We start from the raw sequence: 144,179 nt of genomic DNA on the forward strand, positions 1-144,179 counted from the left end.
TAAACTAGTGACCCAGCAGTGTTTGTCATTACACCCTGACGAAGACAGCTTGTCTGTCCCAAACGTTGGATATTAGATTATTAATATTACTGCATCTGAGCTCCTAGAGTGTGAGTCTCTCCATTCATTTATCAAGTGAAATACATGGTTTGCCTATGTTTTGTTATGTTCTAAATTAACCTCTTGAAACTCCCCATCCCGGATCCGGGATCGTGACTAAAGCCTCAGGCTCATTAGCATAACGCAACGTTAACGATTTCTGAAAATCGCAAATAAAATGAAAATAATGCGCCTGCTCTCAAGCTTAGCCTTTTCTTAACAACACTGTCATCTCAGATTTTCAAAATATGCTTTTGAACCATAGCAATTGACTAATTTGTGTAAGAGTATGCTAAGCTAGCTTAGCATTTTGTGTAGCATTTAGCACGCAACATTTTCACAAAAACCAGATAACCAAATAAATAAAATAATTTACCTTTGAAGAGCTTCGGATGTTTTCAATGAGGAGACTCAGTTACATACCAAATGCGCAGTTTTTCCTGAAAGCGTCTGTGTGTAGGAGAAATCGTTCCGTTTTGTACATCACATTTGGCTACCGAAACGAACCGAAAATTCAGTCACCTACAACGTAAAACTTTTTCCGAATTAACTCCATAATATCGACCGAAACATGGCAAACGTTGTTTGGAATCAATCCTCAAGGTGTTTTTTCACATATCTCTTCATTGATATATCGTTCGTGGAAGCCTGCATTCTTCTCTGAATTCTGTGGAAAAATACTTGCAGCTGACTTTTGCGCACCAATTTCGGCGCAGGACACCGGGCGGACACCTGGTAAATGTGGTCTCTTATGGTCAATCTTCCAATGATATGCCTACAAATACGTCACAATGCTGCAGACACCTTGGGGAAACGACAGAAAGGGCAGACTTACTCCTCTCGCATTCACAGCCATATAAGGAGACAATGGAAAACAGAGCCTCAAAAATCCTGCTCATTTCCTGGATGCCGTCTCATCTTGGTTTTGCCTGGAGCTCACGTTCTAGGGCACGCACAGAAAATATCTTTGCAGTTCTGGAAACGTCAGAGTGTTTTCTTTCCAAATCTACCAATTATATACATAGTCGAGCATCTTTTTGTGACAAAATATCTTGTTTAAAACGGGAACGTTTTTCATCCAAAAATGAAATTGCGCCCCTGGAGTTTCAACATTAAATAATAAAATATAATAATATATCCCATTTAGCAGACGCTTTTGTCCAAAGCGACTTACAAGTCGGCTGGGGCCACTACTTTTACATATGGGTGGCCCCAGCAGGAATCGAACCCACGACGCTTGGCGTTGCAAGCGCCATGCTCTACCGACTGAGCCACAGTCGGAGGGACTATTAAAACTCACGGATGCTTCCAAAAGCTCAAACCAAGTTTATTCCCCCAGTTGGATCGATACAGCTGCATAAGACAAAGAACATATTCACACAAGCACTGATATTTAACCCTTTCCCCAATGCTGAGCCCCTCCTTACACATCTGAACAGCCAATACACCTCTGTCGCTGTCCAGAAGATTAGTGACACATGTTCTTCCTCACTTCGTTTAACCTGACCTCTGCCCCAAATTGCTCTCTCGTTCCCAACTCACGGCTGTCATGTTGACTCGTACCAGACTGTGTCTGTTCTCCTCCCAGAGGATCCCGGATGACTGACATGAACATATTCGGACAGTGTAAACGTTATACATTCCCATTCTCCCTCGCTGACATGAATAAGTATATTTCAAAGGATGTGTAAGTTTTTTTGTCTGAATGGTATGCAGGACGTCATTGGAGCATAATATTGCATTGGAGCAGTATATTGCATTGGAGCAGTATATTGCATTGAAGCAGTATATTGCATTGGAGCAGTATATTGCATAGAACGCCACACAATACCAGTACATGTAGTGGATACATTGTATCATCAAAATATATAAACTAGAACAGTGGTTCCCAACTCCAGTCCTCCAGTACCCCCCAACTCCAGTCCTCCAGTACCCCCCAACCCCAGTCCTCCAGTACCCCCCAACTCCAGTACCCCAGTACCCCCCAACTCCAGTCCTCCAGTACCCCCAACTCCAGTCCTCCAGTACCCCCCAACTCCAGTACCCCAGTACCCCCCAACTCCAGTCCTCCAGTACCCCCCAACTCCAGTCCTCCAGTCCCCCAGTACCCCCAACTCCAGTCCTCCAGTACCCCCAACTCCAGTCCCCCAGTACCCCCAACTCCAGTCCTCCAGTACCCCCCAACTCCAGTCCTCCAGTACCCCCAACTCCAGTCCCCCAGTACCCCAGTACCCCCAACTCCAGTCCCCCAGTACCCCCCAACTCCAGTCCCCCAGTACCCCCCAACTCCAGTCCTCTAGTACCCCCAACTCCAGTCCCCCAGTACCCCCCAACTCCAGTCCTCCAGTACCCCCAACTCCAGTCCTCTAGTACCCCCAACTCCAGTCCCCCAGTACCCCCAACTCCAGTCCCCCAGTCCCCCAGTACCCCCCAACTCCAGTCCCCCAGTACCCCCCAACTCCAGTCCTCCAGTACCCCCAACTCCAGTCCCCCAGTACCCCCAACTCCAGTCCTCCAGTACCCCCAACTCCAGTCCTCTAGTACCCCCAACTCCAGTCCCCCAGTCCCCCAGTACCCCCAACTCCAGTCCCCCAGTACCCCCAATTCCAGTCCCCCAGTACCCCCAACTCCAGTCCTCTAGTACCCCCAACTCCAGTCCCCCAGTACCCCCCAACTCCAGTCCTCCAGTACCCCCAACTCCAGTCCTCTAGTACCCCCAACTCCAGTCCCCCAGTACCCCCAACTCCAGTCCCCCAGTCCCCCAGTACCCCCAACTCCAGTCCCCCAGTACCCCTAACTCCAGTCCTCCAGTACCCCCAACTCCAGTCCTCCAGTACCCCCCAACCCAGTCCCCCAGTACCCCCAACTCCAGTCCCCCAGTACCCCCAACTCCAGTCCCCCAGTACCCCCAACTCCAGTCCCCCAGTACCCCCCAACTCCAGTCCCCCAGTCCCCCAGTACCCCCCAACTCCAGTCCCCCAGTACCCCTAACTCCAGTCCTCCAGTACCCCCAACTCCAGTCCTCCAGTACCCCCCAACTCCAGTCCCCCAGTACCCCCCAACTCCAGTCCCCCAGTACCCCCCAACTCCAGTCCCCCAGTACCCCCAACTCCAGTCCCCCAGTACCCCCAACTCCAGTCTCCCAGTACCCCCCAACTCCAGTCCTCTAGTACCCCCAACTCCAGTCCCCCAGTACCCCCAACTCCAGTCCTCTAGTACCCCCCAACTCCAGTCCCCCAGTACCCCCAACTCCAGTCCCCCAGTACCCCCAACTCCAGTCTCCCAGTACCCCCAACTCCAGTCCCCCAGTACCCCCAACTCCAGTCCCCTAGTACCCCCAACTCCAGTCCCCCAGTACCCCCAACTCCAGTCTCCCAGTACCCCCAACTCCAGTCTCCCAGTACCCCCCAACTCCAGTCCCCCAGTACCCCCAACTCCAGTCCCCCAGTACCCCCAACTCCAGTCCCCCAGTACCCCCAACTCCAGTCCCCCAGTACCCCCAACTCCAGTCCTCCAGTCCCCCAGTACCCCCCAACTCCAGTCCTCCAGTACCCCCAACTCCAGTCCCCCAGTACCCCCAACTCCAGTCCCCCAGTCCCCCAGTACCCCCAACTCCAGTCCCCCAGTACCCCCAACTCCAGTCCCCCAGTACCCCCAACTCCAGTCCTCTAGTACCCCCAACTCCAGTCCCCCAGTACCCCCAACTCCAGTCCTCCAGTACCCCCAACTCCAGTCCTCCAGTACCCCCAACTCCAGTCCCCCAGTACCCCCAACTCCAGTCCCCCAGTACCCCCAACTCCAGTCCTCTAGTACCCCCAACTCCAGTCCCCCAGTACCCCCAACTCCAGTCCTCCAGTACCCCCCAACTCCAGTCCCCTAGTACCCCCAACTCCAGTCCCCCAGTACCCCCAACTCCAGTCCTCCAGTACCCCCAACTCCAGTCCCCCAGTACCCCCAACTCCAGTCCCCCAGTACCCCCCAACTCCAGTCCTCCAGTACCCCCAACTCCAGTCCTCCAGTACCCCCAACTCCAGTCCTCCAGTACCCCCCAACTCCAGTCTTCCAGTACCCCCAACTCCAGTCCTCCAGTACCCCCAACTCCAGTCCTCTAGTACCCCCAAATCCAGTCCCCCAGTACCCCCAACTCCAGTCCTCCAGTACCCCCAACTCCAGTCTCCCAGTACCCCCAACTCCAGTCTTCCAGTACCCCCAACTCCAGTCCCCCAGTACACCCCAACTCCAGTCCCCCAGTACCCCCCAACTCCAGTCCTCCAGTACCCCCAACTCCAGTCCCCCAGTACCCCCAACTCCAGTCCCCTAGTACCCCCAACTCCAGTCCCCCAGTACCCCCCAACTCCAGTCCTCCAGTACCCCCAACTCCAGTCCTCCAGTACCCCCAACTCCAGTCCCCCAGTACCCCCCAACTCCAGTCCCCCAGTACCCCCCAACTCCAGTCCCCCAGTACCCCCCAACTCCAGTCCCCTAGTACCCCCAACTCCAGTCCCCCAGTACCCCCAACTCCAGTCCTCCAGTACCCCCAACTCCAGTCCCCCAGTACCCCCAACTCCAGTCCCCCAGTACCCCCCAACTCCAGTCCTCCAGTACCCCCAACTCCAGTCCCCCAGTACCCCCAACTCCAGTCCCCCAGTACCCCCAACTCCAGTCCTCCAGTACCCCCCAACTCCAGTCCTCCAGTACCCCCAACTCCAGTCCTCCAGTACCCCCAATTCCAGTCCTCTAGTACCCCCAACTCCAGTCCTCCAGTACCCCCCAACTCCAGTCCCCCAGTACCCCCCAACTCCAGTCCCCCAGTACCCCCCAACTCCAGTCCTCTAGTACCCCCCAACTCCAGTCGTCTAGTACCCCCAACTCCAGTCCCCCAGTACCCCCAACTCCAGTCCCCCAGTACCCCCAACTCCAGTCCTCTAGTACCCCCAACTCCAGTCCTCTAGTACCCCCAACTCCAGTCCCCCAGTACCCCCAACTCCAGTCCTCCAGTACCCCCAACTCCAGTCCCCTAGTACCCCCAACTCCAGTCCCCCAGTACCCCCAACTCCAGTCCTCTAGTACCCCCAACTCCAGTCCTCTAGTACCCCCAACTCCAGTCCCCCAGTACCCCCCAACTCCAGTCCCCCAGTACCCCCCAACTCCAGTCCCCTAGTACCCCCAACTCCAGTCCCCCAGTACCCCCAACTCCAGTCCTCCAGTACCCCCCAACTCCAGTCCCCCAGTACCCCCAACTCCAGTCCCCCAGTACCCCCAACTCCAGTCCTCCAGTACCCCCAACTCCAGTCCTCCAGTACCCCCAACTCCAGTCCTCCAGTACCCCCCAACTCCAGTCTTCCAGTACCCCCAACTCCAGTCCTCCAGTACCCCCCAACTCCAGTCCTCTAGTACCCCCAAATCCAGTCCCCCAGTACCCCCAACTCCAGTCCTCCAGTACCCCCAACTCCAGTCTCCCAGTACCCCCAACTCCAGTCTTCCAGTACCCCCAACTCCAGTCCCCCAGTACACCCCAACTCCAGTCCCCCAGTACCCCCCAACTCCAGTCCTCCAGTACCCCCAACTCCAGTCCCCCAGTACCCCCCAACTCCAGTCCCCTAGTACCCCCAACTCCAGTCCCCCAGTACCCCCCAACTCCAGTCCTCCAGTACCCCCCAACTCCAGTCCTCCAGTACCCCCCAACTCCAGTCCCCCAGTACCCCCCAACTCCAGTCCCCCAGTACCCCCAACTCCAGTCCCCCAGTACCCCCCAACTCCAGTCCCCTAGTACCCCCAACTCCAGTCCCCCAGTACCCCCAACTCCAGTCCTCCAGTACCCCCAACTCCAGTCCCCCAGTACCCCCAACTCCAGTCCCCCAGTACCCCCCAACTCCAGTCCTCCAGTACCCCCCAACTCCAGTCCCCCAGTACCCCCAACTCCAGTCCCCCAGTACCCCCAACTCCAGTCCTCCAGTACCCCCAACTCCAGTCCCCCAGTACCCCCAACTCCAGTCCCCCAGTACCCCCCAACTCCAGTCCTCCAGTACCCCCAACTCCAGTCCTCCAGTACCCCCAACTCCAGTCCTCCAGTACCCCCAATTCCAGTCCTCTAGTACCCCCCAACTCCAGTCCTCCAGTACCCCCAACTCCAGTCCCCCAGTACCCCCAACTCCAGTCCCCCAGTACCCCCAACTCCAGTCCTCTAGTACCCCCAACTCCAGTCCTCTAGTACCCCCAACTCCAGTCCCCCAGTACCCCCAACTCCAGTCCCCCAGTACCCCCCAACTCCAGTCCTCTAGTACCCCCAACTCCAGTCCTCTAGTACCCCCAACTCCAGTCCCCCAGTACCCCCCAACTCCAGTCCTCCAGTACCCCCAACTCCAGTCCCCCAGTACCCCCAACTCCAGTCCCCCAGTCCCCCAGTACCCCCAACTCCAGTCCCCCAGTACCCCCCAACTCCAGTCCCCCAGTACCCCCCAACTCCAGTCCTCTAGTACCCCCAACTCCAGTCCCCCAGTACCCCCCAACTCCAGTCCTCCAGTACCCCCAACTCCAGTCCTCCAGTACCCCCAACTCCAGTCCCCCAGTACCCCCAACTCCAGTCCCCCAGTACCCCCCAACTCCAGACCTCTAGTACCCCCAACTCCAGTCCCCCAGTACCCCCAACTCCAGTCCTCCAGTACCCCCCAACTCCAGTCCCCTAGTACCCCCAACTCCAGTCCCCCAGTACCCCCCAACTCCAGTCCTCCAGTACCCCCCAACTCCAGTCCCCCAGTACCCCCAACTCCAGTCCCCCAGTACCCCCCAACTCCAGTCCTCCAGTACCCCCAACTCCAGTCCTCCAGTACCCCCCAACTCCAGTCCTCCAGTACCCCCAACTCCAGTCTTCCAGTACCCCCCAACTCCAGTCCTCCAGTACCCCCCAACTCCAGTCCTCTAGTACCCCCAAATCCAGTCCCCCAGTACCCCCCAACTCCAGTCCTCCAGTACCCCCAACTCCAGTCTCCCAGTACCCCCCAACTCCAGTCTTCCAGTACCCCCCAACTCCAGTCCCCCAGTACACCCCAACTCCAGTCCCCCAGTACCCCCCAACTCCAGTCCTCCAGTACCCCCAACTCCAGTCCCCCAGTACCCCCCAACTCCAGTCCCCTAGTACCCCCAACTCCAGTCCCCCAGTACCCCCCAACTCCAGTCCTCCAGTACCCCCAACTCCAGTCCTCCAGTACCCCCAACTCCAGTCCCCCAGTACCCCCCAACTCCAGTCCCCCAGTACCCCCCAACTCCAGTCCTCCAGTACCCCCCAACTCCAGTCCCCTAGTACCCCCAACTCCAGTCCCCCAGTACCCCCAACTCCAGTCCTCCAGTACCCCCAACTCCAGTCCCCCAGTACCCCCAACTCCAGTCCCCCAGTACCCCCCAACTCCAGTCCTCCAGTACCCCCAACTCCAGTCCCCCAGTACCCCCAACTCCAGTCCCCCAGTACCCCCAACTCCAGTCCTCCAGTACCCCCCAACTCCAGTCCTCCAGTACCCCCCAACTCCAGTCCTCCAGTACCCCCAATTCCAGTCCTCTAGTACCCCCAACTCCAGTCCTCCAGTACCCCCCAACTCCAGTCCCCCAGTACCCCCAACTCCAGTCCCCCAGTACCCCCCAACTCCAGTCCTCTAGTACCCCCAACTCCAGTCCTCTAGTACCCCCAACTCCAGTCCCCCAGTACCCCCCAACTCCAGTCCCCCAGTACCCCCAACTCCAGTCCTCTAGTACCCCCAACTCCAGTCCTCTAGTACCCCCAACTCCAGTCCCCCAGTACCCCCCAACTCCAGTCCTCCAGTACCCCCAACTCCAGTCCCCTAGTACCCCCAACTCCAGTCCCCCAGTACCCCCAACTCCAGTCCTCCAGTACCCCCAACTCCAGTCCCCCAGTACCCCCCAACTCCAGTCCCCCAGTACCCCCAACTCCAGTCCTCCAGTACCCCCAACTCCAGTCCTCCAGTACCCCCAACTCCAGTCCTCCAGTACCCCCCAACTCCAGTCTTCCAGTACCCCCAACTCCAGTCCTCCAGTACCCCCAACTCCAGTCCTCTAGTACCCCCAAATCCAGTCCCCCAGTACCCCCAACTCCAGTCCTCCAGTACCCCCCAACTCCAGTCTCCCAGTACCCCCCAACTCCAGTCTTCCAGTACCCCCCAACTCCAGTCCCCCAGTACACCCCAACTCCAGTCCCCCAGTAGCCCCCAACTCCAGTCCTCCAGTACCCCCCAACTCCAGTCCTCCAGTACCCCCCAACTCCAGTCCTCGTTGTGGCCCTGGACAAACACACCTGATTCAACTCATTGAGGACCTGATGATTATTTTGTAAGTTGAATCAGGTGTGTTTGTGTTGTGAGGACTGGAGGACTGGAGTTGGGAACCACAGCACTAGAATACTAGCTATTTGCATCTGTACATGGTGCTGCAGACAGCCACAGAACACAGGTTATGTAACCAATAAACCACGTCAGCACTACGTCTTTCTGTTTACGAGAAGTGTTCAAAGTTACACGTCAGCACTACGTCTTCCTGTTTATGGGAATTGTTTAAAGTTACACGTCAGCACTACGTCTTCCTGTTTATGGGAAGTGTTCAAAGTTACACATTAGCCCTACTTCTTTTGGTTTAATCAAATCAAATCTAATTTTAATTGTCACACTTCGTAAACAACAATGAAAACAACAACAACAACAACAATGTGTAGACTAAAGGGCCCTTCACAACAATACAGAAGACAAAACAAAAATTACTATAATAAAAAGGAAAAATAAGGAAGTACCAGTACTGAGATAATAACATGGCTATATACAGGAAGTACCAGTACTGAGGTAATAACATGGCTATATACAGGAAGTACCAGTACTGAGATAATAACATGGCTATATACAGGAAGTACCAGTACTGAGGTAATAACATGGCTATATACAGGAAGTACCAGTACTGAGATAATAACATGGCTATATACAGGAAGTACCAGTACTGAGGTAATAACATGGCTATATACAGGAAGTACCAGTACTGAGATAATAACATGGCTATATACAGGAAGTACCAGTACTGAGATAATAACATGGCTATATACAGGAAGTACCAGTACTGAGTCGATGAGCAGGGGTACGAGTTAATAACATGGCTATATACAGGAAGTACCAGTACTGAGGTAATAACATGGCTATATACAGGAAGTACCAGTACTGAGGTAATAACATGGCTATATACAGGAAGTACCAGTACTGAGTCGATGAGCAGGGGTATGAGGTAATAACATGGCTATATACAGGAAGTACCAGTACTGAGGTAATAACATGGCTATATACAGGAAGTACCAGTACTGAGGTAATAACATGGCTATATACAGGAAGTACCAGTACTGAGTCGATGAGCAGGGGTATGAGGTAATAACATGGCTATATACAGGAAGTACCAGTACTGAGTCGATAAGCAGGGGTACGAGGTAATAACATGGCTATATACAGGAAGTACCAGTACTGAGATAATAACATGGCTATATACAGGAAGTACCAGTACTGAGGTAATAACATGGCTATATACAGGAAGTACCAGTACTGAGATAATAACATGGCTATATACAGGAAGTACCAGAACTGAGGTAATAACATGGCTATATACAGGAAGTACCAGTACTGAGATAATAACATGGCTATATACAGGAAGTACCAGTACTGAGGTAATAACATGGCTATATACAGGAAGTACCAGTACTGAGATAATAACATGGCTATATACAGGAAGTACCAGTACTGAGTCGATGAGCAGGGGTACGAGGTAATAACATGGCTATATACAGGAAGTACCAGTACTGAGGTAATAACATGGCTATATACAGGAAGTACCAGTACTGAGTCGATGAGCAGGGGTACGAGGTAATAACATGGCTATATACAGGAAGTACCAGTACTGAGTCGATGAGCAGGGGTACGAGGTAATAACATGGCTATATACAGGAAGTACCAGTACTGAGTCGATGAGCAGGGGTACGAGTTAATAACATGGCTATATACAGGAAGTACCAGTACTGAGGTAATAACATGGCTATATACAGGAAGTACCAGTACTGAGGTAATAACATGGCTATATACAGGAAGTACCAGTACTGAGTCGATGAGCAGGGGTACGAGGTAATAACATGGCTATATACAGGAAGTACCAGTACTGAGGTAATAACATGGCTATATACAGGAATTACCTGTACTGAGTCGATAGGCAGGGGTACGAGGTAATTGAGGTAGATATGTACAGTGCCTTCAGAAAGTATTCATACCCCTTGACTTATTACACAATTTGCTGTTGTACAGCCTGAATTTGAAATGGATTAAAAATATATTTTTCTCACCAACACCAACATTTACATAACTATTCACACACATGAGTCAATACATGTTAGAATCACCTTTGGCAGCGATTACAGCTGTGAGTCTTTCTGGGTAAGTCTCTATTTGCACATTATTCTTTTAAAAATTCTTCAAGCTTTGTCATTGCTATTTTGTTAGCTATTGATTAGTCTTATTGCATGGGGATAGAAGCTGTCCAAGAGCCTGTTGGTGTCAGACTGGATGCAGCGATACCGCCTGCCGTGCGGAAGCGGAGAGAATAGTGTATGGCGGTTGGGTGGTTGGAGTCTTTAATGATTTTCACACTGCATGATATAGAGGTTCCGAATGGCAAGGAGCTCAGTCCCAGTGATGTGCTGGTCTATCCGCACCACCCTCTGTAGCCCCATGGCAAGGAGCTCAGTCCCAGTGATGCGCTGGTCTATCCTCACTACCCTCTGTAGCCCCATGGCAAGGAGCTCAGTCCCAGTGATGTGCTGGTCTATCCTCACTACCCTCTGTAGCCTCATGGCAAGGAGCTCAGTCCCAGTGATGTGCTGGTCTATCCTCACTACCCTCTGTAGCCCCATGGCAAGGAGCTCAGTCCCAGTGATGCGCTGGTCTATCCGCACTACCCTCTGTAGCCCCATGGCAAGGAGCTCAGTCCCAGTGATGTGCTGGTCTATCCGCACTACCCTCTGTAGCCCCATGGCAAGGAGCTCAGTCCCAGTGATGTGCTGGTCTATCCTCACCACCCTCTGTAGCCCCATGTGATGGAGGGTAGTGGTATTGCTGTACCAAGCAGTGATGGAGGGTAGTGGTATTGCTGTACCTAGCAGTGATGGAGGGTAGTGGTATTGCTGTACCTAGCAGTGACGCAGCCAGCCAAGATGCTCTCAATGGTACAGCTGTAGAACTTTGAGGATTTGAGGGCACATGCCAAATGTTTTCAACCTCCTGAGGGGGAAGAGGCGCTGTCACACCTTCTTCACGACTGTGTGTGTGTGTTTGGACTCTCGGGCACCCGAGTGGCGCAGCGGTCTAAGGCACTGCATCTCAGTCCTAGAGACGTCACTACAGACCCTGGTTCAATTCTAGGCTGTATCACAACCGGCTGTGATTGGGAGTCCCATAGTGCAGCGAACAATTGGCACAGAGTCATCCGGTTTTGGCTTTGGCCGGGGTAGGTCGTATTTGTAAATAAGAATTTGTTCGTAACTGACTTGCCTAGTTAAAAAAGGTTAAATAAAATATATAATAATAATATATATATAATAATAATATATATTTTTAAGTCTTTAGTGACTTGATGCTCTTGACCTGCTCCACTACAGCCTCGTAAATGGGGGCGTGCCTGTTTCCTCTAGTCCACGATCAGCTCCGTGATCTTTACGTTGAGGGAGAGATTGCTCTGGCACCACACTGCCCGGTCAATGACCTCTTCCCTATAGGCTGACTCATCGTCGCCGGTGATCAAGCCGTCGTGGTGTTGATGACGTGCATGGTCACACTATCGTGGGTGAATTTGGAGTACAGGAGAGGACGAAGCACACACCCCTGTGGGGCCCCTTTGTTGAGTATCACCGTCGTGGAGGTGATGTTTCCTGCCCTCACCATCTGGGGTCGGCCCGTCAGGAAGTCCAAGATCCAGTTGCAGATGGAGGTGTTCAGACCCAGAGTCCTAATCTTGATGACGTGATTGGAGGGGACAATGGTGTTAAACATTGAGCTGGAGTCAATGAAAAGCGCTCTCACATAGGTATTCCTCATATCTAGGTGGGTGAGGGCACCAACAAACTAGCATGGTCCATGAACACCAAGACAGTCTCGAACTGGGCACGACAACACCTTTTTCCCCTCAGGTGATTTGGCACGGGTCCTCAGATCCTCAAAAAGTTCCACAGCGGCACCATATCCTGACTGGTTGCTTCATTATCTGGTAAGGCAACTGTTCAGCCTCTGACTGCAAGGCGATATAGAGGGTAATGCGTGAGGCCCAGTACATCACTACAGAGGGTAATGCGTGAGGCCCAGTACATCACTACAGAGGGTAATGCGTGAGGCCTAGTACATCACTACAGAGGGTAATGCGTGAGGCCCAGTACATCACTACAGAGGGTAATGCGTGAGGCCTAGTACATCACTACAGAGGGTAATGCGTGAGGCCCAGTACATCACTACAGAGGGTAATGCGTGAGGCCTAGTACATCACTACAGAGGGTAATGCGTGAGGCCTAGTACATCACTACAGAGGGTAATGTGTAAGGCCCAGTACATCACTACAGAGGGGAATGTGTAAGGCCCAGTACATCACTACAGAGGGTAATGTGTAAGGCCCAGTACATCACTACAGAGGGTAATGCGTGAGGCCTAGTACATCACTACAGAGGGTAATGCGTGAGGCCTAGTACATCACTACAGAGGGTAATGTGTAAGGCCCAGTACATCACTACAGAGGGGAATGTGTAAGGCCCAGTACATCACTACAGAGGGTAATGTGTAAGGCCCAGTACATCACTACAGAGGGTAATGTGTAAGGCCCAGTACATCACTACAGAGGGTAATGTGTAAGGCCCAGTACATCACTACAGAGGGTAATGTGTACGGCCCAGTACATCACTACAGAGGGTAATGTGTACGACCCAGTACATCACTACAGAGGGTAATGTGTAAGGCCCAGTACATCACTACAGAGGGTAATGTGTACGGCCCAGTACATCACAACAGAGGGTAATGTGTACGGCCCAGTACATCACTACAGAGGGTAATGTGTACGACCCAGTACATCACTACAGAGGGTAATGTGTACGACCCAGTACATCACTACAGAGGGTAATGTGTAAGGCCCAGTATATCACTATAGAGGGGAATGTGTGCGACCCAGTACATCACTACAGAGGGTAATGTGTACGGCCCAGTACATCACTACAGAGGGTAATGTGTACAACCCAGTACATCACTGCAGAGGGTAATGTGTACGACCCAGTACATCACTACAGAGGGTAATGTGTACGGCCCAGTACATCACTACAGAGGGTAATGTGCCCGGCCCAGTACATCACTACAGAGGGTAATGCGTGTGGCCCAGTACATCACTACAGAGGGTAATGCGTGAGGCCTAGTACATCACTACAGAGGGTAATGTGTAAGGCCCAGTACATCACTACAGAGGGGAATGTGTAAGGCCCAGTACATCACTACAGAGGGTAATGTGTAAGGCCCAGTACATCACTACAGAGGGTAATGTGTAAGGCCCAGTACATCACTACAGAGGGTAATGTGTAAGGCCCAGTACATCACTACAGAGGGTAATGTGTACGGCCCAGTACATCACTACAGAGGGTAATGTGTACGACCCAGTACATCACTACAGAGGGTAATGTGTAAGGCCCAGTACATCACTACAGAGGGTAATGTGTACGGCCCAGTACATCACAACAGAGGGTAATGTGTACGGCCCAGTACATCACTACAGAGGGTAATGTGTACGACCCAGTACATCACTACAGAGGGTAATGTGTACGACCCAGTACATCACTACAGAGGGTAATGTGTAAGGCCCAGTATATCACTATAGAGGGGAATGTGTGCGACCCAGTACATCACTACAGAGGGTAATGTGTACGGCCCAGTACATCACTACAGAGGGTAATGTGTACAACCCAGTACATCACTGCAGAGGGTAATGTGTACGACCCAGTACATCACTACAGAGGGTAATGTGTACGGCCCAGTACATCACTACAGAGGGTAATGTGTCCGGCCCAGTACATCACTACAGAGGGTAATGTGTAAGGCCCAGTACATCACTACAGAGGGTAATGTGTACGGCCCAGTACATCACTACAGAGGGTAATGTGTACGACCCAGTACATCACTACAGAGGGTAATGTGTAAGGCCCAGTACATCACTATAGAGGGGAATGTGTAAGGCCCAGTACATCACTACAGAGGGTAATGTGTACGGCCCAGTACATCACTACAGAGGGTAATGTGTACGACCCAGTACATCACTACAGAGGGTAATGTGTACGACCCAGTACATCACTACAGAGGGTAATATGTAAGGCCCAGTACATCACTACAGAGGGTAATATGTAAGGCCCAGTACATCACTATAGAGGGGAATGTGTGCGACCCAGTACATCACTACAGAGGGTAATGTGTACGGCCCAGTACATCACTACAGAGGGTAATGTGTACAACCCAGTACATCACTACAGAGGGTAATGTGTACAACCCAGTACATCACTACAGAGGGTAATGTGTACGGCCCTGTACATCACTACAGAGGGTAATGTGTACGGCCCAGTACATCACTACAGAGGGTAATGTGTACGGCCCAGTACATCACTACAGAGGGTAATGTGTACAACCCAGTACATCACTACAGAGGGTAATGTGTCCGGCCCAGTACATCACTACAGAGGGTAATGTGTACGGCCCAGTACATCACTACAGAGGGTAATGTGTACGGCCCAGTACATCACTACAGAGGGTAATGTGTCCGGCCCAGTACATCACTACAGAGGGTAATGTGTTCGGCCCAGTACATCACTACAGAGGGTAATGTGTTTGGCCCAGTACATCACTACAGAGGGTAATGTGTAAGGCCCAGTACATCACTACAGAGGGTAATGTGTTTGGCCCAGTACGTCACTACAGAGGGTAATGTGTACGACCCAGTACATCACTACAGAGGGTAATGTGTTCGGCCCAGTACATCACTACAGAGGGTAATGTGTAAGGCCCAGTACATCACTACAGAGGGTAATGTGTAAGGCCCAGTACATCACTACAGAGGGTAATGTGTAAGGCCCAGTACATCACTACAGAGGGTAATGCGTACGGCCCAGTACATCACTACAGAGGGTAATGTGTTCGGCCCAGTACATCACTACAGAGGGTAATGTGTTTGGCCCAGTACATCACTACAGAGGGTAATGTGTAAGGCCCAGTACATCACTACAGAGGGTAATGTGTTTGGCCCAGTACGTCACTACAGAGGGTAATGTGTACGACCCAGTACATCACTACAGAGGGTAATGTGTTCGGCCCAGTACATCACTACAGAGGGTAATGTGTAAGGCCCAGTACATCACTACAGAGGGTAATGCGTACGGCCCAGTACATCACTACAGAGGGTAATGTGTTCGGCCCAGTACATCACTACAGAGGGTAATGTTTACGGCCCAGTACATCAGTACAGAGGGTAATGTGTTCGGCCCAGTACATCACTACAGAGGGTAATGTGTAAGGCCCAGTACATCACTACAGAGGGTAATGCGTACGGCCCAGTACATCACTACAGAGGGTAATGTGTTCGGCCCAGTACATCACTACAGAGGGTAATGTTTACGGCCCAGTACATCAGTACAGAGGGTAATGTGTTCGGCCCAGTACATCACTACAGAGGGTAATGTGTAAGGCCCAGTACATCACTACAGAGGGTAATGCGTACGGCCCAGTACATCACTACAGAGGGTAATGTGTTCGGCCCAGTACATCACTACAGAGGGTAATGTGTTCGGCCTAGTACATCACTATAGAGGGTAATGTGTTCGGCCCAGTACATCACTACAGAGGGTAATGTGTACGGCCCAGTACATCAGTACAGAGGGTAATGTGTACGGACCAGTACATCACTACAGAGGGTAATGTGTTCGGCCCAGTACATCACTACAGAGGGTAATGTGTCGGCCCAGTACATCACTACAGAGGGTAATGTGTACGGCCCAGTACATCACTACAGAGGGTAATGCGTACGGCCCAGTACATCACTAGAGAGGGTAATGCGTACGAACCCAGTACATCACTACAGAGGGTAATGTGTACGGCCCAGTACATCACTACAGAGGGTAATGTGTACGGCCCAGTACATCACTACAGAGGGTAATGTGTATGGCCCAGTACATCACTACAGAGGGTAATGTGTACGGCCCAGGACATCACTACTGAGTACCCCAGGGTCCCACATCCTTCTCAATGTATATCAACAACATATCTCAAGCAGTAGGAAGCTCTCTCATCCATTTATATACAGATGTAGGCACACCTGTTAATTGAATTGCATTCCAGGTGACTACCTCATGAAGCTGGTTGAGAGAATGCCAAGAGTGTGCAAAGCTGTAATCAAGACAAAGGTTATCTCAAATATAACATTTATTTTATTTTGTTAAACACTTTTGGGGTTTCTACATGATTCCGTATGTGTTATGTCATAGTTCTGATGTCTTCACAATTATTCTACAATGTAGATAATAGCAAAAAAAACTTTTGAATGTGTCACACCCTGATCTGTTTCACCTGACTTTGTGCTTGTCTCCAACCCCCTCCAGGTGTCGCCCATCTTCCCCATTATCCCCTGTGTATTTATATCTGTGTTATTTGTTTGTCTGTTGCCAGTTCTTTTTGTTTCATGAAACCTACCAGCGTTTGTTCCCCTGCTCCTGTTTGGTTCATGCTCCTGTTCTCTAGTCCTTCCTGGTTTTGACCGTTCTGCCTGCCCTGACCCTGACCCTCACCCTGACCCTGTTCCTGACCCTGAGCCGTTTTGTACCTTGCCCTACCTCACTGTATTATTGACATCTGCCTGCCTTTGACCTGTCATCTGTACTAGAAATGAACTTGTTTCTTCGACACTTTGCATCTGGGTCATATGTGATAGATTGAGAAGGTGTGTCCAAACGGGTACTGAAGGTGGATGCAGTGGATTGAGACGCATACAAAAAAAACATCTCTTCCTTTATTAACAGACCGATTTTTTATTATTATGTTAATTGGATCGACAAACAGGTCAATAATAGACTCTTAAGCTTTCTGGGAAGGGGGTTCCGCTTGCGGAACACTTGGCCAACAGCCAGTGAAATGGCACCAAATTCAAAACAACAGAAATCTCATAATTAATATTCCTCAAACATACAAGTATTATACACCATTTTAAAGATAAACTTCTTGTTAATCCAACCACAGTGACCACTTTCAAAAAGGCTTTACCACTAAAGCACACCATGCGATTATGTTAGGACAGCGCCTAGGCACAAAAACCATACAGCCATTTTCCAACCAAGGAGAGGTGTCACAAAAGTCAGAAATAGCAATAAAATTAATCACTTACCTTTGATCTTCATCTGATGGCACTCCCAGGACTACATGTTACATAATACATGTTCATTCTGTTCAATAAAGTCCATCTTTATGTCCAAATACCTCCTTTTTGTCCATGTGTTTAGTTCAGTAATCCAAATGCACAAAGCGCACAAAGTCTAGACGAAAAGTCAAAAAAGTTCTATTTAAGTACGTGGAAACATTTCAAACAATGTTTCTAATCATCCTTAGGGTGTTTTTTATCATAAATATTCAATAATGTTTCAACCGGACAATACTGTTTTCATGAGAAAGGAAAGGGAACGGAGCTCGCGCTCATGGCCACGCACGTGACTAAACTAAAGGCTTTCAGCTGAGCCACTACTTTGACTGGTCTTATTCGCTCCCCTTTCTCAATAGAAGCCTGAAACAACTTCTAAAGACTGTTGACATCTAGTGGAAGCCTTAGGAAATGCAATCTGACCCCACAGACACTGGATATTCGATAGGCATTCACTTGAAAGCTACAAACCTCAGAATTCCCACTTCCTGGTTAGATTTTCCTCAGGTTCTCGCCTGCCATAGGAGTTTTGTTATACTCAGACATTATTTTAACAATTTTGGAAACGTTAGAGTGTTTTCTATCCCTATCTACTAATTATATGCATATTCTAGCTTCTGCGCCTGAGTAACAGGTCGTTAACTCTGGGCACGCTTTTCATCCAAACTTCCCAATGCTGCCCCCTATCCCTAAAGGGTTTAAGGATAAAAGCATCAGGGGGCACTTTGTCATTTAACTTGGCAAGTCAGTTAAGAACAAATTCTTATTTTCAATGACGGCCTAGGAACAGTGGGTTGACTGCCTGTTCAGGGGCAGAACGACAGATTTGTACCTTGTCAGCTCGGGGGTTTAAACATGCAACCTTCCGGTTACTAGTCCAACACTCTAACCACTAGGCTACCCTGCCACTATCCTGAAATGTATAATGGCCACACAATTCTCAATTACTGTCCTTCCCTACAAGCTGAAAGTCTGTCAATTTGTAAAATAGCATTGTATCTGGTCAAACACAAATGTTGGGGTTGGTAAGGGTAGGTAACAGGCTGATTGGTCAGCTATTTGAGCTAGTTAAGGGGGCTTTACTATTGTTAGGTAGGGGACTCACTTTTTGCTTCCCTGCAGGCCTGAGACACTTTCTAGTAGGCTTGAAGAAATGGCAAATATGAGTGGCAATATCGTCCGCTAGTATCCTCAGTCATTTACCATCCAAGTTGTCAGACCCCGGTGGCTTGTCATTGCTAATAGACAACATTCATTTCACCTCTTCCACACTTACTTTACAGAATTCAAAATTACAACGCTTGTTTTTCCTAATTTGGTCAGATGTACTTGGATGTGTAGCATCAGTGTTTGTTGTTGGCATATCATGCTTAAGTTTGCTAATCTTGCCAATCATTTTTTTTTATTAAAGTAGCTGACAATATCAGTGGGTTTTGCGATGAATGAGCCAACTGGATCAATAATGGAACAGAGTTTGCCTTTTTGCATCAAAAAAAATCAAAAATAATATCATTCTTTGTAATTTATCTTTGTTTCGTATTTCATATATTTTTTATTCTATTTAGTCATATGACTTCTCTATTTGCTATCTCTTTTGCCTCATCCCTCTCAACCATACAATTTTTTAATTCCTCATCAATCCACTGGGATTTAACAGTTTTACAGTCATTTTCTGAATTGGGTGCTTGCTTATTAGTAACTGGAATAATAAGCAATTTCATAAGTGCCAAGTGCACCGTCTGTTTGCTCCTCATTACACACCACAGATCAGCAAATATTCTTTACATCAACAATATAGGAATTACTACAACCTTTTATACACTATATTAGGCCCAGCCTTTGGAACTTTGCGTAATGAACATGAGGGGATACAGAGAGCTGGTTTCAAGCACAGGGCGCAGCAGGTGTTTATTTGTAAAGGACCACAGTTGGAGGCAGGTATCTGGGTCAGGCATAAGGTCATACACAGGAGGAGGCAGGTAGCTGGGTCCAGGGGCAGGCAGAAGGTCGTACACAGGAGACCAGCTGGCTGGTGTGTTTACGGACATATTCAATCAATCCCTATACCAGTCTGCTGTTCCCACATGCTTCAAGAGGGCCACCATTGTTCCTGTTCCCAAGAAAGCTAAGGTAACTGAGCTAAACGACTACCGCCCCGTAGCACTCACTTCCGTCATCATGAAGTGCTTTAAGAGACTAGTCAAGGACCATATCACCTCCACCCTACCTGACACCCTAGACCCACTCCAATTTGCTTACCGCCCAAATAGGTCCACAGACGATGCAATCTCAACCACACTGCACACTGCCCTAACCCATCTGGACAAGAGGAATACCTATGTGAGAATGCTGTTCATCGACTACAGCTCGGCATTTAACACCATAGTACCCTCCAAGCTCGTCATCAAGCTCGAGACCCTGGGTCTCGACCCCGCCCTGTGCAACTGGGTACTGGACTTCCTGACGGGCAGCCCCCAGGTGGTGAGGGTAGGCAACAACATCTCCACCCCGCTGATCCTCAACACTGGGGCCCCACAAGGGTGCGTTCTGAGCCCTCTCCTGTACTCCCTGTTCACCCACGACTGCGCGGCAACGCACGCCTCCAACTCAATCATCAAGTTTGCGGACGACACAACAGTGGTAGGCTTGATTACCAACAACGACGAGACGGCCTACAGGGAGGAGGTGAGGGCCCTCGGAGTGTGGTGTCAGGACAATAACCTCACACTCAACGTCAACAAAACTAAGGAGATGATTGTGGACTTCAGGAAACAGCAGAGGGAACCCCCCCTATCCACATCGATGGAACAGTAGTGGAGAGGGTAGTAAGTTTTAAGTTCCTCGGCATACACATCACAGACAAACTAAATTGGTCCACTCACACAGACAGCATCATGAAGAAGGCGCAGCAGCGCCTCTTCAACCTCAGGAGGCTGAAGAAATTCGGCTTGTCACCAAAAACCCTCACAAACTTCTACAGATGCACAATCGAGAGCATCCTGGCGGGCTGTATCACCGCCTGGTACGGCAACTGCTCCGCCCACAACCGTAAGGCTCTCCAGAGGGTAGTGAGGTCTGCACAACGTATCACCGGGGGCAAACTACCTGCCCTCCAGGACACCTACACCACCCAATGTTACATGAAGGCCATAAAGATCATTAAGGACAACACCCACCCGAGCCACTGCCTGTTCACCCCGCTATCATCCAGAAGGCGAGGTCAGTACAGGTGCATCAAAGCTGGGACCGAGAGACTGAAAAACAGCTTCTATCTCAAGGCCATCAGACTGTTAAACAGCAACCACTAACATTGAATGGCTGCTGCCAACACACTGACTCAACTTCAGCCACTTCAATAATGGGAATTGATAGGAAAGGATGTAAAATATATCACTAGCCACTTTAAACAATGCTACCTAATATAATGTTTACATACCCTACATTATTCATCTCATATGTATACGTATATACTGTACTCTATCATCTACTGCATCCTCATGTAATACATGTATCACTAGCCACTTTAACTATGCCACTTTGTTTACATACTCATCTCATATGTATATACTGTACTCGATGCCATCTACTGTATCTTGCCTATGCTGCTCTGCACCATCACTCATTCATATCTTTATGTACATATTCTTTATCCCCTTACACTGTGTATAAGATATTAGTTTTGGAATTGTTAGTTAGAGTACTTGTTGGTTATTACTGCATTGTCGGAACTGGAAGCAGAAGCATTTCGCTACACTCGCATTAACATCTGCTAACCATGTGTATGTGACAAATAAAATTTGATTTGATTTGAGGAGGAGGCAGGTAGCTGGGACCAGGGGCAGGCAGAAGGTCATATACAGGAAGCAGGTAGCTGGGTCCAGGGGCAGGCAGAAGGTCATACACAGGAGGAGGCAGGTAGCTGGGTCCAGGGTCCAGGCAGAAGGTCATACACAGGAGGAGGCAGGTAGATGGGTCCAGGGGCAGGCAGAAAGTCATACACAGGAGGAGGCAGGTAGCTGGGTCCAGGGTCCAGGCAGACGGTCATACACAGGAGGAGGCAGGTAGATGGGTCCAGGGGCAGGCAGAAAGTCATACACAGGAGGAGGCAGGTAGCTGGGTCCAGGGGCAGGCAGAAGGTCATACACAGGAGGAGGCAGGTAGCTGGGTCCAGGGGCAGGCAGAAGGTCATACACAGGAGGAGGCAGGTAGCTGGGTCCAGGGGCAGGCAGAAAGTCATACACAGGAGGAGGCAGGTAGCTGGGTCCAGGGGCAGGCAGAAGGTCATACACAGGAGGAGGTAGGTAGCTGGGTCCAGGGGCAGGCAGAAGGTCATATGCAGGAGGAGGCAGGTAGCTGGGTCCAGGGACAAGCAGAAGGTCATACACAGGAGGAGGTAGGTAGCTGGGTCCAGGGGCAGGCAGAAGGTCATACACAGGAGGAGGCAGGTAGCTGGGTCCAGGGGCAGGCAGAAGGTCATACACAGGAGGAGGCAGGTAGCTGGGTCCAGGGGCAGGCAGAAGGTCATACACAGGAGGTCCAACAGGCAACAGTACAGGCAGAGAAATGGCTAGTAACGTTGTCCGGGAGATCAGGCAATAGGTAGATTTACATTTACATTTACATTTAAGTCATTTAGCAGACGCTCTTATCCAGAGCGACTTACAAATTGGTGAATTCACCTTCTGACATCCAGTGGAACAGCCACTTTACAATAGTGCATCTAAATCATTTAAGGGGGGGGGTGAGAAGGATTACTTATCCTATCCTAGGTATTCCTTGAAGAGGTGGGGTTTCAGGTGTCTCCGGAAGGTGGTGATTGACTCTGCTGTCCTGGCGTCGTGAGGGAGTTTGTTCCACCATTGGGGGGCCAGAGCGGCGAACAGTTTTGACTGGGCTGAGCGGGAACTGTACTTCCTCAGTGGTAGGGAGGCGAGCAGGCCAGAGGTGGATGAACGCAGTGCCCTTGTTTGGGTGTAGGGCCTGATCAGAGCCTGGAGGTACTGCGGTGCCGTTCCCCTCACAGCTCCGTAGGCAAGCACCATGGTCTTGTAGCGGATGCGAGCTTCAACTGGAAGCCAGTGGAGAGAGCGGAGGAGCGGGGTGACGTGAGAGAACTTGGGAAGGTTGAACACCAGACGGGCTGCGGCGTTCTGGATGAGTTGTAGGGGTTTAATGGCACAGGCAGGGAGCCCAGCCAACAGCGAGTTGCAGTAATCCAGACGGGAGATGACATGTGCCTGGATTAGGACCTGCGCCGCTTCCTGTGTGAGGCAGGGTCGTACTCTGCGGATGTTGTAGAGCATGAACCTACAGGAACGGGCCACCGCCATGATGTTGGTTGAGAACGACAGGGTGTTGTCCAGGATCACGCCAAGGTTCTTAGCGCTCTGGGAGGAGGACACAATGGAGTTGTCAACCGTGATGGCGAGATCATGGAATGGGCAGTCCTTCCCCGGGAGGAAGAGCAGCTCCGTCTTGCCGAGGTTCAGCTTGAGGTGGTGATCCGTCATCCACACTGATATGTCTGCCAGACACGCAGAGATGCGATTCGCCAGATAACAGGAAATCCAAGTAAATCACTGGAAATTACTGTAAACCTAGAGCTCTGAATAGATGTGTGTCAAAAACAAACACAGTGATGGGGTGCAAAGAACTGAACTAAATAGTGTGTGATAATGACATACAGGTGTGTGAACAGGTGATCAGAATTCAGGTGATTGGGATCTGGAGAGTGAGCTGCGTTCAGGGGATCTATGTGTTTGAGAATGTCAGCCGGAAGCAGACGTAACACTGTGGTTTTCCTAGATATGCCTACTATATTGTGATCACTACATCCAGAGGATTTCAAAACTGCTTTCAAACCAATTTTGGCAGAGTTAGTAAAGATATGATAAATACATGTTGATGATTTCATTCCTGTATTGTTTGTAACTACCCTGGTAGGTCGATTAATAACCTGAACCAGGTTGCAGGCACTGGTTACAGTTTGAAGTTTGTTCTTGAGTGGGCGCAGCTTGAGAGCCAGTCAATATTTAAATCACCCAGAAAATATAGTTCTCTGATATTACAGACATTGTCTCATTCATCCCCCTCCTCTCCTCTGTAACTGTTCCCCAGGTCGTTGCTGTAAATGAGAATGTGCTCTCAGTCAACTTACCTTACCTACTTACCTGGTAAAATAACGGATTAATAAAAAGTAAAAAATAAAGCATTTCACACATATTATCCAGATACTGACTGTTAACACTTGGTGGTCTATAGCAGCTTCCCACCAGAATGGGCTTTAGGTGAGGCAGATGAACCTGTAGCCATATTAACTTCAACAGTATTTAACATGAGATCGTCTCTAAGCTTTACAGGAATGTGGTTCTGAAAATAAACAGCCACACCTCCACCTTTGGCATTTTATGTATTTCTACCACTGTATCATTAAATGTATTATTTAAGTGTGTTTCAGAGATTGTCAGAATACGAATTTCATCTGTTACTAGCAAATGATTGATTTCATGAACTTAATTTCTTAAAGCTACATATGTTAACGAATAAGATGGTAAAATCCTGCAGTACAGCGACAACAACTTAGACAGGACTTACAGCCTGTGACAGCTGGGCTGGGATTCAATCCATAGAGTGTCCAACTGAAGATATAGTTCTCGGGTCATGTTCTTGAAAACAGCTATTTTGGGCCTTGGTTCTCAGGACTGAATGTGGATGACAACATTCACATGTTGTTTTTTCAAGCCTCCTCTGAACTGTTTCTGTCTCCGTGACAACTGGGAGTTCATGAAATAACGTACACCTGTTCCGGAGGATCTGCTGAATGGTCATCAGCTGTCTGATGCTGTTGTTTGTGAAGGAGTTCCCACATATGCTGAGCACTTGTGGGCTGGAGTCCAACTCATCCCAAACCATCTCAATTGGTTTGAGGTCGGGTGATTGTGGAGGCCAGGTCATCTGATTCAGCACTCATTCACTCTCCTTGGTCATTTAGCCCATACACAGCCTGGAGGTGTGTTGGGTCATTGTCCTGATGAAAAACACATGATAGGCCCACTAAGCGCTAACCAGATGGGATGGCGTATCGCTGCATAATGCTGTGGTAGCCATGCTTGTTAAGTGTGCCTTGAATTCTAAATAAATCACAGAAACTGTCACCAGCAAAGCACACCCACACCATCACACCTCCTCCTCCATGCTTCACGGTGGGAACCACACATGCAGAGATCATCCGTTCACCTACTTTGCTTCTCACAAAACATGGTGGAACCAAAAATCGCAAAGTTGGACTCATCAGGACATATTTCCACCGGTCTAATGTCCATTGCTAGTGTTTCTTCGCCCAAGCAAGTCTCTTCTTATTGGTATCCTTTAGTAGTGGTTCCTTTGCAGAAATTCGACCATGAAGGCCTGATTTACACTGTCTCCTCTGAACAGTCGATGTTGAGTTGTGTCTGTTATTTGAAATCTGAGAAGCATTTATTTGGGCTGCAATCTGAGGTGCAGGTAACTCAAATGAACTTATCCTCAAGCCCTTAAATTAGAGCCGAGGAACAGTGAATATTGGGTTGACCAACCTGTTTAAATTAGAGCCGAGGAGCAGTGAATGTTAGGTTGACCAACCTGTTTAAATTAGAGCCGAGGAGCAGTGAATGTTAGGTTGCCCAACCTGTTTAAATTAGAGCCGAGGAGCAGTGAATGTTGGGTTGACCAACCTGTTTAAATTAGAGCCGAGGAGCAGTGAATGTTGGGTTGACCAACCTGTTTAAATTAGAGCCGAGGAGCAGTGAATGTTGGGTTGACCAACCTGTTTAAATTAGAGCCGAGGAGCAGTGAATGTTAGGTTGCCCAACCTGTTTAAATTAGAGCCGAGGAGCAGTGAATGTTAGGTTGCCCAAACCTCTCCGTACAGTAACAGTGGCCTGAGTCATTACTATATTTCCGTATAGTGTGTTATTGTGTGTCTTTTATCACAGAGAAAAGACATGAGAGAATATTGTCAGCTATTACTTCCTTGTTTCTTTCAGGAACAACCACTTCTAAATGATTAACATTAAATTACTAAGGAACTACCACTCTCACTCCTAAATCATTAACATTCTCCAAGAGGTATATATGTTAGGTTAAACCTCATCAACAGGAAAAGCACTTTTACTAACGCGCAAAACATACATAAACAACTTTGTATAAAATACTGGCATACATTCTGTATTTCTTCTAAATAACTATCCAAAGCATTTTGATGTTGTTGTCTGTCAAATGAAATGAAAAGCTCCACTATCAATGTATTATCAATAGAATCTGAGAAAAGTCTAAACTTGAACTATCATTTTGCAAACTGAATGAAGTTCAGCTATTGCTTCCATAAATATTGGGGTCTAAGGGGGCGACGAACCCTAAAAAGTGATACAATCTCGGGCCTCGTATCGCTCTTCACAATCTTCTGTGTTTTTCCACGACCTCTGAACTGGTTCTGTCTCTGTTCACATCTGAAACTGATGCAAGATTCCATAAAAAATAAAAAAACAATAACATGGTTTCTAAATTGCTTACAGCCTGTGTACCCATGATCCCATCTCTGACAGTTCAATTTTTATTGACTGGTAGAGAGGTTAAAGAGGTTGGGACGGTGGTTAGCTACCCGAGGGATCGACCAGCGGGGGTGGAACTATCATCTGGTTATCCATTAGACAGAAGCTTTCTACAATCTGATTCTAAGCAAACAATAAAGAACATTAAATGATGATGCCAAATCACTCTCACACTCTCTTCCTGGTGACTAGCTGGCTTTGCTCCCTCCCCCAAATATATACAAATGTGACATCCCTGATACTGGCTCTTACATCTGAGGGAAGCATCAGACAGACAGATAAGTCAATCCACCGGGGTTAATCAAGGAGAAGATCATAGCACTGGATAGTGCAGGATAGGATACAATTGAAGGACCTTCACAGCAACCTGCAAAGAGACAGAGAAGCAATTCAGATGACCACATTAAAGAGCCACACTGAAGCAGCATCAAACCTGAGAGTGGATTACAGATCAAACGCTGGAGTAAAGATACCAACACTCAACCAGTGAATTCAGGTGGACAACAGAATATCTGTGTTCCCTCTACAGAATAAGCGTTGGTGCTAGAACCTCGGGCTAAAACACACTGGACTAAACTGAAAACCATAAGGTTGATCTACCACTGAGCTAAAAACTACTGTTGAGATCTGAGCATGCCAGAGGAAGGTATGGAGGACAACAAGAGCGGAGAGGAGAGACCCAAGTGGAACAACAAGGCAGAGTACCTGCTGACCTGCATTGGCTTTGCAGTGGGGCTGGGCAACGTGTGGCGCTTCCCCTACCTCTGCCAGATTTACGGAGGGGGTAGAGATGCTTCTACACATCTTTTGTTTTTCCCCTACAGCTTTGTTCATGTTAAAGAAGTCCTCTGGAGACCTGAGTGGTTGTTATGTTTCGGTGAAATTCTATAATTTTAACATTTTAACTCAATTTAATTAACTAAATTCCGTTGTTTAAACACATTTTAGATTTTTTTTAAAGTGTAACACCATTATTCAAGCTCAAATTGAAACTCCATTTAACAATATCCTTATTTAACATGAACATTCTAACTCCAAATTAACATTTTTTTTTTTTTTAACTCCATTAATAAACATGTTACCTTTACTTAATATTTAACCATTTTCTGTTTGTGTTTACTTGATTTTAACGTCATTTATATAACATTTTAACACCATACACTTTTAGGGTATGTCCATTTTTCTTTTCTTTTTTCATTGTTCAGTTTCTATTTTAAAGTATATCTGGTGTGGTTCTGTGAAGTATACGCTGCAGTGGGCACTAATAGCAACTATGACACTTTGTAGACACTTTGTACAGCACTGTGTCCGACTGCAGCGATGACATCAGAATCCACGTCGGTGCGCTCCGGCTGTTACATTTGTATGTTTAATCTCGCCTGTGAGAACCACAACCATTAGCGCCACTGAGTCTGGTTAGACTGAACTGTACCACAGCTTCTGTCATAGAAACAAACGGAACATGGTTTGGTGTGTCCGTGTTTGCTTGTTTACTATGCAGAAAAACACTTGTCTCTAGCCCAAAACCGTGAAAAAAAATGAAAACATATTTTATTGGAGCAAAATACAATTATTTCTAGAATGAATTCGCGGGACACTCTTAAAGTGGTACACACAAATTATCATCATCAAATTACCACCATCATTTTTTTATCCCAAAAAAAGGATGGGAACCACTGCCCAACAGTACTTCTACCTGTGACCAATTGAACTGCATATCTTAAATTGTATTGGATATGGGTCCGGTCTGTAAATCAGGGCTCCAGAATCAAACATTTCCATGGTGACACTGGTGCTCTTAATTAGGTCTCAAATAGTCAAAGTCCAATCCCAGGAATGCTACTAAAGCTCTATTTAAACTTGGGGCGGCCGGTGACCTTGTTACGGGCCAGAGTTGTCGTAGCAGGCACATGGAAACTCTCCCTGAATTCCCATGAATTCCAAAGATAGGGTTAAGTTTAGGGTTAGGATTAGGGTTAAGGATTAGGCATGGCTAGTTAGTTGAAATGTTGATGACAGTTAGGTGAACATTTACAAACCAAGCATATATTTAGGAAAGTGTTACCATGCTCACAGATCAAAGGCTCCTTTCCAAACTGCACCCTATTCCCTATGGGAAATGGTGAAAAGTACTGTAGTTTACTATATGGGAAAAAAGCCTCGGGACATGGTTCAACTCTGAACTGATTCCACATTAACCTTCGTTTGTCCCATTTCCCCTCTCTTAAGGTGCGTTCCTGATCCCCTACCTGATAGCCCTGGTGTTTCAGGGTCTGCCTCTGCTCTACTTGGAGCTGGCTATAGGACAGAGGCTCCGCATGGGCAGCATCGGAGTCTGGAACTCCATATCACCCTACCTGGGAGGAGTAGGTAGGTGATGAAACCCTGATGAAGACAGCTTAGCTGTTGAAACATTGGTTTAATCAATTATTTCATTGGAGTCAATCAATTAAAAGTGCAGTTTTTTCTTCTTCTAATCGGGAGTAGGTGGGTGGCCAAAACTAACATCCAGACAGGAAACATCCTCAACTAGCTGCTGTTTGGTGTTTCTGATCTACTATCCCATGTCCATCAGGTGTAGCCTCAATGGTGGTGTCCTTCTGTGTGAGTCTGTTCTACAACACTATCGTGGCCTGGGTCCTCTGGTACCTCTTCAACTCCTTCCAGGAACCCCTACCCTGGAGCCAATGTCCCCACAACCACAACAACACAGGTATGAAGCGCTCTGAGAACATCAACTGGTAGAAAAGCGCTACATTTGAAGTCGGAAGTTTATGTACACTAAGGTTGGAGTCATGAAAACTCATTTTTCAACCACTCCACATATTTCTTGTTAACAAACTTTAGTTTTAGCAAGTCGGTTAGGACATCTACTTTGTGCATTACACACGCAATTTTTTTAACACTCGTTTACAGATCACAATTCCAGTGGGTCAGAAGTTTACATACATTAAATGGACTGTGCCTTTAAACAGCTTGGAAAATTCCAGAAAATTATGTCATGGCTTTAGAAGCTTCTGATAGGCTGATTGACATAATTTGAGTCCTTTGGAGGTGTAGCTGTGGATGTATTTCAAGGCCTACCTTCAAACTCAGTGCCTCTTTGCTTGACATCATGGGAAAATCAAAAGAAATCAGCCAAGACCCCAGAAAAACAATTGTAGACCTCCACAAGTCTGGTTCATACTTGGGAGCAATTTCCAAACGCCTGAAGGTACCACGTTCATCTGTACAAACAATAGTACACAAGTATAAACACCATGGGACCACGCAGCCGTCATACCGCTCAGGAAGAAGACGTGTTCTGTCTCTTAGAGATGAGTCTACTTTGGTGCGAAAAGTGCAAATCAATCCCAGAACAACAGCAAAGGACCTTGTGAAGATGCCTGAGGAAACAGGTACAAAAGTATCTATATCCACAGTAAAACGAGTCCTATATTGACATAACCTGAAAGGCTGCTCAGCAAGGAAGAATCTACCGCTACAAAACCACCATAGAAAAGCCAGACTACAGTTTGCAACTACACATGGGGACGCAAAGATCGTACTTTTTGGAGAAATGTCCTCTGGTCTGAAGAAACAAAAGTACAACTGTTTGACCATAATAAGCATTGTTATGTTTGGAGGAAAAAGGGGGAGGCTTGCACGCCAAAGAACACCATCCCAACCGTGAAGCATGGGGGTGGCAGCATCATGTTGTGGGGGTGCTTTGCTGCAGAAGGGACTGGTGCGTTTAAAAAATAGATGGCATGACGAATTTAAAATTATATGGATATATTGAAGCAACATCTCAAGACATCAGTCAGGAAGTTAAATTTTGGTCACAAACGGGTCTTCCAAATGGACAATGACCCTTAGCATACTTCCAAAGTTGTGGCAAAATGGCTGAAGGACAACAAAGTCAAGGTATTGGAGTGGCCATCACAAAGCCCTGACCTCAATCCTAGAGAAAACTTGTGGGCAGAACTCAAAAAGTGTGTGCGAGCAAAGAGGCCTACAAACCTGACTCAGTTACACCAGCTCTGTCAGGAGGAATGAGCCAAAAATTCACCCAACTTTTTGTGGGAAACTTGTGGAAGGCTACCTGAAACATTTGACCCAAGATAAACAATTTAAAGGCAATGCTACCAAATACCTATTGAGTGTATGTAAACTTCTGATCCACTGGGAATATGATGAAATAAATAAAAGCTGAAATAAATCATTCTCTCTACTATTATTCTGACATTTCACATCCGTAAAATAAAGCTTTGATCCTAACTGACCTAAGACAGCGAATTTGTACTAGGATTAAATGTCAGGAATTGTTGAACAGAGTTTGAGTTTGAATGTATTTGGCTAAGTTTTATGTAAACTTCCGACTTCAACTGTATTTATATATTCTTACTCCATTCCTTTCAATGATAATTTGAACCAGGGTACGTGGAGGAGTGTGTAGAAAGCACGCCGGTCAACTACTTCTGGTACCGTCAGACCCTGAACATCACTCCTAACATGGAGACCAGTGGCTCTCTACAGTGGTGGATGGTGGTCAGCTTAGCTACCGCCTGGTCTATCGTTTACATCTGTTTTATCAGGGGGATCGAGACCATCGGCAAGGTGAGATGTAGACATTTTACCTCTGGGGGAGTAAAGCTAGGGCCGGGGAGAGAAGTGCTACTTGGATCTGTGCCAGTATTTTAGAGGACGAAAAATGTAAATATTATTAAATGGTTATGAATGACAATTCATAAAGGCAATAAGAATGTGTTGACCTTTGTTTTCCACTATGGCAGACTGACTTTTAAAACGTTATAATTACATTAGCCAACTTTGGAATTATGATATTTGTTGGAGTTCTTTTGTTGCAGTGTGCAAGCAACTCAAAACAACATGCTCTTTAATTTCTTGTCGTACCACAGGCTGTGTACGTCACAGCAACGTTCCCCTACCTGGTTCTAACCATCTTTCTGGTGAGAGCCCTGACCCTACCTGGATCATCTGAAGGTCTGATCTACCTGTTCACACCTGACGTAAGTCCTGTCTGTCTGTCTGTCTGTCTGTCTGTCTGTCTGTAGGTCTGATCTACCTGTTCACACCTGACGTAAGTCCTGTCTGTCTGTCTGTCTGTCTGTCTGTCTGTCTGTCTGTGTGTGTCACGTAGAGACAGAGGGAAAGTGACTTGTCTTGACAATCCACCTCATTTGTAATATTGTGTGTCTCATCAGTGGGAGATCCTGAAGAACCCCCAGGTATGGCTGGATGCTGCCACTCAGATCTTCTTCTCTCTGTCAGTGGCCTTTGGTGGACTCATCTCATTCTCCAGTTACAACAGCCAGAAGTGAGCTCAGTGGTCAATCATTATTAGTAACATCAACCTTTATGGGTCCAGCATGTCAGTCATCCCCCAAGGCTTTTAATTTGACATATCGTTCCCTCGCTGTTTCACCATTGACCAATAATGTGCATTCACTTCATTCTGTTTTTTGTTGTTGTCTGTGTGTTTGGTCAGGAATAACTGTGAAAGGGATGCTGTTTTAGTGGGGGTTATAAACAGTGCGACATCTATCTATGCCTCCATCCCCATCTTTGCCATCCTGGGATTCAAAGCCCACACCAACTATGTCACCTGTCTGAATGGGTAGGTGTGATAAAATGGACGTTTATTTGGCAACATTTGCTAAATCATTAAAATAGTTTGCAGTCAAGTTGTTAAACCTTTATATTCTACCTTGTGTGTTTGATATCCTCTTGAAAAGCAGATGCAAACTAAACCAAAGCAAATGACCAATATGTTTCTCTTGTAACTTACAGTAACATCTTAGCACTGACCAATGAGTTTGATATTAGCGACATGAACATAACGGTTGAAAACTACGAGCAGTGGTTTGACTCTTTGAATGGGACACATCCATCTAGAGTATCCGATCTCAACCTGAAGACATGCGACCTGCAAACCTTCTTGGATCAGGTACTATACTCAGGAATTTAACTTCTTGAAACTCCCCATACCGGATCCGGGTTTGTGACTAAAGCCTCAGGCTCATTAGCATAACGCAACGTTAACGATTTCTGAAAATCGCAAATAAAATGAAAATAATGTGTCTGCTCTCAAGCTTAGCCTTTTCTTAACAACACTGTCATCTCAGATTTTCAAAATATGCTTTTGAACCATAGAAATTGACTAATTTGTGTAAGAGTATGCAAAGCTAGCATAGCATTTTGAGTAGCATTTAGCACGCAACATTTTCACAAAAACCAGATAACCAAATAAATAAAATCATTTACCTTTGAAGAGCTTCTGATGTTTTCAATGAGGAGACTCTCAGTTACATACCAAATGCGCAGTTTTTCCTGAAAGCGTCTGTGTGTAGGAGAAATTGTTCCGTTTTCTACATTGCGTCTGGCTACCGAAACGAACCGAAAATTCAGTCACCTACAACGTAAAACTTTTTCCGGATTAACTACATAATATCGACCGAAACATGGCAAACGTTGTTTGGAATCAATCCTCAAGGTGTTTTTTCACATATCTCTTCATTGATATGCAGTTCGTGGAAGCTTGCTTTCCTCTCTGTATCCCATGGAAAAATACTGGCAGGTGACTTTTGAGCACCAATTTCGGCGCAGGACACCGGGCGGACACCTGGTAAATGTGGTCTCTTATGGTCAATCTTCCAATGATCTGCCTACAAATACGTCACAATGCTGCAGACACCTTGGGGAAACGACTGAAAGGGCAGGCTCATTCCTCTCGCATTCACAGCCATATAAGGAGACAATGGAAAACAGAGCCTCAAAAATCCTGCTCATTTCCTGGATGCCATCTCATCTTGGTTTTGCCTGAAGCTCACGTTCTAGGGCACGCACAGAGAATATCTTGGTAGTTCTGGACACGTCAGAGTGTTTTCTTTCGAAAGCTATCAATTATATGCATAGTCGAGCATCTTTTTGTGACAAAATATCTTGTTTAAAACGGGAACGTTTTTCATCCAAAAATGAAATAGCGCCCCCATAGATGTAAGAGGTTAACTACCTCAGGGAAAAAAATAGAAAACAACCTCAAGACAAACGTGGGTTGAGTCAAGTTTTCTTGTTATTCAACATACCATCGCTGCATAAAAGAAGCTAATTGGTTGTTTTGTTTCCATTTCTCTCCATCCTCCCTTCAGAGTGCGTCTGGTACTGGGTTAGCATTCATCGTGTTCACAGAAGCGGTGATATCGATGCCTGGCTCGCAGGTATGGCCTGACTCTTTTTTTTATTTTTTTAGTTCTTTAATAAAAACTACAGTTAAAATACAGTGTTAAGCCCAGTTAAATACATCTGGATCTCATTAGATTCCTGTCTGATTGACCAGGGGTGTGGGCTGTTGTTGATGTGATTCCTGTCTGATTGACCAGGGGTGTGGGCTGTTGTTGATGTGATTCCTGTTTGTTTGACCAGGTGTGGGCTGTTGTTGATGTGATTCCTGTTTGTTTGACCAGGTGTGGGCTGTGCTCTTCTTCATCATGCTGTTCAGTCTGGGTCTGTCCTCCATGTTTGGTAATCTGGAGGGCGTCCTCACGCCCCTTCATGATCTCAAACTGGTGCCCAAGTGGATGCCCAATGAGCTCTTCACAGGTAAAAGCCAAAAAGGAAATTATCAGATTTTTGCCAATGTGTGACGAAAAACTGTTATTTTTGGGAACGATCTTAACGCAATCTTTTTGTTTTCTCTGCCTCGCTCTCCCTCCATCACTCCCACTTTCTTTCCCTCCAGCAATAATCTGCCTTGTATCATTCCTGGTGGCTCTGATATTCACTATGGGTTCGGGGAACTACTGGTTGGAGATCTTTAACAGTTACGTGGGCTCTGTACCTCTCCTCATCATCGCCTTCTTTGAGATCATCGCTGTAGCATACATCTACGGAATAGGACGGTAAGAGCCTCATAATACTATAGTTGTCCTGGTGTGAACTGTAATGAGCGTCTTCCCACTGGGCACACACACTGGTTGAATGACTTTGAACCAACGTGGTATAGACGTTGAATTGATGTCTGTGCCTCAGTGTATTTTCTTTAGAATGGGGAAGATTGCTAGGATCCTCTCAGAGGAACATGTCTGTCTTCCCATATGTCTGTTGTTAAAACCTTTAAATATAGCAGTTCACCTTGTCTTTGGGTTCAGCATTTTCCACTTGAGCAAATGTATGATTCCCGACACAATCTACTTGTGACCGATTGGGTATTAACCCTGGATCATCTGCAAGTCCTTGATCCTGGGTCACCTGCAAGTCTTTGATCCTGAGATATATGCGAGTCCTTGATCCTGGGACATCTGCGAGTCCTTGATCCTGGGACATCTGCGAGTCCTTGATCCTGGGACATCTGCGAGTCCTTGATCCCAGGACATCTGCGAGTTCTTGATCCAGTGTCACCTGCAAGTCCTTGATCTCCGGGATCAAGGACTTGCAGGTGGCCCTGTATCAAGGACTTGCAGGTGGCCCTGTATCAAGGACTTGCAGGTGGCCCTGTATCAAGTAAACACCTTCTTTCAACTATGAAGGGTTAATGTCACACGGTCAAGGTTAGGCTTGCACAGATCGGGAGGACCTTAGGAACAGTCCTGTGTTTGAATTGTCCTTCTAAACCTAACGGTTCCGCCGCTGTCACCCAAAATCAAATGACGTACTGGTGCAGGCTTCATTTTGGGCCTACCTTTCTCATGGTCACTGCGCTCAGACCGAGCGAGCTCGTTGGACTCGGCACAGTCTGGACACTATGGTGATGCCATTTTTTGTGTTGATTTTAGAATGCCATTTTCGTGATGGTCCCTCTCCGCTTAAACATGTTGCAAATGCACAAAAGTCAACTAGCAAGTCAGTGTCCATCAGTCAATTAGATGTCATTCTGACACCAAACTGATACCAATTGACACCAAACCCACTTTTTCCAACTCATTTAGAAGCCAACTATCACATATGTCAGAGCAGGCCCATAATTCACAGCGCCTTTAGTTTAAAACATAATAAAAACGTAAAACACATAGTTACGTTCTAGCTGCGGGTCCAGTTCGGACATTATGTGTAGTCCTATGTGAGGCGACCCCGAATCCCGAGTTTCGGCTCGATAGGTCATTTGGTGTCCGAGTAAAACCCTAATTGGTGCTGAAAATCCACTTTTTTCCATGCCTTGCTATGGGGTCCTTGAATGAGCTATCGGACAGAAACGTTGGGGTCCGTGTCTATGGGCCGAGCCGGTTTCAATGCACCTAGTCTTGTGTCTCTGAGACTTTTCTAAATGTCGCGATTTTTGTAATGGTCAAAATGAATTGAAGTCATTGCAAATGTACGAGGCTGTTTCTCGGTCCGAGAACCTTCTAGAGCCACCTAACTCACCACGCACTATCGACCTGAGGTCTAGAACAGGTTTCTAAAGTTTCGGAACTCTAGGTCTGACGGTTCTTTTTTAGCTCGAACAAAGCTAACTATTGGAGGCAGTGTCAGTCTCTACGCACCCCAATACGTCCCTCCATCCAAGTTGTGTATCTGTGTGATTTAGTTTTCCTTTGAATTTTTATGGGAAAAATGACTGATTTACAGTTCATGGGTGTTGCCTAATCACACATATGAAGTTTTGGACAGATCTGATTTTTTTAACCCTTCCAAACAGCCCCTGAGACACCAATTATGGCACTTCCGGTTGACACAGGAAGCTATAACTCAACACACATCCTCATTGGGCTATGCTTTTACAGAATACTGAGTTTTAAGTCTTTACGTTACGAATTGACTGATTTACACAGGGTTCAATGCACTATGTCCATCAAATTGCAGGCAGGGTATGGATATACACTTTTAGGGTGATTTTAAGCACTTCCGGTTGGCCCAGGAAGCCTAGAATCGACACAGGTAGACCTTATAGTGGCCTGATGGACTGGTACCGAAGACAGGTTCATAAGGCATTCATAACCCATGTAGGCTCCAGGTTGAATTTAGTGGAGCAGGCAATGTATTCCTATGGGGAGAGAAGTCAATGCAAACTGTTTTTATGTTAACACCTTCTTTTAACCGTGAAGGGTTAATGTCACACGGTCAAGGTTAGGCTTGCACAGATCGGGAGGACCTTAGGAACAGTCCTGTGTTTGAATTGTCCTTCTAAACCTAACGGTTCCGCCGCTGTCACCCAAAATCAAATGACGTTCTGGTGCAGGCTTCATATTGGGCCTACTTTTCTCATGGTCGCTGCGCTTAGACCGAGCGAGCTACGGTCAAGCGGGATATCTCGTTGAACTCGGCACGGCCTTGGGATTATGTTTATGCCATTGCTTGCTCTCTGTGTCTTTAAACACCGCGCTTTGTCACTCCATCCTTGCTGTGTGTGTGTGTGAGAGCTTTTCTTTGACATCTGTTGGGAGAAATGACTGATTTTACAGTTCAGGAGGGTTGCCTAATCACATATGAAGTTTTGAAAAGATCTGACCTTTTTAACCCTTGGATACAGCCACTATGACACCATTTAAGGCACTTCCTGTTGGCACAGGAAGCTATAAATAAACTCATATCCTCATTGGGGTATGCCTTTACAGAATCCTGAGTTTTAAGTCTTTACGTTAAGAACTGAGTTATTTACGGAGGGTTTAGTGAGTGTGTGTTATTTCAGAAAATCATAGAAAATCACAGAAATCTCGCAGAGCTCCGCAGCACACTTTAAAAATATTCGTATGAACACCCTGCAACTGGATCTGTAACTGTTGAAAAAAAAAAAAACTATATTTGAACATCACAAATCTGTCATCGTGCAATTTCTCTTAAATGACGATAGATAAATGGCTGATTTTTATTTATTGACACCGGAGGCTCCTTGACTTTGACGTGAAGTGAAAAAATAATTTCTCTATTTTCATTTTGGACCTTTAATCCCAGAAATATGGCCATAACTCAAAAACCGTTGAGGCCTAGACGCCATCTTGTTCGGGGCCAAATGCCCATTATGCCAAACCTATGCTCACCAAGTTTCGGCTTCGAAATATTTTCAGTTTTCGAGATATGGCCCGTCGTGATTCGTGATGTTTTGTCAAATTGCAGTATGATTCCTTATGCCCTCTTGTGGGATTTTCCGGCATAGCGGAAAAATGACCAAAATTTGATTATTTTATAAAACGAAAACCGAATGTCCGACAAAGTTCATTTGATGACTTCCCGGTAGGTCTGGCCCTGCCGCTCGGCCCGACGCTGTCCCCGAATTTTAAAAATGTTTTCGGACGTCTAGTAAGGGACGTACATTTGCAATATGGACTTTCTCACTAACCATACGGAAAATGTCGAAATGTTCCCTTAATGTATGGACTTGCAGATGTCCTGGGATCAAGGACCTGCAGATATCCCGGGATCAAGGACTTGCAGATGACCCAGGATTAAAATAGCCTTGTGGTTAGAGTGTTGGGCTCGTAACCAAAAGGTTGCAAGTTCAAATCCCCGAGCTGACAAGGTACAAATCTGTTGTTCTGCCCCTGTAACCCATTGTTCCTAGGCTGTCATTGAAAATAAGAATTTGTGAGTTAAGGTCCAAAAAATATTTAAAAAAACAATCGGTCACAAGTGGGTTGTGTCGGGAATTGTAAATGTGCTAAAGTTGTGGAAAAAGCTGAACCCAAAGATAAGGCGAACTGATATGTTTAATAGACCAACAATAGACATATGGGGAGACAGATGCCTGTCTACTCATTCATCGGATCCTCTTCCATCTCTTCTCCTCTCTTCTGTCTGTAATGCCATGTCATTTTTAAAGCCTCTTCTGACACGTTTCTGTCTCCGTAGGTTCAGTGATGACTTGGAGTTCATGACAGGACATAGACCCAACATCTTCTGGAAGGTTTGCTGGTTGGTCATCAGCCCTCTGATGCTGATCGTGGTGTTGGTGGCGTACGTTGCCGTCCAGGCCCAGACACATCCCACCTACCCAGCATGGAATCCTGACTATGTAAGACCAAGAGTGCAAAAATTCAGTAACTTTCCCAAGTTTTCAAGAAATCCTGGTTGAAGGATTCCGGATTCCCTGCTTATTCCCTCCTGATTCAGGGAATCTTCCAACAGGGATTTCTGGTAAACATGGGAATTTTGTGAATATCTATCAGGAACATGTATGAGGTATTAGTGTGGAGCATTTTAAGTATTCTGCTCAGATCAGCTAGGCTGTAGGTGTAATTTAAGAGGCTCAATAGTAGTGCGTGATAATTGTTCATAGTAGTAAGCGGGAATAGGGTTTCATTTGAGAGACAGCCACAGTCAGATGACTACATAGTACTCACCTAATAAGCAGTACACTACAGCCTACAGGGAATAGGTGTCATTTGCGATTTCCCTGTGAGATGTCATTTGTTGCAAAGCAATTACATTTTCTGATTCTAATTCTGTCTGTGCAGGTGAACTTCCCCGACACAGAGGTTCTGCCGTATCCAGACTGGGTGTTTGCCATCTGTGTCCTGCTGTCTTCAGTACCAGTTATCTCCATCCCTCTGGTGGCCATCTACAGACTCATCTGCTGCATGTCAGGAAGACACTCTGAAGACCGTCTCCACAACAATCCGAATCCTTATGCCAACGAAGGCTACGTTGTAGAGAGCTAGACCCTAGAAGACACTCTGAAGACCGTCTCCACAACGATCCGAATCCTTATGCCAACGAAGGCTACGTTGTAGAGAGCTAGACCCTAAAGACACTCTATTTCTATCTATCCTCATCTGAGCAACACTGTAAAACAATGCTGAGATGAAGTAATTGCCTCACATCAACTGATCTTGACATTCCTTACACTCATGAATCAAAATGGTGTTTATTTGTTTTTCTTTCGTAATAATGAAGGACGGACGATCGGTTGCACTCAATTTGAACAGTGAATTTTTTAAATGTCTCCAGGGGTACTTTTTTTTTTTGTCTTTTGGGTGACACAGGATTGGAGAGCTGAGAATTGGTGAATGTTGGGTGTACCAATTTTGACCAATTAAAAATTGAATTGTTGGTCTTAGTATTTTTTTGTTGTATTTTTTTCTCACACAGAACATAAAGATGAGAGCTAATTTAAACAGCATAGAGCTTTCAGTGTAAAGATAGTGTCTATGCCATTATGTTTTCTACTGGAAATGAAATGACATCTCTGATATCAAATGTACTTCCTTATTTCTTTCATAGGTCCTACCACTCCTAAATCATAAACATTAGATATAATACAGCAATTAGATGGAGATTTAACCTAGGCGTTGAAACCACAGTATGACAACATGAAAATATACTTTTGGTTTTACTAAAGCACAAAACATAAATAACTTGTATTACATATTGGTAGTGTGCAATATTACTTTATTTAAGTCACATAGCACTGACACATAGCCTAGTAGACCGATCTGTTTGCACTTTAGCTAGCTACCTCCTCTGTCCTGTCCGTTGTCATCGCACTTTTGCTAGGTAACTCCTCTTTGTCAGGAACTAGTTAGTTCTCTGTTCGTGGTGTTACAGTGAACCCATATGTATATACGAAAATTGCATTTACCATTTATTGCTTGACTAATAATAAAGACATAGAAGATTCTCGGTGACTCCGTGTCACCTTCTGTCCTGATGCCAGATTCGATTGACGCAACCCTAACACTAGCTAACTCCTCTGTCCTGTCTGTTGTTATGGCACTTTAGCTATCTAACTCCTCTGTCCTGTCCGTTGTCATGGCACTTTAGCTAGCTAACTCCTCTGTCCTGTCCGTTGTCATGGCACTTTAGCTAGCTAACTCCTCTGTCCTGTCCGTTGTCATGGCACTTTAGCTAGCTAACTCCTCTGTCCTGTCTGTTGTCATGGCACTTTAGCTAGCTAACTCCTCTGTCCTGTCTGTTGTCATGGCACTTTAGCTAGCTAACTCCTCTGTCCTGTCCGTTGTCATGGCACTTTAGCTAGCTAACTCCTCTGTCTGTTGTCATGGCACTTTAGCTAGCTAACTCCTCTGTCCTGTCTGTTGTCATGGCACTTTAGCTAGCTAACTCCTCTGTCCTGTCCGTTGTCATGGCACTTTAGCTACCTTACTCCTCTGTCTGTTGTCATGGCACTTTAGCTAGCTAACTCCTCTGTCTGTTGTCATGGCACTTTAGCTAGCTAACTCCTCTGTCCTGTCTGTTGTCATGGCAAATGCTAGAAAGAACGAAATATGACACTCTGTGATGTGATGAATCAACAGGACAAAGTCCAAAGATAGAGATGGGAGGAGGTTATGTTTTGTTGATTTCACATTCAATCTTTATAGATTTTTTACATGCCATGTTAAAGAGAGACTTTTATGATCCCTATCTCTCTACTGTTTTATATCAATTTAATGATGTTTTTCTCTCTCTCTCTCTCTCTGTCTCTCTCTCGCTCCCTCTCTCTCTCTCTGTCTCTCTCTCTCTCTCTCTCTCTCTCTCCCTCTCTCTCTCTCTCCCTCTCTCTCTCTCTCCCTCTCTCTCTCTCTCTCTCTCTCAAATGATCTTGTGAAAGAGATGTGTTTTAATCAGGTTGTTTGTGCCAAGTCAAGGATCTGCCAAACCTCAGCCCGCATCATCACTGCATCCCTAGTTAGACCATAACCTGGGATGGTCAAATAAACCAACCACGACCACTCTACAACTATAAATTACACCTGGTACTATTTCCACTTGCTTTAAAGTACATTGGTATCAAAAATAAGGTAGAGCCAAAACAGAATATTAAAACAAATACTAAATGTCCATATATAAACAGATGCAACAAGGCTCCTTCCTACCTGTGCTGTTCTCTGCAGAAACCCTGGTACACTGCAGTGTTTATTGGCCGTGGAGGAGGGGGCTGAGATTCTCGACTAGGCCCGGATGACCTTGAAGTCCTCAGGTGTTTTGGGTAGCCTGTCTGACTCGTACTGGTCTGAAACCACCCAGCTAGTCTGAAACCACCCAGCTAGTCTGAAACCACCCAGCTAGTCTGAAACCACGCTGCTTATGAGAGCTAAAATGAACTATGGTTTTTGCTTTCTAATAACAAAGTCAAGTTTACCCATTAACCCCAATTTGTGTGCTAAATGAATAATTAGCACTAACTTTGTAAAGACAATACTACACAACACCACTTTGATACAGCTATGACCGGAAGTTACCTTTTTGTAGCAGGTTAGGAGAGCTTTTTCGCTAAACCCTAACCCTTTCCCTAACCTTAACCTAATTATCTTGACCGGCTATGTTATTTAACCTAACCTGCTGCATAAGTTCTCCTAACCTGCTACGAAACAAAAAGTCACTTCCTGTCGTAGCTCTATCGAAGTGGTGGTTTAACGGAAACTTCACACTACACACCACCAAGGGTCTGACAAGGAGGCTACTGGAAAACTACAGGGACATGGGAAAACACTGGAGACCTTTTTAGAGTTCCCTCACACATTGACCATTAACCCAAATGAGCTACTGTGACTTAACACTCTCGTCAGATCTGATATTGGCACTTTTGACTTGGACCCTGTGACCCTTATGCAACTGTGTTGTTTTCTGTCTCTTTCCTTGCCCTGAGCTGGGCTCAACCAGGGACCCTCTGAACAAATCGACAACTGTCACCCACGAAACATCTTTACCTCGTCACTAAAAAGCAGAGCAAAGGGAAACAACTGCTTCTGGGTCTTAGAACGGGTAATGTCACGGATGTAACCTTCCCAGGGCACTGCTAACTAGGTGGCCCATTTCACATCGGCTGCACCGACTAAACGCCACTCTACTGGAAAACTATACAGAAAAAACACAGGAGACTCGTAGAGCGCCCTCACACATTAACCATGTGTTTCAGATCAGACACTGGAGTAAAGACACCAACACTCAACCAGTGAATTCAAGTGGACAACAGAATATCTGTGTTCCCTCTACAGAATAAGCATTGGTGCTAGAACCTCGGGCTAAAACACACTGGACTAAACTGAAAACCAGATGTTGATCTACTACTGAGCTAAAAACTACTGTTGAGATCTGAGCATGCCAGAGGAAGGTATGGAGGACAACAAGAGGGGAGAGGAGAGACCCAAGTGGAACAACAAGGCAGAGTACCTGCTGACCTGCATTGGCTTCGCTGTTGGAGTGGGCAACGTGTGGCGCTTCCCCTACCTCTGCCAGATTTACGGAGGGGGTATAGATGCTTTTGCACATCTTTTGTTTTGTTTTTCCCCTACAACTTTGTTCATGTTAAAACTTCCTCTCAATTTAACAGTTTAACTCCATGCATGTTTTTTCTATAGTGTATTTGAAGATAATTTTATTATGGTATCAGAGATAACTCCTAACATCTTAATCTCTTAGATAAAACCTTCAAGCCTCAATCTTGTGATTTCTGTCCATGTTGTATCCATATGTACTGTGCAGACCAACTTGATCATGTTTGAGGATACAGAGGAACTGACAGTAGTTAAACATTATCTACTCGGTTTATATATCTGAATATGTAATGAACAGAAACTGCACGATTGTTTGATTGGCTTAGAAGTGTTATCTATAATATACCATCCATACAACATCAGGCTTCTATTCTCATAGGCTCTTCTATAACATCAGATTTCTATTCTCATAGGCTCTACTACAACATCAGGCTTCTATTCTCATAGGCTCTCCCATAACATCAGGCTTCTGTTCTCATAGGCTCTCCTGTAACATCAGGCTTCTATTCTCCAAGGCTCTCCAATAACACCAGGCTTCTATTCTCATAGTCTCTCCTACAACATCAGGCTTCTATTCTCATAGGCTCTCCTATAACATCAGGCTTCTATTCTCCAAGGCTCTCCAATAACACCAGGCTTCTATTCTCATAGTCTCTCCTACAACATCAGGCTTCTATTCTCATAGGCTCTCCTATAACATCAGGCTTCTATTCTCCAAGGCTCTCCAATAACACCAGGCTTCTATTCTCATAGGCTCTCATATGACATTAGGCTTCTATTCTCAAAGGCTCTCCTATAACATCAGGCTTCTATTCTCATAGGCTCTACTATATCATCAGGCTTCTATTCTCATAGGCTCTCATATATCATCAGTCTTCTATTTTCATAGGCTCTCCTACAACATCAGGCTCCTATTCTCATAGGCTCTCCTACAACATCAGGCTTTTATTCTCATAGGCTCTCCTATAACATCAGGCTTCTATTCTCATAGGCTCTCCTATAACACCAGGCTTCTATTTTCATAGGCTCTCCATAACATCAGGCTTCTATTCTCATAGGCTCTCCTATAACACCAGGCTTCTATTCTCCAAGGCTCTCCTATAACATCAGGCTTCTATTCTCATAGGCTCTCCTATAACACCAGGCTTCTATTCTCATAGGCTCTCCTATGACATCCGGCTTCTATTTTCCAAGGCTCTCCTATAAAACCAGGCTTCTATTCTCATAGGCTCTCCAACAACATCAGGCTTCTATTCTCATAAGCTCTCCTACAACACAAGGCTTCTGTACTCATAGGCTCTCCTATAACACCAGGCTTCTATTCTCATAGGCTCTCCTATAACATCAGGCTTCTATTCTCATAGTGTCAGGATTTGGCCAGGGTTGTTCCAGTTGTTTGTCAGTAGATGTCCCCATTGTGCTTTTTGTCCCTGTGTTTTTCCCTTGATCCCCATTATTGTTTGCACCTGTGTCTCGTTTCCCCTGATTGTATTTAAACCCTTTGTTTCCCTCAGTTCTGTGCTCTGTGTTTGTATGTTAGCACCCTGCCCTAGTGTTCTGTGTGCTCTTGTCGATTCCGGGTGAAGTTCTTGTGGTATTCTGTTTTTTTTTGTGTTTTTTTTTTGGTGAGTTTCTTTTGAGGTCTTTTTGTGTTTTTCCTACCACCTTTTGGATTTGCCATTTTTTGTATTTTAGGATTTTTTCTTTATTAAATACACCGTCTTAAGTACTGCTGTGTCTGCCTCATCTTCTGGGTTCTGCTGTCTATTCGTGGCTCAGTTGGTTAAGTGACTGTTTCTCACTCCGGAGACCCAGGTTCGAAACCGGGTCCTGACAGAAACACAGAGCCAAAAATGAACCCAGAGGCAGCCAGTTCCCAGGACCTTTTTGCCACGCTGTCCCACCACCAGGAGACTGTCCAACGCCACGAAGCCGCCCTGGTTCAGCAAGAGGTCTTAATGGCTAGACATTCTCATCTTCTGTCGGAGATGCTGACTTCCATTAAGCAAATATCTGATCGACTTACCCCGGCAACAGTTCCCGTCCCAGTACCTCAAGTTCACGTACCCATGGCAGTTAACCCCCTGGCTGAACCTCGTCTTCCACCTCCCCAACGGTTCTCAGGTGATCCAAGTGCTTGTAAAGGGTTTCTCACTCAATGTTCTCTCTCCTTTGAGCTGCAACCCTCGTCGTTTCCCACCGACTGGTCTAAGATCGCATATATCATCACCCTGCTGTCGGAAAAAGCCCTGGCCTGGGCTACTGCTGTGTGGGATGCCCATAGTTCCTGCTGTGCCAGCTACTCTGCCTTTGCTGAGGAATTCAAACGAGTGTTTCAAGGCCCAAGCAGTGGTTCTGACTCAGCCAAACAGCTCCTGACTCTCCATCAAGGTTGGCGCAGCGTGACGGACTATGCCATCCAGTTCCGCACGGTGGCAGCAGCGAGTGGCTGGAACAACGAGGCGCTCACGGTGTGCTTTCTGAAAGGCCTTTCCGACACTATCCAAGATGAACTGGCCACTCGGGAACCACCGGACAATCTCGAGTCCCTGATCAAGTTGGCCTCACGCATTGACCAGCGTCTGAGAGAGAGAGAACTCAACCGTAGACCTCTAGCCCCTTATCAGTCCCAGCTCCGAGTCCCCACCTTTATCATCACTGGCTCCACCGGAACCCATGCAGATTGGACGCATCTCCCAGGCTGAGAGAGACCGCCGGATGAGGGAGCGACGCTGTCTATATTGCGGCAAACCGGGCCATTTCCGTTCCACGTGTCCCGGGCTCCAGGGAAACGCTCTGTCCCGTACAGACCGGGGGAACTGTAACGGGAAACATAACCTCCTCCCATCCGTCCAACTCCCGTCTGCTCATTCCAGTCACCCTCTCCTGGGACAACCACAAGCTTCACCTTCAAGCCTTGGTAGACTCTGGAGCCGCAGGTAACTTCATGGATGGTGTCTGGGCGAAGGAGAATGGTGTTCCCTCTGAACCTCTAAGTGACCCCATGAGGGTTACTACATTGGATGGAAGCCCTTTGGGATCTGGACTTGTCACTCATGTCACTACCTCCTTGAGACTTTCAGTTTCACAACACCAGGAATTGATGAACTTTCATTTGATCTCCTGTTCCGAGTTCCCTCTCGTCCTTGGATACCCCTAGCTTCACAGCCATAACCCTCACATCGACTGGTCTGTGGGCACTATCAAGCAGTGGGGTCCTACGTGCCAAGCTACTTGTATTTTCCAGAATTCCCCGAGTTCTACTCCCGAGTCTTTAGAATCCATCGACCTGACCCGAGTTCCCGAGTGTTACCATGACCTCAAACTGGTGTTTAGCAAACAGAGGGCCACCATGCTACCACCCCATAGATCTTACGATTGCCCCATCGACCTGTTTCCGGGCACTTGCCCTCCCAGGGGTCGGATCTTTTCCCTATCTCCACCCGAACGAGCTGCTATGGATACCTACATCAAGGACTCTCTGGAAGCAGGCCTCATGCGTCCATCCACCTCCCCGGCGGGAGCAGGGTTTTTCTTTGTGGCCAAGAAAGACGGTGGGTTACGTCCTTGCATCGACTACCGGGGACTCAATGACATAACCGTCCGTAACCGTTACCTGCTACCCCTTATGGCCACAGCCTTCGAGCTGCTCCAGGAAGCAGTTGTTTTCACTAAGCTTGACCTGCGGAACGCATACCATCTTGTGCGGATCAGACCTGGTGACGAGTGGAAGACCGCTTTCAACACGCCTACTGGTCACTATGAATACTTAGTGATGCCCTTCGGCCTGACCAACGCCCCAGCGGTGTTCCAAGCGCTCATAAACGATGTGCTTAGGGATATGCTTAACATATTTGTGTTCGTTTACTTGGATGACATCCTCATCTTTTCGAGCTCCCTTCAAGAACACACTAAGCATGTCAGACAAGTACTCAAACGCCTCCTGGACAGCCATCTGTACGTTAAGCCGGAAAAATGTGAATTCCATTCATCCCGAGTACAATTCCTGGGATTTGTAGTGGAACCCGGTCGAATCCAAATGGACCCTAGGAAGGTAGGGGCGGTAGCGGATTGGCCCACCCCCAAATCCGTTAAGGATGTTCAGCGTTTCCTGGGCTTCACAAACTTTTACCGCAAGTTCATCAAGAACTTCAGTTTGGTGGCAGCTCCTCTCTCAGCTTTAACTAAAGGTGGCAATGCAAGGTTTTTTTGGGGAAGAGAAGCTGAGACGGCCTTCCAAGGACTCAAGCAGCGCGTCCTCTCTGCTCCCATCCTGATACTACCGACTACGGATGAACCATTTGTGGTGGAGGTAGACGCATCAGAGGTTGGTGTTGGAGCTGTCCTGTCTCAGAGGGGTGAAGACAAGAAGCTTCATCCGTGCGCTTTCTTCTCACACCGGCTTACCCCGACTGAGAGGAACTACGATGTGGGGATCGTGAACTCCTAGCGGTTAAGATGGCATTGAAGGAATGGAGACACTGGCTCGAGGGGGCTTCTCACCCGTTTCAAGTGCTTACGGACCACAAAAATCTGGAGTATATCCAGCAGGCGAAGCGATTGAACTCTAGACAAGCTAGATGGTCTCTTTTCTTCAATCGATTCCAGTTTATCCTCACCTATTGGCCCGGGTCGAAGAATCTCAAACCGGATGCCCTGTCCCGAGTCTACGCTCCTGCCATTCGAGATGACACGGACATGCCTGTCCTTCCTGCTGCTAAGATTGTGGCTCCGATCTCGTGGCAAGTTGAGGATACCGTGAGACGTGCTCAAGCTAGCGAACCGGACCCTAAAGGAGGTCCTGCCAATCGGTTGTTTGTCCCCAAGGCAGTGAGGACTCAGGTCCTTCTGTGGGGGCACTCCTCTCGCCTCACCTGTCATCCGGGCGTAGGTCGCACCTTGGAGTTCATCCAGCGTAAGTTCTGGTGGCCTACCATAAGAGAAGACGTTGCCACTTTCGTCAATGCCTGCCCCGTGTGCTGCCAGGGCAAATCTTCTCACCTCCGCCCTCAAGGACTCCTTCACCCTTTACCTGTTCCCCACAGACCCTGGTCCCATATCTCATTGGACTTTATTACTGGACTTCCTCCATCCCATGGCAATACTACTATCCTAGTCATAATCGACAGGTTTTCAAAGGCGGCCAGGTTCGTCCCTCTGACTAAGTTACCTTCTGCCAAGGAAACGGCTGAGTTGGTAATTAATCATGTGTTCCGAGTCTTCGGCATTCCTCAAGATGTGGTTTCTGACAGAGGTCCCCAGTTCGCCTCAAGGTTTTGGAAGGCCTTCTGCCAACTCATGGGGGCTTCTGCCAGTCTATCTTCAGGGTACCATCCGGAGTCCAACGGCCAAACAGAGAGGATGAATCAAGAGCTGGAAACCACCCTCCGATGTATGACTCGTGACAACCCGTCCACATGGTCATCCTTTATTGTTTGGGCCGAATACGCGCACAACACCTTGCGCTCCTCCTCCACTGGTATGTCCCCGCACGAGTGTCAGTTTGGCTATGCTCCTCCATTGTTCCCGGACCAGGAGGCAGAAGTCAGAGTGCCTTCAGCCTTGAGATTCGTCAGACGCTGTCGGCTTATGTGGAGGAAGACCCGTCTTAATCTGATGCGTTCCTCACAGAGGTATCAACAACAAGCCAACAGACGTCGCCGTCCCGGGCCTACCCTGCGCCCCGGCCAGAGAGTCTGGCTCTCCACAAGAGACTTACCTCTACGGGTGGAGTCTCGCAAGCTGTCCCAAAAATACATCGGTCCCTTCAAGGTTGCCAGGAGAGTTAACCCAGTTTCTTATCGCCTACACTTACCCAGATCCCTTAAGATTAATCCCACATTTCATGTGTCTTTGTTAAAACCTGTTGTTTTTTCTCCCCTTGTCCCGGCAGACAGACCTCCCCTCCGCCTCGTGTCATTGGAGGCCAGCCGGCTTATACCGTCCACCGGATACTGGATTCCCGCCGGGTGCAGCGGTCCTGGCAGTATCTGGTGGACTGGGAAGGCTACGGTCCTGAGGAGCGCTCCTGGGTTCCTGCCAAAGACATCCTGGACCCTAACCTCATTCGTCAGTTCAGGGTCCTCCACCCTGAGAGAGCTGGTAGGAACGTCAGGAGCCGTTCCTAGGGGGGGGATTCTGTCAGGATTTGGCCAGGGTTGTTCCAGTTGTTTGTCAGTAGATGTCCCCATTGTGCTTTTTGTCCCTGTGTTTTTCCCTTGATCCCCATTATTGTTTGCACCTGTGTCTCGTTTCCCCTGATTGTATTTAAACCCTTTGTTTCCCTCAGTTCTGTGCTCTGTGTTTGTATGTTAGCACCCTGCCCTAGTGTTCTGTGTGCTCTTGTCGATTCCGGGTGAAGTTCTTGTGGTATTCTGTTTTTTTTTTTTTTTTTTTTTGGTGAGTTTCTTTTGAGGTCTTTTTGTGTTTTTCCTACCACCTTTTGGATTTGCCATTTTTTGTATTTTAGGATTTTTTCTTTATTAAATACACCGTCTTAAGTACTGCTGTGTCTGCCTCATCTTCTGGGTTCTGCTGTCTATTCGTGGCTCAGTTGGTTAAGTGACTGTTTCTCACTCCGGAGACCCAGGTTCAAAACCGGGTCCTGACACATAGGCTCTCCTATAACATCAGGCTTCTATTCTCATTGGCTCTTCTATAACATCAGGCTTCTATTCTCATAGGCTCTCCTATGACATCAGGCTTCTATTCTCATAGGCTCTCCTATTTCATCAGGCTTCTATTCTCATAGGCTCTCCCGTAACATCAGGCTTCTATTCTCATAGGCTCTCCTATGACATCAGGCTTCTATTCTCATAGGCTCTCCTATAACACCAGGCTTCTATTCTCATTGGCTCTTCTATAACATCAGGCTTCTATTCTCATAGGCTATCCCGTAACATCAGGCTTCTATTCTCATAGGCTCTCCTATAACATCAGGCTTCTATTCTCATTGGCTCTTCTATAACATCAGGCTTCTATTCTCATAGGCTCTCCCGTAACATCAGGCTTCTATTCTCATAGGCTCTCCTATAACATCAGGCTTCTATTCTCATTGGCTCTTCTATAACATCAGGCTTCTATTCTCATAGGCTATCCTACAACATCAGGCTTCTGTTCTCATAGGCTCTCCTATAACACCAGACTTCTATTCTCATAGGCTCTCCTATATTTACTTTTAAAAATACCCAAAGTTGTATTAGGAAAGTTGTTTGAAATGTCTGGGGGGGTACAATGTAAATTGTCCGGTAGCTATTTTATTAATTGGGAGAGACAAAGAACGAGTCATGGGTCCTCTGAAACCTGCCTGTGCCAAACAATTCTCAAAATTGAGCAGATTGCGGTTCTTTTTTCAAAATATCACATATGGAGAATAATTGCAATTCCATGTGTTCCACAAGTGAGAACTCACAGCAGCATATAGTCTATAAGCACAGAACCTAATGAAGCAAAAAAAAACATGCTATTCTGTTCTTTTGAAATATATTTTCTTGGTTTCATAATGTTTCTTTAAGAACTGACTAAACAAAATATTAATGGATTATGGTGTTATGTTGTCGTTTTTAGTTTTTAACTAATAAAAATACTATTGTGCTCTTTGAAATAATAAAACAAGTAAAAATCAAATCAAACTCTATTTGTCAAATTTGCCGACTTCAACAGGTGTAGGTAGACCTTACAGTGAAATGCTGAATACAACAGGTGTAGTAGACCTTACCATGAAATGCTTACTTACAAGCCTTTAACCAACTATGCAGGTCAAGAAAGAGTTGAGAAAATGTTTACCAAATAAACTACAGTAAAAAAATATATAAAAAGTAACTCAATAATATAGCAATAGCGAGGCTATATACAGGAGGTACCGGTACTGAGTCAATGTGCAGGGGTACAGATTAGTTGAGCTAATTTGTACATGTAGGTAGAGGTAAAGTGACTATGCATAGATTAATATACTTTTTTAGGAAACATCAGACTGAGGAGGATCTGACTCTAAAATGCGATTGGCATGAGGTTGTAAATAACAAGAACATTTCCCAGGACATAGACATATCTGATATTGGCAGAAAGCTTAAATTCTTGTTAATCTAACTGCACTGTCCAATTTACAGTAGCTATTACAGTGAAATAATACCATGCTATTGTTTGAGGAAAGCGCACAATTTTAAACATGAAAAGTTATTAATAAACAAATTAGGCACATTTGGGTGGTCTTGATACAACATTTTGAAAAGAAATGCAATGATTCTTTGGATCAGTCTAAAACTTTGCACATACACTGATGCCATCAAGTGGCCAAAAACCTGAATTGCACCTGGGCTGGAATAATACATTATGGCCTTTCTCTCGCATTTCAAAGATTATGGTACAAAAAAAAATACAAAAGAACGGTCTTTTTTCTTTGTATTGTCTTTTACCAGATCTAATGTGTTATATTCTGCAACATTCCTTTCACATTTCCATAAAATTCAAAGTGTTTCTTTCAAATGGTACAATGAATATGCATGTCCTTGCTTCAGGGCCTGAGTTACAGGCAGTTAAATTTGGGAAATTGAAAAAAAGGGGCTGATCCTTATTACCTTATTCGAACCCGAATCCATTACAATGTAAAACTATATGGAGACCAATATATCACATAAGAAAGAAATGTGTACATATAATGAGAATTTGTAGAGTGTTCATGAGTAAAGTAAGTAACTGGCCTGTACGGTTCCAGGGTTTAAGTTTAGGGTTAATGGATAATTAGATTGTTGACAGTTAGTTGAACATCTATAAAACATCTCCTTCCCCAGGTGCGTTTCTGATCCCCTACCTGATAGCCCTGGTGTTTCAGGGTCTGCCTCTGCTCTACTTGGAGCTGGCTATAGGACAGAGGCTCCGCATGGGCAGCATCGGAGTCTGGAACTCCATATCACCCTACCTGGGAGGAGTAGGTAGGTGATGAAACCCTGATGAAGACAGCTTAGCTGTTGAAACATTGGTTTAATCAATTATTTCATTGGAGTCAATCAATTAAAAGTGCAGTTTTTTCTTCTTCTTCTCGGGAGTAGGTGGGTGGCCAAAACTAACACCCAGACAGGAAACATCCTCAACTAGCTGCTGTTTGGTGTTTCTGATCTACTATCCCATGTCCATCAGGTGTAGCCTCAATGGTGGTGTCCTTCTGTGTGAGTCTGTTCTACAACACTATCGTGGCCTGGGTCCTCTGGTACCTCTTCAACTCCTTCCAGGAACCCCTACCCTGGAGCCAATGTCCCCACAACCACAACAACACAGGTATGAAGCGCTTTGAGTACAACAGTTGATAGAAAATTGCTATATACTGTAAATCCAATTAATTATTATTATTGTTAGTTCATTCTAGCTACTTGTTCATTTGTCAGGAACCATGCACAGTTTGTAGGTTGGACCATAGTTGAAGAATGAACAGCAAGTGTACATTATGTAATTTGACCAAGGTCAATGATAATTTGAACCAGGGTACGTGGAGGAGTGTGTAGAAAGCACGCCGGTCAACTACTTCTGGTACCGTCAGACCCTGAACATCACTCCTAACATGGAGACCAGTGGCTCTCTACAGTGGTGGTTGGTGGTCAGCTTAGCTGCCGCCTGGTCTATCGTTTACATCTGTTTTATCAGGGGGATCGAGACCATCGGCAAGGTGAGAGGCAGACAGTGTGCTGCATTTTAAAGCTCGGAACAATTACAGCCAAGATGATTTCATGCAATTTTAGAACAAATTTTGCTCAATCTGAAAGCTCTAGTTTTAGAACGTCTTCATATCGGCTGCTGGAGTTACCAAGATTTAAGTCTTAAGCTATAGACTTGAGACAAGATTGATCTGTTTAGCAACAGTGTGCTGACGACCTGTGTTTAGCCAAGCAGATAGCTAGTTAGGTAGCCCTAGCTTGCTGATATTTCTCTGACAAATTAAACAAAAGTGTTCCCCATTTCTGATGCATTTATTTCATGATACCAGTTTGCTTCAACCAAGTGGCAACTTTGTTTCAAAGGTACATCACATGATTGTAAAGAGGCACCCAAACCATGGAAAAGGTCTCAACCCTAAGTCACGTCTTTTAGATCTGTCAGCTGTTCTACAACACAATATTCTAAAAGTAGCCAACATCTGTCAACTTTAGAATGTTGATCTTTGTTTTAGTTTGTTGTGGCAGTGTGCAAGCAGCTTAAAAAATATGTATATACCTTTTTATCACCTGTCTAATTACAGGCTGTGTACGTCACAGCAACGTTCCCCTACCTGGTACTAACCATCTTTCTGGTGAGAGCCCTGACCCTACCTGGATCATCTGTAGGTCTGATCTACCTGTTCACACCTGACGTAAGTCCTGTCTGTCTGTCTGTCTGTCTGTCTGTCTGTCTGTCTGTCTGTCTGTCTGTCTGTCTGTAGGTCTGATCTACCTGTTCACACCTGACGTAAGTCCTGTCTGTCTGTCTGTGTGTCTGTGTGTCTGTCTGTCTGTCTGTCTGTCTGTCTGTCTGTCTGTCTGTGTGTCTGTGTGTCTGTCTGTGTGTCTGTCTGTCTGTCTGTCTGTGTGTCTGTCTGTGTGTCTGTCTGTGTGTCTGTCTGTGTGTCTGTCTGTCTGTCTGTCTGTCTGTGTGTCTGTCTGTAGGTCTGATCTACCTGTTCACACCTGACGTAAGTCCTGTGTGTCTGTCTGTCTGTCTGTCTGTCTGTCTGTCTGTCTGTCTGTCTGTCTGTCTGTCTGTCTGTCTGTCTGTCTGTCTGTCTGTCTGTCTGTCTGTCTGTCTGTGTGTCTGTCTGCCTGATCACTTGGACACTCGAGTCAATCTCAAACGCTAGTTGCTCCACCGCGTCCTTTTGAATTTGCATAGGAGGTCTTAGTCACGCGATTTAAGTTTAGTGTATTTTTTAAGTTTGATCATGTACACAAAAAATGTGTCCATTAGCTTGCTAAGCCTGAGCCTGCCACTTTATATGAAACAAAAGAGAAGCTCACCAGCTGGTGGAACACTAAATGACATTGTTCCTTCTATTAGCTAGCTAGCTACTGTAGTAACATTATTTTACTATTTTATCACATGAACATTAATGAAGCAGCAAATGGCCTGCTCTGCCCCGAGTCAGTACAATACAGAGTCTACTCTGCTGTGCCCTTAGCTGACCCAACGTCAGTACAGTACAGAGTCTACTCTGCTGTGCCCTTAGCTGACCCAACGTCAGTACAATACAGAGTCTACTCTGCTGTGCCCTTAGCTGACCCAACGTCAGTACAGTACAGAGTCTACTCTGCTGTGCCCTTAGCTGACCCAACGTCAGTACAGTACAGAGTCTACTCTGCTGTGCCCTTAGCTGACCCAACGTCAGTACAATACAGAGTCTACTCTGCTGTGCCCTTAGCTGACCCAACGTCAGTACAATACAGAGTCTACTCTGCTGTGCCCTTAGCTGACCCAACGTCAGTACAATACAGAGTCTACTCTGCTGTGCCCTTAGCTGACCCAACGTCAGTACAATACAGAGTCTACTCTGCTGTGCCCTTAGCTGACCCAACGTCAGTACAATACAGAGTCTACTCTGCTGTGCCCTTAGCTGACCCAACGTCAGTACAATACAGAGTCTACTCTGCTGTGCCCTTAGCTGACCCAACGTCAGTACAGTACAGAGTCTACTCTGCTGTGCCCTTAGCTGACCCAACGTCAGTACAGTACAGAGTCTACTCTGCTGTGCCCTTAGCTGACCCAACGTCAGTACAATACAGAGTCTACTCTGCTGTGCCCTAAGCTGACCCAACGTTACAATGTAGCGATTGTGTGCTCGGCAAACATGCTGAAGTACGGAATGACTGCTTCATCCGCAAGCTGTCATATTATCGTAGATAAGTGACAAGCCACATGCTGTTCATCAGTGCCAAACATCCTTAGCTAACTTTACATCGCTTTGTGTGTCAGTGAACCTAGCTAGCTAGCAGGCAGGCTACAGCCACTGAGCTTATAAGGCTACAATAAGCTAAATCTGCTGATGAAATCAGCAAAACACTTGTAAATATTTTGTGCAGGAGTAGAGATGTCATTTTGCTTTTACAAATGTTTCACTTTCTATCTATCTGTGTCTGCCCGAGGGCCTACGTTCTGTGTCTGCCCTAGCTGCAAATGAACTGAATTCCCCCTCCCCCCAAAAAAACATTTCCACTGCATTTCAGCACTGCCACAAAAGGACCAGCTGACATCATGCCAGTGATTCAGCATTTCATATCTAGTCATGCTACAGGACATGTCAAGGAGACATTTTCGGAATATTGACAAATAGCTTATAATTGGGACGTTGAGTGCGCAGTGTCTCAATTCACATTTTGCCCAAAAACACATGCAGACTTGAGTGATCACTATCAAACATATAGGCAAGTGGCCACTCAAATTTGATTTATTTTGTCACATGCTTTTGTACACAACAGGTGTAGACTAACGTAACAACTTACAGGCTCTTCCCAACAATGTAGAGATAAATAATAGAAAGACTACAACACAAGGAATAAATACTGTTGATTAACAATTACTTGGCTATAAACACGAGGCGCCAGTACTGAGTCGATATGTACGAGTTAATTACACTATACAGTACGACTACAGTCGTGGCCAAAAGTTCTGCGAATGACACAAATATTAATTTTCACAAAGTCTGCTGCCTCAGTTTGTATGATGGAAATTTGCATAAAATACAGAATGTTATGAAGAGTGATCAGATGAATTGCAATTAATTGCAAAGTCCCTCTTTGCCCTGCAAATGAACTGAATTCCCACCCCCCAAAGAAACATGTCCACTGCATTTCAGCCCTGCCACAAAAGGACCAGCTGACATCATGTCAGTGATTCTCTCGTTAACACAGGTGTGAGTGTTGATGAGGACAAGGCTGGAGATCATTCTGTCATGCTGATTGAGTTCGAATAACAGACTGGAAGCTTCAAAAGGAGGGTGGTGCTTGGAATCATTGTTGTTCCTCTGTCAACCGTGGTTACCTACAAGGAAACACGTGCCGTCATCATTGCTTTGCACAAAAAGGGCATCACAGGCAAGGATATTGCTGCCGGGTAAGACTGCACATAAATCAACCATTTATCAGATCATCAAGAACTTCAAGGAGAGCGGTTCAATTGTTGTGAAAAAGGCTTCAGGGTGCCCAAGAAAGTCCAGCAAGTGCCATGACCGTCTCCTAAAGTTGATTCAGCTGCAGGATCGGGGCACCACCAGTACAGAACTTACTCAGGAATGGCATCAGACAGGTGTGAGTGCATCTGCATGCACAGTGAGGCAAAGACTTTTGGAGGATGTGTCAGGATTTGGCCAGGGTTGTTCCGGGTTTTGGTCAGTAGATGTCCCCATTGTGCTTTTTGTCCCTATGTTTTTCCCTTGATCCCCATTATTATTTGCACCTGTGTCTCGTTTCCCCTGATTGTATTTAAACCCTTTGTTTCCCTCAGTTCTGTGCTCTGTGTTTGTATGTTAGCACCCTGCCCTAGTGTTCTGTGTGCTCTTGTCGATTCCGGGTGAAGTTCTTGTGGTATTCTGTTTTTTGTTTTTGTTTATTTTTGGTGAGTTTCTTTTGAGGTCTTTTTGTGTTTTTCCTACCACCTTTTGGATTTGCCATTTTTTTGTATTTTAGGATTTTTTCTTTATTAAATACACCGTCTTAAGTACTGCTGTGTCTGCCTCATCTTCTGGGTTCTGCTGTCTATTCGTGGCTCAGTTGGTTAAGTGACTGTTTCTCACTCCGGAGACCCAGGTTCGAAACCGGGTCCTGACAGGATGGCCTGGTGTCAAGAAGGGCACCAAGATGTTTGGGTCATCCGGAAAAAAAGCTTGTCTGGAGAAGACAAGGTGAGCGCTACCATCAGCCCTGTGTCATGCCAACAGTACAGCATCCTGAGACCATTCATGCGTGGGGTTGCTTCTCAGCCAAGGGAGTGGGCTCACTCACAAATTTGCCTAAGAACACAGCCATGAATAAAGAATGGTACCAACACATCCTCCGAGAGCAACTTCTCCCAACCATCCAGGAACAGTTTGGTGACGAACAATGCCGTTTCCAGCATGATGGAGCACCTTGCCATAAGGCAAAAGTGATAACTAACTACTTTAAAGAATCTCAAATATAAACTATATTTTAATATAATAATATATAATATATAATATAATATAATTATAATATAATTTATACTTTGAAGAATTATTTTTGGATACTACAATATTATTATTATATTATATATGATTCCAAATATGTTATTTCCTATCTTTGATGTCTTTACTATTATTGTACAATGAGGAAAATAGTACAAATAAAGAAAACTCTGGAGATGTTCGATCGGGTTCAAGTCCAAGCTCTGGCTGGGCCAATCAGACGCTTGTCCTGAAGCCACTCCTGCATTGTCTTGGCTGTGCTTAGGGTCATTGTGCTGTTGGATGGTGAACCTTCACCCCAGTCCTGAGGTCCTGAGATCCTGTCTGCTTTATCAAGGATCTCTCTGTACTTTGCTCCGCTCCTCTTTCCCTTGATCCTGACTAGTCTCCCCGTCCCTGCTGCTGAAATACATCCCCACAGAATGATGCTGCCACCACCACCATTGTAGATTGATGAGATTATTTTTTTATTTTTTATCCATTTTAGAATAATGCTGTAAGGTAACAAAATGTGGAAAAAGTGAAGGAGTCTGAATGCAGTGTATATTATCCAAGCATTTCGCTACACCCGCATTAACATCTGCTAAACATGTGACCAATAAAATCTGATTTGATGTCCTTGTTCAGCCACAACTCTGAAAAACATAGGATATTACAGTTCTTCTGTTCCTGTTGATAGAATAGTCTCCATCCAGTTTATTCTCCAGTGATTAGTACGTTCACCAATAGAACGGATGGTAGAGGCGGTTTATCACCAACGTAGTTTTATCAGGGTTCCAGATCATTTGCCTCTCTTGTCAGGGTTCCAGATCATTTGCCTCTCTTGTCAGGGTTCCAGATCATTTGCCTCTCTTGTCAGGGTTCCAGATCATTTGCCTCTCTTGTCAGGGTTCCAGATCATTTGCCTCTCTTGTCAGTGTTCCAGATCATTTGCCTCTCTTGTCAGGGTTCCAGATCATTTGCCTCTCTTGTCAGGGTTCCAGATCATTTGCCTCTCTTGTCAGGGTTCCAGATCATTTGCCTCTCTTGCGCCATCTCTTCCTCTTCAAGTCCCAAGGTTTAAGGCCTGGTCAGGAATGAGCAGGACATCCACAGCTGCCGACTCGTTGAAGTAGAACTCTTCATCCAAATCAAGTTTTTGTATTCCTCTTCTGATGTCCAAAACCTATTTCTGGTCAGGAAATGCTGGTGGAAATATTATGTACAAAAACAAGTTAAGATCAGTGTAAAAAAGGGTGATAAAAGGGCTTCCATTTGTGTGTTAGAGAGACGGAGAGAAAAAGAGACAGAGAGAGACAGAGGGAGAGTAACGTGACAACCTACAATATGTGTTTCTGTCTGTGTGTCTCATCAGTGGGAGATCCTGAAGAACCCCCAGGTATGGCTGGATGCTGCCACTCAGATCTTCTTCTCTCTGTCAGTGGCCTTTGGTGGACTCATCTCATTCTCCAGTTACAATAGCCAGAAGTGAGCTCAGTGGTCAATCATTATTAGTAACATCAACCTTTATGGGTCCAGCATGTCAGTCGTCCCCCAAGGCTTTTAATTTGACATATCGTTCCCTCGCTGTTTCACCATTGACCAATAATGTGCATTCACTTCATTCTGTTTTTTGTTGTTGTCTGTGTGTTTGGTCAGGAATAACTGTGAAAGGGATGCTGTTTTAGTGGGGGTTATAAACAGTGCGACATCTATCTATGCCTCCATCCCCATCTTTGCCATCCTGGGATTCAAAGCCCACACCAACTATGTCACCTGTCTGAATGGGTAGGTGTGATAAAATGGACGTTTATTTGGCAACATTTGCTAAATCATGAAAATAGTTTGCAGTCAGGTTGTTAAACCTTTATATTCTACCTTGTGTGTTTGGGAGAAAAAAAAACAGATGCAAACTCAACCAAAGCAAATGACCAATATGTTTCTCTTGTAACTTACAGTAACATCTTAGCACTGACCAATGAGTTTGATATTAGCGACATGAACATAACGGTTGAAAACTACGAGCAGTGGTTTGACTCTTTGAATGGGACACATCCATCTAGAGTATCCGATCTCAACCTGAAGACATGCGACCTGCAAACCTTCTTGGATCAGGTTCTGTACTCAGGAGTTTAACTACCTCAGGGAATAAAAAAAAAACGATCTCAGGACAAATGTGGGTTGAGTCAAGTTTTCTTGTTACTCAACCTACCATCGCTGCATAAAAGAAGCTAATTGGTTGTTTTGTTTCCATCTCTCTCCATCCTCCCTACAGAGTGCGTCTGGTACTGGGTTAGCATTCATCGTGTTCACAGAAGCGGTGATATCGATGCCTGGCTCTCAGGTATGGCCTGACCCTTTGTTTTATTGTTATTATTTTTATATTTCTAATTTATATATATTTTTGAAATATATATTTTATAAAAATAAAGTGTATAACTTTTTTTTTTTGACTTAAAAAAAATGTGATTCCTGTCTGATTTACCAGGCGCTGTGTTGTTGATGTGATTCCTGTCTGATTTACCAGGCGCTGTGTTGTTGATGTGATTCCTGTCTGATTTACCAGGCGCTGTGTTGTTGATGTGATTCCTGTCTGATTTACCAGGGGCTGTGTTGTTGATGTGATTCCTGATTTTACCAGGGTGCTGTGTTGTTGATGTGATTCCTGTCTGATTTTACCAGGGTGCTGTGTTGTTGATGTGATTCCTGTCTGATTTTACCAGGGGTGTATATTACAAAGCAAGTTAGATCTACTCAGGTTTTTTTAAACCTAACAAGCTTCAAATCAAATTGTATTTGTTACACGCAACAAATACAACATGTTTAGACTTAACATGAAATGCTTACTTACAGTACGAGTTAAAAAGAACCAAACAAATGCAAAAAAAAATCATATATATATATATATATATATATATATATATATATATATATATATATATATATATATATATATATATATATATAATAACACAATAAAATAATAATAACTATATATAGCAAGTCAATGTGTAGGGGTACGGGGTGGTTGAGGTAATATGTGCATGTGGGTAGGGGTAAATGTGACTCGGTAATCAGGATAGATAATTAACAAAGCAGCGCTCATACCTTTCATGCAACTTTTTTTCAAATCATCATTAGTCGCATCATGCAGCCTTAGAGCTAGGCGTCCTGCCAGCGGGACACCTGTCGACAATTTCCGGTGACATTGGAGGGCACGCAATTCAAATAAATAATCATAAAATGTATGGATATTAAACATTTAGGTACATACAAGTGTCTTATATCGGTTCAAATCTAAATGTCTTGTTCATCTAACTGCATTGTCCAATTTACAATGGGCTATACAGCAAAAGCATGCCATGAGATTGTTTGAGGACAGCATCCTCTTCGTCACGCACACAGACTGATTTCCAAATCTAACTCCTAAGTACTAAAACTCACAATTCTTCCTCGTTTGGGAAGAAACAAGCCCGAAACCTTGAACAAAGACTGTTGCCGCCTAGTGGAAGCCATAGGAATTGCAATCTGGGAGCTGGATTTTGATATGACTCTATATGTTCCATTGGAAGAGCATGGGTTCTCCCACCAAAAAACTTTCCGGGTTGGGTTTTCTTTGGATTTTCTCCTACCTTAGTTATAGTTTCATACATTGTTTTAACATTGATACAAACTTGAAAGTGTGTTCTATGCAATGGTACCAATTATATGCATATCCTGGCTTCTGGTCCAAAGTAACAGGCAGTTTACTAAATGAACTAGTGTATTCCATGCTCATATTGCATAGCCAGATCAGGACCTAACATAAGGACAACTCAGAGGATGTTATTCTATTCTTCTGAAATAGACTACATTTCCTTCATATATAATGCTTCTTTAGCCCTGTCTAAAATAAATACATGTATTTATTGTGAAGGTGTAGGCTATTTTACATGGATTTATTTTACTTTTTAAAATGTAGATGTCCCAAAGGTCTGCATCAGTGGGTTGTAGGCTGTGTGTGGAAGACAGGAGACTGGCAGTTATTGGCTTGACAATCACCGGCTGACAAAATGTCAACACCGCCACAGCCCATGGTGCACCTGTGTTATGATCGTGCCGTTTAATCAGCTTCGTGATATGCCACACCAGTCAGGTGGATGGATTATCTTGGCAAATGATAAATGCTCACTAAAAAGGGATGTAAACAAATTTGTGCAAAAAATGTGAGAGAAATTTGCTTTTTTTGTGCGTATGGAACATTTCTGATATCTTTTTATTTCAGCTCATGACAAATGGGACCAACACATGTTGAGTTTATATTTTTGTTCACTGTAGTATGTGTGAGTGTGTGGGTAGAGTCCAGTGTGTGGGTAGAGTCCAGTGTGTTGGGTAGAGTCCAGTGTGTTGGGTAGAGTCCAGTGTGTTGGGTAGAGTCCAGTGTGTGGGTAGAGTCCAGTGTGTTGGGTAGAGTCCAGTGTGTTGGGTAGAGTCCAGTGTGTTGGGTAGAGTCCAGTGTGTATGTAGAGTCCAGTGTGTGGTTAGAGTTCAGTGTGTGGTTAGAGTCCAGTGTGTGGGTAGAGTCCAGCGAGTATGTAGAGTCCAGCGAGTATGTAGAATCCAGTATGTGGGTAGAGTCCAGTGTGTGGTAAGAATCCAGTATGTGGGTAGAGTCCAGCGTGTTGGGTAGAGTCCAGTGTGTGGGTAGAGTCCAGTGTGTGGGTAGAGTCCAGTGTGTTGGGTAGAGTCCAGTGTGTTGGGTAGAGTCCAGTGTGTGGGTAGAGTCCAGTGTGTTGGTACATTCCTGTCTGTTGGGTAGAGTTCAGTGTGTGTTGGGTAGAGTCCAGTGTGTGTTGGGTAGAGTCCAGTGTGTGTTGGGTAGAGTCCAGTGTGTGGTTAGAGTCCAGTGTGTTGGGTAGAGTCCAGTGTGTGGGTAGAGTCCAGTGTGTGGGTAGAGTCCAGCGTGTTGGGTAGAGTCCAGCGTGTTGGGTAGAGTCCAGTGTGTGGGTAGAGTCCAGTGTGTTGGGTAGAGTCCAGTGTGTGGTTAGAGTCCAGTGTGTGGGTAGAGTCCAGCGTGTTGGGTAGAGTCCAGTGTGTGGGTAGAGTCCAGTGTGTGGGTAGAGTCCAGTGTGTTGGGTAGAGTCCAGTGTGTTGGGTAGAGTCCAGTGTGTGGGTAGAGTCCAGTGTGTTGGTACATTCCTGTCTGTTGGGTAGAGTTCAGTGTGTGTTGGGTAGAGTCCAGTGTGTGTTGGGTAGAGTCCAGTGTGTGTTGGGTAGAGTCCAGTGTGTGGTTAGAGTCCAGTGTGTTGGGTAGAGTCCAGTGTGTGGGTAGAGTCCAGTGTGTGGGTAGAGTCCAGCGTGTTGGGTAGAGTCCAGCGTGTTGGGTAGAGTCCAGTGTGTTGGGTAGAGTCCAGTGTGTTGGGTGGAGTCCAGCGTGTGGGTAGAGTCCAGTCGAATGTCAAACCATCGATCCACGGGTGAGTCAGTGCTACATTTTAATTTGTGCTGAAATCAAATTGAAAGAAAAGTTATCTTGCTGTGGAGTGAAATAGGCTATTTTTTTTTAAATTTAACCTTTATTTAACCAGGTAGGCTAGTTGAGAACACCTTTATTTAACCAGGTAGGCTAGTTGAGAACACCTTTATTTAACCCGGTAGGCTAGTTGAGAACACCTTTATTTAACCCGGTAGGCTAGTTGAGAACACCTTTATTTAACCAGGTAGGCTAGTTGAGAACAAATTCTCATTTACAACTGCGACCTGGCCAAGATAAAGCATAGCAGTGTGAACAGACAACAAGACAGAGTTAAACATGGAGTAAACAATAAACAAGTCAATAACACAGTAGAAAAAAAGAGTCTATATACATTGTGTGCAAAAGGCATGAGGAGGTAGGTGAATAATTACAATTTAGCAGATTAACACTGGAGTGATAAATGATCAGATGGTTTTGTGCAGGTAGAGATACTGGTGTGCAAAAGAGCAGAAAAGTAAATAAATAAAAACAGTATGGGGATGAGGTAGGTAATTTGGGTGGGCTATTTACCGATGGACTATGTGCAGCTGCAGCGATCGGTTAGCTGCTCAGATAGCAGATATTTAAAGTTGGTGAGGGAGATAAAAGTCTCCAACTTCAGCGATTTTTGCAATTCGTTCCAGTCACAGGCAGCAGAGAACTGGAAGGAAAGGCGGCCAAATGAGGTGTTGGCTTTAGGCATGATCAGTGAGATACACCTGCTGGAGCACGTGCTACGGGTGGGTGTTGCCATCGTGACCAGTGAACTGAGATAAGGCGGAGCTTTACCTAGCATGGACTTGTAGATGACCTGGAGCCAGTGGGTCTGGCGACGAATATGTAGCGAGGGCCAGCCGACTAGAGCATACAGGTCGCAGTGGTGGGTGGTATAATGTGCTTTAGTAACAAAACGGATGGCACAGTGATAAACTGCATCCAGTTTGCTGAGTAGAGTATTGGAAGCTATTTTGTAGATGACATCGCCGAAGTCGAGGATCAGTAGGATAGTCAGTTTTACTAGGGTAAGTTTGGCGGTGAGAGTGAAGGAGGCTTTGTTGCGAAATAGAAAGCCAACTCTAGATTTGATTTTCGATTGGAGATGTTTGATATGAGTCTGGAAGGAGGGTTTACAGTCTAGCCAGACACCTAGGTACTTATAGATGTCCACATATTCTAGGCCGGAACAATCCAGGGTGGTGATGCTAGTCAGGCGTGCGGATGTAGGCAGCGAATGGTTGAAAAGCATGCATTTGGTTTTACTAGCGTTTAAGAGCAGTTGGAGGCCATGGAAGGAGTGTTGTAAGGCATTGGAGCTCGTTTGGAGGTTAGATAGCACAGTGTCCAAGGAAGGGCCAGAAGTATACAGAATGGTGTCGTCTGCGTAGAGGTGGATCAGGGAATCGCCCACAGCAAGAGCGACATCATTGATATATACAGAGAAAAGAGTCGGCACGAGAATTGAACCCTGTGGCTTCCCCATAGAGACTGCCAGAGGACCGGACAACATGCCCTTCGATTTGACACACTGAACTCTGTCTGCAAAGTAGTTGGTGAACCAGGCAAGGCAGTCATTAGAAAAACCGAGGCTACTGAGTCTGCCGATAAAAATATGGTGATTGACAGAATCGAAAGCCTTGGCCAGGTCGATGAAGACGGCTGCACAGTACTGTCTTTTATCGATGGCGGTTATGATTTTGTTCAGTACCTTGAGTGTGGCTGAGGTGCACCCGTGACCGGCTCCGAAACCAGATTGCACAGCGGAGAAGGTACGGTGGGTTTCAAGATAGTCAGTGATCTGTTTGTTGACTTGGCTTTTGAAGACCTTAGATAGGCAGGGCAGGATGGATATAGGTCTGTAACAGTTTGGGTCCAGGGTGTCTCCCCCTTTGAAGAGGGGGATGACTGCGGCAGCTTTCCAATCCTTGGTGATCTCAGACGATACGAAAGAGAGGTTGAACAGGCTGGTAATAGGGGTTGCGACAATGGCGGTGGATAGTTTCAGAAATAGAGGGTCCAGATTGTCAAGCCCAGCCGATTTGTACGGGTCCAGGATTTGCAGCTCTTTCAGAACATCTGCTATCTGGATTTGGGTAGAGGAGAAGCTGGGGAGGCTTGGGCGAGTAGCTGCGGGGGGGAGGAGGGGGAAGCTGTTGGCCGAGGTTGGAGTAGCCAGGAGGAAGGCATGGCCATTCTTTGTTTATTTATTAAGTCATTCAAAAGGGTTACATTGCATGAAGTTTAAAATACATTATCATTTCTAAATGTTTAATGTGATACATTTTATAAACATTTAACATAAAAAACATTTGATTAATAAAATATTTAATTCAGTTGTTATCCTCAAATAAAGGGGATGACGCAATACTTGCAAGAGGGAGAGAATCTGATTTCATTGGTCCTCAACTCACGGCTCAGTCGTTTCATTCAGGGTCAGTAGAGTTAGCCTTGACTTAGCCTGACCCAGAGTAGGTTAGTTCATTGCCATAGACATTTACCTGGCTTAAAGGTGAGCCACTTTCGTTCGGTTCTGAGTTGACCTCAGAGTTGACCAATGTTACCTGACCAAAGTTACCTCGCAAAATCCTCAAACCTGCCTCGTAGGATATCCTTCTGGTGTGGGCTATGTTGTTGTGAATCCTGTCTGATTGACCAGGTGTGGACTGTGTTGTTGTTGTGAATCCTGTCTGATTGACCAGGTGTGGACTGTGTTGTTGTTGTGAATCCTGTCTGATTGACCAGGTGTGGACTGTGTTGTTGTTGTGAATCCTGTCTGATTGACCAGGTGTGGACTGTGTTGTTGTTGTGAATCCTGTCTGATTGACCAGGTGTGGACTGTGTTGTTGTTGTGAATCCTGTCTGATCGACCAGGTGTGGACTGTGTTGTTGTTGTGAATCCTGTCTGATTGACCAGGTGTGGACTGTGTTGTTATTGTGAATCCTGTCTGATTGACCAGGTGTGGACTGTGTTGTTGTTGTGAATCCTGTCTGATTGACCAGGTGTGGACTGTGTTGTTGTTGTGAATCCTGTCTGATTGACCAGGTGTGGACTGTGTTGTTGTTGTGAATCCTGTCTGATTGACCAGGTGTGGACTGTGTTGTTGTTGTGAATCCTGTCTGATTGACCAGGTGTGGACTGTGTTGTTGTTGTGAATCCTGTCTGATTGACCAGGTGTGGACTGTGTTGTTGTGAATCCTGTCTGATTGACCAGGTGTGGACTGTGTTGTTGTGAATCCTGTCTGATTGACCAGGTGTGGACTGTGTTGTTGTGAATCCTGTCTGATTGACCAGGTGTGGACTGTGTTGTTGTGAATCCTGTCTGATCGACCAGGTGTAGACTGTGTTGTTGTTGTGAATCCTGTCTGATTGACCAGGTGTGGACTGTGTTGTTGTGAATCCTGTCTGATTGACCAGGTGTGGACTGTGTTGTTGTGAATCCTGTCTGATTGACCAGGTGTGGACTGTGTTGTTGTGAATCCTGTCTGATTGACCAGGTGTGGACTGTGTTGTTGTGAATCCTGTCTGATCGACCAGGTGTAGACTGTGTTGTTGTTGTGAATCCTGTCTGATTGACCAGGTGTGGACTGTGTTGTTGTGAATCCTGTCTGATTGACCAGGTGTGGACTGTGTTGTTGTGAATCCTGTTTGATCGACCAGGTGTGGACTGTGTTGTTGTGAATCCTGTCTGATCGACCAGGTGTGGACTGTGTTGTTGTGAATCCTGTCTGATCGACCAGGTGTGGACTGTGTTGTTGTGAATCCTGTCTGATTGACCAGGTGTGGACTGTGTTGTTGTTGTGAATCCTGTCTGATTGACCAGGTGTGGACTGTGTTGTTGTGAATCCTGTCTGATTGACCAGGTGTGGACTGTGTTGTTGTGAATCCTGTCTGATTGACCAGGTGTGGACTGTGTTGTTGTGAATCCTGTCTGATTGACCAGGTGTGGACTGTGTTGTTGTGAATCCTGTCTGATCGACCAGGTGTAGACTGTGTTGTTGTTGTGAATCCTGTCTGATTGACCAGGTGTGGACTGTGTTGTTGTGAATCCTGTCTGATTGACCAGGTGTGGACTGTGTTGTTGTGAATCCTGTCTGATTGACCAGGTGTGGACTGTGTTGTTGTGAATCCTGTCTGATTGACCAGGTGTGGACTGTGTTGTTGTGAATCCTGTCTGATCGACCAGGTGTAGACTGTGTTGTTGTTGTGAATCCTGTCTGATTGACCAGGTGTGGACTGTGTTGTTGTGAATCCTGTCTGATTGACCAGGTGTGGACTGTGTTGTTGTGAATCCTGTTTGATCGACCAGGTGTGGACTGTGTTGTTGTGAATCCTGTCTGATCGACCAGGTGTGGACTGTGTTGTTGTGAATCCTGTCTGATCGACCAGGTGTGGACTGTGTTGTTGTGAATCCTGTCTGATTGACCAGGTGTGGACTGTGTTGTTGTGAATCCTGTCTGATTGACCAGGTGTGGACTGTGTTGTTGTGAATCCTGTCTGATTGACCAGGTGTGGACTGTGTTGTTGTGAATCCTGTCTGATCGACCAGGTGTGGACTGTGTTGTTGTGAATCCTGTCTGATCGACCAGGTGTGGACTGTGTTGTTGTGAATCCTGTCTGATCGACCAGGTGTGGACTGTGTTGTTGTGAATCCTGTCTGATCGACCAGGTGTGGACTGTGTTGTTGTGAATCCTGTCTGATCGACCAGGTGTGGACTGTGTTGTTGTGAATCCTGTCTGATTGACCAGGTGTGGACTGTGTTGTTGTGAATCCTGTCTGATTGACCAGGTGTGGACTGTGTTGTTGTGAATCCTGTCTGATTGACCAGGTGTGGACTGTGTTGTTGTGAATCCTGTCTGATTGACCAGGTGTGGACTGTGTTGTTGTGAATCCTGTCTGATCGACCAGGTGTGGACTGTGTTGTTGTTGTGAATCCTGTCTGATTGACCAGGTGTGGACTGTGTTGTTGTGAATCCTGTCTGATTGACCAGGTGTGGACTGTGTTGTTGTTGTGAATCCTGTCTGATTGACCAGGGGTGTGGGCTGTTGTTGATGTGATTCCTGTCTGATTGACCAGGTGTGGGCTGTTGTTGATGTGATTCCTGTCTGATTGACCAGGTGTGGACTGTGTTGTTGATGTGAATCCTGTCTGATTGACCAGGGGTGTGGGCTGTTGTTGATGTGATTCCTGTCTGATGGACCAGGGGTGTGGGCTGTTGTTGATGTGATTCCTGTCTGATTGACCAGGGGTGTGGGCTGTTGTTGATGTGATTCCTGTCTGATTGACCAGGGGTGTGGGCTGTTGTGTTGATGTGATTCCTGTCTGATTGACCAGGGGTGTGGGCTGTTGTTGATGTGATTCCTGTTTGTTTGACCAGGGGTGTGGGCTGTTGTTGATGTGATTCCTGTCTGATTGACCAGGGGTGTGGGCTGTTGTTGATGTGATTCCTGTTTGTTTGACCAGGGGTGTGGGCTGTTGTTGATGTGATTCCTGTCTGATTGACCAGGGGTGTGGGCTGTTGTTGATGTGATTCCTGTTTGTTTGACCAGGTGTGGGCTGTTGTTGATGTGATTCCTGTTTGTTTGACCAGGTGTGGGCTGTTGTTGATGTGATTCCTGTTTGTTTGACCAGGTGTGGGCTGTTGTTGATGTGATTCCTGTTTGTTTGACCAGGGGTGTGGGCTGTTGTTGATGTGATTCCTGTCTGATTGACCAGGGGTGTGGGCTGTTGTTGATGTGATTCCTGTCTGATTGACCAGGGGTGTGGGCTGTTGTTGATGTGATTCCTGTTTGTTTGACCAGGGGTGTGGGCTGTTGTTGATGTGATTCCTGTCTGATCGACCAGGTGTGGACTGTGTTGTTGTGAATCCTGTCTGATCGACCAGGTGTGGACTGTGTTGTTGTGAATCCTGTCTGATCGACCAGGTGTGGACTGTGTTGTTGTGAATCCTGTCTGATTGACCAGGTGTGGACTGTGTTGTTGTGAATCCTGTCTGATCGACCAGGTGTGGACTGTGTTGTTGTGAATCCTGTCTGATTGACCAGGTGTGGACTGTGTTGTTGTGAATCCTGTCTGATCGACCAGGTGTGGACTGTGTTGTTGTGAATCCTGTCTGATCGACCAGGTGTGGACTGTGTTGTTGTGAATCCTGTCTGATCGACCAGGTGTGGACTGTGTTGTTGTGAATCCTGTCTGATCGACCAGGTGTGGACTGTGTTGTTGTGAATCCTGTCTGATCGACCAGGTGTGGACTGTGTTGTTGTGAATCCTGTCTGATTGACCAGGTGTGGACTGTGTTGTTGTGAATCCTGTCTGATTGACCAGGTGTGGACTGTGTTGTTGTGAATCCTGTCTGATTGACCAGGTGTGGACTGTGTTGTTGTGAATCCTGTCTGATCGACCAGGTGTGGACTGTGTTGTTGTTGTGAATCCTGTCTGATTGACCAGGTGTGGACTGTGTTGTTGTGAATCCTGTCTGATTGACCAGGTGTGGACTGTGTTGTTGTTGTGAATCCTGTCTGATTGACCAGGGGTGTGGGCTGTTGTTGATGTGATTCCTGTCTGATTGACCAGGTGTGGGCTGTTGTTGATGTGATTCCTGTCTGATTGACCAGGTGTGGACTGTGTTGTTGATGTGAATCCTGTCTGATTGACCAGGGGTGTGGGCTGTTGTTGATGTGATTCCTGTCTGATTGACCAGGGGTGTGGGCTGTTGTTGATGTGATTCCTGTCTGATTGACCAGGGGTGTGGGCTGTTGTTGATGTGATTCCTGTCTGATTGACCAGGGGTGTGGGCTGTTGTGTTGATGTGATTCCTGTCTGATTGACTAGGGGTGTGGGCTGTTGTTGATGTGATTCCTGTTTGTTTGACCAGGGGTGTGGGCTGTTGTTGATGTGATTCCTGTTTGTTTGACCAGGTGTGGGCTGTTGTTGATGTGATTCCTGTTTGTTTGACCAGGTGTGGGCTGTTGTTGATGTGATTCCTGTTTGTTTGACCAGGTGTGGGCTGTTGTTGATGTGATTCCTGTCTGATTGACCAGGGGTGTGGGCTGTTGTTGATGTGATTCCTGTTTGTTTGACCAGGGGTGTGGGCTGTTGTTGATGTGATTCCTGTCTGATTGACCAGGGGTGTGGGCTGTTGTTGATGTGATTCCTGTTTGTTTGACCAGGTGTGGGCTGTTGTTGATGTGATTCCTGTTTGTTTGACCAGGTGTGGGCTGTTGTTGATGTGATTCCTGTTTGTTTGACCAGGTGTTGGCTGTTGTTGATGTGATTCCTGTTTGTTTGACCAGGGGTGTGGGCTGTTGTTGATGTGATTCCTGTTTGTTTGACCAGGGGTGTGGGCTGTTGTTGATGTGATTCCTGTTTGTTTGACCAGGTGTGGGCTGTTGTTGATGTGATTCCTGTTTGTTTGACCAGGTGTGGGCTGTTGTTGATGTGATTCCTGTTTGTTTGACCAGGTGTGGGCTGTTGTTGATGTGATTCCTGTCTGATTGACCAGGGGTGTGGGCTGTTGTTGATGTGATTCCTGTTTGTTTGACCAGGGGTGTGGGCTGTTGTTGATGTGATTCCTGTCTGATTGACCAGGTGTGGGCTGTTGTTGATGTGATTCCTGTCTGATTGACTAGGGGTGTGGGCTGTTGTTGATGTGATTCCTGTCTGATTGACCAGGTGTGGGCTGTTGTTGATGTGATTCCTGTCTGATTGACTAGGGGTGTGGGCTGTTGTTGATGTGATTCCTGTTTGTTTGAACATGTGTGGGCTGTTGTTGATGTGATTCCTGTTTGTTTGACCAGGGGTGTGGGCTGTTGTTGATGTGATTCCTGTTTGTTTGACCAGGGGTGTGGGCTGTTGTTGATGTGATTCCTGTCTGATTGACCAGGGGTGTGGGCTGTTGTTGATGTGATTCCTGTTTGTTTGACCAGGTGTGGGCTGTTGTTGATGTGATTCCTGTCTGATTGACCAGGGGTGTGGGCTGTTGTTGATGTGATTCCTGTTTGTTTGACCAGGTGTGGGCTGTGCTCTTCTTCATCATGCTGTTCAGTCTGGGTCTGTCCTCCATGTTTGGTAATCTGGAGGGCGTCCTCACGCCCCTTCATGACCTCAAACTGGTGCCCAAGTGGATGCCCAATGAGCTCTTCACAGGTAAAAGCCAAAAAGGAAATGATCAGATTTTTGCCAATGTGTGACAAAAAACTGTTATTTTTGGGAACGATCTTAACGCCATCTTTTTGTTTTCTCTGCCTCGCTCTCCCTCCATCACTCCCACTTTCTTTCCCTCCAGCAATAATCTGCCTTGTATCGTTCCTGGTGGCTCTGATATTCACTATGGGTTCGGGGAACTACTGGTTGGAGATCTTTAACAGTTACGTGGGCTCTGTACCTCTCCTCATCATCGCCTTCTTTGAGATCATCGCTGTGGCATACATCTACGGAATAGGACGGTAAGAGCCTCATAATACTATAGTTGTCCTGGTGTGAACTGTAATGAGCGTCTTCCCACTGGGCACACACACTGGTTGAATGACTTTGAAAATGACTTTGAACCAACGTGGTATAGACGTTGAATTGATGTCTGTGCCTCAGTGTCTTGTCTTTTAGAATGGGGAAGATCGCAAAACTAAGTTACTGGAATTTTGCAGCCCTAAACCTGAGTCATCTGGAGTTCTGAGGCGTTAGTTCTGCTTTCATCTGGTCCTCTTCCATCTCTTTCTCCTTTCTTCTGTCTGAGCCCAGGCTCAGTCGGGGTTGTAGTGGCTTGGGGGGGGGGGGGGCTCAGACGGGGCTGTAGTGGCTTGGGGGGGGCTCAGACGGGGCTGTAGTGGCTTGGGGGGGGGGGGCTCAGACGGGGCTGTAGTGGCTTGGGTGGGGGGCTCAGTCGGGGTTGTAGTGGCTTGGGGGGGGGGCTCAGACGGGGCTGTAGTGGCTTGGGGGGTGGCTCAGACGGGGTTGTAGTGGCTTGGGGGGGGCTCAGACGGGGTTGTAGTGGCTTGGGGGGTGCCTCAGTCGGGGTTGTAGTGGCTCGGGGGGGGGGGGGGGTGGCTCAGACAGGGCTGTAATGGATTGGGGGGGTCTGAGACGGGGCTGTAGTGGAGCAGGTTGAGAGCTTCAAGTTCCTCGGTGTCCACATCACCAACAGACTTTCATGGTCCAAACACACCAAGACAGTTGTGAAGAGGGCAAGAAAGCCTATTCCCCCTCAGGAGACTAAAAAGATTTGGCATGGGTCCTCAAAAAGTTCTACAGCTGCACCATCGAGAGCATCCTGACTGGTTGCATCACTGCCTGGTATGGCAACAGCTCGACCCCTGACCGCCAGGCACTACAGAGGTACATCACTGGGGTCAAGCTTCCGGCCATCCAGGACCTCTATACCAGGCGGTGTCAGAGGAAGGACCTAAAAATGGTCCAAGACTCCAACCACCCTAATCATAGACTGATCTCTCTGCTACCGCACGGCAAGCGGTACCGGATCCCCATGTCTGGGTCCAAAAGGCTTAACAGCTTCTACCACCAAGCCATAAGACTCCTGAACAGCTAATCAAATGGCTACCCAGAGTATTTACATCATTACCCCCCACACCCCCTCTTTTACGCTGCTGCTACTCTGTTTATTATCTATGCATAGTCACTTTAATTCAAACTACATTTACATATTACCTCAACTAACCGGTGCCCCCAGCACATTGACTCTGTACCGGTTCTCTGCCTTGCTTGTTATTTTCCTGCTGTTCTTTATATTTTTTTTACTTAACAATTATTTTTCTTAATATTGTTAGTTAATAGGTCTACACCCGTTGTATTGGGTGCATGTGACAAATATAATTTGATTTGATTTGATTTAAAGCCTCTTCCGACTTTACATGTTTCTGTCTCCGTAGGTTCAGTGATGACTTGGAGTTCATGACAGGACATAGACCGAACATCTTCTGGAAGGTTTGCTGGTTGGTCATCAGCCCTCTGATGCTGATCGTGGTGTTGGTGGCGTACGTTGCCGTCCAGGCCCAGACACATCCCACCTACGCAGCATGGAATCCTGACTACGTAAGAGCCACCACTGTTAACGCAGCCTTTTCAAACCTCTCCTCGGGGATCCCCTCCAGAGTTGCACCTCCCATTTTGCTCCCAGAACAGCTTTCACATTCTAGATTGAAGCAACAATCAATGTAATTTGCTGCATCATTTCCAATCCCCTTATACAGACAAATCTCCCCCTAGATTCAGGCTGATGTAGAAAAAAATTGAAATGTTCTTATTTTATTTATTTTTTACATTAGATAAAAGTAGAGACTCGTAGCTACAAAATGCTATTTCATACACTACATACATAACTCTCCCCCTAGATTCAGGCTGATGTAGAAACATTTGAAATGTTCTTATTTTTTTTATTTTTTTTACATTAGATAAAAGTAGAGACTCGTAGCTACAAAATGCTATTTCATACACTACATACATAACTCACCCCCAAGATTCAGGCTGATGTAGAAAACAATTGAAATGTTCTTATTTTAACATTAGATAAAAGTAGAGACTCGTAACTACATTTGAGGAACATTGGGAAAGTAATTCTGACACATACACAGTACCAGTCAAAGGTTTGGACACACCTACTCATTCAAGGGTTTTTCTTTATTTGTACTATTTTCTACATTGTAGAATAATAGTGAAGACGTCAAAATTATGAAATAACACATATGGAATCATGTAGTAACCAAAAAAAAAGTGTACATTTTTTTTTTCAAAATATGGAGATTCTTCAAAGTAGACACCCTTTGCCTTGATGATCACTTTGGACACACTTGGCATTTTCTACAATGTAAAATAAATAAAAGAAAACCCCTGGAAATAGTAGGTGTGTCCAAACTTGACAAAACAAAGTTTTTTTTATTTTTTAAATTATTTTCTACATTGTTGAATAATGACCCTCTGTGGCTTAAATCTCTGGTGTAATGTTTTTGAATGTGTATATTTATATAGACGGGAGTAATTATATAATTTTGACAAATTGAATTGAAATTCACTTTAGGGAAAGCTTAGTCTATTGGAAGAGCGGCGCTTATGGTTCACAAGATGAAATGCATCGAGTGGCTGGCAGTCCTCGAGGAGAGGTTTGGAATAAAATAAAATAAAAAGCCACGGTAGATCAAATCAAAGTGTATTTGTCACGTGCGCCGAATACAACAGGTGTAAACCTTAGTGAAATGCTGACTGACAGGCTCTAACCAATGGTGCCAAAAAAAGGTGTGTGTGTGTAAGTAAAGAAATAAAACAACAGTAAAGATACATTTGAAAAAAAAAGACATACAGACACCTGTTAGTCAGGCTGATTGAGGTAGTATGTACATGTAGGTATCGTTAAAGTGACTATATCATATATGATGAACAGAAAGTAGCAGAAGCGTAAAAAGAGGGGATGGCGGGTGGTGGGTCACAATGCAGATAGCCTGGTTAGCCAATGTGCGGGAGTACTGGTTGGTCGGACCAATTGATGTAGTATGTACATGAATGTATAGTTAAAGTGACTATGCATATAAGATAAACAGAGAGTAGCAGCAGCGTAAAAGAGGGGTTGGCGGGGAAAGGGGGGCACACAGACAAAATGTTCCTGAAAAATATTGAACTGTATGTAGCGATACTTCAATATTTTTCAGCAACATTCTGTATGTAGTGTGAAGCATTTCTCTGCCCAGATCAGCTAGGCTGTAGGTGTCATTTAAGAGGTTCAATAGTATTATTTTAAATTTCCCCACCAGATAGGCCAGTTGAGAACAAATTCTCATTTACAACCTGGACAAGATAAAGCAAAGTAGTGCGACAAACACACAGAGTTACACGTGGGATAGACAAACACACAGTTACACGTGGGATAGACAAACACACAGAGTTACACGTGGGATAGACAAACACACAGAGTTACACGTGGGATAGACAAACACACAGAGTTACACGTGGGATAGACAAACACACAGAGTTACACGTGGGATAGACAAACACACAGAGTTACACGTGGGATAGACAAACACACAGAGTTACACGTGGGATAGACAAACACACAGAGTTACACGTGGGATAGACAAACACACAGAGTTACACGTGGGATAGACAAACACACAGAGTTACATGTGGGATAGACAAACACACAGAGTTACACAAGGGATAGACAAACACACAGAGTTACACAAGGGATAGACAAACACACAGAGTTACACGTGGGATAGACAAACACACAGAGTTACATGTGGGATAGACAAACACACAGAGTTACACAAGGGATAGACAAACACACAGAGTTACACGTGGGATAGACAAACACACAGACTTGCACGTGGGATAGACAAAAGCACAGTCAATAACACAATAGAAAAATCTATATACAGTGAGTGCAAATTAGGTAAGACTAGGGAGGTAAGGCAATAAATAGGCCAAAGTGGCAAAATAATTACAATTTAGCAATTAAAACACTGGAGTGATAGATGTGCAGATGAGGATGTATAAGTAAGAATAATTGGGGTGCAAAAGAGCAAAAATAAATATGGGGATGAGGTAGTTGGGTGGGCTACTTACAGATGGGCTGTGTACAGGTGCAATGATCGGTAAACTGCTCTGACAGCTGGTGCTTAAAGTTAGAGAGGGAGATATAAGACCCCAGCTTCAGTGATTTTTGCAATTCGTTCCCGTCATTGGGAGCAGAGAACTGGGAGGAAAGGCGGCCAAAGGAGGAGTTGGCTTTGGGGATGACCAGTGAAATATACCTGCTGGAATGCATGCTATGGGTGGGTGTTGCTATGGTGACCAGTGAGCTGAGATAAGGCAGGGCTTTACCTAGCAAAGACTTATAGATGACCTGGAGCCAGTGGGTTTGGTGACGAGTATGAAGCGAGGGCCAGCCAACGAGAGTGTACAGGTCGTAGTGGTGGGTGGTATATGGGGCTTTGGTGACAAAATGGATGTCACTGTGATAGACTACATCCAGTTTGCTGAGTAGAGTGTTGGTGGCTATTTTGTAAATTACATCGCCGAAGGATCGGTAGGATGGTCAGAAGTATACAGAATGGTGTCGTCTGCGAAGAGTTGGATCAGAGAATCGCCAGCAACAAGAGCGACAACCTTAATATATACAATAGTAGTGCATGATAAGCGGGACTAGGGTTTCAGTTGAGAGACAGCCGCAGTCAGATGACTACATAGTACTCACCTAATAAACAGTGCACTACAGTCTACAGGGAATAGGTGTCATTTGCAATTTGCCCTGTGAGAAGACAATAACATTTTCTTTATTCTAATTCTGTCTGTGCAGGTGAACTTCCCCGACACAGAGGTTCTGCCGTATCCAGACTGGGTGTTTGCCATCTGTGTCCTGCTGTCTTCAGTACAAGTTATCTCCATACCTCTGGTGGCCATCTACAAACTCATCTGCTGCATGTCAGGAAGACACTCTGAAGACAGTCTCCACAACGATCCGAATCCTTATGCCAACGAAGACTACGTTGTAGAGAGAGCTAGACCCTAGAAGACACTGTACCTCCTGTTTGAGCTTTTATTGTAAACGGGAATCAGGAGGATATAATTATGGTCATATTTGTTAAAGGGAGAGAGAGAGAGAGAGAGAGAGAGAGAGTCTTGTAAATGCGTTTGTGTTTGGAGTAAAAGGTGACCAAGAATGTTGTCGCTTCTGGTAAAAATGTGATAAAACGGATTACAGTTTGCCTGTATTAAAAATCTTCGACTACGAGAAGCGCCACCTTTGGATGTGCATTTTCTTGTTCGCTTATGGCCATAAACAGCTCGTTGAGTGCGGCGTTAGCGCCAGCATCAGTTTGTGTTGTCAAATCGACAAAGACTCTTGAGAAACATACAGTGAGCTCCAGAAGTATTGGAACAGTGACTGTTTTACTCCATATGTACAAAAAAAGTGCTGTAAAAAAAATACCCTCAAATTAAAAATCTGACAGCCTGCACTTTAACCTCGGTCGTTGTTTTTCAAATCCCAACGTGCTGGAGTACAGAGCCAAAAAGAAAAAACATGTCCCTGTCCCAATAGTTTTGTAGAATATTAGTTGTTCAGCTCCTGATAGAACTCATCCATTGTGTTCTCCAGCACCAACGGAACAGGGAGGGCAAAATGGCGGGTCTATTTGTTGGCCGATGTAATCTCATTAAGAGGCCGCTTCCTCTTTCCGGTCCCGGTGAATAGGGCCCGTTCCGGAGTAAGCAGAACGGTCATAGGAAATGGCGGAGACATCATGCATTAAAAAAAGTTCAGATCAGAATAAAAAGTTTTTTTTCTAAATTAGCAGAATTGGTAAGGATCCCGCAAAATGGCCGCTATCCACTGGAGCGAAGCGAGTAAGCGTCATTCCCCCGGATGTTATGCATGCTAGCCGATTAGGCTCTTTAGTCTAAGCTAGGTTAGCTAGCCTCTTAGAACGTAGCACGGTCCGTTTAGAATAACCAAGTGACTAAACACTACGTATACTAAACAAGAGAGCTACCCCAAGCAACTCCACCGTGGTCTGGCGGTAACAGCTAGCAGTAACTAGCTAACCTGGCTAGCACGCTACGCAGCGCTTGTTAGCTAGCCTTATCTTGAAAGGCTACGTAGGACCGACTCACCGAGGTGGGACCGGGGGGAGGGGGGTACCCACTGAACCTGGAAGGCCTCTCTCGTCGAGTAGACCCCCGTAACTGGAGACAGAGCAGGGAACCAGCTGTCCCCTTGTTCTGGACTAGTAGGGGAACCAGCTGTGCCCTTGTTCTGGACTAGTAGGGGAACAAGCTGTGCCCTTGTTCTGGACTAGTAGGGGAACCAGCTGTCCCATTGTTCTGGACTAGTAGGGGAACCAGCTGTCCCCTTGTTCTGGACTAGTAGGGGAACAAGCTGTCCCCTTGTTCTGGACTAGTAGGGGAACCAGCTGTCCCATTGTTCTGGACTAGTAGGGGAACCAGATGTGCCCTTGTTCTGGACTAGTAGGGGAACCAGCTGTCCCATTGTTCTGGACTAGTAGGGGAACCAGATGTGCCCTTGTTCTGGACTAGTAGGGGAACCAGCTGTCCCCTTGTTCTGGACTAGTAGGGGAACAAGCTGTCCCCTTGTTCTGGACTAGTAGGGGAACCAGCTGTCCCATTGTTCTGGACTAGTAGGGGAACCAGCTGTCCCCTTGTTCTGGACTAGTAGGGGAACAAGCTGTGCCCTTGTTCTGGACTAGTAGGGGAACCAGCTGTCCCATTGTTCTGGACTGGTAGGGGAACCAGCTGTCCCATTGTTCTGGACTGGTAGGGGAACCAGCTGTCCCCTTAACTGATCAGAGCACAGACATACCAGTCAACAAACGTGTTTTTGTTTTATTTGGGCATGAACCCACACAGTTTCACCTTCGTCGTCTGAGGGAGGGAGAGCCGACACCTACAGCCAATTCTGGCCAGGCCAAGACATACAAAGAAAAACTAATTGTTGTCGAAACAACGAGAACCACACCAACTCCAGCCGACACCGTCTAGAAGGTGAGCGCGCTATATCAATCAGTAAGGGAGTTTAGTTTCGCAAGACCGTCTCGTGTTCCAATTGTTTGTTTTAGCAGTGTGCATTGTTCCTGTTCACACAGCGGTGAAGAGTGAAGGAATTAATCTGAGCCTCAACAGCTTATCACCTGTGTAACGTGGTGCTCTCAAGCGAGGAACAGAGTTTATTGGCCTTGTCAGGCGTGATTTTAGGTCCTTCGACAGAAGTCCCGAAACTGTGACTCTCCAGAGTATGTCATACCTGGCCAGAATTTAGGTGCACTGAGGGGGAAAAGTCAGTTAGGGAAAGGGCTGTGAAGATGAGGCCATTTTGTGAGTGACAACCTCCACATCACTGGAGGTGTGATGCGTGTGACATGGAGAAGAAAGGGGCGAATCACGGTGATATAGGGAGTGATATAGGGAGTGTTACAGTAGGGAGGTTGACGGACTCAAAGGGGACTGCCTTTCGCTACTGAGCACTCAATGAATCAACGGACTAAAGTCCAGAGAAAGAGATGGGTCTGTTGATCTTACAAAAATCTTTATTACATGCAATTTAAAAAAAAAAAGACAGCCTTTTATGATTCATCCTTATCACTCACTGACCTACAACCTCGGTCTGCTTTAAAAAGTACAACAGAATCAAAACACGAGCTAGAATACAACCAAACCAAAATATTGACACCGGGACAATTTACAATTGTCCACACAGTATTCTGACCCGACTGTCCAAGCCCCCCCCCTACCTGCTGTGCACAGATATAGGCTTAAGAGGTTATAGGGTTAAGAGGTTACAAGGAGCAGAGGGCAAGAGGTCACGGTAGTGGAAATTCTCCTCTAGGCCCGGATGGCCTTGAAGTCTTCAGGCATTTTGGGTGTGGCAGCTTGTCTGATTCGTGCCAATCTCAAACCCCCCAGCTTCCCCTCCAGCTTCCTCTTACCTGTAGAGCCAGAGAGAGAAACACACAATTCAAGCTGACTCATACACAGCCACCGACTACGGCAGGTAAACGAACAGTTCGGCCTCCATTAAGTGGTCGAGAGTAAAATGTGTCCGATTCAGTGGGATGTTCCGATCTTTAGAAATGAACTCGACGTGGCCCAGGGTGGTCTACCTGTCTAAGACCTCTGGAGCACATGTACCGTCTTCACATCTGGCCCACCGCTCTCTCAGCACCATCTCTCCGACCTTTCACCTCACTCTCCAGTAAACACACAACTAATATATATAAATAAATGAACTTAATGACAACCTCCACACCTACTGACCCTTTACTATGAGGGTAGGCACCTCTGGACCTGCACTGCCTGTGTTGCCCACACCCATCCTTTCACTATCATATCAATACTCGATCAATAACCACTAACCTGATCATGCCAATACTGGATCAATAACCACTAACCTGATCATATCAATAATGGATCAATAACCACTAACCTGAGCATGTCAATACTGGATCAATAACCACTAACCTGAGCATGTCAATACTGGATCAATAACCACTAACCTGATCATGCCAATACTGGATCAATAACCACTAACCTGAGCATGTCAATACTGGATCAATAACCACTAACCTGATCATGCCAATACTGGATCAATAACCACTAACCTGAGCATGTCAATACTGGATCAATAACCACTAATAACCACTAACCTGAACATATCAATAATGGATCAATAACCACGAACCAGATCATGCCAATACTGGACCAATAACCACTAACCTGATCATGCCAATAATGGATCAATAACCACTAACCTGAGCATGTCAATACTAGATCAATAACCACTAACCTGATCATATCAATACTGGATCAATAACCACTAACCTGATCATGCCAATAATGGATCAATAACCACTAACCTGAGCATGTCAATACTGGATCAATAACCACTAACCTGATCATATCAATAATGGATCAATAACCACTAACCTGATCATGCCAATACTGGATCAATAACCACTAACCTGAGCATGTCAATACTAGATCAATAACCACTAACCTGATCATATCAATAATGGATCAATAACCACTAACCTGAGCTTGTCAATACTAGATCAATAACCACTAACCTGATCATATCAATAATGGATCAATAACCACTAACCTGAGCATGTCAATACTAGATCAATAACCACTAACCTGAACATATCAATAATGGATCAATAACCACTAACCTGATCATATCAATAATGGATCAATAACCACTAACCTGAGCATGTCAATACTAGATCAATAACCACTAACCTGAACATATCAATACTAGATCAATAACCACTAACCTGAACATATCAATAATGGATCAATAACCACTAACCTGATCATATCAATAATGGATCAATAACCACTAACCTGAACATGTCAATACTGGATCAATAACCACTAACCTGATCATATCAATAATGGATCAATAACCACTAACCTGAACATGTCAATACTGGATCAATAACCACTAATAACCACTAACCTGAACATATCAATAATGGATCAATAACCACTAACCTGATCATATCAATAATGGATCAATAACCACTAACCTGAACATGTCAATACTGGATCAATAACCACTAACCTGAACATATCAATAATGGATCAATAACCACTAACCTGATCATGTCAATAATGGATCAATAACCACTAACCTGATCATGTCAATACTGGATCAATAACCACTAACCTGATCATGCCAATAATGGATCAATAACCACTAACCTGAGCATGCCAATACTGGATCAATAACCACTAACCTGATCATGTCAATAATGGATCAATAACCACTAACCTGATCATGCCAATAATGGATCAATAACCACTAACCTGATCATGCCAATAATGGATCAATAACCACTAACCTGATCATGCCAATAATGGATCAATAACCACTAACCTGATCATGCCAATACTGGATCAATAACCACTAACCTGAGCATGTCAATACTAGATCAATAACCACTAACCTGATCATATCAATAATGGATCAATAACCACTAACCTGAGCATGTCAATACTAGATCAATAACCACTAACCTGATCATATCAATAATGGATCAATAACCACTAACCTGAGCATGTCAATACTAGATCAATAACCACTAACCTGAACATATCAATAATGGATCAATAACCACTAACCTGAACATGTCAATACTGGATCAATAACCACTAACCTGAACATATCAATAATGGATCAATAACCACTAACCTGATCATGTCAATAATGGATCAATAACCACTAACCTGATCATGTCAATAATGGATCAATAACCACTAACCTGATCATGCCAATAATGGATCAATAACCACTAACCTGATCATGTCAATACTGGATCAATAACCACTAATAACCACTAACCTGATCATGCCAATAATGGATCAATAACCACTAACCTGATCATGCCAATAATGGATCAATAACCACTAACCTGATCATGCCAATAATGGATCAATAACCACTAACCTGAACATGTCAATACTGGATCAATAACCACTAACCTGATCATATCAATAATGGATCAATAACCACTAACCTGAACATGTCAATACTGGATCAATAACCACTAATAACCACTAACCTGAACATATCAATAATGGATCAATAACCACTAACCTGATCATATCAATAATGGATCAATAACCACTAACCTGAACATGTCAATACTGGATCAATAACCACTAACCTGAACATATCAATAATGGATCAATAACCACTAACCTGATCATGTCAATAATGGATCAATAACCACTAACCTGATCATGTCAATACTGGATCAATAACCACTAACCTGATCATGCCAATAATGGATCAATAACCACTAACCTGAGCATGCCAATACTGGATCAATAACCACTAACCTGATCATGTCAATAATGGATCAATAACCACTAACCTGATCATGCCAATAATGGATCAATAACCACTAACCTGATCATGCCAATAATGGATCAATAACCACTAACCTGATCATGCCAATAATGGATCAATAACCACTAACCTGATCATGCCAATACTGGATCAATAACCACTAACCTGAGCATGTCAATACTAGATCAATAACCACTAACCTGATCATATCAATAATGGATCAATAACCACTAACCTGAGCATGTCAATACTAGATCAATAACCACTAACCTGATCATATCAATAATGGATCAATAACCACTAACCTGAGCATGTCAATACTAGATCAATAACCACTAACCTGAACATATCAATAATGGATCAATAACCACTAACCTGAACATGTCAATACTGGATCAATAACCACTAACCTGAACATATCAATAATGGATCAATAACCACTAACCTGATCATGTCAATAATGGATCAATAACCACTAACCTGATCATGTCAATAATGGATCAATAACCACTAACCTGATCATGCCAATAATGGATCAATAACCACTAACCTGATCATGTCAATACTGGATCAATAACCACTAATAACCACTAACCTGATCATGCCAATAATGGATCAATAACCACTAACCTGATCATGCCAATAATGGATCAATAACCACTAACCTGATCATGCCAATAATGGATCAATAACCACTAACCTGAACATATCAATAATGGATCTCGCTGTCTTCAATGCCAGTAAGAACCATGATACATACAGTGCCTTGCGAAAGTATTCGGCCCCCTTGAACTTTGCGACCTTTTGCCACATTTCAGGCTTCAAACATAAAGATATAAAACTGTATTTTTTTGTGAAGAATCAACAACAAGTGGGACACAATCATGAAGTGGAACGACATTTATTGGATATTTCAAACTTTTTTAACAAATCAAAAACTGAAAAATTGGGCGTGCAAAATTATTCAGCCCCTTTACTTTCAGTGCAGCAAACTCTCTCCAGAAGTTCAGTGAGGATCTCTGAATGATCCAATGTTGACCTAAATGACTAATGATGATAAATACAATCCACCTGTGTGTAATCAAGTCTCCGTATAAATGCACCTGCACTGTGATAGTCTCAGAGGTCCGTTAAAAGTGCAGAGAGCATCATGAAGAACAAGGAACACACCAGGCAGGTCCGAGATACTGTTGTGAAGAAGTTTAAAGCCGGATTTGGATACAAAAAGATTTCCCAAGCTTTAAACATCCCAAGAAGCACTGTGCAAGCGATAATATTGAAAATGGAAGGAGTATCAGTCCACTGCAAATCTACCAAGACCTGGCCGTCTCTCTAAACTGTCAGCTCATACAAGGAGAAGACTGATCAGAGATGCAGCCAAGAGGCCCATGATCACTCTGGATGAACTGCAGAGATCTACAGCTGAGGTGGGAGACTCTGTCCATAGGACAACAATCAGTCGTATATTGCACAAATCTGGCCTTTATGGAAGAGTGGCAAGAAGAAAGTCATTTCTTAAAGATATCCATAAAAAGTGTCGTTTAAAGTTTGCCACAAGCCACCTGGGAGACACACCAAACATGTGCTCTGGTCAGATGAAACCAAAATTGAACTTTTTGGCAACAATGCAAAACGTTATGTTTGGCGTAAAAACAACACAGCTCATCACCCTGAACACGTCATACCCATTGTCAAACATGGTGGTGGCAGCATCATGGTTTGGGCCTGCTTTTCTTCAGCAGGGACAGGGAAGATGGTTAAAATTGATGGGAAGATGGATGGAGCCAAATACAGGACCATTCTGGAAGAAAACCTGATGGAGTCTGCAAAAGACCTGAGACTGGGACGGAGATTTGTCTTCCAACAAGACAATGATCCAAAACATAAAGCAAAATCTACAATGGAATGGTTAAAAAATAAACATATCCTGGTGTTAGAATGGCCAAGTCAAAGTCCAGACCTGAATCCAATCGAGAATCTGTGGAAAGAACTGAAAACTGCTGTTCACAAATGCTCTCCATCCAACCTCACTGAGCTCGAGCTGTTTTGCAAGGAGGAATGGGGAAAAATTTCAGTCTCTCGATGTGCAAAACTGAGAGAGACATACCCCAAGCGACTTACAGCTGTAATCGCAGCAAAAGGTGGCGCTACAAAGTATTAACTTAAGGGGGCTGAATAATTTTGCACGCCCAATTTTTCAGTTTTTGATTTGTTAAAAAAGTTTGAAATATCCAATAAATGTCGTTCCACTTCATGATTGTGTCCCACTTGTTGTTGATTCTTCACAAAAAAATACAGTTTTATATCTTTATGTTTGAAGCCTGAAATGTAGCAAAAGGTCGCAAAGTTCAAGGGGGGGCGAATACTTTCGCAAGGCACTGTACCTTCAGTGTTGCAGTTATCTTGCAGGTTTAATGCATTTACAGTCTAGTATATTTCAGGAATATATTGGTGAAGGGAGACAACAACAACAACAACAACGTGGAGTAGGGTGGGTACGTACGTGTGCGTAGCGGAGCGAGGAGATGGTAGTAGAGGGGGCGATGACGGGACAGAACCAACAGGAAGGCCAGACAGTATATCAGTTCTACTGCCTCATGCTGAAGGCTTCCTGTTAAAGCCTTACAGCCGAGAGACAGACCTGGAGGGGGGGGGGTAATTATCAGCACACTTAGCTAATCAAGACCACAGTGACGATGAGGGGACAGAGATGGAAGCTAAAAACACACAGAGAGTACGGGGAGTCCTATATTAAAGTAGTAAAAATCTCAGGCTTGCCTTTGTTGCAGAGTCTGACGAGCTGGTTGGTGTACTCCGCCAAGTCCCAGATCAGATTGAGGAAGTACGAGTGGTTTCGGCCCACTTTCTGACCAAACGGCAAACTCTGTGCACAGGCATGGAACCTAACACCACAACCACAAACATTTCCACGCATATTCATCAGCTATGGGTGACTAGAAGTCCCATACATATTAATCAGCTATGGGTGACTAGAAGTTCCATACATATTAATCAGCTATGGGTGACTAGAAGTTCCATACATATTAATCAGCTATGGGTGACTAGAAGTTCCATACATATTAATCAGCTATGGGTGACTAGAAGTTCCATACATATTCATCTGCTATGGGTGACTAGAAGTTCCATACATATTCATCAGCTATGGGTGACTAGAAGTTCCATACATATTAATCAGCTATGGGTGACTAGAAGTTCCATACATATTAATCAGCTATGGGTGACTAGAAGTTCCATACATATTAACACCCCCCCCCAAAAAAAAATCAATGATTGACTCCATTACAAATAACTGAATAAAAGTGATTTAATTTATAAACCCGGGGAAACATTAACCATAGAGAGATACTTTCTATTACTGCATCTATAAAAAACAGTTAGTTAACCATCAATCTGCTCCATCCAGACACATTCCTCTTATAAAAGGAAGCTGGTGTGTCTCTGGGTCTCTTCCAGACAGAGAGGCTAAAGTCCTTCTCTGTTTACTCTGGCTGGAGGAGACAGGGACAGGCACTGTGTGTGTGTGTGTGTGGTCACACGTTTCACGTAGGGCTAAAGTGAGACGTCAAACCACTGAAAAGGTCATTTTTCAGGTCAGACCATAGGCTACCTTACCTGAACGCGTGCAGCAACACTAACTTGTAGATGTTGCCATAGACAGCCTCCAGGGAGTTGGTCTGAAAGTTACACAACAGGGATTGGACGATAGTCCCACGTCAGGTGGGACTGAGACAAGCAATTGATTGACAGGTGGTCATGAATATAGCAGAGCATGACTCACTTTGAGGTCCAGAAAGAGGGCGTGGCACTTAAATCTAAGGATGGACATGAGCTTCCTCTTCATTTGCTGTCCCGCACAGTGGGCGGAGCCTAGCGTCAGGCTGTAGCGCAGGGATAGGCCAGCGTAGCTGAGAAGAGAGAGGAAGAAGAGCTCAGGTTCCGTTGTGCCCTACTTATCATAATGACAACATCCAGTTGGTTAAGAGCCGTCCTTACCAACTCTATTCATATTCATCCGTTTAGACGGGTTGGATTGACCCCCCGCCCCCAGTGCCACTAGGATGGGCGTCTACTGTTGCTCAGAGGGAATTTAAGAGAACTCTATACCCGTAAGTACAGCCAGGGTTCAAGGTCGTTTAGCACAATTTACCAGAACCCATAAAGGCAGTAACAGAGAGAGACGGGAACCATTACAGTAGATCGATTCCAAGCTGGCAGGCTGAGATAGTCGGACTTGGGTAACAGGGACTTCATCCTCCTAAATTCGTCTCTCGTACAAAAGGCTAAAAGAACCATCTAAAATCTGGCCAGAATTTAGGTTGCTTGCAACAAAAGTTGCATCAGGGTTGCTCAGTGTGTCCCCTCTGAAAAACATTGCCTGCAACAAAGTTGCACTACAAAAAGATTGAAATCATTCCTATTATATGAAAGTTATAAAAACACACACACCCAGTCAAAAGTTTTAGAACTACTCATTCAAAAGGTTTTTCTTTATTTTTGACTATTTTCTACATTGTAGAATAATAGTGAAGACATCACAACTATTAAATAACACATATGGACTCATGTAGTAACACCCCAAAAAAAGTGTTAAAAAAAAGTGTTAAAATATATATTTTATATTTGAGGTTCTGCAAACCCTTTTCCTTGCTGACAGCATTGCACACAGGCATTCTGTCAACCAGCTTCATGAGCTAGTCACCTGGAATTAATTTCAACTAACAGGTGTGTTTTGTTAAAAAGGACAATTTGTGGAATTTCTTTCCTTCATAATGCGTTTGAGTCAGTTGTGTTGTGACAAGGTAGGGGTGGTATACAGATGATAGCCCTATTTGGTAAAAGACCAAGTCCATATTATGGAAAGAACAGCTCTAATAAGCAAAGAGAAACGACAGTCCATCATTACTTTAAGACATGAAGGTCAATCAATCTGGAAAATGTCAAGAACTTTGAAAGTTTCTTCAAGTGCAGTCGCAAAAACATCAAGTAATATAATAAGATGAAACTCTCTCATGAGGACCAACACAGGAATGGTAGACAGAGTTACCTCTGCTGCAAAGGACAAGTTCATTAGAGTTACCAGCCTCAGAAATTGCAGCCCGAATACATGCTTCATAGAGTTCAAGTAACAGACAAGCAAGTCGCTGCAGCAACATTTCAACATATAGCGGAACAGCATTCGGCAGGGTAGCCTAGTGGTTAGAGCGTTGGACTAGTAACCGGAAGGTTGCAAGTTCGCATCCCCGAGCTGACAAGGTACAAATCTGTCGTTCTGCCCCCGAACAGGCAGTTAACCCACTGTTCCTAGGCCGTCATTGTAAATAAGAATTTGTTCTTAACTGACTTGCCTAGTTAAATAAAGGTAAAATAAAGGTAAAATAAATTCGCAGAGCACTGGAGGCTGTTATAGCAGCAAAGGGAGGACCAACTCCAGAGTGTAAATATATTACCTGGCGTAGTTGTTGTGGACGTCCAGGGTGTGTGTATTCAGCAATAGTCCACACCAAGGGAACAGACAGTGTAAAGGCAGCAGGCGTACCCCAGCAGGACAGGACCCCCCCTCACCCAAAGGGAAGTTAACAGCCACCTTCTGGGGGTTCACCACACACCCGTACTGTGGTACCCCCGCCATCAGGGTCCTAAGAAAAGGAGGAAATGACATCATCGACAGGAAATACATCAAACATGTGGGGATGGGGGGGAAATATGTAACGGAAGCAAGTAGGCATTCACTTGCAAAGCATTTAGCAAGACCCACTGGAGACACCCAAAACATAGAAACCAACGGTTGATTTTACAGACTTGTGTGACAATCTCTGCCTCCAACAAGGACATGACCTCAACAAAATGTGAAATTTACTTTCACATTGTATAGTTGGCACTAGCCACTGATCCACTAAGCTATTTCTCATCCACATATGGTAATGGTTAGCACAGGTCAGGAAGGCTATATATGGTAATGGTTAGTACAGGTGAGGAAGGTTATATATGGTAATGGTTAGTACAGGTGAGGAAGGCTATATATGGTAATGGTTAGTACAGGTCAGGAAGGTTATATATGGTAATGGTTAGTACAGGTGAGGAAGGTTATATATGGTAATGGTTAGTACAGGTGAGGAAGGCTATATATGGTAATGGTTAGTACAGGTCAGGAAGGTTATATATGGTAATGGTTAGTACAGGTGAGGAAGGTTATATATGGTAATGGTTAGTACAGGTCAGGAAGGCTATATATGGTAATGGTTAGTACAGGTGAGGAAGGCTATATATGGTAATGGTTAGTACAGGTCAGGAAGGTTATATATGGTAATGGTTAGTACAGGTCAGGAAGGCTATATATGGTAATGGTTAGTACAGGTCAGGAAGGCTATATATGGTAATGGTTAGTACAGGTCAGGAAGGCTATATATGGTAATGGTTAGTACAGGTCAGGAAGGCTATATATGGTAATGGTTAGTACAGGTGAGGAAGGTTATATATATGGTAATGGTTAGTACAGGTGAGGAAGGTTATATATATGGTAATGGTTAGTACAGGTGAGGAAGGCTATATATGGTAATGGTTAGTACAGGTCAGGAAGGTTATATATGGTAATGGTTAGTACAGGTGAGGAAGGCTATATATGGTAATGGTTAGTACAGGTCAGGAAGGCTATATATGGTAATGGTTAGTACAGGTGAGGAAGGCTATATATGGTAATGGTTAGTACAGGTCAGGAAGGCTATATATGGTAATGGTTAGTACAGGTGAGGAAGGCTATATATGGTAATGGTTAGTACAGGTGAGGAAGGTTATATATGGTAATGGTTAGTACAGGTCAGGAAGGCTATATATGGTAATGGTTAGTACAGGTCAGGAAGGTTATATATGGTAATGGTTAGTACAGGTGAGGAAGGCTATATATGGTAATGGTTAGTACAGGTGAGGAAGGCTATATATGGTAATGGTTAGTACAGGTCAGGAAGGCTATATATGGTAATGGTTAGTACAGGTGAGGAAGGTTATATATGGTAATGGTTAGTACAGGTCAGGAAGGCTATATATGGTAATGGTTAGTACAGGTGAGGAAGGTTATATATGGTAATGGTTAGTACAGGTGAGGAAGGCTATATATGGTAATGGTTAGTACAGGTGAGGAAGGTTATATATGGTAATGGTTAGTACAGGTCAGGAAGGTTATATATGGTAATGGTTAGTACAGGTGAGGAAGGCTATATATGGTAATGGTTAGTACAGGTCAGGAAGGTTATATATGGTAATGGTTAGTACAGGTGAGGAAGGTTATATATATGGTAATGGTTAGTACAGGTCAGGAAGGTTATATATGGTAATGGTTAGCACAGGTCAGGAAGGCTATATATGGTAATGGTTAGTACAGGTGAGGAAGGCTATATATGGTAATGGTTAGTACAGGTCAGGAAGGCTATATATGGTAATGGTTAGTACAGGTCAGGAAGGTCATATATGGTAATGGTTAGTACAGGTGAGGAAGGCTATATATGGTAATGGTTAGTACAGGTGAGGAAGGCTATATATGGTAATGGTTAGTACAGGTCAGGAAGGCTATATATGGTAATGGTTAGTACAGGTCAGGAAGGCTATATATGGTAATGGTTAGTACAGGTCAGGAAGGCTATATATGGTAATGGTTAGTACAGGTGAGGAAGGCTATATATGGTAATGGTTAGTACAGGTCAGGAAGGCTATATATGGTAATGGTTAGTACAGGTCAGGAAGGTTATATATGGTAATGGTTAGCACAGGTCAGGAAGGCTATATATGGTAATGGTTAGCACAGGTCAGGAAGGCTATATATGGTAATGGTTAGTACAGGTGAGGAAGGCTATATATGGTAATGGTTAGTACAGGTCAGGAAGGTTATATATGGTAATGGTTAGTACAGGTCAGGAAGGCTATATATGGTAATGGTTAGTACAGGTGAGGAAGGTTATATATGGTAATGGTTAGTACAGGTCAGGAAGGCTATATATGGTAATGGTTAGTACAGGTCAGGAAGGTTATATATGGTAATGGTTAGTACAGGTCAGGAAGGCTATATATGGTAATGGTTAGTACAGGTGAGGAAGGTTATATATGGTAATGGTTAGTACAGGTGAGGAAGGTTATATATATATGGTAATGGTTAGTACAGGTCAGGAAGGTTATATATGGTAATGGTTAGTACAGGTGAGGAAGGTTATATATATATGGTAATGGTTAGTACAGGTGAGGAAGGTTATATATATGGTAATGGTTAGTACAGGTGAGGAAGGTTATATATATGGTAATGGTTAGTACAGGTCAGGAAGGTTATATATGGTAATGGTTAGCACAGGTCAGGAAGGCTATATATGGTAATGGTTAGCACAGGTCAGGAAGGCTATATATGGTAATGGTTAGTACAGGTGAGGAAGGCTATATATGGTAATGGTTAGTACAGGTCAGGAAGGTTATATATGGTAATGGTTAGTACAGGTCAGGAAGGCTATATATGGTAATGGTTAGTACAGGTGAGGAAGGTTATATATGGTAATGGTTAGTACAGGTCAGGAAGGCTATATATGGTAATGGTTAGTACAGGTCAGGAAGGTTATATATGGTAATGGTTAGTACAGGTCAGGAAGGCTATATATGGTAATGGTTAGTACAGGTGAGGAAGGTTATATATGGTAATGGTTAGTACAGGTGAGGAAGGTTATATATATATGGTAATGGTTAGTACAGGTCAGGAAGGTTATATATGGTAATGGTTAGTACAGGTGAGGAAGGTTATATATATATGGTAATGGTTAGTACAGGTGAGGAAGGTTATATATATGGTAATGGTTAGTACAGGTGAGGAAGGTTATATATATGGTAATGGTTAGTACAGGTCAGGAAGGTTATATATGGTAATGGTTAGTACAGGTCAGGAAGGCTATATATGGTAATGGTTAGTACAGGTGAGGAAGGTTATATATATGGTAATGGTTAGTACAGGTGAGGAAGGTTATATATATGGTAATGGTTAGTACAGGTCAGGAAGGCTATATATGGTAATGGTTAGTACAGGTGAGGAAGGTTATATATATGGTAATGGTTAGTACAGGTCAGGAAGGCTATATATGGTAATGGTTAGTACAGGTCAGGAAGGCTATATATGGTAATGGTTAGTACAGGTCAGGAAGGTTATATATGGTAATGGTTAGTACAGGTGAGGAAGGTTATATATGGTAATGGTTAGTACAGGTGAGGAAGGTTATATATGGTAATGGTTAGCACAGGTGAGGAAGGTTATATATGGTAATGGTTAGTACAGGTGAGGAAGGCTATATATGGTAATGGTTAGCACAGGTGAGGAAGGCTATATATGGTAATGGTTAGCACAGGTGAGGAAGGTTATATATGGTAATGGTTAGCACAGGTGAGGAAGGTTATATATGGTAATGGTTAGTACAGGTGAGGAAGGCTATATATGGTAATGGTTAGTACAGGTGAGGAAGGTTATATATGGTAATGGTTAGTACAGGTGAGGAAGGCTATATATGGTAATGGTTAGTACAGGTCAGGAAGGCTATATATGGTAATGGTTAGCACAGGTCAGGAAGGCTATATATGGTAATGGTTAGTACAGGTCAGGAAGGCTATATATGGTAATGGTTAGTACAGGTCAGAAAGGCTATATATGGTAATGGTTAGTACAGGTGAGGAAGGCTATATATGGTAATGGTTAGTACAGGTGAGGAAGGTTATATATGAAAATGGTTAGTACAGGTCAGGAAGGCTATATATGGTAATGGTTAGCACAGGTCAGGAAGGCTATATATGGTAATGGTTAGTACAGGTCAGGAAGGTTATATATATGGTAATGGTTAGTACAGGTGAGGAAGGTTATATATGGTAATGGTTAGTACAGGTGAGGAAGGTTATATATGGTAATGGTTAGTACAGGTGAGGAAGGTTATATATATGGTAATGGTTAGTACAGGTCAGGAAGGCTATATATGGTAATGGTTAGTACAGGTCAGGAAGGCTATATATGGTAATGGTTAGTACAGGTGAGGAAGGTTATATATGGTAATGGTTAGTACAGGTGAGGAAGGCTATATATGGTAATGGTTAGTACAGGTCAGGAAGGTTATATATATGGTAATGGTTAGTACAGGTGAGGAAGGTTATATATGGTAATGGTTAGTACAGGTGAGGAAGGCTATATATGGTAATGGTTAGTACAGGTGAGGAAGGTTATATATGGTAATGGTTAGTACAGGTCAGGAAGGTTATATATGGTAATGGTTAGTACAGGTGAGGAAGGCTATATATGGTAATGGTTAGTACAGGTGAGGAAGGCTATATATGGTAATGGTTAGTACAGGTCAGGAAGGCTATATATGGTAATGGTTAGTACAGGTCAGGAAGGTTATATATGGTAATGGTTAGTACAGGTGAGGAAGGTTATATATGGTAATGGTTAGTACAGGTGAGGAAGGCTATATATGGTAATGGTTAGTACAGGTGAGGAAGGCTATATATGGTAATGGTTAGTACAGGTCAGGAAGGCTATATATGGTAATGGTTAGTACAGGTCAAGAAGGCTATATATGGTAATGGTTAGTACAGGTGAGGAAGGCTATATATGGTAATGGTTAGTACAGGTGAGGAAGGCTATATATGGTAATGGTTAGTACAGGTGAGGAAGGCTATATATGGTCATGGTTAGTACAGGTCAGGAAGGTTATATATGGTAATGGTTAGTACAGGTGAGGAAGGCTATATATGGTAATGGTTAGTACAGGTCAGGAAGGTTATATATGGTAATGGTTAGTACAGGTGAGGAAGGTTATATATGGTCATGGTTAGTACAGGTCAGGAAGGTTATATATGGTAATGGTTAGTACAGGTGAGGAAGGTTATATATGGTAATGGTTAGTACAGGTCAGGAAGGCTATATATGGTAATGGTTAGTACAGGTGAGGAAGGCTATATATGGTAATGGTTAGTACAGGTCAGGAAGGTTATATATGGTAATGGTTAGCACAGGTCAGGAAGGCTATATATGGTAATGGTTAGTACAGGTGAGGAAGGTTATAGGTTATATATGGTAATGGTTAGTACAGGTGAGGAAGGTTATATATATGGTAATGGTTAGTACAGGTCAGGAAGGTTATATATGGTAATGGTTAGTACAGGTGAGGAAGGTTATATATGGTAATGGTTAGTACAGGTGAGGAAGGCTATATATGGTAATGGTTAGTACAGGTGAGGAAGGCTATATATGGTAATGGTTAGCACAGGTCAGGAAGGCTATATATGGTAATGGTTAGCACAGGTGAGGAAGGCTATATATGGTAATGGTTAGTACAGGTGAGGAAGGTTATATATGGTAATGGTTAGTACAGGTGAGGAAGGTTATATATGGTAATGGTTAGTACAGGTGAGGAAGGTTATATATGGTAATGGTTAGTACAGGTCAGGAAGGCTATATATGGTAATGGTTAGTACAGGTGAGGAAGGTTATATATGGTAATGGTTAGTACAGGTGAGGAAGGTTATATATGGTAATGGTTAGTACAGGTGAGGAAGGTTATATATGGTAATGGTTAGTACAGGTGAGGAAGGTTATATATGGTAATGGTTAGTACAGGTGAGGAAGGCTATATATGGTCATGGTTAGTACAGGTGAGGAAGGTTATATATGGTAATGGTTAGTACAGGTGAGGAAGGCTATATATGGTAATGGTTAGTACAGGTGAGGAAGGCTATATATGGTAATGGTTAGTACAGGTGAGGAAGGCTATATATGGTAATGGTTAGCACAGGTCAGGAAGGCTATATATGGTAATGGTTAGCACAGGTGAGGAAGGCTATATATGGTAATGGTTAGTACAGGTGAGGAAGGTTATATATGGTAATGGTTAGTACAGGTGAGGAAGGTTATATATGGTAATGGTTAGTACAGGTGAGGAAGGTTATATATGGTAATGGTTAGTACAGGTCAGGAAGGCTATATATGGTAATGGTTAGTACAGGTGAGGAAGGTTATATATGGTAATGGTTAGTACAGGTGAGGAAGGTTATATATGGTAATGGTTAGTACAGGTGAGGAAGGTTATATATGGTAATGGTTAGTACAGGTGAGGAAGGTTATATATGGTAATGGTTAGTACAGGTGAGGAAGGCTATATATGGTCATGGTTAGTACAGGTGAGGAAGGTTATATAGGAGAGAAATGGGACCTACTTGAGGAAGGTCTGTGCCTGGCTCAGGTCAGGAGTGATGAGGAGGAAATCGTCAACCAGTCTCATCAGACACCTGACAGAGAGAGACAGAGATAACAGGTCAGACGCCTGACAGAGAGAGGCAGAGATAACAGGTCAGATGCCTGACAGAGAGAGGCAGAGATAACAGGTTAGACGCCTGACAGAGAGAGGCAGAGATAACAGGTTAGACGCCTGACAGAGAGAGAGGCAGAGATAACAGGTTAGACGCCTGACAGAGAGAGACAGAGATAACAGGTTAGACGCCTGACAGAGAGAGAGGCAGAGATAACAGGTTAGACGCCTGACAGAGAGAGAGGCAGAGATAACAGGTTAGACGCCTGACAGAGAGAGGCAGAGATAACAGGTTAGACGCCTGACAGAGAGAGGCAGAGATAACAGGTTAGACGCCTGACAGAGAGAGAGGCAGAGATAACAGGTTAGACGCCTGACAGAGAGAGAGGCAGAGATAACAGGTTAGACGCCTGACAGAGAGAGAGGCAGAGATAACAGGTTAGACGCCTGACAGAGAGAGGCAGAGATAACAGGTTAGACGCCTGACAGAGAGAGGCAGAGATAACAGGTTAGACGCCGGCCCGAGAGAGAGGCAGAGATAACAGGTTAGACGCCGGCCCGAGAGAGAGGCAGAGATAACAGGTTAGACGCCTGACAGAGAGAGAGAGGCAGAGATAACAGGTCAGACGCCTGACAGAGAGAGAGGCAGAGATAACAGGTCAGACGCCTGACAGAGAGAGAGGCAGAGATAACAGGTCAGACGCCTGACAGAGAGAGAGGCAGAGATAACAGGTTAGACGCCTGACAGAGAGAAAGAGGCAGAGATAACAGGTCAGACGCCTGCCAGAGAGAGAGGCAGAGATAACAGGTTAGACGCCTGACAGAGAGAGGCAGAGATAACAGGTCAGACGCCTGACAGAGAGAGGCAGAGATAACAGGTCAGACGCCTGACAGAGAGAGAGGCAGAGATAACAGGTCAGATGCCTGACAGAGAGAGGCAGAGATAACAGGTCAGACGCCTGACAGAGAGAGGCAGAGATAACAGGTTAGACGCCTGACAGAGAGAGGCAGAGATAACAGGTTAGACGCCTGACAGAGAGAGAGGCAGAGATAACAGGTCAGACGCCTGACAGAGAGAGGCAGAGATAACAGGTTAGACGCCTGACAGAGAGAGGCAGAGATAACAGGTCAGACGCCTGACAGAGAGAGGCAGAGATAACAGGTCAGATGCCTGACAGAGAGAGGCAGAGATAACAGGTCAGACGCCTGACAGAGAGAGGCAGAGATAACAGGTCAGACGCCTGACAGAGAGAGGCAGAGATAACAGGTCAGATGCCTGACAGAGAGAGAGGCAGAGATAACAGGTCAGACGCCTGACAGAGAGAGGCAGAGATAACAGGTTAGACGCCTGACAGAGAGAGGCAGAGATAACAGGTTAGACGCCTGACAGAGAGAGAGGCAGAGATAACAGGTCAGACGCCTGACAGAGAGAGGCAGAGATAACAGGTTAGACGCCTGACAGAGAGAGGCAGAGATAACAGGTCAGACGCCTGACAGAGAGAGGCAGAGATAACAGGTTAGACGCCTGACAGAGAGAGAGGCAGAGATAACAGGTCAGACGCCTGACAGAGAGAGGCAGAGATAACAGGTCAGACGCCTGACAGAGAGAGGCAGAGATAACAGGTTAGACGCCTGACAGAGAGAGAGGCAGAGATAACAGGTTAGACGCCTGACAGAGAGAAAGGCAGAGATAACAGGTTAGACGCCTGACAGAGAGAGAGGCAGAGATAACAGGTTAGACGCCTGACAGAGAGAGAGGCAGAGATAACAGGTCAGACGCCTGACAGAGAGAGAGGCAGAGATAACAGGTCAGACGCCTGACAGAGAGAGAGGCAGAGATAACAGGTTAGACGCCTACACACGGATACTTGGTTCATTCAAAGGTTGCCCTCTGATGGGGAGTTGGGAGTTTGACTGACTGACAGACAAGAGGAATTTGATCCGAGGTGAATTAAATGTTTGGGGATTTGGGTTTAGATTAAGTCATATGCACAGCAGATCACAACACTGACGTTATTTAACATCTGAAAAGAAGAGAATAGTCACTAGTCATATCCACTATGCTTCTCAGTCAGTCAGTGAAACGTTATTTATACAACCCCCTTGTCTAACTTCCCAACCTCCACCTTACCCTCCTCGCTGACTGACGTTAGGGAACAGAAGGTTCTCCATGTGGCCGTAACAGAGGCAGCACAGCAGAGACGACACCACAGAACCCTGAGGAATCCCCTGACACTGACGGAATGTTCTACAACACGGGGGGGGGGGTCATTAGACAGGGGGCATTAGACAGGGGGGTGACATTAGACAGTGGGGGGAGGGGGTCATTAGACAGACTGAAGTATGTAGAGGCTTCAGAGAAACTCAAAATCATTAAAGAATAACGGGATAATTTGACACAAAAACAAAGTATGTAAATGTTTTTTTTTAAATAAAAATTTAGAGAAAGAGAAAATATAATCGTCTCACTTCTTCCCAAACTGGACAACACAGCTAGAGAGCATCTGGGTGAAGAACTCCAAGATGTCTTTGCCATGAATATCTGTGGAGAAATGCTGACAGAAGAACACACTAGCGTTAGAACGCACAAGAACACACTAGCGTTAGAACGCACAAGAACGCACCGCCGTTAGAACGCCCCGGCGTTAGAACGCACTAGATTTAGAACACACTAGATTTAGAACACACTAGATTTAGAACACACTAGATTTAGAACACCTCAGCCAGGAAGAGTTGGGATTTACTATTAAAATGGGTGCTGTGTTGGGACAATTCTAGAAGGAATGAAATAGTTATTGGTATGGTAGGATACCGCTGTAGCACTTCCTCAAAAATGGCTGCCATCCATCCTCTCACCTGCTCCACCAGTATGGCATCGTGAACTTTGCCCTCTCTCTGCAGTGACATCACAAAGCCTTTCATGTTGGTGGACGCCACAGTGTCTGCCTACACGGAAGACACACAAAATGGACACAAGAACACAGACAAATGTAAACGAAACAAAGTTGTGCGGGGGGACAAGTTTGGCGGGACACAGGACTGGTAAGGGTGTGTGTGTGTGCTGTACCTGTCTGACAAAGGTCTTCTTGAGGCCCTCATGGGTGTCGGCCCACACCTTGGCATAGCATCGCACTGAGAAAAGCTCTTCCTGCACATGTGACAGGACCTGACCAATCACCTCCAAGAGCTGAGTGTGGGGTAGACTGTCATAGGCCCCACTCACATCCACCTGAGAGAGGGGTGGTAGAGAGATTACATTCAGGTTTATTTATGTTCCCTTGCGTACTTTAACTAGTTGCACTTCGTTACAACACTGTATGCAGCCATAATATTACACTTTAAATGTCTCTATTCCTTTTGAAACTTTTTGTGAGTCTAATGTTTGTTAATTTATGACTATTTCACTTTAGTTTATTAACTATTTCACTTGCATTGGTGCCGTTAACACGTTTCCCATGCCAATAAAGCCCTTTGAATTGAGAGAAAGAGAGATGAGGGTGGTAGAGAGAGATGGTGAAGAGAACAAGACAGAGAGCGAGCCCTCACGCCACTGGCTGAGTTATTGTTTTGGTTCTTTGGGGGGCGGGGCAGAATAATGGGAGGTGTTGGTCAGTTTATCATCTCTGGCAAATAGCGCTGCATGGGCCGGCCGTGAGGCCCAATCACAGACCTACAATTACAATCCCTGTTAATTCATTAGCATCTCTGTGGGCCTAGACATAAAGACACCATTTAACTTTAAAAAAATGAAATGACCTTTTACTGTGGCATAGACACCCATTATTGTTTTTGTATTCATCCAACAGGCTCCAAACCAATGGTGAGGGAAGAGACATCCGTTACACACATTTGGTGATTGCCAAAACAGGTCAGAATTATCCACGCACTCATCTCTGCCTGTTCTGGTTGAAGCACATGGCGTTTTGGAGAGTAGGCCTACCAACCGGTTTAAGTTCACTCTCTGATTTTCCATCACTCTGACGTGTGGTAATGTTTTTAATTTTACCTTTATTTAACTCGGCAAGTCAGTTAAGAACAAATTATTTTCAACGACGGCCTAGGAACAGTGGGTTCACTGGTCTAGGAACAGCGGGTTAACTGGTCTAGGAACAGCGGGTTAACTGGCCTAGGAACAGCGGGTTAACTGGTCTAGGAACAGCGGGTTAACTGGTCTAGGAACAGCGGGTTAACTGGTCTAGGAACAGCGGGTTCACTGGTCTAGGAACAGCGGGTTAACTGGTCTAGGAACAGCGGGTTAACTGGTCTAGGAACAGCGGGTTAACTGGTCTAGGAACAGCGGCTTAACTGGTCTAGGAACAGTGGGTTCACTGGTCTAAGAACAGTGGGTTCACTGGTCTAGGAACAGTGGGTTCACTGGTCTAGGAACAGTGGGTTCACTGGTCTAGGAACAGTGGGTTAACTGGTCTAGGAACAGTGGGTTAACTGGTCTAGGAACAGTGGGTTAACTGGTCTAGGAACAGTGGGTTAACTGGTCTAGGAACAGTGGGTTAACTGGTCTAGGAACAGTGGGTTAACTGGTCTAGGAACAGTGGGTTAACTGGTCTAGGAACAGTGGGTTAACTGGTCTAGGAACAGTGGGTTAACTGGTCTAGGAACAGTGTGTTAACTGGTCTAGGAACAGTGTGTTAACTGCCTTGTTCAGGGGGCAGAACGACAGATTTTTACCTCGTCAGCTCAGGGATTCGATCATTCAACCTTTCGGTTACTAGTCCAACACTCTAACCACTAGGCTACCCTGCCGCCCACAATGTACAGAACATACTGGTGCGGTAATGATTAACAGCGGTCTAATAGCCTACAGTTCTCTTGACATTTTGTTTTCATTGTGATAGGCTCATGTTTTACCGGTAGGGCGTACCCCCACTATTTATTTTACCGGGACGCCGTACCATACCAGCTTACTTTCACCCCTGGGGGAGAGAGAGAGAGCGCAAGTGGAGAGAAAATGAGAGGGGGGGGGGGGTAAAGGTATAGAACTATGGAATGAAACGGTCAGCTCAACCTTGACAAAGTAGAGCGGCTGTGGTTTGTCTTTCTGAGCAGGGGTGATGGAAGAGAGGACTCTGTGGATGTCGGTCAACCCCCACACTGTAGAGCCCAGGAGAGAGGGAGAGGACCGTACACAGACACCTAGCACATCTAACAGCTCCTTCACACGGGTCTGGAACAACTGGAGGGACAGACAACACACACACACACACACATTGACAGCCACAAACATAAACTTCTGAAAACACTTCTTATCAAGAAGGGGTCAAAGTCATACCCTTGTTTTGGCGTCAGCCCCTATGACCCGTGTGATGGGTCTCATGCCTTCTGACTTGGGGATGAAGCGGAGGCGGGAGGTGACAGTGGTTTTGGGTAGCGACGTCACCTGGGCCAGGGTCAACTCTGACATCTGACCTTTAGAGAGGTGACCACTGGGAACAAGGTCATAAAAATTAGTCAACGCTGACCACAGAGTTAAAGTGAGCTATGTGTGAGCGGGAGCGAGACAGAGAGAGACAGAGCGAGCGAGACACAGCGACAGAGAGAGCGAGACACAGCGACAGAGAGAGCGAGACACAGCGACAGAGAGAGCGAGAGACAGAGCGAGACACAGCGACAGAGAGAGCGAGACACAGCGACAGAGAGAGCGAGACACAGCGACAGAGAGAGCGAGACACAACGACAGAGAGAGCGAGACACAGCGACAGAGAGAGCGAGACACAGCGACAGAGAGAGCGAGACACAGCGACAGAGAGAGCGAGACACAACGACAGAGAGAGCGAGACACAACGACAGAGAGAGCGAGACACAGCGACACAGCGAGCGAGACACAGCGAGACACAGCGACAGAGCGAGCGAGACACAGCGACAGAGCGAGCGAGACACAGCGACAGAGCGAGACACAGCGACAGAGCGAGCGAGACACAGCGACAGAGCGAGCGAGACACAGCGACAGAGCGAGACACAGAGAGACACAGCGACAGAGCGAACGAGACACAGCGACAGAGCGAACGAGACACAGCGACAGAGCGAACGAGACACAGCGACAGAGCGAGACACAGAGAGACACAGCGACAGAGCGAGACACAGCGACAGAGCGAGACACAGCGACAGAGCGAGACACAGCGAGATTTTGTTTAAGTCTGAGTGACTAAACAACTGAGGGCTGTGTATGATAGTGAGACAGATAAAAATGATCATGTTCGTACATGTGTAACTGTGTATAACACCTGAAAGCCAGCTCCTGCAGCTTGGCCCAGACCTGGTATCTGTAGAAGCGCAGTGCGTTCTTCTGTCCCGGGAGCGAGACAGAGAGAGACAGACAGAGAGCGAGACACAGCGACAGAGAGAGCGAGACACAGCGACAGAGAGAGCGAGACACAGCGACAGAGAGAGCGAGACACAGCGACAGAGAGAGCGAGACACAGCGACAGAGAGAGCGAGACACAGCGAGACACAGCGAGAGAGACACAGCGACAGAGCGAGCGAGACACAGCGACAGAGCGAGCGAGACACAGCGACAGAGCGAGCGAGACACAGCGACAGAGCGAGCGAGACACAGCGACAGAGCGAGACACAGAGAGACACAGCGACAGAGCGAACGAGACACAGCGGCAGAGCGAACGAGACACAGCGACAGAGAGAGCGAGACACAACGACAGAGAGAGCGAGAGACAGAGCGAGACACAGCGACAGAGAGAGCGAGACACAGCGACAGAGAGAGCGAGACACAGCGACAGAGAGCGAGACACAGCGACACAGCGAGCGAGACGCAGCGAGACACAGCGAGACACAGCGAGACACAGCGACAGAGCGAGCGAGACACAGCGACAGAGCGAGCGAGATACAGCGACAGAGCGAGCGAGACACAGCGACAGAGCGAGCGAGACACAGCGACAGAGCGAGCGAGACACAGCGACAGAGCGAGCGAGACACAGCGACAGAGCGAGACACAGAGAGACACAGCGACAGAGCGAACGAGACACAGCGACAGAGCGAACGAGACACAGCGACAGAGCGAACGAGACACAGCGACAGAGCGAACGAGACAGAGCGAGACACAGCGACAGAGCGAGACACAGCGACAGAGCGAGACACAGCGACAGAGCGAGACACAGCGACAGAGCGAGACACAGCGACAGAGCGAGACACAGCGACAGAGCGAGACACAGCGACAGAGCGAGACACAGCGAGATTTTGTTTAAGTCTGAGTGACTAAACAACTGAGGGCTGTGTATGATAGTGAGACAGATAAAAATGATCATGTTCGTACATGTGTAACTGTGTATAACACCTGAAAGCCAGCTCCTGCAGCTTGGCCCAGACCTGGTATCTGTAGAAGCGCAGTGCGTTCTTCTGTCCCATGCTCTCTGTGACATAGAACATAGCTCTCACCAGGCCTAGCACATAGCCATCCAGCAGCCAAGCCAGGAGCTGGCCTAGCACCCGCGTCCGATACGACAGCTCACTGGGCGGGCAGCGGCCTGGGGATGAGAGGGGTTAGAATGGGTGGAATGAAGGTAAGTAACAGATTTAATGGAAGCTGGATGGAGAAGGAGAGAGAGAAGGGGGCAAAGTTAAGAGTCTGGGAAAGTAGTGGAAGAGGAACTGACCGGTCTTGCTGATCTTCAGCCAATCACAGTCATTCACCTTCATCTTCCACATCAGCTCAGCCAATGACATCCTCTCAAACTTGCCCATGGACAGGAAGTTCCTGACTGCGGACAGGAATTTGAGTCGGTTATGGTCCGAGCCCCAGAACTCCGAGGGGACCACCGCGTTGAGGCACTCTCTGACAAACAGATACACCCGGTGAGGTGCACTGTGCTGGGGCAGGAGGGAGACCATATCCCCCTGTCCCACTGCTGGACAAACCCTCTGCAGTATCTTAGAATAGGGACACCTCCTGTGTCGACGTAGCAACTGACAAAACAGAGGCACCAAGGTGAAAAACCTTCTGGGAAGTCTCTCAGGCTTCCGTTCTGTTCCGTTCAGATAGGCCACGCCTTCAAAGAAGACCAGTCTCACTAAGTCTCGCCCCTGCAGACGCCTGGGCCCCTCGTCCCTACTTTTCCTCTTCTTGTTCAGTAGGAAGCGGCGCATGCCCCGCCCTCCGTAGAGCATGCCCAGGGTGCGGATGAAACACTGGGAGTGGGGGAGTGGTGGGAACGACCCGGTTCTCCAACTAGGACCCCCCTCTACATGGACGGTGGCCAAAATGGGTCCAGACTGTTGTTCTACTGGTCTTTGGACTACAGCCACAGGCCTTCTATGTCCTGTTTTCATTGACATCTGCTCAATATTACCCGTGCCGTCGGAGACCTGTTTAGAGCTCTCGGCTGGTGCTATGGTGACCATCACAGCCTCCAATGGTCTTCCGGGTCCAGACAGTTGCTCCATTGGCTTCCTGAGACATTCCATTTCTGCAGACACCGGTTCCACATTGCTAGAACCATTGAAAACCTGCAGGCTCTGTGTGGGTCCCTTGGTGAGAGAAATAACCTCCACTGGTCTCTTGACCCCATTCGTTTCCAGTGTTCTGTGCGTAGGATTGCTCGTCCCACTGGAGACTGTGGAAGATTCTTTGTGAGTACATCTCCTTTTTCCAGGCAAACACCCATCTCCTTCCACCTCCTCCCACTTCCTCTTCCCTCCCAAACTTTTCCCAGTGTCTCTACCTCCATCCCTTCTCCTTTTTCTCCCATCAGAACCCTGAAATACCCATCCCCCATTTCTGACCTGCTTACTTCTCCCTCTGCTGTTCCTAGTAGTACCATTCCGTTTGTATCCCAGGTGGAACCTAGAGATAACCGTTGACGTGGAAACGCGGTCGTACACAGGCACGCCGCACACCTGGAACGCGGACGACGGCGGCACCGTCACGAACAAGGAACAGCTCTCCAGGAGGTACTTGGAGACGTCCGTGCCGAGGCGCTGGCAGATCCTCTTCCATAAGTCGCTGCCGTGGATGTACGCGGCACTCTGAGTGATCTCGCCATGAAACTTAAACTGGTCGGCGTCGCGGTCCTGGAAAGTGTAACCATAACCGTGCGCCAGGACATTCCTTTTCTTCTTCCTCTTGACGTTGTTCAACACGAACGCCAACAGCTCAGGCACGGTGCTGATCTAAGGATGACATTTAAATCAACACATCAACATAGCTGGCACAATGTTTTGTGTCCGTCTCTGTGCATTTTAATCCATGGCTTTTGGGGTCAAACAAAGCACTGTAAAACAATACAAAACATCTCTCTTAAAGTCAAATGACAGTTCAAAACGTTGCATTTCATTGCAAATATTGAACTAAGCTGGCTAAGTAAAAACTCGGCTACTCCATGCGGTTAGATAGTTAGTTACTTAGACTATGCTTTAGTTATGTACCGAGCCAACTTCACATGTACCTGATTGCAGCTGGGGACGTCCTGTAGGGTTTTATCCGTGCAGACAAACACTCCCCGGACAAACGATATGAAGCGCGTTGTATCTGTCGGTTCGATGAGCACCGCTCTCTGTCCCTCTCTGAATACAGTATGGTCCGCAAACTCCTCCAGGGTCTCGACATGCCGATACAGAGAGCTGAGTATGCCGAGCACACGCGTCATATCGCCACTGGGCATGTTGAACGGATATCCTAGTTACTTACTACTACTATCTCGTAGTAAAGCTGGATTGTTGTGCTCATTTATTAATGTCACTCTGTGTAGCCTAGAGATGTTGTTTGTCTGTTTCGGAATCCGACAACCAGCGATACACCGTTCATACTTGTTCCTGATCCCACTTTCAGGCGCTCAACGAATCGGAAGCTAGAAAACGTCACCCTCTAACGTTAGTCCAAAATCAAGGTTTATTGGTCGCGTTATACGGTTGAGCAGATGTTATAACGAGTGTAGCGAAATGCTCGTGTTACCAGCTCCTAACAATGCAGTAAATTCTTCACAATAATAAAAGTACACTATAATAATGAACTAGAAATAGAGAAATGTCGGAGAGAATTAACCCAAATTGCATTCTCAAGCCCCGGAAGCAGACATTCAACTTGCTATTCATCTGCTTCTCAAGTTTAATAATGTCCAAATAAATTCGGTACTTACCAAAGAATGGAGTTTCGCTGAGTAACTACTTTTATAATGGTCGTTATGTACTTCTTAAAAAAGGCCTAAATAAAAATGACATGCAACCCCCCAAAAAAGCCCGTGTCTGGATTAAAATCCAAGTATTGTTTTTGACCTATTCTGCACCCCCAATAAAATCACTCGGTTTATTTAGAAATATGCCATCACTGTAAAAAAAAGAAAAGAAAAAGAATATTGTCTACTTAATCTAAATATTATTGTATTCCGTGGAGCGCAGTGAAACAACAAATGTATATGTGTAACAGTATAATTTTAGACCGTCCCCTCGCCCATTACCCGGGCGCGAACCAGGGACCCTCTGCACACATCAACAACAGTCACCCACAAAAGCCGAGGCCCTTGTAGCGCGTTTCACATCGGTTACATATGACGTTTTGTAAGTGACACAGTGATTTCCTGCTGCTGAATCAGCCGACCTGTACTTGGCAGTAATGACCAGTGTTGCCAACTCATTTTCAGGGGAAGTTGCTTCAAGCAGGTTTAAAAAAAAAGATTTTTTTTAAACAAATATCAACAAACAAAAGAGGAATAGTCACATGCAAACAAGCATACAAACAAACTATTTTCATTGCAGGAATCCTAAACAAACAAATCATATTCATTACTAATAGTTACTTCATTACTAAGTTTTAATTGCCTTTTTGTTTTTCATTTTAGTTAAAGTGGTGCCATATTGTTTAAACTCATTTATAAAGTGAAAAAAGTTAGGTTTTTGAATTAGACCATTTGTGAACGTGAAATTGACCTAGTATTATTAGCAGTTGAATTAAATATACTACATTGCTAGAGGCAGGTTGATTTGTTGCTAAATGACGTTGTGGTGCCATTACGTAGAATACACAATAACGTTGACTGGCCATCTCGGATTTTTAAAAAATATTTGTTCAGGTACAGAGACACCCACTATTTTCTGTATTTCTGGCTGTACAATTGTTGATTGACAAATGTTGATTGAAAGTTGAAAGTTCTGTTCAAGATCAAAACATTCGTGACCAACTATATTCATTGGGTTTGTCTCGTTGAAGCCGTACTACTGCTGCTGCAGTCAAGACGACAATGATTAGTAATTTACTGATATTGGTGTGCAAAAGAGCAGAAAAGTAAATAAATAAAAACTGGGGATGAGGTAGGTGAAAATGGGTGGGCTATTTACCAATAGATTATGTACAGCTGCAGCGATCGGTTTGCTGCTCAGATAGCAGATGTTTGAAGTTGGTGAGGGAGATAAAAGTCTCCAACTTCAGGGATTTTTGCAATTTGTTCCAGTCACAGGCAGCAGAGTACTGGAACGAAAGGCGGCCGGATGAGGTGTTGGCTTTAGGGATGTTCAGCCTTATTCATTTATATGGCGTATACCTCCACTACACTACTTTTATACTCCTCGTGGAGATTGAGTATACGCAGAATCCAGTATATTGTGACGACCCTAGGTTTATTCGCGCGGAAATCGACCCTGCCGCACGAGCATGCATTTGCGACACAGTCGATAGCTCGCCGGACCTCGGGCTCGAAGGTCGAGGGTTCGAGACCTGCTCCCTGCTGTTTCATTACAATATAAACAAAATATGCGCTGTTTTATAAAACAGTGTAACTAAAATACAGCGTAGAGTAGTGGAAATATAATGAGCCGTGTCGAGAATACAGTATTTAAATACACAGTACAAAACCCCCATGGTAAAATGTATAGAATTGCAAGAAATTAGCTTCCGGGACTCAAAATATATATCTGTGTATATGGCCAGTGTGTGAATAGAAAAGATGTGTATTTGCAGTAGTTATACAGGATGAGCCACGGCTAGTCCAATCAGAGAGCCTCATTCATGGTGGGTATAATGTGAATTGTATAGGACCAATAAGAAAAACGTCTCATCTGCTACTGTACACATGTTTTATGTTCTGATGAAATCACAAGACGGTTTTAATTTAATGAACAACAGAACAAAGTATTGTTTATACAATATACACCTGTGTGTGTGTGTAGGGGGGGACACACACGAGCAAACAAAAACAGACCATCGTTTGGTTCAAAGCAAAAATACCACCAAACATAATTAAAACACACTTATTTAAATTTTAAAATAGCAAAAACAGTAGCCTATTTTAGTCCCTGGTACAGTCAGACCACCAGTAGTCTGACTGTCTTCTGTCTTTCCTTCTAAAATGAAACGTTTCAGCCAAATGACATGGCGCTATTACCAGGAACACCATCTGGGTTGAAACTTGACAACATTCAGAATCCATTTGATAGATTGTTTTTCTTCCACCCCAATATAAACTAGTCAGATTAGTGATTACATCAAGGATGGGGGAGATTCTGTAAATTAGCGGTGGTTTTTACTCATCAAGTGGTGGGATCAGACCACCAGCATATTAACTGGGGGTGTTGAGTGGTGGGATCAGACCACCAGCATAACAACGGGGGTGTTGAGTGGTGGGATCAGACCACCAGCATATGAACGGGGGTGTTGAGTGGTGGGATCAGACCACCAGCATATTAACGGGGTGTTGAGTGGTGGGATCAGACCACCAGCATATCAACGGGGGTGTTGAGTGGTGGGATCAGACCACCAGCATATCAACGGGGGTTTGAGTGGTGGGATCAGACCACCAGCATATTAACGGGGGTTTGAGTGGTGGGATCAGACCACCAGCATATTAACGGGGGGTTTGAGTGGTGGGATCAGACCACCAGCATATTAACAGGGGGTGTTGAGTGGTGGGATCAGACCACCAGCATATTAACGGGGGTGTTGAGTGGTGGGATCAGACCACCAGCATATTAACAGGGGGTTTGAGTGGTGGGATCAGACCACCAGCATATTAACAGGGGGTGTTGAGTGGTGGGATCAGACCACCAGCATATTAACGGGGGTGTTGAGTGGTGGGATCAGACCACCAGCATATTAACGGGGGTGTTGAGTGGTGGGATCAGACCACCAGCATATTAACGGGGGTGTTGAGTGGTGGGATCAGACCACCAGCATATTAACGGGGGTGTTGAGTGGTGGGATCAGACCACCAGCATATTAACGGGGGGGGGGTGTTGAGTGGTGGTATCAGACCACCAGCATATTAACAGGGGGGTTTGAGTGGTGGGATCAGACCACCAGCATATTAACGGGGGTTTGAGTGGTGGGATCAGACCACCAGCATATTAACGGGGTTTGAGTGGTGGGATCAGACCACCAGCATATTAACGGGGGTTTGAGTGGTGGGATCAGACCACCAGCATATTAACGGGGGGTTGAGTGGTGGGATCAGACCACCAACATATTAACAGGGGGGTTTGAGTGGTGGGATCAGACCACCAACATATTAACAGGGGGGTTTGAGTGGTGGGATCAGACCACCAGCACATTAACAGGGGGGTTGAGTGGTGGGATCAGACCACCAACATATCAACGGGGGGGTGTTGAGTGGTGGGATCAGACCACCAGCATATTAACAGGGGGTTTGAGTGGTGGGATCAGACCACCAGCACATTAACAGGGGGTGTGTGAGTGGTGGGATCAGACCACCAGCATATTAACAGGGGGGTTTGAGTGGTGGGATCAGACCACCAGCACATTAACAGGGGGTGTTGAGTGGTGGGATCAGACCACCAGCATATTAACAGGGGGGTGTTGAGTGGTGGGATCAGACCACCAGCATATTAACAGGGGGTTTGAGTGGTGGGATCAGACCACCAGCATATTAACTGGGGGGTTTGAGTGGTGGGATCAGACCACCAGCATATTAACAGGGGGGTTTGAGTGGTGGGATCAGACCACCAGCATATTAACTGGGGGGTTGAGTGGTGGGATCAGACCACCAGCATATTAACTGGGGGGGTTGAGTGGTGGGATCAGACCACCAGCATATTAACAGGGGGCGGGGGGGGGGGGGGGGGGTTGAGTGGTGGGATCAGACCACCAGCATATTAACAGGGGGGTTTGAGTGGTGGGATCAGACCACCAGCATATTAACTGGGGGGTGTTGAGTGGTGGGATCAGACCACCAGCATATTAACAGGGGGGTGGTATCAGACCACCAGCATATTAACAGGGGGGGGGGGGGGTTGAGTGGTGGGATCAGACCACCAGCATATTAACGGGGGTGTTGAGTGGTGGGATCAGACCACCAGCATATTAACGGGGTGTTGAGTGGTGGGATCAGACCACCAGCATATTAACAGGGGGGTTGAGTGGTGGGATCAGACCACCAGCATATTAACAGGGGGGTTTGAGTGGTGGGATCAGACCACCAGCATATTAACGGGGGTGTTGAGTGGTGGGATCAGACCACCAGCATATTAACTGGGGGGGGGGTTGAGTGGTGGGATCAGACCACCTGCATATTAACAGGGGGGTTGAGTGGTGGGATCAGACCACCTGCATATTAACAGGGGGGTTGAGTGGTGGGATCAGACCACCTGCATATTAACAGGGGGGTTGAGTGGTGGGATCAGACCACCTGCATATTAACAGGGGGGGGTTGAGTGGTGGGATCAGACCACCAGCATATTAACGGGGGTGTTGAGTGGTGGGATCAGACCACCAGCATATTAACAGGGGGTTTGAGTGGTGGGATCAGACCACCAGCATATTAACGGGGGGTTGAGTGGTGGGATCAGACCACCAGCATATTAACAGGGGGTGGTGGGATGTTGAGTGGTGGGATCAGACCACCAGCATATTAACAGGGGGGTTGAGTGGTGGGATCAGACCACCAGCATATTAACAGGGGGGTGTTGAGTGGTGGGATCAGACCACCAGCATATTAACAGGGGGGTTGAGTGGTGGGATCAGACCACCAGCATGGGGGGTTGAGTGGTGGGATCAGACCACCAGCATATTAACAGGGGGGTTGAGTGGTGGGATCAGACCACCAGCATATTAACAGGGGTGTTGAGTGGTGGGATCAGACCACCAGCATATTAACAGGGGGGTTGAGTGGTGGGATCAGACCACCAGCATATTAACAGGGGGTGTTGAGTGGTGGGATCAGACCACCAGCATATTAACGGGGGGGTGTTGAGTGGTGGGATCAGACCACCAGCATATTAACGTTGAGTGGTGGGATCAGACCACCAGCATATTAACGGGGGGGTGTTGAGTGGTGGGATCAGACCACCAGCATATTAACGGGGGGATGGGGGTTGAGTGGTGGGATCAGACCACCAGCATATTAACGGGGGGGGGGTGTTGAGTGGTGGTATCAGACCACCAGCATATTAACAGGGGGTTTGAGTGGTGGGATCAGACCACCAGCATATTAACGGGGGTTTGAGTGGTGGGATCAGACCACCAGCATATTAACGGGGGTTTGAGTGGTGGGATCAGACCACCAGCATATTAACGGGGTTGAGTGGTGGGATCAGACCACCAACATATTAACAGGGGGTTTGAGTGGTGGGATCAGACCACCAACATATTAACAGGGGGGTTTGAGTGGTGGGATCAGACCACCAGCACATTAACAGGGGGGTTGAGTGGTGGGATCAGACCACCAACATATCAACGGGGGTGTTGAGTGGTGGGATCAGACCACCAACATATCAACGGGGGGGTTGAGTGGTGGGATCAGACCACCAGCACATTAACAGGGGGGGTGTTGAGTGGTGGGATCAGACCACCAGCATATTAACGGGGGGTTGAGTGGTGGGATCAGACCACCAGCACATTAACAGGGGGTGTTGAGTGGTGGGATCAGACCACCAACATATTAACAGGGGGTGTTGAGTGGTGGGATCAGACCACCAGCATATTAACAGGGGGGTGTTGAGTGGTGGGATCAGACCACCAGCATATTAACAGGGGGGTTTGAGTGGTGGGATCAGACCACCAGCATATTAACAGGGGGGGGGGTTTGAGTGGTGGGATCAGACCACCAGCATATTAACAGGGGGTTTGAGTGGTGGGATCAGACCACCAGCACATTAACAGGGGGGTTTGAGTGGTGGGATCAGACCACCAGCACATTAACAGGGGGTGTTGAGTGGTGGGATCAGACCACCAACATATTAACAGGGGGTGTTGAGTGGTGGGATCAGACCACCAGCATATTAACAGGGGGGTTTGAGTGGTGGGATCAGACCACCAGCACATTAACAGGGGGGTGTTGAGTGGTGGGATCAGACCACCAGCATATTAACAGGGGGGGGTGTTGAGTGGTGGGATCAGACCACCAGCATATTAACAGGGGGGTTTGAGTGGTGGGATCAGACCACCAGCATATTAACAGGGGGGTTTGAGTGGTGGGATCAGACCACCAGCATATTAACAGGGGGGTTTGAGTGGTGGGATCAGACCACCAGCATATTAACAGGGGGGTTTGAGTGGTGGGATCAGACCACCAGCATATTAACTGGGGGGTTGAGTGGTGGGATCAGACCACCAGCATATTAACTGGGGGGTTGAGTGGTGGGATCAGACCACCAGCATATTAACAGGGGGCGGGGGGGGGGTTGAGTGGTGGGATCAGACCACCAGCATATTAACAGGGGGGTTTGAGTGGTGGGATCAGACCACCAGCATATTAACTGGGGGGTGTTGAGTGGTGGGATCAGACCACCAGCATATTAACAGGGGGGGGGGTGGTATCAGACCACCAGCATATTAACAGGGGGGTTTGAGTGGTGGGATCAGACCACCAGCATATCAACGGGGGGGTGTTGAGTGGTGGGATCAGACCACCAGCATATTAACGGGGGGTGTTGAGTGGTGGGATCAGACCACCAGCATATTAACGGGGGGGTGTTGAGTGGTGGGATCAGACCACCTGCATATTAACAGGGGGGTTGAGTGGTGGGATCAGACCACCTGCATATTAACAGGGGGGGTTGAGTGGTGGGATCAGACCACCAGCATATTAACAGGGGGGTTTGAGTGGTGGGATCAGACCACCAGCATATTAACGGGGGGGTGGGGGGGGTGTTGAGTGGTGGGATCAGACCACCAGCATATTAACTGGGGGGGGGGTTGAGTGGTGGGATCAGACCACCTGCATATTAACAGGGGGGTTGAGTGGTGGGATCAGACCACCTGCATATTAACAGGGGGGTTGAGTGGTGGGATCAGACCACCTGCATATTAACAGGGGGGTTGAGTGGTGGGATCAGACCACCTGCATATTAACAGGGGGGTTGAGTGGTGGGATCAGACCACCAGCATATTAACGGGGGTGTTGAGTGGTGGGATCAGACCACCAGCATATTAACAGGGGGTTGAGTGGTGGGATCAGACCACCAGCATATTAACAGGGGTGTTGAGTGGTGGGATCAGACCACCAGCATATTAACAGGGGGTTTGAGTGGTGGGATCAGACCACCAGCATATTAACAGGGGGGTTTGAGTGGTGGGATCAGACCACCAGCATATTAACGGGGGTTGAGTGGTGGGATCAGACCACCAGCATATTAACAGGGGGGGGTGTTGAGTGGTGGGATCAGACCACCAGCATATTAACAGGGGGGTTGAGTGGTGGGATCAGACCACCAGCATATTAACAGGGGGGTTGAGTGGTGGGATCAGACCACCAGCATATTAACAGGGGGGTGTTGAGTGGTGGGATCAGACCACCAGCATATTAACAGGGGGGTTTGAGTGGTGGGATCAGACCACCAGCATATTAACAGGGGGTTTGAGTGGTGGGATCAGACCACCAGCATATTAACAGGGGGGTTGAGTGGTGGGATCAGACCACCAGCATATTAACAGGGGGGTTGAGTGGTGGGATCAGACCACCAGCATATTAACAGGGGGGTTTGAGTGGTGGGATCAGACCACCAGCATATTAACAGGGGGGTTTGAGTGGTGGGATCAGACCACCAGCATATTAACAGGGGGTTGAGTGGTGGGATCAGACCACCAGCATATTAACAGGGGGTTTGAGTGGTGGGATCAGACCACCAGCATATTAACAGGGGGGTTTGAGTGGTGGGATCAGACCACCAGCATATTAACAGGGGGGTTTGAGTGGTGGGATCAGACCACCAACATATTAACGGGGGGGTGTTGAGTGGTGGGATCAGACCACCAGCATATTAACTGGGGGGTGTTGAGTGGTGGGATCAGACCACCAGCATAACAACGGGGGTGTTGAGTGGTGGGATCAGACCACCAGCATATGAACGGGGGTGTTGAGTGGTGGGATCAGACCACCAGCATATTAACGGGGGTGTTGAGTGGTGGGATCAGACCACCAGCATATCAACGGGGGTGTTGAGTGGTGGGATCAGACCACCAGCATATCAACGGGGGTGTTGAGTGGTGGGATCAGACCACCAGCATATTAACAGGGGGGTTGAGTGGTGGGATCAGACCACCAGCATATTAACTGGGGGGGGTGTTGAGTGGTGGGATCAGACCACCAGCATAACAACGGGGGTGTTGAGTGGTGGGATCAGACCACCAGCATATGAACGGGGGTGTTGAGTGGTGGGATCAGACCACCAGCATATTAACGGGGGTGTTGAGTGGTGGGATCAGACCACCAGCATATCAACGGGGTGTTGAGTGGTGGGATCAGACCACCAGCATATCAACGGGGGTGTTGAGTGGTGGGATCAGACCACCAGCATATTAACAGGGGGGTTGAGTGGTGGGATCAGACCACCAGCATATTAACTGGGGGGGGTGTTGAGTGGTGGGATCAGACCACCAGCATATTAACTGGGGGGTGTTGAGTGGTGGGATCAGACCACCAGCATATCAACGGGGGTTTGAGTGGTGGGATCAGACCACCAGCATATTAACGGGGGTTTGAGTGGTGGGATCAGACCACCAGCATATTAACAGGGGGGTGTTGAGTGGTGGGATCAGACCACCAACATATTAACGGGGGTGTTGAGTGGTGGGATCAGACCACCAGCATATTAACTGGGGGGTGTTGAGTGGTGGGATCAGACCACCAGCATAACAACGGGGGTGTTGAGTGGTGGGATCAGACCACCAGCATATGAACGGGGGTGTTGAGTGGTGGGATCAGACCACCAGCATATTAACGGGGGTGTTGAGTGGTGGGATCAGACCACCAGCATATCAACGGGGGTGTTGAGTGGTGGGATCAGACCACCAGCATATCAACGGGGGTTTGAGTGGTGGGATCAGACCACCAGCATATTAACGGGGGTTTGAGTGGTGGGATCAGACCACCAGCATATTAACGGGGGTTTGAGTGGTGGGATCAGACCACCAGCATATTAACGGGGGTGTTGAGTGGTGGGATCAGACCACCAGCATATTAACGGGGGTGTTGAGTGGTGGGATCAGACCACCAGCATATTAACAGGGGGTTTGAGTGGTGGGATCAGACCACCAGCATATTAACAGGGGGTGTTGAGTGGTGGGATCAGACCACCAGCATATTAACGGGGGTGTTGAGTGGTGGGATCAGACCACCAGCATATTAACGGGGGTGTTGAGTGGTGGGATCAGACCACCAGCATATTAACGGGGGTGTTGAGTGGTGGGATCAGACCACCAGCATATTAACGGGGGTGTTGAGTGGTGGGATCAGACCACCAGCATATTAACGGGGGTGTTGAGTGGTGGTATCAGACCACCAGCATATTAACAGGGGGGTTTGAGTGGTGGGATCAGACCACCAGCATATTAACGGGGGTTTGAGTGGTGGGATCAGACCACCAGCATATTAACGGGGGTTTGAGTGGTGGGATCAGACCACCAGCATATTAACGGGGGTTTGAGTGGTGGGATCAGACCACCAGCATATTAACGGGGGGTTGAGTGGTGGGATCAGACCACCAACATATTAACAGGGGGGTTTGAGTGGTGGGATCAGACCACCAACATATTAACAGGGGGTTTGAGTGGTGGGATCAGACCACCAGCACATTAACAGGGGGGGGTTGAGTGGTGGGATCAGACCACCAACATATCAACGGGGGGGGGTGTTGAGTGGTGGGATCAGACCACCAGCATATTAACAGGGGGGTTTGAGTGGTGGGATCAGACCACCAGCACATTAACAGGGGGTGTTGAGTGGTGGGATCAGACCACCAGCATATTAACAGGGGGTTTGAGTGGTGGGATCAGACCACCAGCACATTAACAGGGGGGTGTTGAGTGGTGGGATCAGACCACCAGCATATTAACAGGGGGTGTTGAGTGGTGGGATCAGACCACCAGCATATTAACAGGGGGGTTTGAGTGGTGGGATCAGACCACCAGCATATTAACTGGGGGGTTTGAGTGGTGGGATCAGACCACCAGCATATTAACAGGGGGGTTTGAGTGGTGGGATCAGACCACCAGCATATTAACTGGGGGGGGTTGAGTGGTGGGATCAGACCACCAGCATATTAACTGGGGGGTTGAGTGGTGGGATCAGACCACCAGCATATTAACAGGGGGGGGTTTGAGTGGTGGGATCAGACCACCAGCATATTAACTGGGGGGTGTTGAGTGGTGGGATCAGACCACCAGCATATTAACAGGGGGGGTGGTATCAGACCACCAGCATATTAACAGGGGGGTTTGAGTGGTGGGATCAGACCACCAGCATATTAACGGGGGGTGTTGAGTGGTGGGATCAGACCACCAGCATATTAACGGGGGTGTTGAGTGGTGGGATCAGACCACCAGCATATTAACAGGGGGGTTGAGTGGTGGGATCAGACCACCAGCATATTAACAGGGGGTTTGAGTGGTGGGATCAGACCACCAGCATATTAACGGGGGGTGTTGAGTGGTGGGATCAGACCACCAGCATATTAACTGGGGGGGGTTGAGTGGTGGGATCAGACCACCTGCATATTAACAGGGGGGTTGAGTGGTGGGATCAGACCACCTGCATATTAACAGGGGGGTTGAGTGGTGGGATCAGACCACCTGCATATTAACAGGGGGGTTGAGTGGTGGGATCAGACCACCTGCATATTAACAGGGGGGTTGAGTGGTGGGATCAGACCACCAGCATATTAACGGGGGTGTTGAGTGGTGGGATCAGACCACCAGCATATTAACAGGGGGGTTTGAGTGGTGGGATCAGACCACCAGCATATTAACGGGGGGTTGAGTGGTGGGATCAGACCACCAGCATATTAACAGGGGGGTGTTGAGTGGTGGGATCAGACCACCAGCATATTAACAGGGGGGTTGAGTGGTGGGATCAGACCACCAGCATATTAACAGGGGGTGTTGAGTGGTGGGATCAGACCACCAGCATATTAACAGGGGGGTTGAGTGGTGGGATCAGACCACCAGCATATTAACAGGGGGGTTGAGTGGTGGGATCAGACCACCAGCATATTAACAGGGGGTTTGAGTGGTGGGATCAGACCACCAGCATATTAACAGGGGGGTTGAGTGGTGGGATCAGACCACCAGCATATTAACAGGGGTGTTGAGTGGTGGGATCAGACCACCAGCATATTAACGGGGGTGTTGAGTGGTGGGATCAGACCACCAGCATATTAACGGGGGGTGTTGAGTGGTGGGATCAGACCACCAGCATATTAACGGGGGTGTTGAGTGGTGGGATCAGACCACCAGCATATTAACGGGGGTGTTGAGTGGTGGGATCAGACCACCAGCATATTAACGGGGGTGTTGAGTGGTGGTATCAGACCACCAGCATATTAACAGGGGGTTTGAGTGGTGGGATCAGACCACCAGCATATTAACGGGGGTTTGAGTGGTGGGATCAGACCACCAGCATATTAACGGGGGGTTTGAGTGGTGGGATCAGACCACCAGCATATTAACGGGGGGTTGAGTGGTGGGATCAGACCACCAACATATTAACAGGGGGTTTGAGTGGTGGGATCAGACCACCAACATATTAACAGGGGGTTTGAGTGGTGGGATCAGACCACCAGCACATTAACAGGGGGGTTGAGTGGTGGGATCAGACCACCAACATATCAACGGGGGTGTTGAGTGGTGGGATCAGACCACCAACATATCAACGGGGGGGTTGAGTGGTGGGATCAGACCACCAGCACATTAACAGGGGGTGTTGAGTGGTGGGATCAGACCACCAGCATATTAACGGGGGTTGAGTGGTGGGATCAGACCACCAGCACATTAACAGGGGGGTGTTGAGTGGTGGGATCAGACCACCAACATATTAACAGGGGGTGTTGAGTGGTGGGATCAGACCACCAGCATATTAACAGGGGGTGTTGAGTGGTGGGATCAGACCACCAGCATATTAACAGGGGGGTTTAGTGGTGGGATCAGACCACCAGCATATTAACAGGGGGCGGGGGGGGTTGAGTGGTGGGATCAGACCACCAGCATATTAACAGGGGGGGGGGTTGAGTGGTGGGATCAGACCACCAGCATATTAACTGGGGGTGTTGAGTGGTGGGATCAGACCACCAGCATATTAACAGGGGGGTGGTAACAGACCACCAGCATATTAACAGGGGGGTTTGAGTGGTGGGATCAGACCACCAGCATATCAACGGGGGTGTTGAGTGGTGGGATCAGACCACCAGCATATTAACGGGGGGGTGTTGAGTGGTGGGATCAGACCACCAGCATATTAACGGGGGTGTTGAGTGGTGGGATCAGACCACCAGCATATTAACAGGGGGGTTGAGTGGTGGGATCAGACCACCAGCATATTAACAGGGGGTTTGAGTGGTGGGATCAGACCACCAGCATATTAACGGGGGTGGGGGGGGTGTTGAGTGGTGGGATCAGACCACCAGCATATTAACTGGGGGGGGTTGAGTGGTGGGATCAGACCACCTGCATATTAACAGGGGGGCTGAGTGGTGGGATCAGACCACCTGCATATTAACAGGGGGGTTGAGTGGTGGGATCAGACCACCTGCATATTAACAGGGGGGTTGAGTGGTGGGATCAGACCACCTGCATATTAACAGGGGGGTTGAGTGGTGGGATCAGACCACCAGCATATTAACGGGGGGTGTTGAGTGGTGGGATCAGACCACCAGCATATTAACAGGGGGGTTGAGTGGTGGGATCAGACCACCAGCATATTAACAGGGGGGTGTTGAGTGGTGGGATCAGACCACCAGCATATTAACAGGGGGTTTGAGTGGTGGGATCAGACCACCAGCATATTAACAGGGGGGTTTGAGTGGTGGGATCAGACCACCAGCATATTAACGGGGGGTTGAGTGGTGGGATCAGACCACCAGCATATTAACAGGGGGGGGGGTGTTGAGTGGTGGGATCAGACCACCAGCATATTAACAGGGGGGTTGAGTGGTGGGATCAGACCACCAGCATATTAACAGGGGGGTTGAGTGGTGGGATCAGACCACCAGCATATTAACAGGGGGGTGTTGAGTGGTGGGATCAGACCACCAGCATATTAACAGGGGGGTTTGAGTGGTGGGATCAGACCACCAGCATATTAACAGGGGGTTTGAGTGGTGGGATCAGACCACCAGCATATTAACAGGGGGGTTGAGTGGTGGGATCAGACCACCAGCATATTAACAGGGGGGTTGAGTGGTGGGATCAGACCACCAGCATATTAACAGGGGGTTTGAGTGGTGGGATCAGACCACCAGCATATTAACAGGGGGTTTGAGTGGTGGGATCAGACCACCAGCATATTAACAGGGGGGTTGAGTGGTGGGATCAGACCACCAGCATATTAACAGGGGGGTTTGAGTGGTGGGATCAGACCACCAGCATATTAACAGGGGGGTTTGAGTGGTGGGATCAGACCACCAGCATATTAACAGGGGGGTTTGAGTGGTGGGATCAGACCACCAGCATATTAACAGGGGGGTTGAGTGGTGGGATCAGACCACCAGCATATTAACGGGGGTGTTGAGTGGTGGGATCAGACCACCAGCATATTAACAGGGGGGTTTGAGTGGTGGGATCAGACATCAGACCACCAGCATATTAACAGGGGGTTTGAGTGGTGGGATCAGACCACCAGCATATTAACAGGGGGGTTGAGTGGTGGGATCAGACCACCAGCATATTAACAGGGGGGTTTGAGTGGTGGGATCAGACATCAGACCACCAGCATATTAACAGGGGGGTCTGAGTGGTGGGATCAGACCACCAGCATATTAACAGGGGGGTTTGAGTGGTGGGATCAGACATCAGACCACCAACATATCAACGGGGGGGTTTGAGTGGTGGGATCAGACCACCAGCATATTAACAGGGGGGTTTGAGTGGTGGGATCAGACCACCAGCATATTAACAGGGGGTGTTGAGTGGTGGGATCAGACCACCAGCATATTAACGGGGGTGTTGAGTGGTGGGATCAGACCACCAGCATATTAACTGGGGGGGGGGGGGTTGAGTGGTGGGATCAGACCACCAGCATATTAACAGGGGGGGTTTGAGTGGTGGGATCAGACCACCAGCATATTAACAGGGGGGGGTTTGAGTGGTGGGATCAGACCACCAACATATTAACAGGGGGGGGTCTGAGTGGTATCTGTCCCAGGGTGAACCTCTTCCCTCCAAACTCCTTCAGTTCCTCTTCGCTCAGCTGGCTCTGGGGGGTGAAGAGACTGTCTGCTGGGGCCATAACTCCAAACCCTCCACTCGCCTGTCCAAAACCACTTGCAGCCACTGGCGCTACACTCCCGAAACCACTCCCTCCAAATGCTCCTCCCCCACCAGCGACCGTCGAGGCAAAGCTAAACCCGGACGCAGAGGCAGGAGCTCCGAAACCGGCTGTCGTTGGCTCCTTGTTGGTGGCAAAGGAGAAACCGGCTGCCGAGGGAACAGTGGTGGCCATAGAGCCAATCCCAGTGGGAGCTGGTGCGATGGCTGACGCAGCACTGCCGAGAGAAGAAGCTGCACCTGGTCCAGCAAAGCTGAAATTACTGGCACCTGAGGTGTCCTGGACTGGGGCCGGCACTCCGAAACCTGAGGAGAGGAGGAAGAGTCCAGTTTGAGAGAAGTAGCAGATATATAAACTCAGCAACAAAAAGAAACGTCCTCTCACTGTCAACTGCGTTAAATTTCAGCAAATTTAACATGTGTAAATATTTTTGTGAACAAAACAAAATTCAACAACAGAGACATAAACTGAACAAGTTCCACAGACATGTGACTAACAGAAATGGAATAATGTGTCCCTGAACAAAGGGGGGGGGGGGTGAAAATCAAAAGTAACAGTCAGTATCTGGTGTGGCCACCAGCTGCATTAAGTACTGCAGTGCATCTCCTCCTCATGGACTGCACCAGATTTGCCAGTTCTTGCTTTGAGATGCTACCCCACTCTTCCACCTAGGCACCTGCAAGTTCCCGGACATTTCTGGGATGAATGGACCTAGCCCTCACCCTCCGATCCAACAGGTCCCAGACGTGATCCATGGGATTGAGATCTGGGCTCTTCGCTGGCCATGGCAGAACACTGACATTCCTGTCTTGCAGGAAATCACACACAGAACAAGCAGTATGGCTGGTGACATTGTCATGCTGGAGGGTCATGTCAGGATGAGCCTGCAGGAAGGGTACCACATGAGGGAGGAGGATGTCTTCCCTGTAACGCACAGCGTTAAGATTGCCTGCAATGACAAAAAGCTCAGACCATGATGGACCCTCCACCTCCAAATCGATCCCGCTTCAGAGTACAGGCCTCGATGGTACGCTCATTCCTTCGACAATAAACGTGAATTCAACCATAACCCCTGGTGAGACAAACCCCGACTCGTCAGTGAAGAGCCCTTTTTGCCAGTCCTGTCTGGTCCAGTGACGGTGGGTTTGTGCCCATAGGCGACGTTGTTGCCGGTGATGTCTGGTGAGGACCTACCTTACAACAGTTCTACACACCCTCAGTCCAGCCTCTCTCAGCCTACTGCGGACAGTCTGAGTACTGATGGAGGGATTGTGCGTTCCTGGTGTAACTCGGGCAGTTGTTGTTGTCATCCTGTACCTGTCTCGCAGGTGTGATGTTCGGATGTACTGATCCTGCGCAGGTGTTGTTACAGGTGGTCTGCCACTGCGAGGACGATCAGCTGTCCGTCCTGTCTCCCTGTAGCGCTGTCTTAGGCGCCTCACAGTTCGGAAATTGCGATTTATTGCCCTGGCCACATCTGCACACCTCATGCCTCCTTGCAGCATGTCTAAGGCACGTTCACGCAGATGAGCAGGTACCCTGAGTATCTTACTTTTGGTGTTTTTCAGTCAGTAGAAAGGCCTCTTTAGTGTCCTAAGTTTTCATAACTGTGACCTTAATTGCCTACCGTCTGTAAGCTGTTAGTGTCTTAACGACCGTTCCACAGGTGCATGTTCATTAATTGTTTATGGTTCATTGAACAAGCATGTGAAACAGTGTTAAAACCCTTTACAATGAAGATCTGTGAAGTTATTTGGATTTTTACAAATTGTCTTTGAAAGACAGGGTCCTGAGAAAGGGACGTTTCTTTTTTGCTGAGTTTATATCATCCTACGAGCCCACTATCCTCCTATCCCTCAGGCACAAACATTGGCACTCTCTCATGGAAACCTTATGTTCAATATAGGAATGAAGAGAATTAGGAACGCAAGTAAATATTTAAAAGGACAACTGCATGTCCCACTAACATAGGAGTTACAGGGGGTCTTATCCAGTCAACATAGGAGTTAGAGAGGGTCTTATCCAGTCAACATAGGAGTTAGAGAGGGTCTTATCCAGTCAACATAGGAGTTAGAGAGGGTCTTATCCAGTCAGCATAGGAGTTAGAGAGGGTCTTATCCAGTCAACATAGGAGTTACAGAGGGTCTTAGCCAGTCAACATAGGAGTTACAGAGGGTCTGATCCAGTCAACATAGGAGTTACAGAGGGTCTGATCCAGTCAACATAGGAGTTACAGGGGGTCTGATCCAGTCAACATAGGAGTTACAGAGGGTCTGATCCAGTCAACATAGGAGTTACAGAGGGTCTGATCCAGTCAACATAGGAGTTACAGGGGGTCTTAGCCAGTCAACATAGGAGTTAGAGAAGGCCTCCATGCCTGTATTCCACTTGTATTGTATTCCTATGAGGAACACAGGCTACAGCAGATCTGACCTGTTCCGAAGCCAGATGGTGCTGAGGACCCAAAGCCGGTCACTGGTGTCGACCCAAAACCTCCAGACGCTGCCTGTGGTGCTGGGTTGTCCAGCTCTGCAAGCTGGGAGAGACGAGAGAGTATTCCTCACCTTGTACATACAAGGCTTTATATTTGTCTTGTCGTATTACTACAGAAAGTAGTGTGTGTGTGTGTGTTACCATAGCGACTCTGGTGTTGCCGCTCATAGCCCTCAGCTCCTGGACTCTGCTTCTCCATTGGTTGACCAGCTGATTGATGACGTTCGCCTACAAACACAAGGAAGGCTGCTGTCAGTATTGATTGAAATTCATTTCTCAGTAAAAAAAAAGAAGACACACAGACATATATATGTAATGTGATGCTATCTGGAATCCCTGTCCTTAAGTTAGAATCACTGGTGGGAACAAGGAATTTAAGCCCCTAAACTTCTCATTGGGCGCTGCACTGCGGATGCTTCAGCCTCTCCTACATAATGTGTGACCTCTCTCTCCCCTCTGCTCCAGCCTCTCCTACATAATGTGTGACCTCTCTCTCCCCTCTGCTCCAGCCTCTCCTACATAATGTGTGACCTCTCTCTCCCCTCTGCTCCAGCCTCTCCTACATAATGTGTGACCTCTCTCTCCCCCCTCTGCTCCAGCCTCTCCTACATAATGTGTGACCTCTCTCTCCCCTCTGCTCCAGCCTCTCCTACATAATGTGTGACCTCTCTCTCCCCCCTCTGCTCCAGCCTCTCCTACATAATGTGTGACCTCTCTCTCCCCCCTCTGCTCCAGCCTCTCCTACATAATGTGTGACCTCTCTCTCCCCCCTCTGCTCCAGCCTCTCCTACATAATGTGTGACCTCTCTCTCCCCCCTCTGCTCCAGCCTCTCCTACATAATGTGTGTATATCAGAGGGGTTGGTTAAAAGCAGAAGACAAATGTCTGTCTCATATGTATCAATAAAGTATTGTTCATGACATTGAATCCCTGTACAGATGCCTTCACGTTATACAGTGTTCATGACATTGAATCCCAGTGCACAGACGGCTTCACGTTATACAGTCTTCATGCAGAGAAAGGGACACATGCATGTGATTCTACTCACATATCCCTGCAGGTCTCCTGACGGCTTGGTGTTGTAGTACTCCAGTCTCAGCTCCTCTGGAGAGAGCTCTGTGAACCCTGCACAGAGGAGGAGACCCGGTTCAATGCCGTCCACCTCCATTCAATATACTGGAGTTAACATCACAGCCAATCTAATATAGCCTGCTACTTCTGCTACTACTAAAGGTACAACTAGTACTACTACTACTACTACAGCTACTTCTGTTACTACTACAGCTACAACTAGTACTACTACTACTGTTACAACTACTACTACAGCTACAGCTACTACTGCTACAGCTACTACTACAGCTACTACTGCTACAGCTACTTCTACTACTACTACTACTACTACTACTACTACAGCTACTACTACTGTTACTACTACGACTACTACTACTACAGCTACGACTACTACTACAGCTACTACTACTGTTACTACTACAGCTACGACTACTACTACAGCTACGACTACTACTACAGCTACGACTACTACTACAACTACTACTACAGATACAACTAGTACTACTACTACTACTACTGTTACAACTAGCTACAACTACTGCTACTACTACAGCTACTACTACAGCTACTACTGCTACTACTACAGCTACATCTACTACTACAGCTACAACTACTACTACAGCTACAACTAGTACTACTACTACTACTGTTACAACTACTGCTACTACTACAGCTACTACTACAGCTACTACTGCTACTACTGCAGCTACATCTACTACTACAGCTACAACTACTACTACAGCTACTACTACTACTACTGTTACAACTACAGCTACTACTACAGCTACTACTACAGCTACTACTGCTACTACTACAGCTACATCTACGACTACAGCTACAATTACTACTACAGCTACTACTACTACTACTGTTACAACTACAGCTACTACTACAGCTACTACTACAGCTACTACTGCTACTACTACAGCTACATCTACTACTTCTGCTACTACTGATACTACTGCAGCTACATCAAGATCTATCCAAGATGTTCCTTCCACCCCAACTGAGGTAATGGTTAACAACTGTGTTTTTATTCATTTATTTTTATTTCACCTTTATTTAACCAGGTAGGAAATGTATCAAATTAACACTGGTGATAGATGTGCAGATGAGGAAGTGCAAGTAGAAATACTGGTGTGCAAAAGAGCAAAAAAAATACAAAACAATATGGGGATGAGGTAGTTGGATGGGATATTTACAGATGGGCTGTGTACAGCTGCAGCGATCGGTAAATTGCTCAGATAGCTGATGTTTAAAGTTAGTGAGGGAGATATAAGTCTCCAACTTCAGCCATTTTTGCAATTCGTTCCAGTCATTGGCAGCAGAGAACTGGAAGGAAAGGCAGCCAAAGGAGGAATTGGCTTTGGGGATGACCAGTGAGATATACCTGCTGGAGTGCGTGCTACGGGCCCCATGTGGGGAGGCAGGTAGCCTAGTGGTTAGAGTGTTGGACTAGTAACCAAAAGGGTGCAAGATTGAATCCCCGAGCTGACAAGGTACAAATCTGTCATTCTGCCCCTGAACAGGCAGTTAACCCACTGTTCCTAGGCCATCGTTGAAAATAAGAATTTTTTCTGAACTGACTTGCCTGGTTAAATAGAGGTTAAAAAAATTAAAATAAATGTGTGTGATAGTGTCAAAATAACCAGACCATCCTATAGTGGGACAGACCAAAGCTAAGCTGTTTCTCTTACCTGAGATGGTTGCTTTGAGGACAGAGTAACAGGAGAAAAGCCACTGGCCTGAAGTCTCCCAGATCTCCATATCTTTCTGGATGGTCTCCCTGGTGAGGAGACAAGGCATTCTGATAACAGGCCATTACATTTACAGACTACTTTGTCAGGGACTCATTTTTATATATTTATCCCAAACCCTATATATATATATATATACTTATTTTCCACCATCATTTGCAAATAAATTCATTAAAAATCATACAATGTGATTTTCTGGATCTTTTTCTCCTCATTTTGTCTGTCATTGTTGAAGTGTACCTATAATGAAAATTACAGGCCTCTTAAGTGGGAGAACTTGTACAATTGGTGGCTGACTAAATACTTTTTTGCCCCACTGTATATATACACACGTGTGTGTGCGTGTGTCAATTCTGAATCCCATTGAGAAAATTGTTCCCACCCAAGCAATCAGTGGACTTACAAGTGTTTTTCATTGTCTTCCACTTCTCCTCTCCCACCTTTGTCGAAGCTGCTTTGAGTGTTTAAGGCAGAAAATCTGTTTTGGTTTGGAGAGGAGGCTGCGAAACTGAAGTGAGAGCTCTGGGCTTGGCTGTCCCTTCCTCCTCTCCCTCCTCCTCCTGGACCCCAGGTGTTGCCACCCTGCTGGGAGGAGAAGGATGCTGGCTGGTTGTAGCTTCCTCCTCCAGACCTCTGAGCTGGGTTCACCCACACTCTGTTCCCAAACCCTGAAAACAGGAAGTTCATAGATTTCACTACCCTTATATTGGACGGGAGAAATGTGTTTCTAGGCTGCATAACATGATGACCCACTTTCAATTCATTAGCTTCAATAGCCCATCTGTTTCTGTTAAAGACAAAAAAAAAGTTTTTTTTACTTGCCAGAACCACTGCTGAAGGTTTACTCACCAGCCCAGTGCCAAACCTCGCCCGAAGGTTCACAGCCCAGAGCCAAACCTCGCCCGAAGGTTCACAGCCCAGAGCCAAACCTCGCCCGATGGTTCACAGCCCAGAGCCAAACCTCGCCCGAAGGTTCACAGCCCAGAGCCAAACCTCGCCCGAAGGTTCACAGCCCAGAGCCAAACCTCGCCCGAAGGTTCACAGCCCAGAGCCAAACTTCATCCTGTTTCCATTTATCATCCTTGATATGTTTCTAAAACTTGATTGGAGTCCACCTGTGGTAAACTGGATGTTAGAAGGTGAATTCACCAATTTGTAAGTCGCTCTGGATAAGAGCGTCTGCTAAATGACTTAAATGTAAATGTAAATTCAACTGATTGGACATGATTTAGAAAGGCACACACCTGTCTATATAAGGTCCCATAGTTGACAGTCCATGTCAGAGCAAAAACCAAGCCATGAGGTCAAAGTAATTGTCCATAGAGCTCGAGACTGGATTGTGCCTTCCAGAAGGACAACCATCTCTGCAGCACTCCACCAAACCAGGCCTTTATGGTAGAGTGGCCTGAAGGAAGCCACTCCTCAGTAAAAGGCACATAACAGCCCACTTGGAGTTTGCCAAAAAGCACCAAAAGTACTCTCAGACCATGAGAAATAAGATTCTCTGGTCTGATGAAACCAACATTGAACTCTTTGGCCTGAATGCCACGATTCACTTCTGGAGGAAGTGAAGCATGGTGGTGGCAGCATCATGCTGTGGGGATGGGACTGGGAGACTAGTCAAGATCGAGGGAAAGATGAACGGAGCAAAGTACAGAGAGATCCTTGATGAAAACCTGCTCCAGAGTACTCAGAACCTCAGACTGGGACGAAGGTTCACCCCTCAGCAGGACAACGACCCTAAAGCACACAGCCAAGACAATGCAGGAGTGGCTTTGGGAGAAATCTCTGAATGTCCTTGAGTGGCCCTGCCAGAGCCCAGACTTGAACCCAATCTAACATCACTGGAGAGACCTGCTGCCAAAGCAGCAGCTACGCTTCCTGGGGTCCAGAAAAATTAAGGCGGTTTATACAATTTTAAAACATTACAATACATTCACAGATTTCACAACACACAGTGTGCCTTCAAGCTCACATGAGCTTTTCAAGCTCACAAGAACATTTCCCAAGACATAAGACATATTTGGTTTGGGTAGAAATCTTAAATTCTTGTTAATCTATTTGCACCGTCCAATTTACAGTAGCTATTACAGTGAAATAATACCATGCTATTGTTTGAGGAGAGTACACAGTTATGAACCTGAAAATGATTAATAAACCAATTAGGCGCATTTGGACAGTCTTGATACAAAATTTGAACAGAAATGCAATGGTTCATTGGATCAGTCTAAAACATTGCACATCCGCTGCTGCCATCTAGTGGCCAAAATTTAAATTGCGCGTGGGCTAGAATAATACATTATGGCACTTCTCTTGCATTTCAAAGATGACGGTACAAAAAATATGTTTTTTTTCTTTGTATTATGTTTTTCCAGCTCTAATGTGTTATATTATCCTACACTCATTTCCACAAACTTCAAAGTGTTTCCTTTCAAATTGTATCAATAATATGCATATCCTTACTTCAAGTCCTGAGCTACAGGCAGTTAGATTTGGGTATGTCCTTTTAGGCGAAAATTTAAAAAAAGGGGGCGGATCCTTAAGAGGTTTTTAACAAAGTACTGAATAAAGGGTCTGAATACTTATGTAAATGTGATTTTTTTTATAGCAATAAATAGCAATAAAATAGCAAACATTTAAATATCTCCAATTTGGAGGTTGGTGTGTGAAAGCAACTTTGCATCAAAGAAAGCACCAGGGCGAAATCAGTGGGATCTTGCATTGTTCTTTTTCAAACCGTGTGTTGAAAACAATCAAACTAATCTTTCGGAGGTCATTGATGACGTGGTAATGCTGCTTTGAAACAAGCAACCTAGATTTTTATTTAACTAACTAAACATTTACAAAGGACGGTGGCTCCATTGAATGATTTAGGATGTTAAATTAAAAAAAAACTGAACAGCAAATCGAAACTCATCATTTAAAAAAGATTAGAAACTGGTACTGTAAGTATTGTGATAATATCATATTGTGATTTTCTTGGCAAAGAAAACTTTACAAAAAATTGAGCGATCTTTCCACCTACAAAGGTGAAATATCTTGGTAAAAAAATGTTACAAAGCTTTCAGCAGAAGTCTGCTCCTGTCAGTTCTGGGATTATGGATTTTAATGGTGACGGAACTTCATGAGATTGTATTTTGGATTTCGTGGTCGCACACAGATGTGGGTGCAAGTATGATTCACAAATGTTTATTTTCGCTAGCTAGTTAAATCTTTCACACATCATTATACAACAGTGGTAAAGTTTTGACATTTGAATACATTCAACAAGAACGGAAAGAATTATTTATTTTCACAATGATTACAAATCCATTTACGAGTATGAACATTCTGCTGCAAATTTTGAATCTGCACATTGTTCTGTCATTGTTGTCACGTTACCAAGAGATTCGTAAGCTTGTAGAAAGTTTTGTAAATTTGTAGAAAGGGATTCACAAGTAAAAATGCGATTCAAATTGCCATGAATAAAATGCAATTTTGTTCGTTGTCCGTAGTATATACTTGCCCATACCATAACCCCACTGTCACCATGGGGCAATCTGTTCACAACGGTGACATCAGCAAACCGCTCGCCCACATAACGCCATACACGTGGGACTGCGGTTGTGAGGCTGGTTGGACATACTGCCAAATTCTTTAAACCGATGCGGAGGCGGCTTATGGTAGAAAAATGAACATTCAATTCTCTGGTAACAAACCTGGCAGACATTCCTGCGGTCAGCATCCCAATTGCAGACTCCTTCGAGACATCTGTGGCATTCTGTTGTGACAAAACTGCACATTTTAAAATAAACTTTTATTGTTCCCAGCACAAGTTGCACCTGCGTAATTATCATGCCATTTAATCAGCTTTTGATATGATACACATGTCAGGTGGATGGATTACCCTGGCAAAAGAGAAATTATCACGAACAAAATTATGGACAATTTTGGAGAAATAAGCTTTTTTGTCCATATGGAACATTTCTGGGATATTTTATTTCAGCTCATGAAAAATGGGACCAACACATTACATGTTGCGTTTATATTTTTGTTCAGTATAGATCCCACGTGGATTCCGACAGTCCCCTTCTTCTGGTGTAAAACGATAGGAAGCAGCCTAATGCGCTGTACCCGAGCCCTAGGATAGGTTTCTGCCCCAGGAACCAAGATGTTTCTTGCCATAGAGCTGATGATTATAACGGCTGGTGAGAGGTTCCAGAATTTTTAAGTGGCTTGGGCCGCAAAACCCATTGTGGCTGACGGAGGAGCCGGTGCGTCAGACAAGACACCCTTGCTAAGAGTAGCCACTTCTTCTCTATAGTCCTCTGTCAGTAAACAATTGTTGCACTGAAACGACCGGTTGATCCACATTGTCCCGGAAGAGCGCATAGTAAATACAACTTCTCCACAAAATGCTCCATGTTTCCTCTGAACAGGGAAGCCTCCATGAGAAGAGACATAGCAACAGACTCCAGAGTCAGAGATAAAGACTACTAGGCGTATTGGTTGGGTATCATTTGACATGAGTGTTAACCTAGTTACTGACTGACAAGACAGTGCTGTTATTCCTCTTTTTCTTATTTCATTTCAGGTGTAGAGGGAGTCAGAACACAAGAAAGCAGCATACTGCCAGAACACCACAGGACCCTAGAGGTATTAGTCAATGACACAATGACACATTACATCAATGACACTAACAAAAATGGTTGGATTATTCAGCATTTGCTAATCGTACTTTCAACCACATCTCAATGTGCGACCACGAAATTCAAATTTACATCATGTTGTCATCGTTATAATCCCATATTCAGATGACAGTGTGACGTCAAGCTGAGAACGTCATCATCGCGTAGTATTCTTACGCTTAGAACACCGACAGCGTTTCATGTTGGTCCAGCATAATTACATTCATTCCCAATGAAACGCTGCGTTTGCCTTTGTGGTGCATATGTTGAATTTATCGAACGTATGCGTAGACGGGTTGACAGAAATGGTAGCAGGAGGTGAATGTTGAACACATATCCAGATTGTGGTGCGTACTATTTTGCACAATGACAACGTCGGTGCGTTTGAAGCGTTCGTGTGACACAAGCGTCGATACGTTGTGTGGAATCAGTAGTGTTTAAAAAAAACTAAATCAGATCTCCGTTCTCAATCGTTCCATGACGAGCTACAGTATAGCAGAAAAAGACTGGGAGCTACTACAACTAAGTACTCCTTACCTCCTCCCCCGCCTCTGTTGGACTGTTGAGGGGGGCGGCTGTTGTACTCTCCACCGTAGCCGCCACCGCCTGCATTTGGGTGCTCATTCCAACACTTGTCGCCATAGCGACAACGGCCTTGCATCCAAAAGTTGCACACCGGCATAGTGTTGCAGGATTTAAAGTTGTCGGTGCGGTGAATGAAACAAAAATCCTCTTGTTTCCCACTATAGTTTTCATCACCACATTGTTTTTGTTCAGATTACGCCATTTTGAAAATGTCGCAGGGCTATGACGTCAGTTTTAAAGTGGGTTTAATGCAACAGGGTGCCCCTGTGTTTGGTTTTGGTACTGCAGTCAGGAAAGTAACTCGATCAACAAAATCATCAGACCGTGTAGAAAATAGTACAGTAAATAATTATATACCGGTAATTAGGCAATTAAATAATATTACCAAAGACTACAATTTATAGTATTATTGTGTGTGTATATGAGTGAGTGTCACATGCATGTGGGTGTTCAAATGCTGTAAATAAATAGCCTATGTTTAGAGCATCAAAATTGTCTTGATTGTCAGTGTTGATAGTATAGTTGCTATGCAAACTGTTATTTTTAGCTTATAGGTGAAAGTATTGCGAGACAGAGAGGATGGAGGGAGTGAAAGAGAGGAGGAAGAAGGAGGAACACAGAATGAGTGTCTGTGGGATTTGCCAACTCCACTGTTTCACCAGTGGTGGCGGTAGTCTTTAGGGGCATTGCCATGACAACAAACAACCTGTCGAGGTGCATTTCATGTTCCTTTAACCTGGAGGTCCGTGCTAATGCTCGAACCACGAGGCTACCTACCGCCCCCATACAGATAGAGAGACACACACCACACACAGTACAGTATCACCAATCACATGCACCTGCATACACTGACACTAAGTCACTCAATCCTAATATTCCTGCGAATAGTATGTGTTTTGGTTGTTGTTGACAACAAGCCCATGCTAATGTGTCTGTCTGCCTTCCTGATTGTCTGATTGTCTACCTGTCGGTCTGCCTGTGAGTGAAAGGAGTTGGATACTTGGTGCCTGAGAACATGTCTGCTAGGTGACATGAATACAGAGGGTGTCATTGTGTTCTTAGATCCAGTAATTCTTAAAAATGTGCTAGTTGACTGCTACCTGTTTAATTGGCTGTCTTCATGCACTCTCACGCTCTGTCTCGCTCTCTCTCTCTCTCAAAAAAAATAAGTCTTCAGTGACACTGGGCATGCTGATGATGTGGGGCTGTCCTGAGTCATAACTCTAACCAGCATCCAAGAGGACGCTTTCATAAAGGCTGGGAGGAAAACCCGCTGAAAGACTGGGCCACATCCAACAAAATCTGGATATGCTTTTCAAGAGACCCTCCACAACCTGCCCACTCACCCTAGAAGGACAGGAAGTACCAGTGCTAACAAAAACAAACTACTGTATCTTGGTTTTCATCTAGACTCTAACCTCATCATTCACACCACATCAACCTGTACCACTAATCCTAGGAGGACAGGAAGTACCAGTGGTAACAACAACTAACTATCTTGGTTTTCATCTAGACTCTAACCTCAGTGGTGACACTTGTGGAGCAGTCATTGAGGAAGGCCTCAAAACGTTCTTGACAGAAATTGCCGACCCACTGAAGAACCGGGTCACAGTATACACCACACTGGTCAGGCCTTGTCTGGAATACGGTGGAGTGCTGTAGGTTGGATGTAACAAAAAGCAGCAGGCCCAACTGGACAGGGTGAGGGCTCTGAGGATCATCTCTAGAGGTGTAGCAGTCCAACCACAGCTCCCACCATTACAGAGTAAAACCAGAACGGGCTGCAGTGCACAACCAGGCTCCAAAGAACCTGACACAAATGGTTATGTATTGTTGCCCGTACGAGCAACCTAAAAAAACAACACCACTCTGCCCTTCTGTCAGACTGTACAACAACTATTTTACCCCCCCCAAAAAATGTTTTTCAACAATCACATTTTTCAGCTCCCATCATGAAAACATGTCCTGCAAAGTTAACTGTCCTGTATTCAATTTATAAACTATCTAAATAAAAAGCGTCACACACTCCATATATAAACTACCAGTAATTTATTGGGTTTTTACCAACGTTTCGGCATCACTGTGCCTTCTTCAGGGTGATGTCATGAAGACTAGAACCAGGTTATGTAGACAAACAGTGCAATTAGTGCAACCAATGACAATAGTGAGGGGTGTGTTATAATGATTATGTTAATTAGAAGTAATTACATTTACATTTACATTTAAGTCATTTAGCAGACGCTCTTATCCAGAGCGACTTACAAATTGGTGAATCTGACATCTGACATCCAGTGAAAATGTTAAAACAATAGTTTATATGTATTAAATATATTAGGATATTGTTCTCATATAGAAAAAGAGTTGAATATTGTACATCATATTAGCGTCAACATACATTATTGTTTAATTCAATTTCACATATTTGTTTGGTATTTCATTGCATATTTGTTACATGTAATCTTTTGGTTCAACCTTAATGTATAATGAGCATCATCAACAGGGGGAACATATTAGGGGTACGCTAATAATCTGTAGAAAGAATATATATATCTATAAGACTTGTTCATAAAATAAATAAATAATTGTTCATAAGAAGGGCCTGAGATCAAAGTCAATATTCAGACCACTAGGGGTCAATGTTTTTAGATAGGACATCCAGTAAGCCTCCCTTTGTCGTAGGAGGATCTCGTTGTTACCACCTCTCCTTGTTAGAGCAACATGCTCAATGCTTGCGTATTTAAGAGAGGAGATTGGATGGTTAGCTTCGACAAAGTGAGCTGCTACTGGATAGTCAATGTGATTGAGCTGCGGTGTTCAGCTATGCGTTGTTTTAATTGTCTTTTTGTTTGTCCAACGTAGGCTGAATTCTATTTACAACATCTGTTATGTATTTTTAAATTAGTGTTTAGTCCTTTATTTATGATTTCAAACCTTCAGTTTTATTTGTGAGCAAGAATCAATCAATCAACTCAAACTCTTTATTTTGCTCTCTCTCTCTCCCTCTCTCTCTCTCTCTGTCTCTCTCCCTCTCTCTCAAACACACACACACACACACACACACACACACACACGCACACACACCCACAGCTAACACTCCTTAGTTGTTGTGAGACGACTATAGCATTTTGACACATACACACACACACACACACACACACACACACACACACACACACACACACACACACACACACACACACACACACACACACACACACACACACACACACACACACACACACACACACATGTCATCACAAATTCAGTCACGTTTTTTTTTCACCCCCAAAGTATTTAGTACGAAAACAAAATGGTCAAAAGAGACAATCACCAAGAATTCAGCAAAAAATATATATTTCAGGTAATCTTTTCCCAAGTATTCCTACAAATAAAAATAGATAAATAATAAAAACAGCTCGCAAATTGGCCCAGCGTCGTCCGGGAGTAGGCTGTCATTGTAAATAAGAATTTGGACTTGACTAAAGGTAAAACACTTTTTTATTTAGGTTTTTAAGCCTATAGATATTGTGAAAATGTGAAGAATTGCAGGAAATAAGCTTTAAACCTGCACAATTCTCTCCAACAATAGGGGTGTGAACAGTTTGTGATGGACAGTGTTTGTGCCGATAGAAAATTAGATGTTCCCCAATGCTGGAAGGGGGGTGGCCCCGAGTTTAAAAAAGAAACGTTTTGGGAACCTCTGATATACAGAGTACCATGAGATTGTCTGGCTGACTGCCCAAACACTTCTTCTAAAGAGGATTGATAGTCATCTAAGAAATACTTACTACACATTTGTTATTAAATTAAACTTCTCTCCCACTCACCGTCTCTGTAACTATTTAAACATACAGAACAGTCTGATATTACCAATTATTTGCTCAGTCATATCAAAACAATCACCACCCAGAGTCAGTTCTAGAGGAGGCGCAGGCGATGATGTTATACAGATACATATTTAAGTAATAATGCCCGGGAAACTGAGGTTAGTAGGATATATTGTCACGGATGTTAGGCCGGAGAAGATGTTGGCAAACCGTGCCAAGATATCCTCCAGACACCGGCTATAAGGGCATTATCACTTTTATACAACACATTACCAACATATTCAAACAATGATTGACATAAATATATTTGTTTCATGAATTTATTAATACTATTTCATCCTTCCACGAGATATAGTCCCGACACAGATCTAGGGTTGCTACCCAAGCCGGCTGGTAATTTGTTCTATCGGTTCGGTTGCCAGAGAGTTTCTGTATCTATGATTCTTCCCATCCAATCAGAGATAACAATAACCTTATACTTGAACCCATGAACTCTGTGTGCACTTATGATTCAAAACCCCTTACCTAGTTATTCTTCCTCCATTGCTTATTTACACCCTATTGTGGTTTGGTACCCTACCCAAGTATAATCCGTAGGCTACTGTAGCTGTTATCCAACACAGCCAAAACAGTGTGTGCGTGTGTTTGTGCATGTGGGTGTGAGACAGAGATTATAAAACTGTTAAGAGAAATTTAAATCCAGAAACATTAATGAATATACAGTGTGTCCATGCTAAAACATGTGGAACCTACAATAGCCTACAAGCTGCACAACAGGTGAAATTGGTATCAGTCCAGGCTTCGTTCGCTATGTTTACTTCAACCTGCAGTCAATGTGGCAATAACTTTTGAAAGGACCCACGATTCCTCTCATTCCTACCCTCTCTTTATAAATAGAGAGACACTAATGTTGCTAACTAGCTAGCTAGATTTAATTCACCATCACCATGCTGCAACTAACGTTACCCCATACCCCTGCCATTACCACCCAGACTCAGAGCCATGTCTTTAGCTTGCTAACGTTAGCCTCCTGCTAAACGGTTAGCGTCGGCGCTAGCATAACAGGCTACCTAGCTAAACGGTTAGCGTCGGCGCTAGCATAACAGGCTACCTAGCTAAACGGTTAGCTTCGGCGCTAGCATAACAGGCTAGCTAGCTAACTAGTGTAAACTGTTGCAACCCAACCCTCATTCCCTACCTTGCTTGCCATGACATTGGCTATTAGCTAGTTAGCTAACCAAGGAAACCAGAGGAAATGTTTGATATGATATAGCTAACTAGATAGCTTTCAATAAGACCTGGTCAGCTAATATTCCTGCTAGCTCAAGTTAGCTAGTTAGCTTGTTTCAACTCTGATTTGCTAGCTAAAACAAATGTAGCTGACTGTTCTCATTTACAAATAAATAATATTTAGTGTAAAAATGAATGAAGGATTCAGCTATGGTGTTAATTCATGTAATGTTTGACTACTTTTAAAATGTCAGTGGAAACAGGGCTTTATTAAATGTCTCAGCTAATTTTAGCACTGATTGCATTTTCATCTGTGTTGCAGGAGGCTGAGGGTGGAAACCATATATACGAATTGTAATTAACCTTGTGGTTAGAGTGTCTGCCGCCAGGTTGGGAGTTCAATCCCCGCCCAAGTCCTATCAAAGACTACAAATGGGACCTTAGTACTGAAGTGGACTAACAGTAAAGCACTACAAAAAAAAAAAAAAAAACGTTACCTTGTGAAACGGGAGCGATGTTTCCACCGACTTGCATGAACCAGTTTTTGTTAAAATGTGACAGATAAAATTAGTGTTTCACCTCACTTGTAAATGTTTGTTCCATAAAAAGCTTTCTACATTCCGTTGTGGCGCTTTAATAAACTAACCAATTAAACTCTCTAGAATAATCTGAAATAATTGTAACATTATTTGGTCCTTGGCGCTGTGACTCTATTGTTTACAGTGCCTTTACGTATGTCAACCTGTATGTCAGTCAATGTGAGAAGTGCGGCACGTTGCCAGGTAACCCTAAAGCCCAGTCTTCCCTTCTCATCATCATCATCATCATCAACATCATTATCAATTATAGCTCTATGATTATTATACCATGATGGTCTTGTTGGACAGTGATAGTCTATGAATATGAATACATTAACTTATTTGCAAACAAACAAAACAGCACACAGTCTATAATATCTATGTGGTATAAACATGTTTAATTAGCCACGAGAACAGCGGAGACAGAGCTATAATTCCCTGCTCGGCAATGCTCCAAGCACCTCTCCACCTACAATCATCTGCACTTTCCGGGCTGGGATTGGGACGGAACCAACCTGGAGAGGTCGGAACACTTCAAGAACGAATTTAAGTCACCTTTAATGTAAAAAAAAAAATCCATGGTTGACCTCTAGTGGCGTCAGTAGAAACAACTATTCTGCTGTGCTTCCGAAAAGTGAGTGCACGGATTCTCACGCTAAGATTTATTCTCTTTCCAAGGTTGAAAAACGATCAACCTCACTTGTCATTCATTGTTGTTTCAGTGAATCTGGGTATCTTCTTCGGGTATAAATTGACAACTTCATAGGAGTCTGTCGTTTACTCGACCTGCAGGTTTTAGCCTCCGAAACTGTCCGCGGTGGACCGCTCAGGTGAGCAGCGTTCAGGAGTATCAATGAGAAGGGAAGATTGGGCTTTAGGGTTACCTGACAACGTGCTGCACCTCCCACATTACCTGACATACAGGTTGATATGCTGCTGAGAATGTTAGGTGTAAAACATTAATAGACACTGGGCCAAACCCTCCCCTAACCCGGATGACACTGGGCCAAACCCTCCCCTAACCCGGATGACACTGGGCCAATTGTGCACCGATTTTGTGACTACCGATCACAGCCGGATGTGATACAGCTCGAAATGGCACCCTATTCCCTATTTAGACCACTATTTTACACCAGGGCCCTATGGCACCCTATTCCCCTATTTAGTGCACTACTTTAGACCAGGACCCATAGGGCTCATAACATATATGGAACATATAGGGAATATAGGGAACATATAGGGCATATATAGGGAACATATAGGGCATATATAGGGAACATATAGGGAATATATAGGGACTATAATAGGAATATATAGGGAACATATAGGGCATATATAGGGAACATATAGGGAATATATGGAACATATAGGGAATATATAGGGACTATAATAGGAATATATAGGGAACATATAGGGAATATATAGGGAACATAATAGGAATATATAGGGAACATATAGGGCATATATAGGGAACATATAGGGCATATATGGAACATATAGGGAATATATGGAACATATAGGGAATATATAGGGAACATATAGGGCATATATAGGGAACATATAGGGAATATATAGGGACTATAATAGGAATATATAGGGAACATATAGGGCATATATAGGGAACATATAGGGCATATATGGAACATATAGGGAATATATGGAACATATAGGGAATATATAGGGACTATAATAGGCATATATAGGGAACATATAGGGCATATATAGGGAACATATAGGGAATATATGGAACATATAGGGAATATATAGGGACTATAATAGGAATATATAGGGAACATATAGGGCATATATAGGGACTATAGGGTGCCATTTGGGATAAAACTATAGTCAGACAGTCATGTGATTGTCAGAGGGGTTGACTAAAAGCAAGCACACAGATCTGGGACCAGCCTGTGAAATGATAGCTTCACTCTGATGCTAGTCTGACTTGGGTTTAACTGTGAACTGAGATCAAATGCCATGTCTGTACTGTGTCATCTCTGGTGTCTATTCTGGGCAGGGGGGAATTGGGAAAGCCCCATGGTCTGTGTGCTCCACTTCTTAGGGTTTGGTGTAATCTTTTAACTTCACCACTAGCGGGTAGATGTTCTCTCTGTCTACTGTACATCAGGATCCCTGGAAGTAGGTTACCACTGGCTTCTATAGCAACAAAGTCAGAGTCCACAGCCACAAATTCAAATTGTACAGCCACACAGTTAAAATGGTCTAATTTAAAATTAGGGATAGGCTAACGTTTCCCAAACTGTTTTGGCCGTGACCCCATTTTGATCCCCCCAAAAAGCAGACCCCAGAGAGTCAGGACACGTGTTTAACGTCCCATCCAATGAATGGAACCCAACACAGGGCAATGTCCCCAATCACTGCCTTGGGGCATTGGGATAAAAACAAATTTGACCAGAAGAAAGAGTGCCTCCTACTGGACCTCCGACACCACTTCCAGCAGCATCTGGTTTCCTATCCAGGGATCAAACTTGCATAGCTTCAGAGGCAAGCCAGCAGTTGGACGCAGGGTGGTATGCTGCTTGTCATAATTTGAGTTATGACAGTGTATTACAAATCAGTCTGACAGTACTTTTGACAGTATTTCAGTCTGAAGAAAGTATGGTTTGAAGTGACTGAAATACATCAGAAAAGTAATGGGAAGTTCAGAACACCATCAGGCAATACTTTTGGTATGATCTCCTGTGTAGAAAAGAGCATCATCATTGATCATGTTCTTTTCCCCCCAGTCTGATTTAGTGCCTGGTGTTGTCCGACATGGGGTCCCGGCCCCTAGTTTGGGAAACTGATTTAGTGCTTGGTCTTGTCCGACTTGGGGTCCCGGCCCCTAGTTTGGGAAACTGATTTAGTGCCTGGTCTTGTCCCACACGGGGTCCCGGCCCCTAGTTTGGGAAACTGATTTAGTGCCTGGTCTTGTCCCACACGGGGTCCCGGCCCCTAGTTTGGGAAACTGATTTAGTGCCTGGTCTTGTCCCACATGGGGTCACGGCCCCTAGTTTGGGAAACTGATTTAGTGCCTGGTCTTGTCCGACATGGGGTCCCGGCCCCTAGTTTGGGAAACTGATTTAGTGCCTGGTCTTGTCCGACATGGGGTCCCGGCCCCTAGTTTGGGAAACTGATTTAGTGCCTGGTCTTGTCCCACACGGGGTCCCGGCCCCTAGTTTGGGAAACTGATTTAGTGCCTGGTCTTGTCCCACACGGGGTCCGGGCCCCTAGTTTGGGAAACTGATTTAGTGCCTGGTCTTGTCCCACACGGGGTCCCGGCCCCTAGTTTGGGAAACTGATTTAGTGCCTGGTCTTGTCCCACACGGGGTCCCGGCCCCTAGTTTGGGAAACTGATTTAGTGCCTGGTCTTGTCCCACACGGGGTCCCGGCCCCTAGTTTGGGAAACTGATTTAGTGCCTGGTCTTGTCCCACACGGGGTCCGGGCCCCTAGTTTGGGAAACTGATTTAGTGCCTGGTCTTGTCCCACACGGGGTCCCGGCCCCTAGTTTGGGAAACTGATTTAGTGCCTGGTCTTGTCCCACACGGGGTCCGGCCCCTAGTTTGGGAAACTGATTTAGTGCCTGGTCTTGTCCCACACGGGGTCCCGGCCCCTAGTTTGGGAAAGTGATTTAGTGCCTGGTCTTGTCCCACATGGGGTCCCGGCCCCTATTTTGGGAAACGCTGGTTCGGTATAAAGTTAGCAGTAAGGTTAAGGTTAGGTTTAAAATCATATTTTAAGAGGGTACATTTTAGAAAAGGGAGAGGTTTAGGATTTTGTGCATATTCCCCTAACCCTGTTTGTCACAACCTGCTGCTCTCATACAATGACAGGTGTATTGACTGGGAAAGTTCCTTGTGACATATATGCTGCGTTCATCTGCTATCGGAGTTATCAGAAGTTCCTAGTTATAACTGGGAAGTTTGACTTGGAACAACCACTCAAATCGGAATTACAAGTGAAAAACACATTTTCAAACAACATATAACAACAAATCCGTTTTTGACAACTACAATATGGGTAAGGTATAATGTGACTAGTTTGATCATAGTCTCAATGTTCAGCAATCTAGCTAACTTAACCATAATCATCATTAACTAGCTTATCAAGCTAGCTAAAATCATATTGGTTGAATAATTGCACCGACCAAAATGCACATGAATGAAACAAAGTCGTATTTCCGACGTTACGGAAATAGGAATCTCCGACGGGGCAGATGAACGCAGCATTAGTGCCCCCCTGGAGCGCGCCCACTAACGACTTCTGATTGGTCAGAGTCTTGGGTTCCTCGAAGCGACAAGGTGTGCCCCCTTGGTGTCCCAATTTGTCAACACGGCGAGGTAAGAGATATTACGCACAAACAACCGTAGGCTAGAGAAGACGAGAAGTCATTTCACTTCAGAACAAACTTTTTTGTTGTGTTCATTAGCATACATTTAATGAGACATTTGGCGGTGTTGTATCTGTCGTTACACTCGCCATTACCAGTTGAAACTTGGTGGAACTTCAACGACCAACGCCGGACCACAAACCTATCACAACATTGTTGCTGTCCCCGGGGTTGTGCTTTCCAGCTGGAGCGGACTATAGCGGTGCGCTCGTTATACGGCTTGAATCCGACGTCTGTAACTGTAGCCAATGACTGTAGTCTTTCTCCCCAATAATACTACAGTATTTGCCGGGTCAGTACCCCCGGTCAGTATCTGTCGGGTCAGTATTTGCCGGGTCAGTACCTGCCGGGTCAGTATCTGTCGGGTCAGCGGCACACGATCTGCGGGCAGAGTGCTGACGGACTTGTCGCGCCACGAACGAAATCCTCCCCGTAATACATAGGCTAGGAGGTAAGTAGACCTTCAACATAACGGAATGCAAAATGTTGATATGAAAAAATGACTTTTTAGCGCAGGGGGGCACTCTGTGTATTTTTCTCCTGGGTATGCTATTTTGTTTGTCGGTTGCATAACATGGAAAACATAAATGTGTTGTCCTCCCGCAAAATATGGTTGCTTGATAGTTTGCATATCTTGACCCATGCCCTTTGGCCTACAGACTATATTTACGCATACGGACAAGGTCTGTTGTTACCACAGCAACATGACACCTTGCCTTCCCAGTTGCGCGATAGTTTTCTCTGTGCACGGCACATGAAATATTCACTTGTTCTATTCGCATTCTCAAAACCAATCAGTATATCGTACAACATAGATTATGGTTAGGCAAATGAGCATTAAAATCTAGATCTTTTTTTTTTTTTAAACCTTTTTTGATACTGGAGTATGCGCATAAAAAAAATAAAAAAATAAAAACACATTTGTGAATGGCGGTGAAACGCGCACTAATTTGGGATAATACTACGTTTATAATACGGCAGTGTTGCAACGCCCATGGTGGGGTTTTACTCTCCGATTGAGATATTTGGGATTACCCGTTTCAATTCCTGTTTGGGTTGGATAGGAGAATTTTATTTTTTACATGCCACACACGACAGAAGTGGGGGTGGCTGGTTGTGTTGGACAGTATGTTGCTTGTGTCAGCTGCTCAGAACAGATCAGTGTCCAATATCCACAAAACAACTCAAGAGTAGGAGTACTGGTCTAGGATCAGGTCCCCACCTGTCCATATCATCATATTCAATACTATGTCAAATGTAAAACTGATCCTAGATCATCGCTCCTTACTCTGAGACACTTTGTGAATGGGCCCAGTCCATTATCTACAGACAGTACAGATAAACCAGTGTGTCTGGTAGGAGTGTTGGTCATTATCTACAGACAGTACAGATAAACCAGTGTGTTTGGTAGGAGTGTTGGGGCGGCAGGGTAGTCTAGTGGTTAGTGTGTTGGACTAGTGACCGGAAGGTTGCAAGTTCAAACCCCTGAGCTGACAAGGTACAAATCTGTTGTTCTACCCCTGAACAGGCAGTTAACCCACTGTTCCTAGGCCATCATTGAAAATAAAAAATTGTTCTTAACTGACTTGCCTGTTTAAATAAAAATAAATTATCTACAGACAGTACAGACCGTTGGTTACTGTCTCAGTCACACCTGTTTGGAAAATGTTCACTCCTGCATTTCCCATTATAGTGCTCTATATATATGGAATATATTGTAATTTCCCATTATAGTTCTCTATATATAGTGAATACAGTGTAATTTCCCATTATAGTGCTCTATATATAGGGAATACTGTGTAATTTCCCAGTATAGTTCTCTATATATAGGGAATACAGTGTAATTTCCCATTATAGTGCTCTATATATAGGGAATACTGTGTAATTTCCCAGTATAGTTCTCTATATATAGGGAATACAGTGTAATTTCCCATTATAGTGCTCTATATATAGGGAATACAGTGTAATTTCCCATTATAGTGCTCTATATATAGGGAATACAGTGTACTTTTCCATTATAGTTCTCTATATATAGGGAATACAGTGTAATTTCCCAATATAGTGCTCTATATATAGGGAATACAGTGTAATTTCCCATTATAGTGCTCTATATATAGGAAATACAGTGTATTTTCCCATTATAGTTCTCTATATATATGGAAAACAGTGTAATTTCCCATTATAGTGCTCTATATATAATGAATACAGTGTAATTTCCCATTATAGTGCTCTATATATAGGGAATACGGTGTCATTTGGAATGCTGCCAGAGTCAGTGCCATTGAAGCTGCCTGACACACTTATGAGGATGGAAATAGTAAGAGAGGAGTACATTCTACCAGTTGCACACATATACTGTACACACACACACACACGTACACACACACACACACACACACACACACACACACACACACACACACACACACACACACACACACACACACACACACACACACACACACACACACACACACACACACACACACACACACACACACACACACACACACTATATGTGTCCCTTATAATGCTCTTGCTAAGTGTTTTCCTGACCACATGACCTGACCAGGACAGTTTCTGAGGTTTTCCTGGTCCGGACACTTCTGATGACAGTAAGATGAATCACTTACTGTACTTTATTTTTTATTTATTTTATTTTACCTTTATTTAACCAGGCAAGTCAGTTAAGAACAAATTCTTATTTTCAATGATGGCCTGGGAACAGTGGGTTAACTGCCTGTTCAGGGGCAGAACGACAGATTTGTACCTTGTCAGCTCAGGGGGTTGAACTCGCAACCTTCCGGTTACTAGTCCAACGCTACTGTACACTGTTACCACCCCCTCTCTTTTATCCACTCTCTCTATACCTCTTCCACCCTGTCTCTATACCTCTTCCACCCCCTCTCTTTTATCCACTCTCTCTATACCTCTTCCACCCCCTCTCTTTTATCCACTCTCTCTATACCTCTTCCACCCCCTTTCTTTTATCCACTCTCTCTATACCTCTTCCACCCCCTCTCTTTTATCCACTCTCTCTATACCTCTTCCACCCCCTCTCTTTTATCCACTCTCTCTATACCTCTTCCACCCCCTTTCTTTTATCCACTCTCTCTATACCTCTTCCACCCCTCTCTTTTTATCCACTCTCTCTATACCTCTTCCACCCCCTCTCTTTTATCCACTCTCTCTATACCTCTTCCACCCCCTCTCTTTTATCCACTCTCTCTATACCTCTTCCACCCCCTTTCTTTTATCCACTCTCTCTATACCTCTTCCACCCTGTCTCTATACCTCTTCCACCCCCTCTCTTTTATCCACTCTCTCTATACCTCTTCTACCCCCTCTCTTTTATCCACTCTCTCTATACCTGTTCCACCCTGTCTCTATACCTCTTCCACCCCCTCTCTTTTCTCCACTCTCTCTATACCTCTTCCACCCCTCTCTATTCCACTTCCACCCCCTCTCTTTTATCCACTCTCTCTATACCTCTTCCACCCTGTCTCTATACCTCTTCCACCCCCTCTCTTTTATCCACTCTCTCTATACCTCTTCCACCCCCTCTCTTTTATCCACTCTCTCTATACCTCTTCCACCCCCTCTCTTTTATCCACTCTCTTTATACCTCTTCCACCCTGTCTCTATACCTCTTCCACCCCCTCTCTTTTATCCACTCTCTCTAAACCTTTTCCACCCCTCTCTATACCTCTTCCACCCCTCTCTTTTATCCACTCTCTCTAAACCCTTTCCACCCCTCTCTATACCTCTTCCACCCCCTCTCTTTTCTCCACTCTCTCTATACCTCTTCCACCCCTCTCTATACCTCTTCCACCCTGTCTCTAAACCTCTTCCACCCTGTCTCTAAACCTCTTCCACCCTGTCTCTAAACCTATTCTACCCCCTCTCTTTTATCCACTCTCTCTATACCTCTTCCACCCCTCTCTAAACCTCTTCCACCTTCTCTCTTTTATCCACTCTCTCTAAACCTATTCCACCCCTCTCTAAACCTCTTCCACCCCCTCTCTTTTATCCACTTTCTCTATACCTCTTCCACCCTGTCTCTATACCTCTTCCACCCCCTCTCTTTTATCCACTCTCTCTATACCTCTTCCACCCCCTCTCTTTTATCCACTCTCTCTATACCTGTTCCACCCTGTCTCTATACCTCTTCCACCCCCTCTCTTTTCTCCACTCTCTCTATACCTCTTCCACCCCTCTCTATTCCACTTCCACCCCCTCTCTTTTATCCACTCTCTCTATACCTCTTCCACCCTGTCTCTATACCTCTTCCACCCCCTCTCTTTTATCCACTCTCTCTATACCTCTTCCACCCCCTCTCTTTTATCCACTCTCTCTATACCTCTTCCACCCCCTCTCTTTTATCCACTCTCTTTATACCTCTTCCACCCTGTCTCTATACCTCTTCCACCCCCTCTCTTTTATCCACTCTCTCTAAACCTTTTCCACCCCTCTCTATACCTCTTCCACCCCCTCTCTTTTCTCCACTCTCTCTATACCTCTTCCAACCTGTCTCTATACCTCTTCCACCCTGTCTCTAAACCTCTTCCACCCTGTCTCTAAACCTCTTCCACCCTGTCTCTAAACCTATTCTACCCCCTCTCTTTTATCCACTCTCTCTATACCTCTTCCACCCCTCTCTAAACCTCTTCCACCCTGTCTCTAAACCTCTTCCACCCCCTCTCTTTTATCCACTTTCTCTATACCTCTTCCACCCTGTCTCTATACCTCTTCCACCCCCTCTCTTTTATCCACTCTCTCTAAACCTTTCCACCCCTCTCTATACCTCTTCCACCCCCTCTCTTTTATCCACTCTCTCTATACCTCTTCCACCCCTCTCTTTTCTCCACTCTCTCTAAACCTCTTCCACCCTGTCTCTATACCTCTTCCACCCCCTCTCTTTTATCCACTCTCTCTAAACCTCTTCCACCCTGTCTCTATACCTCTTCCACCCCCTCTCTTTTATCCACTCTCTCTATACCTACTCCACCCTCTCACTCTCTCTAAACCTCTTCCACCCTCTCTATACCTCTTCCACCTCCTCTCTTTTATCCACTCTCTCTATACCAATTCTACCCTCTCACTCTCTCTATACCTCTTCCACCCCCTCTCTATACCTCTTCCACCCTGTCTGTAAACCTCTTCCACCCTGTCTCTATACCTCTTCCACCCTGTCTCTATACCTCTTCCACCCTGTCTCTATACCTCTTCCACCCCTCTCTATACCTCTTCCACCCCTCTCTATATCTCTTCCA

The 144,179-nt window shown here is 45.8% G+C and overlaps 5 protein-coding genes across 5 annotated transcripts in view; 3 read left to right on the plus strand and 2 right to left on the minus strand.

Annotated features, from left to right (window-relative positions):
• The first annotated feature begins 26,396 nt into the window (after window positions 1–26,396).
• Window positions 26,397–39,168, plus strand: slc6a18 (solute carrier family 6 member 18). The gene is made up of 13 exons (XM_064979488.1): window positions 26,397–26,961; window positions 28,407–28,547; window positions 28,753–28,890; window positions 30,595–30,776; window positions 31,079–31,189; window positions 31,385–31,497; window positions 31,669–31,797; window positions 31,971–32,127; window positions 33,329–33,397; window positions 33,644–33,779; window positions 33,919–34,078; window positions 37,959–38,121; window positions 38,564–39,168. The coding sequence occupies exons 1-13, from the start codon at window positions 26,811–26,813 to the stop codon at window positions 38,765–38,767; spliced, it is 1,854 nt and encodes a 617-aa protein (XP_064835560.1). The 5' UTR covers window positions 26,397–26,810; the 3' UTR covers window positions 38,768–39,168.
• A 2,816-nt stretch (window positions 39,169–41,984) lies between these two features.
• LOC135549488 (sodium-dependent neutral amino acid transporter B(0)AT1-like) lies at window positions 41,985–75,457 on the plus strand. The gene is made up of 13 exons (XM_064979489.1): window positions 41,985–42,297; window positions 51,112–51,252; window positions 51,458–51,595; window positions 51,799–51,980; window positions 52,551–52,661; window positions 57,832–57,944; window positions 58,116–58,244; window positions 58,415–58,571; window positions 58,732–58,800; window positions 69,957–70,092; window positions 70,232–70,391; window positions 71,829–71,991; window positions 75,245–75,457. The coding sequence occupies exons 1-13, from the start codon at window positions 42,147–42,149 to the stop codon at window positions 75,455–75,457; spliced, it is 1,863 nt and encodes a 620-aa protein (XP_064835561.1). The 5' UTR covers window positions 41,985–42,146.
• A 2,515-nt stretch (window positions 75,458–77,972) lies between these two features.
• tert (telomerase reverse transcriptase) lies at window positions 77,973–103,656 on the minus strand. The gene is made up of 16 exons (XM_064979490.1): window positions 103,056–103,656; window positions 101,268–102,780; window positions 100,949–101,138; window positions 98,933–99,086; window positions 98,669–98,836; window positions 96,713–96,874; window positions 96,502–96,591; window positions 96,115–96,200; window positions 95,777–95,893; window positions 93,554–93,625; window positions 86,785–86,973; window positions 85,116–85,242; window positions 84,950–85,011; window positions 84,095–84,219; window positions 83,820–83,957; window positions 77,973–78,389 (listed from the first exon to the last, which is right to left on the minus strand). Exons 1-16 carry the CDS (start codon window positions 103,269–103,271, stop codon window positions 78,286–78,288), a joined length of 3,513 nt encoding a protein of 1,170 aa, XP_064835562.1. The 5' UTR covers window positions 103,272–103,656; the 3' UTR covers window positions 77,973–78,285.
• A 14,359-nt stretch (window positions 103,657–118,015) lies between these two features.
• On the minus strand, window positions 118,016–129,086 carry nup42 (nucleoporin 42). Its single transcript, XM_064979089.1, has 7 exons — window positions 128,833–129,086; window positions 124,032–124,296; window positions 123,569–123,657; window positions 121,849–121,925; window positions 120,942–121,028; window positions 120,741–120,843; window positions 118,016–118,612 (listed from the first exon to the last, which is right to left on the minus strand). The coding sequence occupies exons 1-7, from the start codon at window positions 128,975–128,977 to the stop codon at window positions 118,134–118,136; spliced, it is 1,245 nt and encodes a 414-aa protein (XP_064835161.1). The 5' UTR covers window positions 128,978–129,086; the 3' UTR covers window positions 118,016–118,133.
• Window positions 129,087–138,804: 9,718 nt separating this feature from the next.
• The window catches only part of LOC135549490 (WAS/WASL-interacting protein family member 3-like), a 39,299-nt gene continuing 33,924 nt past the window's right edge, over window positions 138,805–144,179 (plus strand). The window contains 1 exon segment of the mRNA XM_064979491.1: window positions 138,805–138,856. The gene's annotated coding sequence lies outside the window, so the exon portion shown is untranslated.

This window comes from Oncorhynchus masou, chromosome 12 (genome assembly GCF_036934945.1).
Source record: "Oncorhynchus masou masou isolate Uvic2021 chromosome 12, UVic_Omas_1.1, whole genome shotgun sequence".
NCBI classification, from domain to species: Eukaryota; Metazoa; Chordata; class Actinopteri; order Salmoniformes; family Salmonidae; genus Oncorhynchus; species Oncorhynchus masou.

What these genes read in the sequence shown, in the direction of transcription:
- nup42 (XM_064979089.1), bottom strand. Translation starts at nt 128,977, where the DNA reads ATGCCGGTGTGCAACTTTTGGATGCAAGGCCGTTGTCGCTATGGCGAC. An exon ending in CCTCAAAGCAACCATCTCAG is followed by an intron (nt 121,926 to 123,568) that starts GTAAGAGAAACA and finishes TCCTCTGTGCAG; the next exon opens with GGTTCACAGAGCTCTCTCCA. An exon ending in GCAACACCAGAGTCGCTATG is followed by an intron (nt 120,844 to 120,941) that starts GTAACACACACA and finishes CGTCTCTCCCAG; the next exon opens with CTTGCAGAGCTGGACAACCC.
- tert (XM_064979490.1), bottom strand. Translation starts at nt 103,271, where the DNA reads ATGCCCAGTGGCGATATGACGCGTGTGCTCGGCATACTCAGCTCTCTG. An exon ending in CAGGCACAGACCTTCCTCAA is followed by an intron (nt 86,974 to 93,553) that starts GTAGGTCCCATT and finishes TCCTTTTCTTAG; the next exon opens with GACCCTGATGGCGGGGGTAC. An exon ending in CGTCAGACTCTGCAACAAAG is followed by an intron (nt 83,958 to 84,094) that starts GCAAGCCTGAGA and finishes CCCCCCCTCCAG; the next exon opens with GTCTGTCTCTCGGCTGTAAG.
- LOC135549488 (XM_064979489.1), top strand. Translation starts at nt 42,147, where the DNA reads ATGCCAGAGGAAGGTATGGAGGACAACAAGAGGGGAGAGGAGAGACCC. An exon ending in TACATCTACGGAATAGGACG is followed by an intron (nt 70,392 to 71,828) that starts GTAAGAGCCTCA and finishes CTGTCTCCGTAG; the next exon opens with GTTCAGTGATGACTTGGAGT. An exon ending in CAGCATGGAATCCTGACTAC is followed by an intron (nt 71,992 to 75,244) that starts GTAAGAGCCACC and finishes CTGTCTGTGCAG; the next exon opens with GTGAACTTCCCCGACACAGA.
- slc6a18 (XM_064979488.1), top strand. Translation starts at nt 26,811, where the DNA reads ATGCCAGAGGAAGGTATGGAGGACAACAAGAGCGGAGAGGAGAGACCC. An exon ending in CCACAACCACAACAACACAG is followed by an intron (nt 28,891 to 30,594) that starts GTATGAAGCGCT and finishes AATTTGAACCAG; the next exon opens with GGTACGTGGAGGAGTGTGTA. An exon ending in TATGTCACCTGTCTGAATGG is followed by an intron (nt 31,798 to 31,970) that starts GTAGGTGTGATA and finishes TGTAACTTACAG; the next exon opens with TAACATCTTAGCACTGACCA.